The sequence below is a fragment of the Equus asinus genome, chromosome 29 (assembly GCF_041296235.1).
Source record: "Equus asinus isolate D_3611 breed Donkey chromosome 29, EquAss-T2T_v2, whole genome shotgun sequence".
Taxonomy (NCBI): Eukaryota; Metazoa; Chordata; class Mammalia; order Perissodactyla; family Equidae; genus Equus; species Equus asinus.
Genome location: NC_091818.1, coordinates 5,886,154 through 6,030,332, shown reverse-complemented (window position 1 = coordinate 6,030,332; position 144,179 = coordinate 5,886,154).

Below are 144,179 nucleotides of genomic sequence, written 5' to 3'. Positions count from 1 at the left end.
CTGGTACACTTCCCAAAGGCAGAAGGAAGGAAAACTTGTGACCTGCCAAGGTGGAATTGGCAGAGTGCCACGAGATGACACCATCATTGTGCATCAGAACATTCCCTGGGCAACTTCAACTTGTGAGGGAGTCCAGGACTTTTTCTGGGTAAGGTCCACCCATTTTGCCATCTACCCAAGATATAAGAGATAAAACCCAGGATAATCTTACAGGAGTGAAACCAGTGTCTAGAGAGAATGTAGGAGCCCTTTCGAAGTTCAAGGAGAAAGATAGAAACTGACAACAATTGCAGAAAAAGGAAAACTATCCTACCTAGACAGGGTGAGGAGTCAGACTGGTCTGAGATGGCTGTGAAACTCTGTGTGCACGGAGGTTGTCAGGACAACTTCGAATTTTGAGGTCGCTTATGACATCACGGTGAACATGTCCCCCAGGGTGGCCGCATGGTTACAGTCTGAGGATTGGCCTAGGCTAGGCTATTAAAGGGACAGATACCCAGAAACAGGTTTGGCAAACAGAAAGCAGGCACAGAAACTAGAAGAGATAAAACAGAGTCTGATGCAAGGGATAAGAAAGGAACCCTAGGCCACAAGTGAGAATAGAGGGACAGGCAAGGAGAGGAGAACATTGTCATCTATTCAAGTCTATGGGGAGGTCATGCTGATTCAAGCTTGCAACTTCATTGGAAACAAGTGGCCGGACTTGGGGTTCATCACACCTACAGTGCCCTTGTGCCTTAAGCATAATGCAAAGTCAAGAAAGATGTCTTGAGGAAATTGAAGAGAAGAATCGATGCCTCCTTTCCAAGGCCCATAGCATTCTTTGAAGGTCAGTCTCTTTTTCCGAAGCTCTGGTGTCACGTGGGCCCACTGGGCACATGGTAATGTGTCCCAAGAGATGTCTTGGAAGCCTTGAAGGAATGGAGCCCTGTCACGCTTGGGGTATGTCTCTTTGTTTGGAAGTGCTCTACAAGGGTGCTGAAAAGCACCCTCTTCCACAGGGCTTCGTTCCTTCGTGAAGGCTGCCCTCCCAGGCTAGTGTGCTCTGTTTGCCTCCATCGAAATTCTCTCCCCCTACCTCTTGCCGTAGAAGGATTATTGATTATGTGTTTTGACACCATATGTAAGGAAGTTGCACGAAAATTAGAACTTTACAGTTGTGTTTCAAGAAAAATAAACAGGCCAGGGTAGAGGATGTAGGGCAAACAAATGGCACACCCTATAAAAAGTAAGTAAGCCCGTATCTGGACGGAATCTAGGGGAACGTTCAAGGATCAGGGGTCAAGTTCGAAACTTCCCAAATCCGGAAAAGAGACAGAAAAATATCTTTCCTGGAGAGTGGAATTCATCCGATTTGTCTAAGTTGTCTTGGAAACATTGTGTCCGTGAAGGGGGTTGCCAGGACCACCTCGAATTTGGAGTTTCTGATCTCAGGATGTCAAACCAACCCACATGACCACGTGTTCTCAGTGCTTAGTTTGACCTAGGCTAGGGTAGCCAAGAGTCCTACAAGTGACCGGTGCAAATTCAAGGACAACAACCAAGAGTCACGAAAGCACTCACACCTCACCCTAGAGAACATACAGCGATTAAAGAAATACAAACTAATCACTCGGAATGAAGGAGAACGGACTGATAAGCATGTCTAAGGGAGATAGCTGAGAAAGACCATGACGAGTATACTATGGAAAAGAAAAAGAGGACCCAGAAAATGGAAGGTGAACAGAAATCACACCTGAATTATCCACAATGAAAGATGATGTCCGTCTTTAGACAGACTCTGCTGGAACGTTTGAAAGTCAGAGAAATTCACAAGCCAAAAAACGGCAGCGAAGGTCAAGCATGGGCTAACTGGGAAGGGTGAGTTATGAGACTGCTCCAAGCAGGCTCTGAAACCTGTATCCAGGAAGCATGCTGGACCTCAGAGACACAATTATGACAAATCCTCTGACATCACAATGGACCCGAAAAACAACCTAGCCTCATCTACACAGTGCTAGAGTTGGGCTCACTAGTATATTTAACTCCCGTTGCACTCAACTGCACGTTGCCACTGAACATGTAAGTGGCCGGCCGGTGGTGCAGTGGTGAGGTCCGCACCTTCTGGGTCTGTGGCCCAGTATGGGCTGGGTGGAATCCTCGGTTTGGGCCTCCTCACCACTGCTTCAGTTGTTCTGGTGCAGGCGTCCGAGGTAGAGTAGAGGCAGATGGGAAGGGACGTTGGACAGGGCCAGACTTCCACAGCAAATACAGGAGCATTGCCAGCAGATGTGAGCACAGCAATGCACTTGTGCCAAAACAAAACCAATTAAAAGTTGCAAAGAATAGAAAAACTGAAGCTAAGGAAAAAAAAAACAAAAAAACAGGAGCTTGCCATTACGAAGAATAGGATCTCTGTGAATAACCTTAGCAAAACAGGTGAATTCTATGTTAATTCAAAAACTAGCAAACCTTTGGGGAAAGAAACTCAAGAAGACACAAGAAAAAAAAAGATATCGAGGGATCTAGGAATGGAAGGATTAACACACTTGAAAGGTTCATACCGCAGTAAGGAATCTCTGGATTCCATGCAATCCCAGTCAAAGTTGCAGCAGTATTTGCCACAGAGAAGAAGAGAGAATCCTAAAGTTTCTAGCCAGCAACACGAGACCCTGACTAGGCAAAGGAATCCTCAGGAAAACGAACAAAGCAGCACGTGTCACAATTTCTGATTTCAACATAGAGGACGAAGCGCTAGGTACCGAAACGGCACAGTCTGGGCCCCAAAACAGGCATGAAGACCCATGCAAAACAATTGAGAGCCCAGAGCCCAACTCAAACTTACATGGACAGCCCATTTTGGACCAGGGAGCCAAGTGGAGACAGCGGAGGAAGGAGAGTCTCTACAATAAACGGTGCTGGGAAGAATGCACAGCCACATGGAACACAACGAGAGTACACCATGATGTTACACCTGGCACACACACCACCTGAAATGGATTAAAGCCTTGAATGGCAGACTTGAAACCGTGAACCTTGTAGGAGAAGACCTAGGCAGAGTGCTCTTTGCCATCTGTCTGAGCCGCCTATTTGGAAGAAGCATGTCTGACTGGGCAAGGGCAACAAAGGAAACAAGAAACAAACGGGACCACATCAAATGCACACACTTCTGCCCACTCAAGGAAACCATCAACTGAATACTAAGACACCACAACAATTGGGAGAGGATGTTTGCAAACCACACATCGGACAAGGGGTGAAAAGCCCAAAGATACAATCAACTCGCACGTCTCCACAAGAAAAAAAACAAGCCAATGAAAACCTGGTCAAAAGATGGAAGCAGAGATTTCTCCGAAGAAGACAGAAAGAGGGCCAGTAGGTGCATGAAAACTTGTTCACCATCATGAAGTCTCAGGAAAATGCAAATCCAAACTGCAAGGCCATGGCAGCTCACTGTGGTCAGCATGGCTAGAAGGAAGCAGACAGGAAATAACAAGTGTCAGAGAGGAGGTGCAGAGAAGGGAAGCCTCCTGCACTGCTGGTGGGAGTGTAACCCGGTGCAGCCATGATGCCAAAGGTGTGGAACTGCCTCAGAAGTTTAAGTATCCATGTCCCGTATGACCCAGCTATTAATCTGCCGCTTGCTTATCCAAAACAGTCAGAAAGACTACCGCATAAAGACATGTGCATGGCTGTGTTCACCACAGTCTTACTCCTGATATCCAAGACTTGGAAAGCACCCTGGTGTCCAGCCAGGGATGATTGGAGAAGGAAGATGGGCTATAGCCACACAATGGTATACCACTCAGCCGGAACAAATGATGCAATCCAGCCATTTGTGACCACCAGAATGGCTGTGAGGGTTTTAGGGGAAGTGTAACAAGCCCCAGTGAGAAATTCAAATACCATAGAATCTCACTTACAAGGAGAAGAAAAAGCAAGCACTAACCAACAGGTGGCACTGAACATTTGTATGCGGGCTCCCAGAGGCAAAGAGGGGCGGTGACGGAGGGTGAAAGAGAAGATTAGGCACAAGTGTGTGGTGAGGGCCTGTGATTAGTCTTACACTGGTGAAGATGATGTAAGCTACACAGAAGTCTAAAGCAATGAGGATGTGAATCTGGAAGTTATAGTACGTTCTAATGCAGGGTCATGGCTATAAATTCACCTCAAATCAAAAATCCAAAAAGGGGTCCAGAATGATGTCATAAAGCTTTGGGGGCGGAAAGAGTTTACAGAAGGTGAACTTCCAAGGATGGAAAATCACCTCCAAATGCTTACAGATGCTACAGAAAGGCAGACCATTCCAAATAGGTGAAGAGGAATACTACGAAGAGAACATGATCAGTCCTAAACCCATGAACGAACGGAAAATGTTACCGTCCATGATGTTATTACTAATCACCTTCACGAATAATCCAAACAGGCCCGCGTCTTCCCAAGTTCAGGCAAAAGGTTGGTCCAAAAGTACAATTCAGGGCCGGCCCTGTGGTGGAGCAGGTAAGTGCCCACATTCTGCTTGGGCGGCCCGGGCCTCACTGTTTCACATTACGAGTGCATATCACATTAGTAGTGTTAGGAAATATAGATTTCATGGTATGGTGCGGGCAGAGATCATAAATAAGCAGCAATTGTGAGGATACGTTATCAATACGCACAAGAAAAGGAACCATAAGAATATTACAATCTATGGAAGTATCTGGTACACTTCCCAAAGGCAGAAGGAAGGAAAACTTGTGACCTGCCAAGGTGGAATTGGCAGAGTGCCACGAGATGACACCATCATTGTGCATCAGAACATTCCCTGGGCAACTTCAACTTGTGAGGGAGTCCAGGACTTTTTCTGGGTAAGGTCCACCCATTTTGCCATCTACCCAAGATATAAGAGATAAAACCCAGGATAATCTTACAGGAGTGAAACCAGTGTCTAGAGAGAATGTAGGAGCCCTTTCGAAGTTCAAGGAGAAAGATAGAAACTGACAACAATTGCAGAAAAAGGAAAACTATCCTACCTAGACAGGGTGAGGAGTCAGACTGGTCTGAGATGGCTGTGAAACTCTGTGTGCACGGAGGTTGTCAGGACAACTTCGAATTTTGAGGTCGCTTATGACATCACGGTGAACATGTCCCCCAGGGTGGCCGCATGGTTACAGTCTGAGGATTGGCCTAGGCTAGGCTATTAAAGGGACAGATACCCAGAAACAGGTTTGGCAAACAGAAAGCAGGCACAGAAACTAGAAGAGATAAAACAGAGTCTGATGCAAGGGATAAGAAAGGAACCCTAGGCCACAAGTGAGAATAGAGGGACAGGCACGGAGAGGAGAACATTGTCATCTATTCAAGTCTATGGGGAGGTCATGCTGATTCAAGCTTGCAACTTCATTGGAAACAAGTGGCCGGACTTGGCGTTCATCACACCTACAGTGCCCTTGTGCCTTAAGCATAATGCAAAGTCAAGAAAGATGTCTTGAGGACATTGAAGAGAAGAATCGATGCCTCCTTTCCAAGGCCCATAGCATTCTTTGAAGGTCAGTCTCTTTTTCCGAAGCTCTGGTGTCACGTGGGCCCACTGGGCACATGGTAATGTGTCCCAAGAGATGTCTTGGAAGCCTTGAAGGAATGGAGCCCTGTCACGCTTGGGGTATGTCTCTTTGTTTGGAAGTGCTCTACAAGGGTGCTGAAAAGCACCCTCTTCCACAGGGCTTCGTTCCTTCGTGAAGGCTGCCCTCCCAGGCTAGTGTGCTCTGTTTGCCTCCATCGAAATTCTCTCCCCCTACCTCTTGCCGTAGAAGGATTATTGATTATGTGTTTTGACACCATATGTAAGGAAGTTGCACGAAAATTAGAACTTTACAGTTGTGTTTCAAGAAAAATAAACAGGCCAGGGTAGAGGATGTAGGGCAAACAAATGGCACACCCTATAAAAAGTAAGTAAGCCCGTATCTGGACGGAATCTAGGGGAACGTTCAAGGATCAGGGGTCAAGTTCGAAACTTCCCAAATCCGGAAAAGAGACAGAAAAATATCTTTCCTGGAGAGTGGAATTCATCCGATTTGTCTAAGTTGTCTTGGAAACATTGTGTCCGTGAAGGGAGTTGCCAGGACCACCTCGAATTTGGAGTTTCTGATCTCAGGATGTCAAACCAACCCACATGACCACGTGTTCTCAGTGCTTAGTTTGACCTAGGCTAGGATAGCCAAGAGTCCTACAAGTGACCGGTGCAAATTCAAGGACAACAACCAAGAGTCACGAAAGCACTCACACCTCACCCTAGAGAACATACAGCGATTAAAGAAATACAAACTAATCCCTCAGAATGAAGGAGAACGGACTGATAAGCATGTCTAAGGGAGATAGCTGAGAAAGACCATGACGAGTATACTATGGAAAAGAAAAAGAGGACCCAGAAAATGGAAGGTGAACAGAAATCACACCTGAATTATCCACAATGAAAGATGATGTCCGTCTTTAGACAGACTCTGCTGGAACGTTTGAAAGTCAGAGAAATTCACAAGCCAAAAAACGGCAGCGAAGGTCAAGCATGGGCTAACTGGGAAGGGTGAGTTATGAGACTGCTCCAAGCAGGCTCTGAAACCTGTATCCAGGAAGCATGCTGGACCTCAGAGACACAATTATGACAAATCCTCTGACATCACAATGGACCCGAAAAACAACCTAGCCTCATCTACACAGTGCTAGAGTTGGGCTCACTAGTATATTTAACTCCCGTTGCACTCAACTGCACGTTGCCACTGAACATGTAAGTGGCCGGCCGGTGGTGCAGTGGTGAGGTCCGCACCTTCTGGGTCTGTGGCCCAGTATGGGCTGGGTGGAATCCTCGGTTTGGGCCTCCTCACCACTGCTTCAGTTGTTCTGGTGCAGGCGTCCGAGGTAGAGTAGAGGCAGATGGGAAGGGACGTTGGACAGGGCCAGACTTCCACAGCAAATACAGGAGCATTGCCAGCAGATGTGAGCACAGCAATGCACTTGTGCCAAAACAAAACCAATTAAAAGTTGCAAAGAACAGAAAAACTGAAGCTAAGGAAAAAAAAAACAAAAAAACAGGAGCTTGCCATTACGAAGAATAGGATCTCTGTGAATAACCTTAGCAAAACAGGTGAATTCTATGTTAATTCAAAAACTAGCAAACCTTTGGGGAAAGAAACTCAAGAAGACACAAGAAAAAAAAAGATATCGAGGGATCGAGGAATGGAAGGATTAACACACTTGAAAGGTTCATACCGCAGTAAGGAATCTCTGGATTCCATGCAATCCCAGTCAAAGTTGCAGCAGTATTTGCCACAGAGAAGAAGAGAGAATCCTAAAGTTTCTAGCCAGCAACACGAGACCCTGACTAGGCAAAGGAATCCTCAGGAAAACGAACAAAGCAGCACGTGTCACAATTTCTGATTTCAACATAGAGGACGAAGCGCTAGGTACCGAAACGGCACAGTCTGGGCCCCAAAACAGGCATGAAGACCCATGCAAAACAATTGAGAGCCCAGAGCCCAACTCAAACTTACATGGACAGCCCATTTTGGACCAGGGAGCCAAGTGGAGACAGCGGAGGAAGGAGAGTCTCTACAATAAACGGTGCTGGGAAGCCTGCACAGCCACATGGAACACAACGAGAGTACACCATGATGTTACACCTGGCACACACACCACCTGAAATGGATTAAAGCCTTGAATGGCAGACTTGAAACCGTGAACCTTGTAGGAGAAGACCTAGGCAGAGTGCTCTTTGCCATCTGTCTGAGCCGCCTATTTGGAAGAAGCATGTCTGACTGGGCAAGGGCAACAAAGGAAACAAGAAACAAACGGGACCACATCAAACGCACACACTTCTGCCCACTCAAGGAAACCATCAACTGAATACTAAGACACCACAACGATTGGGAGAGGATGTTTGCAAACCACACATCGGACAAGGGGTGAAAAGCCCAAAGATACAATCAACTCGCACGTCTCCACAAGAAAAAAAACAAGCCAATGAAAACCTGGTCAAAAGATGGAAGCAGAGATTTCTCCGAAGAAGACAGAAAGAGGGCCAGTAGGTGCATGAAAACTTGTTCACCATCATTAAGTCTCAGGAAAATGCAAATCCAAACTGCAAGGCCATGGCAGCTCACTGTGGTCAGCATGGCTAGAAGGAAGCAGACAGGAAATAACAAGTGTCAGAGAGGAGGTGGAGAGAAGGGAAGCCTCCTGCACTGCTGGTGGGAGTGTAACCCGGTGCAGCCACGATGCCAAAGGTGTGGAACTGCCTCAGAAGTTTAAGTATCCATGTCCCGTATGACCCAGCTATTAATCTGCCGCTTGCTTATCCAAAACAGTCAGAAAGACTACCGCATAAAGACATGTGCATGGCTGTGTTCACCACAGTCTTACTCCTGATATCCAAGACTTGGAAAGCACCCTGGTGTCCAGCAAGGGATGATTGGAGAAGGAAGATGGGCTATAGCCACACAATGGTATACCACTCAGCCGGAACAAATGATGCAATCCAGCCATTTGTGACCACCAGAATGGCTGTGAGGGTTTTAGGGGAAGTGTAACAAGCCCCAGTGAGAAATTCAAATACCATAGAATCTCACTTACAAGGAGAAGAAAAAGCAAGCACTAACCAACAGGTGGCACTGAACATTTGCATGCGGGCTCCCAGAGGCAAAGAGGGGCGGTGACGGAGGGTGAAAGAGAAGATTAGGCACAAGTGTGTGGTGAGGGCCTGTGATTAGTCTTACACTGGTGAAGATGATGTAAGCTACACAGAAGTCTAAAGCAATGAGGATGTGAATCTGGAAGTTATAGTACGTTCTAATGCAGGGTCATGGCTATAAATTCACCTCAAATCAAAAATCCAAAACGGGGTCCAGAATGATGTCATAAAGCTTTGGGGGCGGAAAGAGTTTACAGAAGGTGAACTTCCAAGGATGGAAAATCACCTCCAAATGCTTACAGATGCTACAGAAAGGCAGACCATTCCAAATAGGTGAAGAGGAATACTACGAAGAGAACATGATCAGTCCTAAACCCATGAACGAACGGAAAATGTTACCGTCCATGATGTTATTACTAATCACCTTCACGAATAATCCAAACAGGCCCACGTCTTCCCAAGTTCAGGCAAAAGGTTGGTCCAAAAGTACAATTCAGGGCCGGCCCTGTGGTGGAGCAGGTAAGTGCCCACATTCCGCTTGGGCGGCCCGGGCCTCACTGTTTCACCTTACGAGTGCATATCACATTAGTAGTGTTAGGAAATATAGATTTCATGGTATGGTGCGGGCAGAGATCATAAATAAGCAGCAATTGTGAGGATACGTTATCAATACGCACAAGAAAAGGAACCATAAGAATATTACAATCTATGGAAGTATCTGGTACACTTCCCAAAGGCAGAAGGAAGGAAAACTTGTGACCTGCCAAGGTGGAATTGGCAGAGTGCCACGAGATGACACCATCATTGTGCATCAGAACATTCCCTGGGCAACTTCAACTTGTGAGGGAGTCCAGGACTTTTTCTGGGTAAGGTCCACCCATTTTGCCATCTACCCAAGATATAAGAGATAAAACCCAGGATAATCTTACAGGAGTGAAACCAGTGTCTAGAGAGAATGTAGGAGCCCTTTCGAAGTTCAAGGAGAAAGATAGAAACTGACAACAATTGCAGAAAAAGGAAAACTATCCTACCTAGACAGGGTGAGGAGTCAGACTGGTCTGAGATGGCTGTGAAACTCTGTGTGCACGGAGGTTGTCAGGACAACTTCGAATGTTGAGGTCGCTTATGACATCACGGTGAACATGTCCCCCAGGGTGGCCGCATGGTTACAGTCTGAGGATTGGCCTAGGCTAGGCTATTAAAGGGACAGATACCCAGAAACAGGTTTGGCAAACAGAAAGCAGGCACAGAAACTAGAAGAGATAAAACAGAGTCTGATGCAAGGGATAAGAAAGGAACCCTAGGCCACAAGTGAGAATAGAGGGACAGGCACGGAGAGGAGAACATTGTCATCTATTCAAGTCTATGGGGAGGTCATGCTGATTCAAGCTTGCAACTTCATTGGAAACAAGTGGCCGGACTTGGCGTTCATCACACCTACAGTGCCCTTGTGCCTTAAGCATAATGCAAAGTCAAGAAAGATGTCTTGAGGACATTGAAGAGAAGAATCGATGCCTCCTTTCCAAGGCCCATAGCATTCTTTGAAGGTCAGTCTCTTTTTCCGAAGCTCTGGTGTCACGTGGGCCCACTGGGCACATGGTAATGTGTCCCAAGAGATGTCTTGGAAGCCTTGAAGGAATGGAGCCCTGTCACGCTTGGGGTATGTCTCTTTGTTTGGAAGTGCTCTACAAGGGTGCTGAAAAGCACCCTCTTCCACAGGGCTTCGTTCCTTCGTGAAGGCTGCCCTCCCAGGCTAGTGTGCTCTGTTTGCCTCCATCGAAATTCTCTCCCCCTACCTCTTGCCGTAGAAGGATTATTGATTATGTGTTTTGACACCATATGTAAGGAAGTTGCACGAAAATTAGAACTTTACAGTTGTGTTTCAAGAAAAATAAACAGGCCAGGGTAGAGGATGTAGGGCAAACAAATGGCACACCCTATAAAAATTAAGTAAGCCCGTATCTGGACGGAATCTAGGGGAACGTTCAAGGATCAGGGGTCAAGTTCGAAACTTCCCAAATCCGGAAAAGAGACAGAAAAATATCTTTCCTGGAGAGTGGAATTCATCCGATTTGTCTAAGTTGTCTTGGAAACATTGTGTCCGTGAAGGGGGTTGCCAGGACCACCTCGAATTTGGAGTTTCTGATCTCAGGATGTCAAACCAACCCACATGACCACGTGTTCTCAGTGCTTAGTTTGACCTAGGCTAGGATAGCCAATAGTCCTACAAGTGACCGGTGCAAATTCAAGGACAACAACCAAGAGTCACGAAAGCACTCACACCTCACCCTAGAGAACATACAGCGATTAACGAAATACAAACTAATCCCTTGGAATGAAGGAGAACGGACTGATAAGCATGTCTAAGGGAGATAGCTGAGAAAGACCATGACGAGTATACTATGGAAAAGAAAAAGAGGACCCAGAAAATGGAAGGTGAACAGAAATCACACCTGAATTATCCACAATGAAAGATGATGTCCGTCTTTAGACAGACTCTGCTGGAACGTTTGAAAGTCAGAGAAATTCACAAGCCAAAAAACGGCAGCGAAGGTCAAGCATGGGCTAACTGGGAAGGGTGAGTTATGAGACTGCTCCAAGCAGGCTCTGAAACCTGTATCCAGGAAGCATGCTGGACCTCAGAGACACAATTATGACAAATCCTCTGACATCACAATGGACCCGAAAAACAACCTAGCCTCATCTACACAGTGCTAGAGTTGGGCTCACTAGTATATTTAACTCCCGTTGCACTCAACTGCACGTTGCCACTGAACATGTAAGTGGCCGGCCGGTGGTGCAGTGGTGAGGTCCGCACCTTCTGGGTCTGTGGCCCAGTATGGGCTGGGTGGAATCCTCGGTTTGGGCCTCCTCACCACTGCTTCAGTTGTTCTGGTGCAGGCGTCCGAGGTAGAGTAGAGGCAGATGGGAAGGGACGTTGGACAGGGCCAGACTTCCACAGCAAATACAGGAGCATTGCCAGCAGATGTGAGCACAGCAATGCACTTGTGCCAAAACAAAACCAATTAAAAGTTGCAAAGAATAGAAAAACTGAAGCTAAGGAAAAAAAAAACAAAAAAACAGGAGCTTGCCATTACGAAGAATAGGATCTCTGTGAATAACCTTTGCAAAACAGGTGAATTCTATGTTAATTCAAAAACTAGCAAACCTTTGGGGAAAGAAACTCAAGAAGACACAAGAAAAAAAAAGATATCGAGGGATCTAGGAATGGAAGGATTAACACACTTGAAAGGTTCATACCGCAGTAAGGAATCTCTGGATTCCATGCAATCCCAGTCAAAGTTGCAGCAGTATTTGCCACAGAGAAGAAGAGAGAATCCTAAAGTTTCTAGCCAGCAACACGAGACCCTGACTAGGCAAAGGAATCCTCAGGAAAACGAACAAAGCAGCACGTGTCACAATTTCTGATTTCAACATAGAGGACGAAGCGCTAGGTACCGAAACGGCACAGTCTGGGCCCCAAAACAGGCATGAAGACCCATGCAAAACAATTGAGAGCCCAGAGCCCAACTCAAACTTACATGGACAGCCCATTTTGGACCAGGGAGCCAAGTGGAGACAGCGGAGGAAGGAGAGTCTCTACAATAAACGGTGCTGGGAAGCCTGCACAGCCACATGGAACACAACGAGAGTACACCATGATGTTACACCTGGCACACACACCACCTGAAATGGATTAAAGCCTTGAATGGCAGACTTGAAACCGTGAACCTTGTAGGAGAAGACCTAGGCAGAGTGCTCTTTGCCATCTGTCTGAGCCGCCTATTTGGAAGAAGCATGTCTGACTGGGAAGGGCAACAAAGGAAACAAGAAACAAACGGGACCACATCAAATGCACACACTTCTGCCCACTCAAGGAAACCATCAACTGAATACTAAGACACCACAACGATTGGGAGAGGATGTTTGCAAACCACACATCGGACAAGGGGTGAAAAGCCCAAAGATGCAATCAACTCGCACGTCTCCACAAGAAAAAAAACAAGCCAATGAAAACCTGGTCAAAAGATGGAAGCAGAGATTTCTCCGAAGAAGACAGAAAGAGGGCCAGTAGGTGCATGAAAACTTGTTCACCATCATTAAGTCTCAGGAAAATGCAAATCCAAACTGCAAGGCCATGGCAGCTCACTGTGGTCAGCATGGCTAGAAGGAAGCAGACAGGAAATAACAAGTGTCAGAGAGGAGGTGGAGAGAAGGGAAGCCTCCTGCACTGCTGGTGGGAGTGTAACCCGGTGCAGCCACGATGCCAAAGGTGTGGAACTGCCTCAGAAGTTTAAGTATCCATGTCCCGTATGACCCAGCTATTAATCTGCCGCTTGCTTATCCAAAACAGTCAGAAAGACTACCGCATAAAGACATGTGCATGGCTGTGTTCACCACAGTCTTACTCCTGATATCCAAGACTTGGAAAGCACCCTGGTGTCCAGCAAGGGATGATTGGAGAAGGAAGATGGGCTATAGCCACACAATGGTATACCACTCAGCCGGAACAAATGATGCAATCCAGCCATTTGTGACCACCAGAATGGCTGTGAGGGTTTTAGGGGAAGTGTAACAAGCCCCAGTGAGAAATTCAAATACCATAGAATCTCACTTACAAGGAGAAGAAAAAGCAAGCACTAACCAACAGGTGGCACTGAACATTTGTATGCGGGCTCCCAGAGGCAAAGAGGGGCGGTGACGGAGGGTGAAAGAGAAGATTAGGCACAAGTGTGTGGTGAGGGCCTGTGATTAGTCTTACACTGGTGAAGATGATGTAAGCTACACAGAAGTCTAAAGCAATGAGGATGTGAATCTGGAAGTTATAGTACGTTCTAATGCAGGGTCATGGCTATAAATTCACCTCAAATCAAAAATCCAAAAAGGGGTCCAGAATGATGTCATAAAGCTTTGGGGGCGGAAAGAGTTTACAGAAGGTGAACTTCCAAGGATGGAAAATCACCTCCAAATGCTTACAGATGCTACAGAAAGGCAGACCATTCCAAATAGGTGAAGAGGAATACTACGAAGAGAACATGATCAGTCCTAAACCCATGAACGAACGGAAAATGTTACCGTCCATGATGTTATTACTAATCACCTTCACGAATAATCCAAACAGGCCCACGTCTTCCCAAGTTCAGGCAAAAGGTTGGTCCAAAAGTACAATTCAGGGCCGGCCCTGTGGTGGAGCAGGTAAGTGCCCACATTCCGCTTGGGCGGCCCGGGCCTCACTGTTTCACCTTACGAGTGCATATCACATTAGTAGTGTTAGGAAATATAGATTTCATGGTATGGTGCGGGCAGAGATCATAAATAAGCAGCAATTGTGAGGATACGTTATCAATACGCACAAGAAAAGGAACCATAAGAATATTACAATCTATGGAAGTATCTGGTACACTTCCCAAAGGCAGAAGGAAGGAAAACTTGTGACCTGCCAAGGTGGAATTGGCAGAGTGCCACGAGATGACACCATCATTGTGCATCAGAACATTCCCTGGGCAACTTCAACTTGTGAGGGAGTCCAGGACTTTTTCTGGGTAAGGTCCACCCATTTTGCCATCTACCCAAGATATAAGAGATAAAACCCAGGATAATCTTACAGGAGTGAAACCAGTGTCTAGAGAGAATGTAGGAGCCCTTTCGAAGTTCAAGGAGAAAGATAGAAACTGACAACAATTGCAGAAAAAGGAAAACTATCCTACCTAGACAGGGTGAGGAGTCAGACTGGTCTGAGATGGCTGTGAAACTCTGTGTGCACGGAGGTTGTCAGGACAACTTCGAATTTTGAGGTCGCTTATGACATCACGGTGAACATGTCCCCCAGGGTGGCCGCATGGTTACAGTCTGAGGATTGGCCTAGGCTAGGCTATTAAAGGGACAGATACCCAGAAACAGGTTTGGCAAACAGAAAGCAGGCACAGAAACTAGAAGAGATAAAACAGAGTCTGATGCAAGGGATAAGAAAGGAACCCTAGGCCACAAGTGAGAATAGAGGGACAGGCACGGAGAGGAGAACATTGTCATCTATTCAAGTCTATGGGGAGGTCATGCTGATTCAAGCTTGCAACTTCATTGGAAACAAGTGGCCGGACTTGGCGTTCATCACACCTACAGTGCCCTTGTGCCTTAAGCATAATGCAAAGTCAAGAAAGATGTCTTGAGGACATTGAAGAGAAGAATCGATGCCTCCTTTCCAAGGCCCATAGCATTCTTTGCAGGTCAGTCTCTTTTTCCGAAGCTCTGGTGTCACGTGGGCCCACTGGGCACATGGTAATGTGTCCCAAGAGATGTCTTGGAAGCCTTGAAGGAATGGAGCCCTGTCACGCTTGGGGTATGTCTCTTTGTTTGGAAGTGCTCTACAAGGGTGCTGAAAAGCACCCTCTTCCACAGGGCTTCGTTCCTTCGTGAAGGCTGCCCTCCCAGGCTAGTGTGCTCTGTTTGCCTCCATCGAAATTCTCTCCCCCTACCTCTTGCCGTAGAAGGATTATTGATTATGTGTTTTGACACCATATGTAAGGAAGTTGCACGAAAATTAGAACTTTACAGTTGTGTTTCAAGAAAAATAAACAGGCCAGGGTAGAGGATGTAGGGCAAACAAATGGCACACCCTATAAAAATTAAGTAAGCCCGTATCTGGACGGAATCTAGGGGAACGTTCAAGGATCAGGGGTCAAGTTCGAAACTTCCCAAATCCGGAAAAGAGACAGAAAAATATCTTTCCTGGAGAGTGGAATTCATCCGATTTGTCTAAGTTGTCTTGGAAACATTGTGTCCGTGAAGGGGGTTGCCAGGACCACCTCGAATTTGGAGTTTCTGATCTCAGGATGTCAAACCAACCCACATGACCACGTGTTCTCAGTGCTTAGTTTGACCTAGGCTAGGGTAGCCAAGAGTCCTACAAGTGACCGGTGCAAATTCAAGGACAACAACCAAGAGTCACGAAAGCACTCACACCTCACCCTAGAGAACATACAGCGATTAAAGAAATACAAACTAATCCCTCGGAATGAAGGAGAACGGACTGATAAGCATGTCTAAGGGAGATAGCTGAGAAAGACCATGACGAGTATACTATGGAAAAGAAAAAGAGGACCCAGAAAATGGAAGGTGAACAGAAATCACACCTGAATTATCCACAATGAAAGATGATGTCCGTCTTTAGACAGACTCTGCTGGAACGTTTGAAAGTCAGAGAAATTCACAAGCCAAAAAACGGCAGCGAAGGTCAAGCATGGGCTAACTGGGAAGGGTGAGTTATGAGACTGCTCCAAGCAGGCTCTGAAACCTGTATCCAGGAAGCATGCTGGACCTCAGAGACACAATTATGACAAATCCTCTGACATCACAATGGACCCGAAAAACAACCTAGCCTCATCTACACAGTGCTAGAGTTGGGCTCACTAGTATATTTAACTCCCATTGCACTCAACTGCACGTTGCCACTGAACATGTAAGTGGCCGGCCGGTGGTGCAGTGGTGAGGTCCGCACCTTCTGGGTCTGTGGCCCAGTATGGGCTGGGTGGAATCCTCGGTTTGGGCCTCCTCACCACTGCTTCAGTTGTTCTGGTGCAGGCGTCCGAGGTAGAGTAGAGGCAGATGGGAAGGGACGTTGGACAGGGCCAGACTTCCACAGCAAATACAGGAGCATTGCCAGCAGATGTGAGCACAGCAATGCACTTGTGCCAAAACAAAACCAATTAAAAGTTGCAAAGAACAGAAAAACTGAAGCTAAGGAAAAAAAAAACAAAAAAACAGGAGCTTGCCATTACGAAGAATAGGATCTCTGTGAATAACCTTAGCAAAACAGGTGAATTCTATGTTAATTCAAAAACTAGCAAACCTTTGGTGAAAGAAACTCAAGAAGACACAAGAAAAAGAAAGATATCGAGGGATCGAGGAATGGAAGGATTAACACACTTGAAAGGTTCATACCGCAGTAAGGAATCTCTGGATTCCATGCAATCCCAGTCAAAGTTGCAGCAGTATTTGCCACAGAGAAGAAGAGAGAATCCTAAAGTTTCTAGCCAGCAACACGAGACCCTGACTAGGCAAAGGAATCCTCAGGAAAACGAACAAAGCAGCACGTGTCACAATTTCTGATTTCAACATAGAGGACGAAGCGCTAGGTACCGAAACGGCACAGTCTGGGCCCCAAAACAGGCATGAAGACCCATGCAAAACAATTGAGAGCCCAGAGCCCAACTCAAACTTACATGGACAGCCCATTTTGGACCAGGGAGCCAAGTGGAGACAGCGGAGGAAGGAGAGTCTCTACAATAAACGGTGCTGGGAAGCCTGCACAGCCACATGGAACACAACGAGAGTACACCATGATGTTACACCTGGCACACACACCACCTGAAATGGATTAAAGCCTTGAATGGCAGACTTGAAACCGTGAACCTTGTAGGAGAAGACCTAGGCAGAGTGCTCTTTGCCATCTGTCTGAGCCGCCTATTTGGAAGAAGCATGTCTGACTGGGCAAGGGCAACAAAGGAAACAAGAAACAAACGGGACCACATCAAACGCACACACTTCTGCCCACTCAAGGAAACCATCAACTGAATACTAAGACACCACAACGATTGGGAGAGGATGTTTGCAAACCACACATCGGACAAGGGGTGAAAAGCCCAAAGATACAATCAACTCGCACGTCTCCACAAGAAAAAAAACAAGCCAATGAAAACCTGGTCAAAAGATGGAAGCAGAGATTTCTCCGAAGAAGACAGAAAGAGGGCCAGTAGGTGCATGAAAACTTGTTCACCATCATTAAGTCTCAGGAAAATGCAAATCCAAACTGCAAGGCCATGGCAGCTCACTGTGGTCAGCATGGCTAGAAGGAAGCAGACAGGAAATAACAAGTGTCAGAGAGGAGGTGGAGAGAAGGGAAGCCTCCTGCACTGCTGGTGGGAGTGTAACCCGGTGCAGCCACGATGCCAAAAGTGTGGAACTGCCTCAGAAGTTTAAGTATCCATGTCCCGTATGACCCAGCTATTAATCTGCCGCTTGCTTATCCAAAACAGTCAGAAAGACTACCGCATAAAGACATGTGCATGGCTGTGTTCACCACAGTCTTACTCCTGATATCCAAGACTTGGAAAGCACCCTGGTGTCCAGCAAGGGATGATTGGAGAAGGAAGATGGGCTATAGCCACACAATGGTATACTACTCAGCCGGAACAAATGATGCAATCCAGCCATTTGTGACCACCAGAATGGCTGTGAGGGTTTTAGGGGAAGTGTAACAAGCCCCAGTGAGAAATTCAAATACCATAGAATCTCACTTACAAGGAGAAGAAAAAGCAAGCACTAACCAACAGGTGGCACTGAACATTTGCATGCGGGCTCCCAGAGGCAAAGAGGGGTGGTGACGGAGGGTGAAAGAGAAGATTAGGCACAAGTGTGTGGTGAGGGCCTGTGATTAGTCTTACACTGGTGAAGATGATGTAAGCTACACAGAAGTCTAAAGCAATGAGGATGTGAATCTGGAAGTTATAGTACGTTCTAATGCAGGGTCATGGCTATAAATTCACCTCAAATCAAAAATCCAAAACGGGGTCCAGAATGATGTCATAAAGCTTTGGGGGCGGAAAGAGTTTACGGAAGGTGAACTTCCAAGGATGGAAAATCACCTCCAAATGCTTACAGATGCTACAGAAAGGCAGACCATTCCAAATAGGTGAAGAGGAATACTACGAAGAGAACATGATCAGTCCTAAACCCATGAGCGAACGGAAAATGTTACCGTCCATGATGTTATTACTAATCACCTTCACGAATAATCCAAACAGGCCCACGTCTTCCCAAGTTCAGGCAAAAGGTTGGTCCAAAAGTACAATTCAGGGCTGGCCCTGTGGTGGAGCAGGTAAGTGCCCACATTCCGCTTGGGCGGCCCGGGCCTCACTGTTTCACATTACGAGTGCATATCACATTAGTAGTGTTAGGAAATATAGATTTCATGGTATGGTGCGGGCAGAGATCATAAATAAGCAGCAATTGTGAGGATACGTTATCAATACGCACAAGAAAAGGAACCATAAGAATATTACAATCTATGGAAGTATCTGGTACACTTCCCAAAGGCAGAAGGAAGGAAAACTTGTGACCTGCCAAGGTGGAATTGGCAGAGTGCCACGAGATGACACCATCATTGTGCATCAGAACATTCCCTGGGCAACTTCAACTTGTGAGGGAGTCCAGGACTTTTTCTGGGTAAGGTCCACCCATTTTGCCATCTACCCAAGATATAAGAGATAAAACCCAGGATAATCTTACAGGAGTGAAACCAGTGTCTAGAGAGAATGTAGGAGCCCTTTCGAAGTTCAAGGAGAAAGATAGAAACTGACAACAATTGCAGAAAAAGGAAAACTATCCTACCTAGACAGGGTGAGGAGTCAGACTGGTCTGAGATGGCTGTGAAACTCTGTGTGCACGGAGGTTGTCAGGACAACTTCGAATTTTGAGGTCGCTTATGACATCACGGTGAACATGTCCCCCAGGGTGGCCGCATGGTTACAGTCTGAGGATTGGCCTAGGCTAGGCTATTAAAGGGACAGATACCCAGAAACAGGTTTGGCAAACAGAAAGCAGGCACAGAAACTAGAAGAGATAAAACAGAGTCTGATGCAAGGGATAAGAAAGGAACCCTAGGCCACAAGTGAGAATAGAGGGACAGGCACGGAGAGGAGAACATTGTCATCTATTCAAGTCTATGGGGAGGTCATGCTGATTCAAGCTTGCAACTTCATTGGAAACAAGTGGCCGGACTTGGGGTTCATCACACCTACAGTGCCCTTGTGCCTTAAGCATAATGCAAAGTCAAGAAAGATGTCTTGAGGACATTGAAGAGAAGAATCGATGCCTCCTTTCCAAGGCCCATAGCATTCTTTGCAGGTCAGTCTCTTTTTCCGAAGCTCTGGTGTCACGTGGGCCCACTGGGCACATGGTAATGTGTCCCAAGAGATGTCTTGGAAGCCTTGAAGGAATGGAGCCCTGTCACGCTTGGGGTATGTCTCTTTGTTTGGAAGTGCTCTACAAGGGTGCTGAAAAGCACCCTCTTCCACAGGGCTTCGTTCCTTCGTGAAGGCTGCCCTCCCAGGCTAGTGTGCTCTGTTTGCCTCCATCGAAATTCTCTCCCCCTACCTCTTGCCGTAGAAGGATTATTGATTATGTGTTTTGACACCATATGTAAGGAAGTTGCACGAAAATTAGAACTTTACAGTTGTGTTTCAAGAAAAATAAACAGGCCAGGGTAGAGGATGTAGGGCAAACAAATGGCACACCCTATAAAAATTAAGTAAGCCCGTATCTGGACGGAATCTAGGGGAACGTTCAAGGATCAGGGGTCAAGTTCGAAACTTCCCAAATCCGGAAAAGAGACAGAAAAATATCTTTCCTGGAGAGTGGAATTCATCCGATTTGTCTAAGTTGTCTTGGAAACATTGTGTCCGTGAAGGGGGTTGCCAGGACCACCTCGAATTTGGAGTTTCTGATCTCAGGATGTCAAACCAACCCACATGACCACGTGTTCTCAGTGCTTAGTTTGACCTAGGCTAGGGTAGCCAAGAGTCCTACAAGTGACCGGTGCAAATTCAAGGACAACAACCAAGAGTCACGAAAGCACTCACACCTCACCCTAGAGAACATACAGCGATTAAAGAAATACAAACTAATCCCTCGGAATGAAGGAGAACGGACTGATAAGCATGTCTAAGGGAGATAGCTGAGAAAGACCATGACGAGTATACTATGGAAAAGAAAAAGAGGACCCAGAAAATGGAAGGTGAACAGAAATCACACCTGAATTATCCACAATGAAAGATGATGTCCGTCTTTAGACAGACTCTGCTGGAACGTTTGAAAGTCAGAGAAATTCACAAGCCAAAAAACGGCAGCGAAGGTCAAGCATGGGCTAACTGGGAAGGGTGAGTTATGAGACTGCTCCAAGCAGGCTCTGAAACCTGTATCCAGGAAGCATGCTGGACCTCAGAGACACAATTATGACAAATCCTCTGACATCACAATGGACCCGAAAAACAACCTAGCCTCATCTACACAGTGCTAGAGTTGGGCTCACTAGTATATTTAACTCCCGTTGCACTCAACTGCACGTTGCCACTGAACATGTAAGTGGCCGGCCGGTGGTGCAGTGGTGAGGTCCGCACCTTCTGGGTCTGTGGCCCAGTATGGGCTGGGTGGAATCCTCGGTTTGGGCCTCCTCACCACTGCTTCAGTTGTTCTGGTGCAGGCGTCCGAGGTAGAGTAGAGGCAGATGGGAAGGGACGTTGGACAGGGCCAGACTTCCACAGCAAATACAGGAGCATTGCCAGCAGATGTGAGCACAGCAATGCACTTGTGCCAAAACAAAACCAATTAAAAGTTGCAAAGAACAGAAAAACTGAAGCTAAGGAAAAAAAAAACAAAAAAACAGGAGCTTGCCATTACGAAGAATAGGATCTCTGTGAATAACCTTAGCAAAACAGGTGAATTCTATGTTAATTCAAAAACTAGCAAACCTTTGGGGAAAGAAACTCAAGAAGACACAAGAAAAAAAAAGATATCGAGGGATCGAGGAATGGAAGGATTAACACACTTGAAAGGTTCATACCGCAGTAAGGAATCTCTGGATTCCATGCAATCCCAGTCAAAGTTGCAGCAGTATTTGCCACAGAGAAGAAGAGAGAATCCTAAAGTTTCTAGCCAGCAACACGAGACCCTGACTAGGCAAAGGAATCCTCAGGAAAACGAACAAAGCAGCACGTGTCACAATTTCTGATTTCAACATAGAGGACGAAGCGCTAGGTACCGAAACGGCACAGTCTGGGCCCCAAAACAGGCATGAAGACCCATGCAAAACAATTGAGAGCCCAGAGCCCAACTCAAACTTACATGGACAGCCCATTTTGGACCAGGGAGCCAAGTGGAGACAGCGGAGGAAGGAGAGTCTCTACAATAAACGGTGCTGGGAAGCCTGCACAGCCACATGGAACACAACGAGAGTACACCATGATGTTACACCTGGCACACACACCACCTGAAATGGATTAAAGCCTTGAATGGCAGACTTGAAACCGTGAACCTTGTAGGAGAAGACCTAGGCAGAGTGCTCTTTGCCATCTGTCTGAGCCGCCTATTTGGAAGAAGCATGTCTGACTGGGCAAGGGCAACAAAGGAAACAAGAAACAAACGGGACCACATCAAACGCACACACTTCTGCCCACTCAAGGAAACCATCAACTGAATACTAAGACACCACAACGATTGGGAGAGGATGTTTGCAAACCACACATCGGACAAGGGGTGAAAAGCCCAAAGATACAATCAACTCGCACGTCTCCACAAGAAAAAAAACAAGCCAATGAAAACCTGGTCAAAAGATGGAAGCAGAGATTTCTCCGAAGAAGACAGAAAGAGGGCCAGTAGGTGCATGAAAACTTGTTCACCATCATTAAGTCTCAGGAAAATGCAAATCCAAACTGCAAGGCCATGGCAGCTCACTGTGGTCAGCATGGCTAGAAGGAAGCAGACAGGAAATAACAAGTGTCAGAGAGGAGGTGGAGAGAAGGGAAGCCTCCTGCACTGCTGGTGGGAGTGTAACCCGGTGCAGCCACGATGCCAAAGGTGTGGAACTGCCTCAGAAGTTTAAGTATCCATGTCCCGTATGACCCAGCTATTAATCTGCCGCTTGCTTATCCAAAAAAGTCAGAAAGACTACCGCATAAAGACATGTGCATGGCTGTGTTCACCACAGTCTTACTCCTGATATCCAAGACTTGGAAAGCACCCTGGTGTCCAGCAAGGGATGATTGGAGAAGGAAGATGGGCTATAGCCACACAATGGTATACTACTCAGCCGGAACAAATGATGCAATCCAGCCATTTGTGACCACCAGAATGGCTGTGAGGGTTTTAGGGGAAGTGTAACAAGCCCCAGTGAGAAATTCAAATACCATAGAATCTCACTTACAAGGAGAAGAAAAAGCAAGCACTAACCAACAGGTGGCACTGAACATTTGCATGCGGGCTCCCAGAGGCAAAGAGGGGCGGTGACGGAGGGTGAAAGAGAAGATTAGGCACAAGTGTGTGGTGAGGGCCTGTGATTAGTCTTACACTGGTGAAGATGATGTAAGCTACACAGAAGTCTAAAGCAATGAGGATGTGAATCTGGAAGTTATAGTACGTTCTAATGCAGGGTCATGGCTATAAATTCACCTCAAATCAAAAATCCAAAACGGGGTCCAGAATGATGTCATAAAGCTTTGGGGGCGGAAAGAGTTTACGGAAGGTGAACTTCCAAGGATGGAAAATCACCTCCAAATGCTTACAGATGCTACAGAAAGGCAGACCATTCCAAATAGGTGAAGAGGAATACTACGAAGAGAACATGATCAGTCCTAAACCCATGAGCGAACGGAAAATGTTACCGTCCATGATGTTATTACTAATCACCTTCACGAATAATCCAAACAGGCCCACGTCTTCCCAAGTTCAGGCAAAAGGTTGGTCCAAAAGTACAATTCAGGGCTGGCCCTGTGGTGGAGCAGGTAAGTGCCCACATTCCGCTTGGGTGGCCCGGGCCTCACTGTTTCACATTACGAGTGCATATCACATTAGTAGTGTTAGGAAATATAGATTTCATGGTATGGTGCGGGCAGAGATCATAAATAAGCAGCAATTGTGAGGATACGTTATCAATACGCACAAGAAAAGGAACCATAAGAATATTACAATCTATGGAAGTATCTGGTACACTTCCCAAAGGCAGAAGGAAGGAAAACTTGTGACCTGCCAAGGTGGAATTGGCAGAGTGCCACGAGATGACACCATCATTGTGCATCAGAACATTCCCTGGGCAACTTCAACTTGTGAGGGAGTCCAGGACTTTTTCTGGGTAAGGTCCACCCATTTTGCCATCTACCCAAGATATAAGAGATAAAACCCAGGATAATCTTACAGGAGTGAAACCAGTGTCTAGAGAGAATGTAGGAGCCCTTTCGAAGTTCAAGGAGAAAGATAGAAACTGACAACAATTGCAGAAAAAGGAAAACTATCCTACCTAGACAGGGTGAGGAGTCAGACTGGTCTGAGATGGCTGTGAAACTCTGTGTGCACGGAGGTTGTCAGGACAACTTCGAATTTTGAGGTCGCTTATGACATCACGGTGAACATGTCCCCCAGGGTGGCCGCATGGTTACAGTCTGAGGATTGGCCTAGGCTAGGCTATTAAAGGGACAGATACCCAGAAACAGGTTTGGCAAACAGAAAGCAGGCACAGAAACTAGAAGAGATAAAACAGAGTCTGATGCAAGGGATAAGAAAGGAACCCTAGGCCACAAGTGAGAATAGAGGGACAGGCACGGAGAGGAGAACATTGTCATCTATTCAAGTCTATGGGGAGGTCATGCTGATTCAAGCTTGCAACTTCATTGGAAACAAGTGGCCGGACTTGGCGTTCATCACACCTACAGTGCCCTTGTGCCTTAAGCATAATGCAAAGTCAAGAAAGATGTCTTGAGGACATTGAAGAGAAGAATCGATGCCTCCTTTCCAAGGCCCATAGCATTCTTTGCAGGTCAGTCTCTTTTTCCGAAGCTCTGGTGTCACGTGGGCCCACTGGGCACATGGTAATGTGTCCCAAGAGATGTCTTGGAAGCCTTGAAGGAATGGAGCCCTGTCACGCTTGGGGTATGTCTCTTTGTTTGGAAGTGCTCTACAAGGGTGCTGAAAAGCACCCTCTTCCACAGGGCTTCGTTCCTTCGTGAAGGCTGCCCTCCCAGGCTAGTGTGCTCTGTTTGCCTCCATCGAAATTCTCTCCCCCTACCTCTTGCCGTAGAAGGATTATTGATTATGTGTTTTGACACCATATGTAAGGAAGTTGCACGAAAATTAGAACTTTACAGTTGTGTTTCAAGAAAAATAAACAGGCCAGGGTAGAGGATGTAGGGCAAACAAATGGCACACCCTATAAAAATTAAGTAAGCCCGTATCTGGACGGAATCTAGGGGAACGTTCAAGGATCAGGGGTCAAGTTCGAAACTTCCCAAATCCGGAAAAGAGACAGAAAAATATCTTTCCTGGAGAGTGGAATTCATCCGATTTGTCTAAGTTGTCTTGGAGACATTGTGTCCGTGAAGGGGGTTGCCAGGACCACCTCGAATTTGGAGTTTCTGATCTCAGGATGTCAAACCAACCCACATGACCACGTGTTCTCAGTGCTTAGTTTGACCTAGGCTAGGATAGCCAATAGTCCTACAAGTGACCGGTGCAAATTCAAGGACAACAACCAAGAGTCACGAAAGCACTCACACCTCACCCTAGAGAACATACAGCGATTAAAGAAATACAAACTAATCCCTCGGAATGAAGGAGAACGGACTGATAAGCATGTCTAAGGGAGATAGCTGAGAAAGACCATGACGAGTATACTATGGAAAAGAAAAAGAGGACCCAGAAAATGGAAGGTGAACAGAAATCACACCTGAATTATCCACAATGAAAGATGATGTCCGTCTTTAGACAGACTCTGCTGGAACGTTTGAAAGTCAGAGAAATTCACAAGCCAAAAAACGGCAGCGAAGGTCAAGCATGGGCTAACTGGGAAGGGTGAGTTATGAGACTGCTCCAAGCAGGCTCTGAAACCTGTATCCAGGAAGCATGCTGGACCTCAGAGACACAATTATGACAAATCCTCTGACATCACAATGGACCCGAAAAACAACCTAGCCTCATCTACACAGTGCTAGAGTTGGGCTCACTAGTATATTTAACTCCCATTGCACTCAACTGCACGTTGCCACTGAACATGTAAGTGGCCGGCCGGTGGTGCAGTGGTGAGGTCCGCACCTTCTGGGTCTGTGGCCCAGTATGGGCTGGGTGGAATCCTCGGTTTGGTCCTCCTCACCACTGCTTCAGTTGTTCTGGTGCAGGCGTCCGAGGTAGAGTAGAGGCAGATGGGAAGGGACGTTGGACAGGGCCAGACTTCCACAGCAAATACAGGAGCATTGCCAGCAGATGTGAGCACAGCAATGCACTTGTGCCAAAACAAAACCAATTACAAGTTGCAAAGAACAGAAAAACTGAAGCTAAGGAAAAAAAAAACAAAAAAACAGGAGCTTGCCATTACGAAGAATAGGATCTCTGTGAATAACCTTAGCAAAACAGGTGAATTCTATGTTAATTCAAAAACTAGCAAACCTTTGGGGAAAGAAACTCAAGAAGACACAAGAAAAAGAAAGATATCGAGGGATCTAGGAATGGAAGGATTAACACACTTGAAAGGTTCATACCGCAGTAAGGAATCTCTGGATTCCATGCAATCCCAGTCAAAGTTGCAGCAGTATTTGCCACAGAGAAGAAGAGAGAATCCTAAAGTTTCTAGCCAGCAACACGAGACCCTGACTAGGCAAAGGAATCCTCAGGAAAACGAACAAAGCAGCACGTGTCACAATTTCTGATTTCAACATAGAGGACGAAGCGCTAGGTACCGAAACGGCACAGTCTGGGCCCCAAAACAGGCATGAAGACCCATGCAAAACAATTGAGAGCCCAGAGCCCAACTCAAACTTACATGGACAGCCCATTTTGGACCAGGGAGCCAAGTGGAGACAGCGGAGGAAGGAGAGTCTCTACAATAAACGGTGCTGGGAAGCCTGCACAGCCACATGGAACACAACGAGAGTACACCATGATGTTACACCTGGCACACACACCACCTGAAATGGATTAAAGCCTTGAATGGCAGACTTGAAACCGTGAACCTTGTAGGAGAAGACCTAGGCAGAGTGCTCTTTGCCATCTGTCTGAGCCGCCTATTTGGAAGAAGCATGTCTGACTGGGCAAGGGCAACAAAGGAAACAAGAAACAAACGGGACCACATCAAACGCACACACTTCTGCCCACTCAAGGAAACCATCAACTGAATACTAAGACACCACAACGATTGGGAGAGGATGTTTGCAAACCACACATCGGACAAGGGGTGAAAAGCCCAAAGATACAATCAACTCGCACGTCTCCACAAGAAAAAAAACAAGCCAATGAAAACCTGGTCAAAAGATGGAAGCAGAGATTTCTCCGAAGAAGACAGAAAGAGGGCCAGTAGGTGCATGAAAACTTGTTCACCATCATTAAGTCTCAGGAAAATGCAAATCCAAACTGCAAGGCCATGGCAGCTCACTGTGGTCAGCATGGCTAGAAGGAAGCAGACAGGAAATAACAAGTGTCAGAGAGGAGGTGGAGAGAAGGGAAGCCTCCTGCACTGCTGGTGGGAGTGTAACCCGGTGCAGCCACGATGCCAAAGGTGTGGAACTGCCTCAGAAGTTTAAGTATCCATGTCCCGTATGACCCAGCTATTAATCTGCCGCTTGCTTATCCAAAACAGTCAGAAAGACTACCGCATAAAGACATGTGCATGGCTGTGTTCACCACAGTCTTACTCCTGATATCCAAGACTTGGAAAGCACCCTGGTGTCCAGCAAGGGATGATTGGAGAAGGAAGATGGGCTATAGCCACACAATGGTATACCACTCAGCCGGAACAAATGATGCAATCCAGCCATTTGTGACCACCAGAATGGCTGTGAGGGTTTTAGGGGAAGTGTAACAAGCCCCAGTGAGAAATTCAAATACCATAGAATCTCACTTACAAGGAGAAGAAAAAGCAAGCACTAACCAACAGGTGGCACTGAACATTTGCATGCGGGCTCCCAGAGGCAAAGAGGGGCGGTGACGGAGGGTGAAAGAGAAGATTAGGCACAAGTGTGTGGTGAGGGCCTGTGATTAGTCTTACACTGGTGAAGATGATGTAAGCTACACAGAAGTCTAAAGCAATGAGGATGTGAATCTGGAAGTTATAGTACGTTCTAATGCAGGGTCATGGCTATAAATTCACCTCAAATCAAAAATCCAAAACGGGGTCCAGAATGATGTCATAAAGCTTTGGGGGCGGAAAGAGTTTACGGAAGGTGAACTTCCAAGGATGGAAAATCACCTCCAAATGCTTACAGATGCTACAGAAAGGCAGACCATTCCAAATAGGTGAAGAGGAATACTACGAAGAGAACATGATCAGTCCTAAACCCATGAGCGAACGGAAAATGTTACCGTCCATGATGTTATTACTAATCACCTTCACGAATAATCCAAACAGGCCCACGTCTTCCCAAGTTCAGGCAAAAGGTTGGTCCAAAAGTACAATTCAGGGCCGGCCCTGTGGTGGAGCAGGTAAGTGCCCACATTCCGCTTGGGCGGCCCGGGCCTCACTGTTTCACATTACGAGTGCATATCACATTAGTAGTGTTAGGAAATATAGATTTCATGGTATGGTGCGGGCAGAGATCATAAATAAGCAGCAATTGTGAGGATACGTTATCAATACGCACAAGAAAAGGAACCATAAGAATATTACAATCTATGGAAGTATCTGGTACACTTCCCAAAGGCAGAAGGAAGGAAAACTTGTGACCTGCCAAGGTGGAATTGGCAGAGTGCCACGAGATGACACCATCATTGTGCATCAGAACATTCCCTGGGCAACTTCAACTTGTGAGGGAGTCCAGGACTTTTTCTGGGTAAGGTCCACCCATTTTGCCATCTACCCAAGATATAAGAGATAAAACCCAGGATAATCTTACAGGAGTGAAACCAGTGTCTAGAGAGAATGTAGGAGCCCTTTCGAAGTTCAAGGAGAAAGATAGAAACTGACAACAATTGCAGAAAAAGGAAAACTATCCTACCTAGACAGGGTGAGGAGTCAGACTGGTCTGAGATGGCTGTGAAACTCTGTGTGCACGGAGGTTGTCAGGACAACTTCGAATTTTGAGGTCGCTTATGACATCACGGTGAACATGTCCCCCAGGGTGGCCGCATGGTTACAGTCTGAGGATTGGCCTAGGCTAGGCTATTAAAGGGACAGATACCCAGAAACAGGTTTGGCAAACAGAAAGCAGGCACAGAAACTAGAAGAGATAAAACAGAGTCTGATGCAAGGGATAAGAAAGGAACCCTAGGCCACAAGTGAGAATAGAGGGACAGGCACGGAGAGGAGAACATTGTCATCTATTCAAGTCTATGGGGAGGTCATGCTGATTCAAGCTTGCAACTTCATTGGAAACAAGTGGCCGGACTTGGGGTTCATCACACCTACAGTGCCCTTGTGTCTTAAGCATAATGCAAAGTCAAGAAAGATGTCTTGAGGACATTGAAGAGAAGAATCGATGCCTCCTTTCCAAGGCCCATAGCATTCTTTGCAGGTCAGTCTCTTTTTCCGAAGCTCTGGTGTCACGTGGGCCCACTGGGCACATGGTAATGTGTCCCAAGAGATGTCTTGGAAGCCTTGAAGGAATGGAGCCCTGTCACGCTTGGGGTATGTCTCTTTGTTTGGAAGTGCTCTACAAGGGTGCTGAAAAGCACCCTCTTCCACAGGGCTTCGTTCCTTCGTGAAGGCTGCCCTCCCAGGCTAGTGTGCTCTGTTTGCCTCCATCGAAATTCTCTCCCCCTACCTCTTGCCGTAGAAGGATTATTGATTATGTGTTTTGACACCATATGTAAGGAAGTTGCACGAAAATTAGAACTTTACAGTTGTGTTTCAAGAAAAATAAACAGGCCAGGGTAGAGGATGTAGGGCAAACAAATGGCACACCCTATAAAAATTAAGTAAGCCCGTATCTGGACGGAATCTAGGGGAACGTTCAAGGATCAGGGGTCAAGTTCGAAACTTCCCAAATCCGGAAAAGAGACAGAAAAATATCTTTCCTGGAGAGTGGAATTCATCCGATTTGTCTAAGTTGTCTTGGAAACATTGTGTCCGTGAAGGGGGTTGCCAGGACCACCTCGAATTTGGAGTTTCTGATCTCAGGATGTCAAACCAACCCACATGACCACGTGTTCTCAGTGCTTAGTTTGACCTAGGCTAGGGTAGCCAAGAGTCCTACAAGTGACCGGTGCAAATTCAAGGACAACAACCAAGAGTCACGAAAGCACTCACACCTCACCCTAGAGAACATACAGCGATTAAAGAAATACAAACTAATCCCTCGGAATGAAGGAGAACGGACTGATAAGCATGTCTAAGGGAGATAGCTGAGAAAGACCATGACGAGTATACTATGGAAAAGAAAAAGAGGACCCAGAAAATGGAAGGTGAACAGAAATCACACCTGAATTATCCACAATGAAAGATGATGTCCGTCTTTAGACAGACTCTGCTGGAACGTTTGAAAGTCAGAGAAATTCACAAGCCAAAAAACGGCAGCGAAGGTCAAGCATGGGCTAACTGGGAAGGGTGAGTTATGAGACTGCTCCAAGCAGGCTCTGAAACCTGTATCCAGGAAGCATGCTGGACCTCAGAGACACAATTATGACAAATCCTCTGACATCACAATGGACCCGAAAAACAACCTAGCCTCATCTACACAGTGCTAGAGTTGGGCTCACTAGTATATTTAACTCCCGTTGCACTCAACTGCACGTTGCCACTGAACATGTAAGTGGCCGGCCGGTGGTGCAGTGGTGAGGTCCGCACCTTCTGGGTCTGTGGCCCAGTATGGGCTGGGTGGAATCCTCGGTTTGGGCCTCCTCACCACTGCTTCAGTTGTTCTGGTGCAGGCGTCCGAGGTAGAGTAGAGGCAGATGGGAAGGGACGTTGGACAGGGCCAGACTTCCACAGCAAATACAGGAGCATTGCCAGCAGATGTGAGCACAGCAATGCACTTGTGCCAAAACAAAACCAATTAAAAGTTGCAAAGAACAGAAAAACTGAAGCTAAGGAAAAAAAAAACAAAAAAACAGGAGCTTGCCATTACGAAGAATAGGATCTCTGTGAATAACCTTAGCAAAACAGGTGAATTCTATGTTAATTCAAAAACTAGCAAACCTTTGGGGAAAGAAACTCAAGAAGACACAAGAAAAAAAAAGATATCGAGGGATCTAGGAATGGAAGGATTAACACACTTGAAAGGTTCATACCGCAGTAAGGAATCTCTGGATTCCATGCAATCCCAGTCAAAGTTGCAGCAGTATTTGCCACAGAGAAGAAGAGAGAATCCTAAAGTTTCTAGCCAGCAACACGAGACCCTGACTAGGCAAAGGAATCCTCAGGAAAACGAACAAAGCAGCACGTGTCACAATTTCTGATTTCAACATAGAGGACGAAGCGCTAGGTACCGAAACGGCACAGTCTGGGCCCCAAAACAGGCATGAAGACCCATGCAAAACAATTGAGAGCCCAGAGCCCAACTCAAACTTACATGGACAGCCCATTTTGGACCAGGGAGCCAAGTGGAGACAGCGGAGGAAGGAGAGTCTCTACAATAAACGGTGCTGGGAAGAATGCACAGCCACATGGAACACAACGAGAGTACACCATGATGTTACACCTGGCACACACACCACCTGAAATGGATTAAAGCCTTGAATGGCAGACTTGAAACCGTGAACCTTGTAGGAGAAGACCTAGGCAGAGTGCTCTTTGCCATCTGTCTGAGCCGCCTATTTGGAAGAAGCATGTCTGACTGGGAAGGGCAACAAAGGAAACAAGAAACAAACGGGACCACATCAAACGCACACACTTCTGCCCACTCAAGGAAACCATCAACTGAATACTAAGACACCACAACGATTGGGAGAGGATGTTTGCAAACCACACATCGGACAAGGGGTGAAAAGCCCAAAGATGCAATCAACTCGCACGTCTCCACAAGAAAAAATACAAGCCAATGAAAACCTGGTCAAAAGATGGAAGCAGAGATTTCTCCGAAGAAGACAGAAAGAGGGCCAGTAGGTGCATGAAAACTTGTTCACCATCATTAAGTCTCAGGAAAATGCAAATCCAAACTGCAAGGCCATGGCAGCTCACTGTGGTCAGCATGGCTAGAAGGAAGCAGACAGGAAATAACAAGTGTCAGAGAGGAGGTGGAGAGAAGGGAAGCCTCCTGCACTGCTGGTGGGAGTGTAACCCGGTGCAGCCACGATGCCAAAGGTGTGGAACTGCCTCAGAAGTTTAAGTATCCATGTCCCGTATGACCCAGCTATTAATCTGCCGCTTGCTTATCCAAAAAAGTCAGAAAGACTACCGCATAAAGACATGTGCATGGCTGTGTTCACCACAGTCTTACTCCTGATATCCAAGACTTGGAAAGCACCCTGGTGTCCAGCAAGGGATGATTGGAGAAGGAAGATGGGCTATAGCCACACAATGGTATACCACTCAGCCGGAACAAATGATGCAATCCAGCCATTTGTGACCACCAGAATGGCTGTGAGGGTTTTAGGGGAAGTGTAACAAGCCCCAGTGAGAAATTCAAATACCATAGAATCTCACTTACAAGGAGAAGAAAAAGCAAGCACTAACCAACAGGTGGCACTGAACATTTGTATGCGGGCTCCCAGAGGCAAAGAGGGGCGGTGACGGAGGGTGAAAGAGAAGATTAGGCACAAGTGTGTGGTGAGGGCCTGTGATTAGTCTTACACTGGTGAAGATGATGTAAGCTACACAGAAGTCTAAAGCAATGAGGATGTGAATCTGGAAGTTATAGTACGTTCTAATGCAGGGTCATGGCTATAAATTCACCTCAAATCAAAAATCCAAAAAGGGGTCCAGAATGATGTCATAAAGCTTTGGGGGCGGAAAGAGTTTACAGAAGGTGAACTTCCAAGGATGGAAAATCACCTCCAAATGCTTACAGATGCTACAGAAAGGCAGACCATTCCAAATAGGTGAAGAGGAATACTACGAAGAGAACATGATCAGTCCTAAACCCATGAGCGAACGGAAAATGTTACCGTCCATGATGTTATTACTAATCACCTTCACGAATAATCCAAACAGGCCCACGTCTTCCCAAGTTCAGGCAAAAGGTTGGTCCAAAAGTACAATTCAGGGCCGGCCCTGTGGTGGAGCAGGTAAGTGCCCACATTCCGCTTGGGCGGCCCGGGCCTCACTGTTTCACATTACGAGTGCATATCACATTAGTAGTGTTAGGAAATATAGATTTCATGGTATGGTGCGGGCAGAGATCATAAATAAGCAGCAATTGTGAGGATACGTTATCAATACGCACAAGAAAAGGAACCATAAGAATATTACAATCTATGGAAGTATCTGGTACACTTCCCAAAGGCAGAAGGAAGGAAAACTTGTGACCTGCCAAGGTGGAATTGGCAGAGTGCCACGAGATGACACCATCATTGTGCATCAGAACATTCCCTGGGCAACTTCAACTTGTGAGGGAGTCCAGGACTTTTTCTGGGTAAGGTCCACCCATTTTGCCATCTACCCAAGATATAAGAGATAAAACCCAGGATAATCTTACAGGAGTGAAACCAGTGTCTAGAGAGAATGTAGGAGCCCTTTCGAAGTTCAAGGAGAAAGATAGAAACTGACAACAATTGCAGAAAAAGGAAAACTATCCTACCTAGACAGGGTGAGGAGTCAGACTGGTCTGAGATGGCTGTGAAAATCTGTGTGCACGGAGGTTGTCAGGACAACTTCGAATTTTGAGGTCGCTTATGACATCACGGTGAACATGTCCCCCAGGGTGGCCGCATGGTTACAGTCTGAGGATTGGCCTAGGCTAGGCTATTAAAGGGACAGATACCCAGAAACAGGTTTGGCAAACAGAAAGCAGGCACAGAAACTAGAAGAGATAAAACAGAGTCTGATGCAAGGGATAAGAAAGGAACCCTAGGCCACAAGCGAGAATAGAGGGACAGGCACGGAGAGGAGAACATTGTCATCTATTCAAGTCTATGGGGAGGTCATGCTGATTCAAGCTTGCAACTTCATTGGAAACAAGTGGCCGGACTTGGGGTTCATCACACCTACAGTGCCCTTGTGTCTTAAGCATAATGCAAAGTCAAGAAAGATGTCTTGAGGACATTGAAGAGAAGAATCGATGCCTCCTTTCCAAGGCCCATAGCATTCTTTGCAGGTCAGTCTCTTTTTCCGAAGCTCTGGTGTCACGTGGGCCCACTGGGCACATGGTAATGTGTCCCAAGAGATGTCTTGGAAGCCTTGAAGGAATGGAGCCCTGTCACGCTTGGGGTATGTCTCTTTGTTTGGAAGTGCTCTACAAGGGTGCTGAAAAGCACCCTCTTCCACAGGGCTTCGTTCCTTCGTGAAGGCTGCCCTCCCAGGCTAGTGTGCTCTGTTTGCCTCCATCGAAATTCTCTCCCCCTACCTCTTGCCGTAGAAGGATTATTGATTATGTGTTTTGACACCATATGTAAGGAAGTTGCACGAAAATTAGAACTTTACAGTTGTGTTTCAAGAAAAATAAACAGGCCAGGGTAGAGGATGTAGGGCAAACAAATGGCACACCCTATAAAAATTAAGTAAGCCCGTATCTGGACGGAATCTAGGGGAACGTTCAAGGATCAGGGGTCAAGTTCGAAACTTCCCAAATCCGGAAAAGAGACAGAAAAATATCTTTCCTGGAGAGTGGAATTCATCCGATTTGTCTAAGTTGTCTTGGAAACATTGTGTCCGTGAAGGGGGTTGCCAGGACCACCTCGAATTTGGAGTTTCTGATCTCAGGATGTCAAACCAACCCACATGACCACGTGTTCTCAGTGCTTAGTTTGACCTAGGCTAGGGTAGCCAAGAGTCCTACAAGTGACCGGTGCAAATTCAAGGACAACAACCAAGAGTCACGAAAGCACTCACACCTCACCCTAGAGAACATACAGCGATTAAAGAAATACAAACTAATCCCTTGGAATGAAGGAGAACGTACTGATAAGCATGTCTAAGGGAGATAGCTGAGAAAGACCATGACGAGTATACTATGGAAAAGAAAAAGAGGACCCAGAAAATGGAAGGTGAACAGAAATCACACCTGAATTATCCACAATGAAAGATGATGTCCGTCTTTAGACAGACTCTGCTGGAACGTTTGAAAGTCAGAGAAATTCACAAGCCAAAAAACGGCAGCGAAGGTCAAGCATGGGCTAACTGGGAAGGGTGAGTTATGAGACTGCTCCAAGCAGGCTCTGAAACCTGTATCCAGGAAGCATGCTGGACCTCAGAGACACAATTATGACAAATCCTCTGACATCACAATGGACCCGAAAAACAACCTAGCCTCATCTACACAGTGCTAGAGTTGGGCTCACTAGTATATTTAACTCCCATTGCACTCAACTGCACGTTGCCACTGAACATGTAAGTGGCCGGCCGGTGGTGCAGTGGTGAGGTCCGCACCTTCTGGGTCTGTGGCCCAGTATGGGCTGGGTGGAATCCTCGGTTTGGGCCTCCTCACCACTGCTTCAGTTGTTCTGGTGCAGGCGTCCGAGGTAGAGTAGAGGCAGATGGGAAGGGACGTTGGACAGGGCCAGACTTCCACAGCAAATACAGGAGCATTGCCAGCAGATGTGAGCACAGCAATGCACTTGTGCCAAAACAAAACCAATTAAAAGTTGCAAAGAACAGAAAAACTGAAGCTAAGGAAAAAAAAAACAAAAAAACAGGAGCTTGCCATTACGAAGAATAGGATCTCTGTGAATAACCTTAGCAAAACAGGTGAATTCTATGTTAATTCAAAAACTAGCAAACCTTTGGGGAAAGAAACTCAAGAAGACACAAGAAAAAAAAAGATATCGAGGGATCTAGGAATGGAAGGATTAACACACTTGAAAGGTTCATACCGCAGTAAGGAATCTCTGGATTCCATGCAATCCCAGTCAAAGTTGCAGCAGTATTTGCCACAGAGAAGAAGAGAGAATCCTAAAGTTTCTAGCCAGCAACACGAGACCCTGACTAGGCAAAGGAATCCTCAGGAAAACGAACAAAGCAGCACGTGTCACAATTTCTGATTTCAACATAGAGGACGAAGCGCTAGGTACCGAAACGGCACAGTCTGGGCCCCAAAACAGGCATGAAGACCCATGCAAAACAATTGAGAGCCCAGAGCCCAACTCAAACTTACATGGACAGCCCATTTTGGACCAGGGAGCCAAGTGGAGACAGCGGAGGAAGGAGAGTCTCTACAATAAACGGTGCTGGGAAGCCTGCACAGCCACATGGAACACAACGAGAGTACACCATGATGTTACACCTGGCACACACACCACCTGAAATGGATTAAAGCCTTGAATGGCAGACTTGAAACCGTGAACCTTGTAGGAGAAGACCTAGGCAGAGTGCTCTTTGCCATCTGTCTGAGCCGCCTATTTGGAAGAAGCATGTCTGACTGGGCAAGGGCAACAAAGGAAACAAGAAACAAACGGGACCACATCAAACGCACACACTTCTGCCCACTCAAGGAAACCATCAACTGAATACTAAGACACCACAACGATTGGGAGAGGATGTTTGCAAACCACACATCGGACAAGGGGTGAAAAGCCCAAAGATACAATCAACTCGCACGTCTCCACAAGAAAAAAAACAAGCCAATGAAAACCTGGTCAAAAGATGGAAGCAGAGATTTCTCCGAAGAAGACAGAAAGAGGGCCAGTAGGTGCATGAAAACTTGTTCACCATCATTAAGTCTCAGGAAAATGCAAATCCAAACTGCAAGGCCATGGCAGCTCACTGTGGTCAGCATGGCTAGAAGGAAGCAGACAGGAAATAACAAGTGTCAGAGAGGAGGTGGAGAGAAGGGAAGCCTCCTGCACTGCTGGTGGGAGTGTAACCCGGTGCAGCCACGATGCCAAAGGTGTGGAACTGCCTCAGAAGTTTAAGTATCCATGTCCCGTATGACCCAGCTATTAATCTGCCGCTTGCTTATCCAAAACAGTCAGAAAGACTACCGCATAAAGACATGTGCATGGCTGTGTTCACCACAGTCTTACTCCTGATATCCAAGACTTGGAAAGCACCCTGGTGTCCAGCAAGGGATGATTGGAGAAGGAAGATGGGCTATAGCCACACAATGGTATACCACTCAGCCGGAACAAATGATGCAATCCAGCCATTTGTGACCACCAGAATGGCTGTGAGGGTTTTAGGGGAAGTGTAACAAGCCCCAGTGAGAAATTCAAATACCATAGAATCTCACTTACAAGGAGAAGAAAAAGCAAGCACTAACCAACAGGTGGCACTGAACATTTGTATGCGGGCTCCCAGAGGCAAAGAGGGGCGGTGACGGAGGGTGAAAGAGAAGATTAGGCACAAGTGTGTGGTGAGGGCCTGTGATTAGTCTTACACTGGTGAAGATGATGTAAGCTACACAGAAGTCTAAAGCAATGAGGATGTGAATCTGGAAGTTATAGTACGTTCTAATGCAGGGTCATGGCTATAAATTCACCTCAAATCAAAAATCCAAAAAGGGGTCCAGAATGATGTCATAAAGCTTTGGGGGCGGAAAGAGTTTACAGAAGGTGAACTTCCAAGGATGGAAAATCACCTCCAAATGCTTACAGATGCTACAGAAAGGCAGACCATTCCAAATAGGTGAAGAGGAATACTACGAAGAGAACATGATCAGTCCTAAACCCATGAACGAACGGAAAATGTTACCGTCCATGATGTTATTACTAATCACCTTCACGAATAATCCAAACAGGCCCACGTCTTCCCAAGTTCAGGCAAAAGGTTGGTCCAAAAGTACAATTCAGGGCCGGCCCTGTGGTGGAGCAGGTAAGTGCCCACATTCCGCTTGGGCGGCCCGGGCCTCACTGTTTCACCTTACGAGTGCATATCACATTAGTAGTGTTAGGAAATATAGATTTCATGGTATGGTGCGGGCAGAGATCATAAATAAGCAGCAATTGTGAGGATACGTTATCAATACGCACAAGAAAAGGAACCATAAGAATATTACAATCTATGGAAGTATCTGGTACACTTCCCAAAGGCAGAAGGAAGGAAAACTTGTGACCTGCCAAGGTGGAATTGGCAGAGTGCCACGAGATGACACCATCATTGTGCATCAGAACATTCCCTGGGCAACTTCAACTTGTGAGGGAGTCCAGGACTTTTTCTGGGTAAGGTCCACCCATTTTGCCATCTACCCAAGATATAAGAGATAAAACCCAGGATAATCTTACAGGAGTGAAACCAGTGTCTAGAGAGAATGTAGGAGCCCTTTCGAAGTTCAAGGAGAAAGATAGAAACTGACAACAATTGCAGAAAAAGGAAAACTATCCTACCTAGACAGGGTGAGGAGTCAGACTGGTCTGAGATGGCTGTGAAACTCTGTGTGCACGGAGGTTGTCAGGACAACTTCGAATTTTGAGGTCGCTTATGACATCACGGTGAACATGTCCCCCAGGGTGGCCGCATGGTTACAGTCTGAGGATTGGCCTAGGCTAGGCTATTAAAGGGACAGATACCCAGAAACAGGTTTGGCAAACAGAAAGCAGGCACAGAAACTAGAAGAGATAAAACAGAGTCTGATGCAAGGGATAAGAAAGGAACCCTAGGCCACAAGTGAGAATAGAGGGACAGGCACGGAGAGGAGAACATTGTCATCTATTCAAGTCTATGGGGAGGTCATGCTGATTCAAGCTTGCAACTTCATTGGAAACAAGTGGCCGGACTTGGCGTTCATCACACCTACAGTGCCCTTGTGCCTTAAGCATAATGCAAAGTCAAGAAAGATGTCTTGAGGACATTGAAGAGAAGAATCGATGCCTCCTTTCCAAGGCCCATAGCATTCTTTGCAGGTCAGTCTCTTTTTCCGAAGCTCTGGTGTCACGTGGGCCCACTGGGCACATGGTAATGTGTCCCAAGAGATGTCTTGGAAGCCTTGAAGGAATGGAGCCCTGTCACGCTTGGGGTATGTCTCTTTGTTTGGAAGTGCTCTACAAGGGTGCTGAAAAGCACCCTCTTCCACAGGGCTTCATTCCTTCGTGAAGGCTGCCCTCCCAGGCTAGTGTGCTCTGTTTGCCTCCATCGAAATTCTCTCCCCCTACCTCTTGCCGTAGAAGGATTATTGATTATGTGTTTTGACACCATATGTAAGGAAGTTGCACGAAAATTAGAACTTTACAGTTGTGTTTCAAGAAAAATAAACAGGCCAGGGTAGAGGATGTAGGGCAAACAAATGGCACACCCTATAAAAATTAAGTAAGCCCGTATCTGGACGGAATCTAGGGGAACGTTCAAGGATCAGGGGTCAAGTTCGAAACTTCCCAAATCCGGAAAAGAGACAGAAAAATATCTTTCCTGGAGAGTGGAATTCATCCGATTTGTCTAAGTTGTCTTGGAAACATTGTGTCCGTGAAGGGGGTTGCCAGGACCACCTCGAATTTGGAGTTTCTGATCTCAGGATGTCAAACCAACCCACATGACCACGTGTTCTCAGTGCTTAGTTTGACCTAGGCTAGGGTAGCCAAGAGTCCTACAAGTGACCGGTGCAAATTCAAGGACAACAACCAAGAGTCACGAAAGCACTCACACCTCACCCTAGAGAACATACAGCGATTAAAGAAATACAAACTAATCCCTTGGAATGAAGGAGAACGGACTGATAAGCATGTCTAAGGGAGATAGCTGAGAAAGACCATGACGAGTATACTATGGAAAAGAAAAAGAGGACCCAGAAAATGGAAGGTGAACAGAAATCACACCTGAATTATCCACAATGAAAGATGATGTCCGTCTTTAGACAGACTCTGCTGGAACGTTTGAAAGTCAGAGAAATTCACAAGCCAAAAAACGGCAGCGAAGGTCAAGCATGGGCTAACTGGGAAGGGTGAGTTATGAGACTGCTCCAAGCAGGCTCTGAAACCTGTATCCAGGAAGCATGCTGGACCTCAGAGACACAATTATGACAAATCCTCTGACATCACAATGGACCCGAAAAACAACCTAGCCTCATCTACACAGTGCTAGAGTTGGGCTCACTAGTATATTTAACTCCCGTTGCACTCAACTGCACGTTGCCACTGAACATGTAAGTGGCCGGCCGGTGGTGCAGTGGTGAGGTCCGCACCTTCTGGGTCTGTGGCCCAGTATGGGCTGGGTGGAATCCTCGGTTTGGGCCTCCTCACCACTGCTTCAGTTGTTCTGGTGCAGGCGTCCGAGGTAGAGTAGAGGCAGATGGGAAGGGACGTTGGACAGGGCCAGACTTCCACAGCAAATACAGGAGCATTGCCAGCAGATGTGAGCACAGCAATGCACTTGTGCCAAAACAAAACCAATTAAAAGTTGCAAAGAATAGAAAAACTGAAGCTAAGGAAAAAAAAAACAAAAAAACAGGAGCTTGCCATTACGAAGAATAGGATCTCTGTGAATAACCTTAGCAAAACAGGTGAATTCTATGTTAATTCAAAAACTAGCAAACCTTTGGGGAAAGAAACTCAAGAAGACACAAGAAAAAAAAAGATATCGAGGGATCTAGGAATGGAAGGATTAACACACTTGAAAGGTTCATACCGCAGTAAGGAATCTCTGGATTCCATGCAATCCCAGTCAAAGTTGCAGCAGTATTTGCCACAGAGAAGAAGAGAGAATCCTAAAGTTTCTAGCCAGCAACACGAGACCCTGACTAGGCAAAGGAATCCTCAGGAAAACGAACAAAGCAGCACGTGTCACAATTTCTGATTTCAACATAGAGGACGAAGCGCTAGGTACCGAAACGGCACAGTCTGGGCCCCAAAACAGGCATGAAGACCCATGCAAAACAATTGAGAGCCCAGAGCCCAACTCAAACTTACATGGACAGCCCATTTTGGACCAGGGAGCCAAGTGGAGACAGCGGAGGAAGGAGAGTCTCTACAATAAACGGTGCTGGGAAGCCTGCACAGCCACATGGAACACAACGAGAGTACACCATGATGTTACACCTGGCACACACACCACCTGAAATGGATTAAAGCCTTGAATGGCAGACTTGAAACCGTGAACCTTGTAGGAGAAGACCTAGGCAGAGTGCTCTTTGCCATCTGTCTGAGCCGCCTATTTGGAAGAAGCATGTCTGACTGGGAAGGGCAACAAAGGAAACAAGAAACAAACGGGACCACATCAAATGCACACACTTCTGCCCACTCAAGGAAACCATCAACTGAATACTAAGACACCACAACGATTGGGAGAGGATGTTTGCAAACCACACATCGGACAAGGGGTGAAAAGCCCAAAGATGCAATCAACTCGCACGTCTCCACAAGAAAAAAAACAAGCCAATGAAAACCTGGTCAAAAGATGGAAGCAGAGATTTCTCCGAAGAAGACAGAAAGAGGGCCAGTAGGTGCATGAAAACTTGTTCACCATCATTAAGTCTCAGGAAAATGCAAATCCAAACTGCAAGGCCATGGCAGCTCACTGTGGTCAGCATGGCTAGAAGGAAGCAGACAGGAAATAACAAGTGTCAGAGAGGAGGTGGAGAGAAGGGAAGCCTCCTGCACTGCTGGTGGGAGTGTAACCCGGTGCAGCCACGATGCCAAAGGTGTGGAACTGCCTCAGAAGTTTAAGTATCCATGTCCCGTATGACCCAGCTATTAATCTGCCGCTTGCTTATCCAAAACAGTCAGAAAGACTACCGCATAAAGACATGTGCATGGCTGTGTTCACCACAGTCTTACTCCTGATATCCAAGACTTGGAAAGCACCCTGGTGTCCAGCAAGGGATGATTGGAGAAGGAAGATGGGCTATAGCCACACAATGGTATACCACTCAGCCGGAACAAATGATGCAATCCAGCCATTTGTGACCACCAGAATGGCTGTGAGGGTTTTAGGGGAAGTGTAACAAGCCCCAGTGAGAAATTCAAATACCATAGAATCTCACTTACAAGGAGAAGAAAAAGCAAGCACTAACCAACAGGTGGCACTGAACATTTGTATGCGGGCTCCCAGAGGCAAAGAGGGGCGGTGACGGAGGGTGAAAGAGAAGATTAGGCACAAGTGTGTGGTGAGGGCCTGTGATTAGTCTTACACTGGTGAAGATGATGTAAGCTACACAGAAGTCTAAAGCAATGAGGATGTGAATCTGGAAGTTATAGTACGTTCTAATGCAGGGTCATGGCTATAAATTCACCTCAAATCAAAAATCCAAAAAGGGGTCCAGAATGATGTCATAAAGCTTTGGGGGCGGAAAGAGTTTACAGAAGGTGAACTTCCAAGGATGGAAAATCACCTCCAAATGCTTACAGATGCTACAGAAAGGCAGACCATTCCAAATAGGTGAAGAGGAATACTACGAAGAGAACATGATCAGTCCTAAACCCATGAACGAACGGAAAATGTTACCGTCCATGATGTTATTACTAATCACCTTCACGAATAATCCAAACAGGCCCACGTCTTCCCAAGTTCAGGCAAAAGGTTGGTCCAAAAGTACAATTCAGGGCCGGCCCTGTGGTGGAGCAGGTAAGTGCCCACATTCCGCTTGGGCGGCCCGGGCCTCACTGTTTCACCTTACGAGTGCATATCACATTAGTAGTGTTAGGAAATATAGATTTCATGGTATGGTGCGGGCAGAGATCATAAATAAGCAGCAATTGTGAGGATACGTTATCAATACGCACAAGAAAAGGAACCATAAGAATATTACAATCTATGGAAGTATCTGGTACACTTCCCAAAGGCAGAAGGAAGGAAAACTTGTGACCTGCCAAGGTGGAATTGGCAGAGTGCCACGAGATGACACCATCATTGTGCATCAGAACATTCCCTGGGCAACTTCAACTTGTGAGGGAGTCCAGGACTTTTTCTGGGTAAGGTCCACCCATTTTGCCATCTACCCAAGATATAAGAGATAAAACCCAGGATAATCTTACAGGAGTGAAACCAGTGTCTAGAGAGAATGTAGGAGCCCTTTCGAAGTTCAAGGAGAAAGATAGAAACTGACAACAATTGCAGAAAAAGGAAAACTATCCTACCTAGACAGGGTGAGGAGTCAGACTGGTCTGAGATGGCTGTGAAACTCTGTGTGCACGGAGGTTGTCAGGACAACTTCGAATTTTGAGGTCGCTTATGACATCACGGTGAACATGTCCCCCAGGGTGGCCGCATGGTTACAGTCTGAGGATTGGCCTAGGCTAGGCTATTAAAGGGACAGATACCCAGAAACAGGTTTGGCAAACAGAAAGCAGGCACAGAAACTAGAAGAGATAAAACAGAGTCTGATGCAAGGGATAAGAAAGGAACCCTAGGCCACAAGTGAGAATAGAGGGACAGGCACGGAGAGGAGAACATTGTCATCTATTCAAGTCTATGGGGAGGTCATGCTGATTCAAGCTTGCAACTTCATTGGAAACAAGTGGCCGGACTTGGCGTTCATCACACCTACAGTGCCCTTGTGCCTTAAGCATAATGCAAAGTCAAGAAAGATGTCTTGAGGACATTGAAGAGAAGAATCGATGCCTCCTTTCCAAGGCCCATAGCATTCTTTGAAGGTCAGTCTCTTTTTCCGAAGCTCTGGTGTCACGTGGGCCCACTGGGCACATGGTAATGTGTCCCAAGAGATGTCTTGGAAGCCTTGAAGGAATGGAGCCCTGTCACGCTTGGGGTATGTCTCTTTGTTTGGAAGTGCTCTACAAGGGTGCTGAAAAGCACCCTCTTCCACAGGGCTTCGTTCCTTCGTGAAGGCTGCCCTCCCAGGCTAGTGTGCTCTGTTTGCCTCCATCGAAATTCTCTCCCCCTACCTCTTGCCGTAGAAGGATTATTGATTATGTGTTTTGACACCATATGTAAGGAAGTTGCACGAAAATTAGAACTTTACAGTTGTGTTTCAAGAAAAATAAACAGGCCAGGGTAGAGGATGTAGGGCAAACAAATGGCACACCCTATAAAAATTAAGTAAGCCCGTATCTGGACGGAATCTAGGGGAACGTTCAAGGATCAGGGGTCAAGTTCGAAACTTCCCAAATCCGGAAAAGAGACAGAAAAATATCTTTCCTGGAGAGTGGAATTCATCCGATTTGTCTAAGTTGTCTTGGAAACATTGTGTCCGTGAAGGGGGTTGCCAGGACCACCTCGAATTTGGAGTTTCTGATCTCAGGATGTCAAACCAACCCACATGACCACGTGTTCTCAGTGCTTAGTTTGACCTAGGCTAGGGTAGCCAAGAGTCCTACAAGTGACCGGTGCAAATTCAAGGACAACAACCAAGAGTCACGAAAGCACTCACACCTCACCCTAGAGAACATACAGCGATTAAAGAAATACAAACTAATCCCTTGGAATGAAGGAGAACGGACTGATAAGCATGTCTAAGGGAGATAGCTGAGAAAGACCATGACGAGTATACTATGGAAAAGAAAAAGAGGACCCAGAAAATGGAAGGTGAACAGAAATCACACCTGAATTATCCACAATGAAAGATGATGTCCGTCTTTAGACAGACTCTGCTGGAACGTTTGAAAGTCAGAGAAATTCACAAGCCAAAAAACGGCAGCGAAGGTCAAGCATGGGCTAACTGGGAAGGGTGAGTTATGAGACTGCTCCAAGCAGGCTCTGAAAGCTGTATCCAGGAAGCATGCTGGACCTCAGAGACACAATTATGACAAATCCTCTGACATCACAATGGACCCGAAAAACAACCTAGCCTCATCTACACAGTGCTAGAGTTGGGCTCACTAGTATATTTAACTCCCATTGCACTCAACTGCACGTTGCCACTGAACATGTAAGTGGCCGGCCGGTGGTGCAGTGGTGAGGTCCGCACCTTCTGGGTCTGTGGCCCAGTATGGGCTGGGTGGAATCCTCGGTTTGGGCCCCCTCACCACTGCTTCAGTTGTTCTGGTGCAGGCGTCCGAGGTAGAGTAGAGGCAGATGGGAAGGGACGTTGGACAGGGCCAGACTTCCACAGCAAATACAGGAGCATTGCCAGCAGATGTGAGCACAGCAATGCACTTGTGCCAAAACAAAACCAATTAAAAGTTGCAAAGAATAGAAAAACTGAAGCTAAGGAAAAAAAAAACAAAAAAACAGGAGCTTGCCATTACGAAGAATAGGATCTCTGTGAATAACCTTAGCAAAACAGGTGAATTCTATGTTAATTCAAAAACTAGCAAACCTTTGGGGAAAGAAACTCAAGAAGACACAAGAAAAAAAAAGATATCGAGGGATCTAGGAATGGAAGGATTAACACACTTGAAAGGTTCATACCGCAGTAAGGAATCTCTGGATTCCATGCAATCCCAGTCAAAGTTGCAGCAGTATTTGCCACAGAGAAGAAGAGAGAATCCTAAAGTTTCTAGCCAGCAACACGAGACCCTGACTAGGCAAAGGAATCCTCAGGAAAACGAACAAAGCAGCACGTGTCACAATTTCTGATTTCAACATAGAGGACGAAGCGCTAGGTACCGAAACGGCACAGTCTGGGCCCCAAAACAGGCATGAAGACCCATGCAAAACAATTGAGAGCCCAGAGCCCAACTCAAACTTACATGGACAGCCCATTTTGGACCAGGGAGCCAAGTGGAGACAGCGGAGGAAGGAGAGTCTCTACAATAAACGGTGCTGGGAAGCCTGCACAGCCACATGGAACACAACGAGAGTACACCATGATGTTACACCTGGCACACACACCACCTGAAATGGATTAAAGCCTTGAATGGCAGACTTGAAACCGTGAACCTTGTAGGAGAAGACCTAGGCAGAGTGCTCTTTGCCATCTGTCTGAGCCGCCTATTTGGAAGAAGCATGTCTGACTGGGCAAGGGCAACAAAGGAAACAAGAAACAAACGGGACCACATCAAATGCACACACTTCTGCCCACTCAAGGAAACCATCAACTGAATACTAAGACACCACAACGATTGGGAGAGGATGTTTGCAAACCACACATCGGACAAGGGGTGAAAAGCCCAAAGATACAATCAACTCGCACGTCTCCACAAGAAAAAAAACAAGCCAATGAAAACCTGGTCAAAAGATGGAAGCAGAGATTTCTCCGAAGAAGACAGAAAGAGGGCCAGTAGGTGCATGAAAACTTGTTCACCATCATGAAGTCTCAGGAAAATGCAAATCCAAACTGCAAGGCCATGGCAGCTCACTGTGGTCAGCATGGCTAGAAGGAAGCAGACAGGAAATAACAAGTGTCAGAGAGGAGGTGGAGAGAAGGGAAGCCTCCTGCACTGCTGGTGGGAGTGTAACCCGGTGCAGCCACGATGCCAAAGGTGTGGAACTGCCTCAGAAGTTTAAGTATCCATGTCCCGTATGACCCAGCTATTAATCTGCCGCTTGCTTATCCAAAACAGTCAGAAAGACTACCGCATAAAGACATGTGCATGGCTGTGTTCACCACAGTCTTACTCCGGATATCCAAGACTTGGAAAGCACCCTGGTGTCCAGCAAGGGATGATTGGAGAAGGAAGATGGGCTATAGCCACACAATGGTATACCACTCAGCCGGAACAAATGATGCAATCCAGCCATTTGTGACCACCAGAATGGCTGTGAGGGTTTTAGGGGAAGTGTAACAAGCCCCAGTGAGAAATTCAAATACCATAGAATCTCACTTACAAGGAGAAGAAAAAGCAAGCACTAACCAACAGGTGGCACTGAACATTTGTATGCGGGCTCCCAGAGGCAAAGAGGGGCGGTGACGGAGGGTGAAAGAGAAGATTAGGCACAAGTGTGTGGTGAGGGCCTGTGATTAGTCTTACACTGGTGAAGATGATGTAAGCTACACAGAAGTCTAAAGCAATGAGGATGTGAATCTGGAAGTTATAGTACGTTCTAATGCAGGGTCATGGCTATAAATTCACCTCAAATCAAAAATCCAAAAAGGGGTCCAGAATGATGTCATAAAGCTTTGGGGGCGGAAAGAGTTTACAGAAGGTGAACTTCCAAGGATGGAAAATCACCTCCAAATGCTTACAGATGCTACAGAAAGGCAGACCATTCCAAATAGGTGAAGAGGAATACTACGAAGAGAACATGATCAGTCCTAAACCCATGAACGAACGGAAAATGTTACCGTCCATGATGTTATTACTAATCACCTTCACGAATAATCCAAACAGGCCCACGTCTTCCCAAGTTCAGGCAAAAGGTTGGTCCAAAAGTACAATTCAGGGCCGGCCCTGTGGTGGAGCAGGTAAGTGCCCACATTCCGCTTGGGCGGCCCGGGCCTCACTGTTTCACCTTACGAGTGCATATCACATTAGTAGTGTTAGGAAATATAGATTTCATGGTATGGTGCGGGCAGAGATCATAAATAAGCAGCAATTGTGAGGATACGTTATCAATACGCACAAGAAAAGGAACCATAAGAATATTACAATCTATGGAAGTATCTGGTACACTTCCCAAAGGCAGAAGGAAGGAAAACTTGTGACCTGCCAAGGTGGAATTGGCAGAGTGCCACGAGATGACACCATCATTGTGCATCAGAACATTCCCTGGGCAACTTCAACTTGTGAGGGAGTCCAGGACTTTTTCTGGGTAAGGTCCACCCATTTTGCCATCTACCCAAGATATAAGAGATAAAACCCAGGATAATCTTACAGGAGTGAAACCAGTGTCTAGAGAGAATGTAGGAGCCCTTTCGAAGTTCAAGGAGAAAGATAGAAACTGACAACAATTGCAGAAAAAGGAAAACTATCCTACCTAGACAGGGTGAGGAGTCAGACTGGTCTGAGATGGCTGTGAAACTCTGTGTGCACGGAGGTTGTCAGGACAACTTCGAATTTTGAGGTCGCTTATGACATCACGGTGAACATGTCCCCCAGGGTGGCCGCATGGTTACAGTCTGAGGATTGGCCTAGGCTAGGCTATTAAAGGGACAGATACCCAGAAACAGGTTTGGCAAACAGAAAGCAGGCACAGAAACTAGAAGAGATAAAACAGAGTCTGATGCAAGGGATAAGAAAGGAACCCTAGGCCACAAGTGAGAATAGAGGGACAGGCACGGAGAGGAGAACATTGTCATCTATTCAAGTCTATGGGGAGGTCATGCTGATTCAAGCTTGCAACTTCATTGGAAACAAGTGGCCGGACTTGGCGTTCATCACACCTACAGTGCCCTTGTGCCTTAAGCATAATGCAAAGTCAAGAAAGATGTCTTGAGGACATTGAAGAGAAGAATCGATGCCTCCTTTCCAAGGCCCATAGCATTCTTTGCAGGTCAGTCTCTTTTTCCGAAGCTCTGGTGTCACGTGGGCCCACTGGGCACATGGTAATGTGTCCCAAGAGATGTCTTGGAAGCCTTGAAGGAATGGAGCCCTGTCACGCTTGGGGTATGTCTCTTTGTTTGGAAGTGCTCTACAAGGGTGCTGAAAAGCACCCTCTTCCACAGGGCTTCGTTCCTTCGTGAAGGCTGCCCTCCCAGGCTAGTGTGCTCTGTTTGCCTCCATCGAAATTCTCTCCCCCTACCTCTTGCCGTAGAAGGATTATTGATTATGTGTTTTGACACCATATGTAAGGAAGTTGCACGAAAATTAGAACTTTACAGTTGTGTTTCAAGAAAAATAAACAGGCCAGGGTAGAGGATGTAGGGCAAACAAATGGCACACCCTATAAAAATTAAGTAAGCCCGTATCTGGACGGAATCTAGGGGAACGTTCAAGGATCAGGGGTCAAGTTCGAAACTTCCCAAATCCGGAAAAGAGACAGAAAAATATCTTTCCTGGAGAGTGGAATTCATCCGATTTGTCTAAGTTGTCTTGGAAACATTGTGTCCGTGAAGGGGGTTGCCAGGACCACCTCGAATTTGGAGTTTCTGATCTCAGGATGTCAAACCAACCCACATGACCACGTGTTCTCAGTGCTTAGTTTGACCTAGGCTAGGGTAGCCAAGAGTCCTACAAGTGACCGGTGCAAATTCAAGGACAACAACCAAGAGTCACGAAAGCACTCACACCTCACCCTAGAGAACATACAGCGATTAAAGAAATACAAACTAATCCCTCGGAATGAAGGAGAACGGACTGATAAGCATGTCTAAGGGAGATAGCTGAGAAAGACCATGACGAGTATACTATGGAAAAGAAAAAGAGGACCCAGAAAATGGAAGGTGAACAGAAATCACACCTGAATTATCCACAATGAAAGATGATGTCCGTCTTTAGACAGACTCTGCTGGAACGTTTGAAAGTCAGAGAAATTCACAAGCCAAAAAACGGCAGCGAAGGTCAAGCATGGGCTAACTGGGAAGGGTGAGTTATGAGACTGCTCCAAGCAGGCTCTGAAACCTGTATCCAGGAAGCATGCTGGACCTCAGAGACACAATTATGACAAATCCTCTGACATCACAATGGACCCGAAAAACAACCTAGCCTCATCTACACAGTGCTAGAGTTGGGCTCACTAGTATATTTAACTCCCGTTGCACTCAACTGCACGTTGCCACTGAACATGTAAGTGGCCGGCCGGTGGTGCAGTGGTGAGGTCCGCACCTTCTGGGTCTGTGGCCCAGTATGGGCTGGGTGGAATCCTCGGTTTGGGCCCCCTCACCACTGCTTCAGTTGTTCTGGTGCAGGCGTCCGAGGTAGAGTAGAGGCAGATGGGAAGGGACGTTGGACAGGGCCAGACTTCCACAGCAAATACAGGAGCATTGCCAGCAGATGTGAGCACAGCAATGCACTTGTGCCAAAACAAAACCAATTACAAGTTGCAAAGAACAGAAAAACTGAAGCTAAGGAAAAAAAAAACAAAAAAACAGGAGCTTGCCATTACGAAGAATAGGATCTCTGTGAATAACCTTAGCAAAACAGGTGAATTCTATGTTAATTCAAAAACTAGCAAACCTTTGGGGAAAGAAACTCAAGAAGACACAAGAAAAAAAAAGATATCGAGGGATCGAGGAATGGAAGGATTAACACACTTGAAAGGTTCATACCGCAGTAAGGAATCTCTGGATTCCATGCAATCCCAGTCAAAGTTGCAGCAGTATTTGCCACAGAGAAGAAGAGAGAATCCTAAAGTTTCTAGCCAGCAACACGAGACCCTGACTAGGCAAAGGAATCCTCAGGAAAACGAACAAAGCAGCACGTGTCACAATTTCTGATTTCAACATAGAGGACGAAGCGCTAGGTACCGAAACGGCACAGTCTGGGCCCCAAAACAGGCATGAAGACCCATGCAAAACAATTGAGAGCCCAGAGCCCAACTCAAACTTACATGGACAGCCCATTTTGGACCAGGGAGCCAAGTGGAGACAGCGGAGGAAGGAGAGTCTCTACAATAAACGGTGCTGGGAAGCCTGCACAGCCACATGGAACACAACGAGAGTACACCATGATGTTACACCTGGCACACACACCACCTGAAATGGATTAAAGCCTTGAATGGCAGACTTGAAACCGTGAACCTTGTAGGAGAAGACCTAGGCAGAGTGCTCTTTGCCATCTGTCTGAGCCGCCTATTTGGAAGAAGCATGTCTGACTGGGCAAGGGCAACAAAGGAAACAAGAAACAAACGGGACCACATCAAATGCACACACTTCTGCCCACTCAAGGAAACCATCAACTGAATACTAAGACACCACAACGATTGGGAGAGGATGTTTGCAAACCACACATCGGACAAGGGGTGAAAAGCCCAAAGATACAATCAACTCGCACGTCTCCACAAGAAAAAAAACAAGCCAATGAAAACCTGGTCAAAAGATGGAAGCAGAGATTTCTCCGAAGAAGACAGAAAGAGGGCCAGTAGGTGCATGAAAACTTGTTCACCATCATGAAGTCTCAGGAAAATGCAAATCCAAACTGCAAGGCCATGGCAGCTCACTGTGGTCAGCATGGCTAGAAGGAAGCAGACAGGAAATAACAAGTGTCAGAGAGGAGGTGGAGAGAAGGGAAGCCTCCTGCACTGCTGGTGGGAGTGTAACCCGGTGCAGCCACGATGCCAAAGGTGTGGAACTGCCTCAGAAGTTTAAGTATCCATGTCCCGTATGACCCAGCTATTAATCTGCCGCTTGCTTATCCAAAACAGTCAGAAAGACTACCGCATAAAGACATGTGCATGGCTGTGTTCACCACAGTCTTACTCCTGATATCCAAGACTTGGAAAGCACCCTGGTGTCCAGCAAGGGATGATTGGAGAAGGAAGATGGGCTATAGCCACACAATGGTATACCACTCAGCCGGAACAAATGATGCAATCCAGCCATTTGTGACCACCAGAATGGCTGTGAGGGTTTTAGGGGAAGTGTAACAAGCCCCAGTGAGAAATTCAAATACCATAGAATCTCACTTACAAGGAGAAGAAAAAGCAAGCACTAACCAACAGGTGGCACTGAACATTTGTATGCGGGCTCCCAGAGGCAAAGAGGGGCGGTGACGGAGGGTGAAAGAGAAGATTAGGCACAAGTGTGTGGTGAGGGCCTGTGATTAGTCTTACACTGGTGAAGATGATGTAAGCTACACAGAAGTCTAAAGCAATGAGGATGTGAATCTGGAAGTTATAGTACGTTCTAATGCAGGGTCATGGCTATAAATTCACCTCAAATCAAAAATCCAAAAAGGGGTCCAGAATGATGTCATAAAGCTTTGGGGGCGGAAAGAGTTTACAGAAGGTGAACTTCCAAGGATGGAAAATCACCTCCAAATGCTTACAGATGCTACAGAAAGGCAGACCATTCCAAATAGGTGAAGAGGAATACTACGAAGAGAACATGATCAGTCCTAAACCCATGAACGAACGGAAAATGTTACCGTCCATGATGTTATTACTAATCACCTTCACGAATAATCCAAACAGGCCCACGTCTTCCCAAGTTCAGGCAAAAGGTTGGTCCAAAAGTACAATTCAGGGCCGGCCCTGTGGTGGAGCAGGTAAGTGCCCACATTCCGCTTGGGCGGCCCGGGCCTCACTGTTTCACCTTACGAGTGCATATCACATTAGTAGTGTTAGGAAATATAGATTTCATGGTATGGTGCGGGCAGAGATCATAAATAAGCAGCAATTGTGAGGATACGTTATCAATACGCACAAGAAAAGGAACCATAAGAATATTACAATCTATGGAAGTATCTGGTACACTTCCCAAAGGCAGAAGGAAGGAAAACTTGTGACCTGCCAAGGTGGAATTGGCAGAGTGCCACGAGATGACACCATCATTGTGCATCAGAACATTCCCTGGGCAACTTCAACTTGTGAGGGAGTCCAGGACTTTTTCTGGGTAAGGTCCACCCATTTTGCCATCTACCCAAGATATAAGAGATAAAACCCAGGATAATCTTACAGGAGTGAAACCAGTGTCTAGAGAGAATGTAGGAGCCCTTTCGAAGTTCAAGGAGAAAGATAGAAACTGACAACAATTGCAGAAAAAGGAAAACTATCCTACCTAGACAGGGTGAGGAGTCAGACTGGTCTGAGATGGCTGTGAAACTCTGTGTGCACGGAGGTTGTCAGGACAACTTCGAATTTTGAGGTCGCTTATGACATCACGGTGAACATGTCCCCCAGGGTGGCCGCATGGTTACAGTCTGAGGATTGGCCTAGGCTAGGCTATTAAAGGGACAGATACCCAGAAACAGGTTTGGCAAACAGAAAGCAGGCACAGAAACTAGAAGAGATAAAACAGAGTCTGATGCAAGGGATAAGAAAGGAACCCTAGGCCACAAGTGAGAATAGAGGGACAGGCACGGAGAGGAGAACATTGTCATCTATTCAAGTCTATGGGGAGGTCATGCTGATTCAAGCTTGCAACTTCATTGGAAACAAGTGGCCGGACTTGGCGTTCATCACACCTACAGTGCCCTTGTGCCTTAAGCATAATGCAAAGTCAAGAAAGATGTCTTGAGGACATTGAAGAGAAGAATCGATGCCTCCTTTCCAAGGCCCATAGCATTCTTTGCAGGTCAGTCTCTTTTTCCGAAGCTCTGGTGTCACGTGGGCCCACTGGGCACATGGTAATGTGTCCCAAGAGATGTCTTGGAAGCCTTGAAGGAATGGAGCCCTGTCACGCTTGGGGTATGTCTCTTTGTTTGGAAGTGCTCTACAAGGGTGCTGAAAAGCACCCTCTTCCACAGGGCTTCGTTCCTTCGTGAAGGCTGCCCTCCCAGGCTAGTGTGCTCTGTTTGCCTCCATCGAAATTCTCTCCCCCTACCTCTTGCCGTAGAAGGATTATTGATTATGTGTTTTGACACCATATGTAAGGAAGTTGCACGAAAATTAGAACTTTACAGTTGTGTTTCAAGAAAAATAAACAGGCCAGGGTAGAGGATGTAGGGCAAACAAATGGCACACCCTATAAAAATTAAGTAAGCCCGTATCTGGACGGAATCTAGGGGAACGTTCAAGGATCAGGGGTCAAGTTCGAAACTTCCCAAATCCGGAAAAGAGACAGAAAAATATCTTTCCTGGAGAGTGGAATTCATCCGATTTGTCTAAGTTGTCTTGGAAACATTGTGTCCGTGAAGGGGGTTGCCAGGACCACCTCGAATTTGGAGTTTCTGATCTCAGGATGTCAAACCAACCCACATGACCACGTGTTCTCAGTGCTTAGTTTGACCTAGGCTAGGGTAGCCAAGAGTCCTACAAGTGACCGGTGCAAATTCAAGGACAACAACCAAGAGTCACGAAAGCACTCACACCTCACCCTAGAGAACATACAGCGATTAAAGAAATACAAACTAATCCCTCGGAATGAAGGAGAACGGACTGATAAGCATGTCTAAGGGAGATAGCTGAGAAAGACCATGACGAGTATACTATGGAAAAGAAAAAGAGGACCCAGAAAATGGAAGGTGAACAGAAATCACACCTGAATTATCCACAATGAAAGATGATGTCCGTCTTTAGACAGACTCTGCTGGAACGTTTGAAAGTCAGAGAAATTCACAAGCCAAAAAACGGCAGCGAAGGTCAAGCATGGGCTAACTGGGAAGGGTGAGTTATGAGACTGCTCCAAGCAGGCTCTGAAACCTGTATCCAGGAAGCATGCTGGACCTCAGAGACACAATTATGACAAATCCTCTGACATCACAATGGACCCGAAAAACAACCTAGCCTCATCTACACAGTGCTAGAGTTGGGCTCACTAGTATATTTAACTCCCATTGCACTCAACTGCACGTTGCCACTGAACATGTAAGTGGCCGGCCGGTGGTGCAGTGGTGAGGTCCGCACCTTCTGGGTCTGTGGCCCAGTATGGGCTGGGTGGAATCCTCGGTTTGGGCCTCCTCACCACTGCTTCAGTTGTTCTGGTGCAGGCGTCCGAGGTAGAGTAGAGGCAGAAGGGAAGGGACGTTGGACAGGGCCAGACTTCCACAGCAAATACAGGAGCATTGCCAGCAGATGTGAGCACAGCAATGCACTTGTGCCAAAACAAAACCAATTACAAGTTGCAAAGAACAGAAAAACTGAAGCTAAGGAAAAAAAAAAACAAAAAAACAGGAGCTTGCCATTACGAAGAATAGGATCTCTGTGAATAACCTTAGCAAAACAGGTGAATTCTATGTTAATTCAAAAACTAGCAAACCTTTGGGGAAAGAAACTCAAGAAGACACAAGAAAAAAAAAGATATCGAGGGATCGAGGAATGGAAGGATTAACACACTTGAAAGGTTCATACCGCAGTAAGGAATCTCTGGATTCCATGCAATCCCAGTCAAAGTTGCAGCAGTATTTGCCACAGAGAAGAAGAGAGAATCCTAAAGTTTCTAGCCAGCAACACGAGACCCTGACTAGGCAAAGGAATCCTCAGGAAAACGAACAAAGCAGCACGTGTCACAATTTCTGATTTCAACATAGAGGACGAAGCGCTAGGTACCGAAACGGCACAGTCTGGGCCCCAAAACAGGCATGAAGACCCATGCAAAACAATTGAGAGCCCAGAGCCCAACTCAAACTTACATGGACAGCCCATTTTGGACCAGGGAGCCAAGTGGAGACAGCGGAGGAAGGAGAGTCTCTACAATAAACGGTGCTGGGAAGCCTGCACAGCCACATGGAACACAACGAGAGTACACCATGATGTTACACCTGGCACACACACCACCTGAAATGGATTAAAGCCTTGAATGGCAGACTTGAAACCGTGAACCTTGTAGGAGAAGACCTAGGCAGAGTGCTCTTTGCCATCTGTCTGAGCCGCCTATTTGGAAGAAGCATGTCTGACTGGGCAAGGGCAACAAAGGAAACAAGAAACAAACGGGACCACATCAAATGCACACACTTCTGCCCACTCAAGGAAACCATCAACTGAATACTAAGACACCACAACGATTGGGAGAGGATGTTTGCAAACCACACATCGGACAAGGGGTGAAAAGCCCAAAGATACAATCAACTCGCACGTCTCCACAAGAAAAAAAACAAGCCAATGAAAACCTGGTCAAAAGATGGAAGCAGAGATTTCTCCGAAGAAGACAGAAAGAGGGCCAGTAGGTGCATGAAAACTTGTTCACCATCATGAAGTCTCAGGAAAATGCAAATCCAAACTGCAAGGCCATGGCAGCTCACTGTGGTCAGCATGGCTAGAAGGAAGCAGACAGGAAATAACAAGTGTCAGAGAGGAGGTGGAGAGAAGGGAAGCCTCCTGCACTGCTGGTGGGAGTGTAACCCGGTGCAGCCACGATGCCAAAGGTGTGGAACTGCCTCAGAAGTTTAAGTATCCATGTCCCGTATGACCCAGCTATTAATCTGCCGCTTGCTTATCCAAAACAGTCAGAAAGACTACCGCATAAAGACATGTGCATGGCTGTGTTCACCACAGTCTTACTCCGGATATCCAAGACTTGGAAAGCACCCTGGTGTCCAGCAAGGGATGATTGGAGAAGGAAGATGGGCTATAGCCACACAATGGTATACCACTCAGCCGGAACAAATGATGCAATCCAGCCATTTGTGACCACCAGAATGGCTGTGAGGGTTTTAGGGGAAGTGTAACAAGCCCCAGTGAGAAATTCAAATACCATAGAATCTCACTTACAAGGCGAAGAAAAAGCAAGCACTAACCAACAGGTGGCACTGAACATTTGTATGCGGGCTCCCAGAGGCAAAGAGGGGCGGTGACGGAGGGTGAAAGAGAAGATTAGGCACAAGTGTGTGGTGAGGGCCTGTGATTAGTCTTACACTGGTGAAGATGATGTAAGCTACACAGAAGTCTAAAGCAATGAGGATGTGAATCTGGAAGTTATAGTACGTTCTAATGCAGGGTCATGGCTATAAATTCACCTCAAATCAAAAATCCAAAAAGGGGTCCAGAATGATGTCATAAAGCTTTGGGGGCGGAAAGAGTTTACAGAAGGTGAACTTCCAAGGATGGAAAATCACCTCCAAATGCTTACAGATGCTACAGAAAGGCAGACCATTCCAAATAGGTGAAGAGGAATACTACGAAGAGAACATGATCAGTCCTAAACCCATGAACGAACGGAAAATGTTACCGTCCATGATGTTATTACTAATCACCTTCACGAATAATCCAAACAGGCCCACGTCTTCCCAAGTTCAGGCAAAAGGTTGGTCCAAAAGTACAATTCAGGGCCGGCCCTGTGGTGGAGCAGGTAAGTGCCCACATTCCGCTTGGGCGGCCCGGGCCTCACTGTTTCACCTTACGAGTGCATATCACATTAGTAGTGTTAGGAAATATAGATTTCATGGTATGGTGCGGGCAGAGATCATAAATAAGCAGCAATTGTGAGGATACGTTATCAATACGCACAAGAAAAGGAACCATAAGAATATTACAATCTATGGAAGTATCTGGTACACTTCCCAAAGGCAGAAGGAAGGAAAACTTGTGACCTGCCAAGGTGGAATTGGCAGAGTGCCACGAGATGACACCATCATTGTGCATCAGAACATTCCCTGGGCAACTTCAACTTGTGAGGGAGTCCAGGACTTTTTCTGGGTAAGGTCCACCCATTTTGCCATCTACCCAAGATATAAGAGATAAAACCCAGGATAATCTTACAGGAGTGAAACCAGTGTCTAGAGAGAATGTAGGAGCCCTTTCGAAGTTCAAGGAGAAAGATAGAAACTGACAACAATTGCAGAAAAAGGAAAACTATCCTACCTAGACAGGGTGAGGAGTCAGACTGGTCTGAGATGGCTGTGAAACTCTGTGTGCACGGAGGTTGTCAGGACAACTTCGAATTTTGAGGTCGCTTATGACATCACGGTGAACATGTCCCCCAGGGTGGCCGCATGGTTACAGTCTGAGGATTGGCCTAGGCTAGGCTATTAAAGGGACAGATACCCAGAAACAGGTTTGGCAAACAGAAAGCAGGCACAGAAACTAGAAGAGATAAAACAGAGTCTGATGCAAGGGATAAGAAAGGAACCCTAGGCCACAAGTGAGAATAGAGGGACAGGCACGGAGAGGAGAACATTGTCATCTATTCAAGTCTATGGGGAGGTCATGCTGATTCAAGCTTGCAACTTCATTGGAAACAAGTGGCCGGACTTGGCGTTCATCACACCTACAGTGCCCTTGTGCCTTAAGCATAATGCAAAGTCAAGAAAGATGTCTTGAGGACATTGAAGAGAAGAATCGATGCCTCCTTTCCAAGGCCCATAGCATTCTTTGCAGGTCAGTCTCTTTTTCCGAAGCTCTGGTGTCACGTGGGCCCACTGGGCACATGGTAATGTGTCCCAAGAGATGTCTTGGAAGCCTTGAAGGAATGGAGCCCTGTCACGCTTGGGGTATGTCTCTTTGTTTGGAAGTGCTCTACAAGGGTGCTGAAAAGCACCCTCTTCCACAGGGCTTCGTTCCTTCGTGAAGGCTGCCCTCCCAGGCTAGTGTGCTCTGTTTGCCTCCATCGAAATTCTCTCCCCCTACCTCTTGCCGTAGAAGGATTATTGATTATGTGTTTTGACACCATATGTAAGGAAGTTGCACGAAAATTAGAACTTTACAGTTGTGTTTCAAGAAAAATAAACAGGCCAGGGTAGAGGATGTAGGGCAAACAAATGGCACACCCTATAAAAATTAAGTAAGCCCGTATCTGGACGGAATCTAGGGGAACGTTCAAGGATCAGGGGTCAAGTTCGAAACTTCCCAAATCCGGAAAAGAGACAGAAAAATATCTTTCCTGGAGAGTGGAATTCATCCGATTTGTCTAAGTTGTCTTGGAAACATTGTGTCCGTGAAGGGGGTTGCCAGGACCACCTCGAATTTGGAGTTTCTGATCTCAGGATGTCAAACCAACCCACATGACCACGTGTTCTCAGTGCTTAGTTTGACCTAGGCTAGGGTAGCCAAGAGTCCTACAAGTGACCGGTGCAAATTCAAGGACAACAACCAAGAGTCACGAAAGCACTCACACCTCACCCTAGAGAACATACAGCGATTAAAGAAATACAAACTAATCCCTCGGAATGAAGGAGAACGGACTGATAAGCATGTCTAAGGGAGATAGCTGAGAAAGACCATGACGAGTATACTATGGAAAAGAAAAAGAGGACCCAGAAAATGGAAGGTGAACAGAAATCACACCTGAATTATCCACAATGAAAGATGATGTCCGTCTTTAGACAGACTCTGCTGGAACGTTTGAAAGTCAGAGAAATTCACAAGCCAAAAAACGGCAGCGAAGGTCAAGCATGGGCTAACTGGGAAGGGTGAGTTATGAGACTGCTCCAAGCAGGCTCTGAAACCTGTATCCAGGAAGCATGCTGGACCTCAGAGACACAATTATGACAAATCCTCTGACATCACAATGGACCCGAAAAACAACCTAGCCTCATCTACACAGTGCTAGAGTTGGGCTCACTAGTATATTTAACTCCCGTTGCACTCAACTGCACGTTGCCACTGAACATGTAAGTGGCCGGCCGGTGGTGCAGTGGTGAGGTCCGCACCTTCTGGGTCTGTGGCCCAGTATGGGCTGGGTGGAATCCTCGGTTTGGGCCCCCTCACCACTGCTTCAGTTGTTCTGGTGCAGGCGTCCGAGGTAGAGTAGAGGCAGATGGGAAGGGACGTTGGACAGGGCCAGACTTCCACAGCAAATACAGGAGCATTGCCAGCAGATGTGAGCACAGCAATGCACTTGTGCCAAAACAAAACCAATTACAAGTTGCAAAGAACAGAAAAACTGAAGCTAAGGAAAAAAAAAACAAAAAAACAGGAGCTTGCCATTACGAAGAATAGGATCTCTGTGAATAACCTTAGCAAAACAGGTGAATTCTATGTTAATTCAAAAACTAGCAAACCTTTGGGGAAAGAAACTCAAGAAGACACAAGAAAAAAAAAGATATCGAGGGATCGAGGAATGGAAGGATTAACACACTTGAAAGGTTCATACCGCAGTAAGGAATCTCTGGATTCCATGCAATCCCAGTCAAAGTTGCAGCAGTATTTGCCACAGAGAAGAAGAGAGAATCCTAAAGTTTCTAGCCAGCAACACGAGACCCTGACTAGGCAAAGGAATCCTCAGGAAAACGAACAAAGCAGCACGTGTCACAATTTCTGATTTCAACATAGAGGACGAAGCGCTAGGTACCGAAACGGCACAGTCTGGGCCCCAAAACAGGCATGAAGACCCATGCAAAACAATTGAGAGCCCAGAGCCCAACTCAAACTTACATGGACAGCCCATTTTGGACCAGGGAGCCAAGTGGAGACAGCGGAGGAAGGAGAGTCTCTACAATAAACGGTGCTGGGAAGCCTGCACAGCCACATGGAACACAACGAGAGTACACCATGATGTTACACCTGGCACACACACCACCTGAAATGGATTAAAGCCTTGAATGGCAGACTTGAAACCGTGAACCTTGTAGGAGAAGACCTAGGCAGAGTGCTCTTTGCCATCTGTCTGAGCCGCCTATTTGGAAGAAGCATGTCTGACTGGGCAAGGGCAACAAAGGAAACAAGAAACAAACGGGACCACATCAAACGCACACACTTCTGCCCACTCAAGGAAACCATCAACTGAATACTAAGACACCACAACGATTGGGAGAGGATGTTTGCAAACCACACATCGGACAAGGGGTGAAAAGCCCAAAGATACAATCAACTCGCACGTCTCCACAAGAAAAAAAACAAGCCAATGAAAACCTGGTCAAAAGATGGAAGCAGAGATTTCTCCGAAGAAGACAGAAAGAGGGCCAGTAGGTGCATGAAAACTTGTTCACCATCATTAAGTCTCAGGAAAATGCAAATCCAAACTGCAAGGCCATGGCAGCTCACTGTGGTCAGCATGGCTAGAAGGAAGCAGACAGGAAATAACAAGTGTCAGAGAGGAGGTGGAGAGAAGGGAAGCCTCCTGCACTGCTGGTGGGAGTGTAACCCGGTGCAGCCACGATGCCAAAGGTGTGGAACTGCCTCAGAAGTTTAAGTATCCATGTCCCGTATGACCCAGCTATTAATCTGCCGCTTGCTTATCCAAAACAGTCAGAAAGACTACCGCATAAAGACATGTGCATGGCTGTGTTCACCACAGTCTTACTCCTGATATCCAAGACTTGGAAAGCACCCTGGTGTCCAGCAAGGGATGATTGGAGAAGGAAGATGGGCTATAGCCACACAATGGTATACCACTCAGCCGGAACAAATGATGCAATCCAGCCATTTGTGACCACCAGAATGGCTGTGAGGGTTTTAGGGGAAGTGTAACAAGCCCCAGTGAGAAATTCAAATACCATAGAATCTCACTTACAAGGAGAAGAAAAAGCAAGCACTAACCAACAGGTGGCACTGAACATTTGTATGCGGGCTCCCAGAGGCAAAGAGGGGCGGTGACGGAGGGTGAAAGAGAAGATTAGGCACAAGTGTGTGGTGAGGGCCTGTGATTAGTCTTACACTGGTGAAGATGATGTAAGCTACACAGAAGTCTAAAGCAATGAGGATGTGAATCTGGAAGTTATAGTACGTTCTAATGCAGGGTCATGGCTATAAATTCACCTCAAATCAAAAATCCAAAAAGGGGTCCAGAATGATGTCATAAAGCTTTGGGGGCGGAAAGAGTTTACAGAAGGTGAACTTCCAAGGATGGAAAATCACCTCCAAATGCTTACAGATGCTACAGAAAGGCAGACCATTCCAAATAGGTGAAGAGGAATACTACGAAGAGAACATGATCAGTCCTAAACCCATGAACGAACGGAAAATGTTACCGTCCATGATGTTATTACTAATCACCTTCACGAATAATCCAAACAGGCCCACGTCTTCCCAAGTTCAGGCAAAAGGTTGGTCCAAAAGTACAATTCAGGGCCGGCCCTGTGGTGGAGCAGGTAAGTGCCCACATTCCGCTTGGGCGGCCCGGGCCTCACTGTTTCACCTTACGAGTGCATATCACATTAGTAGTGTTAGGAAATATAGATTTCATGGTATGGTGCGGGCAGAGATCACAAATAAGCAGCAATTGTGAGGATACGTTATCAATACGCACAAGAAAAGGAACCATAAGAATATTACAATCTATGGAAGTATCTGGTACACTTCCCAAAGGCAGAAGGAAGGAAAACTTGTGACCTGCCAAGGTGGAATTGGCAGAGTGCCACGAGATGACACCATCATTGTGCATCAGAACATTCCCTGGGCAACTTCAACTTGTGAGGGAGTCCAGGACTTTTTCTGGGTAAGGTCCACCCATTTTGCCATCTACCCAAGATATAAGAGATAAAACCCAGGATAATCTTACAGGAGTGAAACCAGTGTCTAGAGAGAATGTAGGAGCCCTTTCGAAGTTCAAGGAGAAAGATAGAAACTGACAACAATTGCAGAAAAAGGAAAACTATCCTACCTAGACAGGGTGAGGAGTCAGACTGGTCTGAGATGGCTGTGAAACTCTGTGTGCACGGAGGTTGTCAGGACAACTTCGAATTTTGAGGTCGCTTATGACATCACGGTGAACATGTCCCCCAGGGTGGCCGCATGGTTACAGTCTGAGGATTGGCCTAGGCTAGGCTATTAAAGGGACAGATACCCAGAAACAGGTTTGGCAAACAGAAAGCAGGCACAGAAACTAGAAGAGATAAAACAGAGTCTGATGCAAGGGATAAGAAAGGAACCCTAGGCCACAAGTGAGAATAGAGGGACAGGCACGGAGAGGAGAACATTGTCATCTATTCAAGTCTATGGGGAGGTCATGCTGATTCAAGCTTGCAACTTCATTGGAAACAAGTGGCCGGACTTGGCGTTCATCACACCTACAGTGCCCTTGTGCCTTAAGCATAATGCAAAGTCAAGAAAGATGTCTTGAGGACATTGAAGAGAAGAATCGATGCCTCCTTTCCAAGGCCCATAGCATTCTTTGCAGGTCAGTCTCTTTTTCCGAAGCTCTGGTGTCACGTGGGCCCACTGGGCACATGGTAATGTGTCCCAAGAGATGTCTTGGAAGCCTTGAAGGAATGGAGCCCTGTCACGCTTGGGGTATGTCTCTTTGTTTGGAAGTGCTCTACAAGGGTGCTGAAAAGCACCCTCTTCCACAGGGCTTCGTTCCTTCGTGAAGGCTGCCCTCCCAGGCTAGTGTGCTCTGTTTGCCTCCATCGAAATTCTCTCCCCCTACCTCTTGCCGTAGAAGGATTATTGATTATGTGTTTTGACACCATATGTAAGGAAGTTGCACGAAAATTAGAACTTTACAGTTGTGTTTCAAGAAAAATAAACAGGCCAGGGTAGAGGATGTAGGGCAAACAAATGGCACACCCTATAAAAATTAAGTAAGCCCGTATCTGGACGGAATCTAGGGGAACGTTCAAGGATCAGGGGTCAAGTTCGAAACTTCCCAAATCCGGAAAAGAGACAGAAAAATATCTTTCCTGGAGAGTGGAATTCATCCGATTTGTCTAAGTTGTCTTGGAAACATTGTGTCCGTGAAGGGGGTTGCCAGGACCACCTCGAATTTGGAGTTTCTGATCTCAGGATGTCAAACCAACCCACATGACCACGTGTTCTCAGTGCTTAGTTTGACCTAGGCTAGGGTAGCCAAGAGTCCTACAAGTGACCGGTGCAAATTCAAGGACAACAACCAAGAGTCACGAAAGCACTCACACCTCACCCTAGAGAACATACAGCGATTAAAGAAATACAAACTAATCCCTTGGAATGAAGGAGAACGGACTGATAAGCATGTCTAAGGGAGATAGCTGAGAAAGACCATGACGAGTATACTATGGAAAAGAAAAAGAGGACCCAGAAAATGGAAGGTGATCAGAAATCACACCTGAATTATCCACAATGAAAGATGATGTCCGTCTTTAGACAGACTCTGCTGGAACGTTTGAAAGTCAGAGAAATTCACAAGCCAAAAAACGGCAGCGAAGGTCAAGCATGGGCTAACTGGGAAGGGTGAGTTATGAGACTGCTCCAAGCAGGCTCTGAAACCTGTATCCAGGAAGCATGCTGGACCTCAGAGACACAATTATGACAAATCCTCTGACATCACAATGGACCCGAAAAACAACCTAGCCTCATCTACACAGTGCTAGAGTTGGGCTCACTAGTATATTTAACTCCCGTTGCACTCAACTGCACGTTGCCACTGAACATGTAAGTGGCCGGCCGGTGGTGCAGTGGTGAGGTCCGCACCTTCTGGGTCTGTGGCCCAGTATGGGCTGGGTGGAATCCTCGGTTTGGTCCCCCTCACCACTGCTTCAGTTGTTCTGGTGCAGGCGTCCGAGGTAGAGTAGAGGCAGATGGGAAGGGACGTTGGACAGGGCCAGACTTCCACAGCAAATACAGGAGCATTGCCAGCAGATGTGAGCACAGCAATGCACTTGTGCCAAAACAAAACCAATTAAAAGTTGCAAAGAACAGAAAAACTGAAGCTAAGGAAAAAAAAAACAAAAAAACAGGAGCTTGCCATTACGAAGAATAGGATCTCTGTGAATAACCTTAGCAAAACAGGTGAATTCTATGTTAATTCAAAAACTAGCAAACCTTTGGGGAAAGAAACTCAAGAAGACACAAGAAAAAAAAAGATATCGAGGGATCGAGGAATGGAAGGATTAACACACTTGAAAGGTTCATACCGCAGTAAGGAATCTCTGGATTCCATGCAATCCCAGTCAAAGTTGCAGCAGTATTTGCCACAGAGAAGAAGAGAGAATCCTAAAGTTTCTAGCCAGCAACACGAGACCCTGACTAGGCAAAGGAATCCTCAGGAAAACGAACAAAGCAGCACGTGTCACAATTTCTGATTTCAACATAGAGGACGAAGCGCTAGGTACCGAAACGGCACAGTCTGGGCCCCAAAACAGGCATGAAGACCCATGCAAAACAATTGAGAGCCCAGAGCCCAACTCAAACTTACATGGACAGCCCATTTTGGACCAGGGAGCCAAGTGGAGACAGCGGAGGAAGGAGAGTCTCTACAATAAACGGTGCTGGGAAGCCTGCACAGCCACATGGAACACAACGAGAGTACACCATGATGTTACACCTGGCACACACACCACCTGAAATGGATTAAAGCCTTGAATGGCAGACTTGAAACCGTGAACCTTGTAGGAGAAGACCTAGGCAGAGTGCTCTTTGCCATCTGTCTGAGCCGCCTATTTGGAAGAAGCATGTCTGACTGGGCAAGGGCAACAAAGGAAACAAGAAACAAACGGGACCACATCAAACGCACACACTTCTGCCCACTCAAGGAAACCATCAACTGAATACTAAGACACCACAACGATTGGGAGAGGATGTTTGCAAACCACACATCGGACAAGGGGTGAAAAGCCCAAAGATACAATCAACTCGCACGTCTCCACAAGAAAAAAAACAAGCCAATGAAAACCTGGTCAAAAGATGGAAGCAGAGATTTCTCCGAAGAAGACAGAAAGAGGGCCAGTAGGTGCATGAAAACTTGTTCACCATCATTAAGTCTCAGGAAAATGCAAATCCAAACTGCAAGGCCATGGCAGCTCACTGTGGTCAGCATGGCTAGAAGGAAGCAGACAGGAAATAACAAGTGTCAGAGAGGAGGTGGAGAGAAGGGAAGCCTCCTGCACTGCTGGTGGGAGTGTAACCCGGTGCAGCCACGATGCCAAAGGTGTGGAACTGCCTCAGAAGTTTAAGTATCCATGTCCCGTATGACCCAGCTATTAATCTGCCGCTTGCTTATCCAAAACAGTCAGAAAGACTACCGCATAAAGACATGTGCATGGCTGTGTTCACCACAGTCTTACTCCTGATATCCAAGACTTGGAAAGCACCCTGGTGTCCAGCAAGGGATGATTGGAGAAGGAAGATGGGCTATAGCCACACAATGGTATACCACTCAGCCGGAACAAATGATGCAATCCAGCCATTTGTGACCACCAGAATGGCTGTGAGGGTTTTAGGGGAAGTGTAACAAGCCCCAGTGAGAAATTCAAATACCATAGAATCTCACTTACAAGGAGAAGAAAAAGCAAGCACTAACCAACAGGTGGCACTGAACATTTGTATGCGGGCTCCCAGAGGCAAAGAGGGGCGGTGACGGAGGGTGAAAGAGAAGATTAGGCACAAGTGTGTGGTGAGGGCCTGTGATTAGTCTTACACTGGTGAAGATGATGTAAGCTACACAGAAGTCTAAAGCAATGAGGATGTGAATCTGGAAGTTATAGTACGTTCTAATGCAGGGTCATGGCTATAAATTCACCTCAAATCAAAAATCCAAAAAGGGGTCCAGAATGATGTCATAAAGCTTTGGGGGCGGAAAGAGTTTACAGAAGGTGAACTTCCAAGGATGGAAAATCACCTCCAAATGCTTACAGATGCTACAGAAAGGCAGACCATTCCAAATAGGTGAAGAGGAATACTACGAAGAGAACATGATCAGTCCTAAACCCATGAACGAACGGAAAATGTTACCGTCCATGATGTTATTACTAATCACCTTCACGAATAATCCAAACAGGCCCACGTCTTCCCAAGTTCAGGCAAAAGGTTGGTCCAAAAGTACAATTCAGGGCCGGCCCTGTGGTGGAGCAGGTAAGTGCCCACATTCCGCTTGGGCGGCCCGGGCCTCACTGTTTCACCTTACGAGTGCATATCACATTAGTAGTGTTAGGAAATATAGATTTCATGGTATGGTGCGGGCAGAGATCACAAATAAGCAGCAATTGTGAGGATACGTTATCAATACGCACAAGAAAAGGAACCATAAGAATATTACAATCTATGGAAGTATCTGGTACACTTCCCAAAGGCAGAAGGAAGGAAAACTTGTGACCTGCCAAGGTGGAATTGGCAGAGTGCCACGAGATGACACCATCATTGTGCATCAGAACATTCCCTGGGCAACTTCAACTTGTGAGGGAGTCCAGGACTTTTTCTGGGTAAGGTCCACCCATTTTGCCATCTACCCAAGATATAAGAGATAAAACCCAGGATAATCTTACAGGAGTGAAACCAGTGTCTAGAGAGAATGTAGGAGCCCTTTCGAAGTTCAAGGAGAAAGATAGAAACTGACAACAATTGCAGAAAAAGGAAAACTATCCTACCTAGACAGGGTGAGGAGTCAGACTGGTCTGAGATGGCTGTGAAACTCTGTGTGCACGGAGGTTGTCAGGACAACTTTGAATTTTGAGGTCGCTTATGACATCACGGTGAACATGTCCCCCAGGGTGGCCGCATGGTTACAGTCTGAGGATTGGCCTAGGCTAGGCTATTAAAGGGACAGATACCCAGAAACAGGTTTGGCAAACAGAAAGCAGGCACAGAAACTAGAAGAGATAAAACAGAGTCTGATGCAAGGGATAAGAAAGGAACCCTAGGCCACAAGTGAGAATAGAGGGACAGGCACGGAGAGGAGAACATTGTCATCTATTCAAGTCTATGGGGAGGTCATGCTGATTCAAGCTTGCAACTTCATTGGAAACAAGTGGCCGGACTTGGCGTTCATCACACCTACAGTGCCCTTGTGCCTTAAGCATAATGCAAAGTCAAGAAAGATGTCTTGAGGACATTGAAGAGAAGAATCGATGCCTCCTTTCCAAGGCCCATAGCATTCTTTGCAGGTCAGTCTCTTTTTCCGAAGCTCTGGTGTCACGTGGGCCCACTGGGCACATGGTAATGTGTCCCAAGAGATGTCTTGGAAGCCTTGAAGGAATGGAGCCCTGTCACGCTTGGGGTATGTCTCTTTGTTTGGAAGTGCTCTACAAGGGTGCTGAAAAGCACCCTCTTCCACAGGGCTTCGTTCCTTCGTGAAGGCTGCCCTCCCAGGCTAGTGTGCTCTGTTTGCCTCCATCGAAATTCTCTCCCCCTACCTCTTGCCGTAGAAGGATTATTGATTATGTGTTTTGACACCATATGTAAGGAAGTTGCACGAAAATTAGAACTTTACAGTTGTGTTTCAAGAAAAATAAACAGGCCAGGGTAGAGGATGTAGGGCAAACAAATGGCACACCCTATAAAAATTAAGTAAGCCCGTATCTGGACGGAATCTAGGGGAACGTTCAAGGATCAGGGGTCAAGTTCGAAACTTCCCAAATCCGGAAAAGAGACAGAAAAATATCTTTCCTGGAGAGTGGAATTCATCCGATTTGTCTAAGTTGTCTTGGAAACATTGTGTCCGTGAAGGGGGTTGCCAGGACCACCTCGAATTTGGAGTTTCTGATCTCAGGATGTCAAACCAACCCACATGACCACGTGTTCTCAGTGCTTAGTTTGACCTAGGCTAGGGTAGCCAAGAGTCCTACAAGTGACCGGTGCAAATTCAAGGACAACAACCAAGAGTCACGAAAGCACTCACACCTCACCCTAGAGAACATACAGCGATTAAAGAAATACAAACTAATCCCTCGGAATGAAGGAGAACGGACTGATAAGCATGTCTAAGGGAGATAGCTGAGAAAGACCATGACGAGTATACTATGGAAAAGAAAAAGAGGACCCAGAAAATGGAAGGTGAACAGAAATCACACCTGAATTATCCACAATGAAAGATGATGTCCGTCTTTAGACAGACTCTGCTGGAACGTTTGAAAGTCAGAGAAATTCACAAGCCAAAAAACGGCAGCGAAGGTCAAGCATGGGCTAACTGGGAAGGGTGAGTTATGAGACTGCTCCAAGCAGGCTCTGAAACCTGTATCCAGGAAGCATGCTGGACCTCAGAGACACAATTATGACAAATCCTCTGACATCACAATGGACCCGAAAAACAACCTAGCCTCATCTACACAGTGCTAGAGTTGGGCTCACTAGTATATTTAACTCCCGTTGCACTCAACTGCACGTTGCCACTGAACATGTAAGTGGCCGGCCGGTGGTGCAGTGGTGAGGTCCGCACCTTCTGGGTCTGTGGCCCAGTATGGGCTGGGTGGAATCCTCGGTTTGGTCCCCCTCACCACTGCTTCAGTTGTTCTGGTGCAGGCGTCCGAGGTAGAGTAGAGGCAGATGGGAAGGGACGTTGGACAGGGCCAGACTTCCACAGCAAATACAGGAGCATTGCCAGCAGATGTGAGCACAGCAATGCACTTGTGCCAAAACAAAACCAATTAAAAGTTGCAAAGAACAGAAAAACTGAAGCTAAGGAAAAAAAAAACAAAAAAACAGGAGCTTGCCATTACGAAGAATAGGATCTCTGTGAATAACCTTAGCAAAACAGGTGAATTCTATGTTAATTCAAAAACTAGCAAACCTTTGGGGAAAGAAACTCAAGAAGACACAAGAAAAAAAAAGATATCGAGGGATCGAGGAATGGAAGGATTAACACACTTGAAAGGTTCATACCGCAGTAAGGAATCTCTGGATTCCATGCAATCCCAGTCAAAGTTGCAGCAGTATTTGCCACAGAGAAGAAGAGAGAATCCTAAAGTTTCTAGCCAGCAACACGAGACCCTGACTAGGCAAAGGAATCCTCAGGAAAACGAACAAAGCAGCACGTGTCACAATTTCTGATTTCAACATAGAGGACGAAGCGCTAGGTACCGAAACGGCACAGTCTGGGCCCCAAAACAGGCATGAAGACCCATGCAAAACAATTGAGAGCCCAGAGCCCAACTCAAACTTACATGGACAGCCCATTTTGGACCAGGGAGCCAAGTGGAGACAGCGGAGGAAGGAGAGTCTCTACAATAAACGGTGCTGGGAAGCCTGCACAGCCACATGGAACACAACGAGAGTACACCATGATGTTACACCTGGCACACACACCACCTGAAATGGATTAAAGCCTTGAATGGCAGACTTGAAACCGTGAACCTTGTAGGAGAAGACCTAGGCAGAGTGCTCTTTGCCATCTGTCTGAGCCGCCTATTTGGAAGAAGCATGTCTGACTGGGCAAGGGCAACAAAGGAAACAAGAAACAAACGGGACCACATCAAATGCACACACTTCTGCCCACTCAAGGAAACCATCAACTGAATACTAAGACACCACAACGATTGGGAGAGGATGTTTGCAAACCACACATCGGACAAGGGGTGAAAAGCCCAAAGATACAATCAACTCGCACGTCTCCACAAGAAAAAAAACAAGCCAATGAAAACCTGGTCAAAAGATGGAAGCAGAGATTTCTCCGAGGAAGACAGAAAGAGGGCCAGTAGGTGCATGAAAACTTGTTCACCATCATTAAGTCTCAGGAAAATGCAAATCCAAACTGCAAGGCCATGGCAGCTCACTGTGGTCAGCATGGCTAGAAGGAAGCAGACAGGAAATAACAAGTGTCAGAGAGGAGGTGGAGAGAAGGGAAGCCTCCTGCACTGCTGGTGGGAGTGTAACCCGGTGCAGCCACGATGCCAAAGGTGTGGAACTGCCTCAGAAGTTTAAGTATCCATGTCCCGTATGACCCAGCTATTAATCTGCCGCTTGCTTATCCAAAACAGTCAGAAAGACTACCGCATAAAGACATGTGCATGGCTGTGTTCACCACAGTCTTACTCCTGATATCCAAGACTTGGAAAGCACCCTGGTGTCCAGCAAGGGATGATTGGAGAAGGAAGATGGGCTATAGCCACACAATGGTATACCACTCAGCCGGAACAAATGATGCAATCCAGCCATTTGTGACCACCAGAATGGCTGTGAGGGTTTTAGGGGAAGTGTAACAAGCCCCAGTGAGAAATTCAAATACCATAGAATCTCACTTACAAGGCGAAGAAAAAGCAAGCACTAACCAACAGGTGGCACTGAACATTTGTATGCGGGCTCCCAGAGGCAAAGAGGGGCGGTGACGGAGGGTGAAAGAGAAGATTAGGCACAAGTGTGTGGTGAGGGCCTGTGATTAGTCTTACACTGGTGAAGATGATGTAAGCTACACAGAAGTCTAAAGCAATGAGGATGTGAATCTGGAAGTTATAGTACGTTCTAATGCAGGGTCATGGCTATAAATTCACCTCAAATCAAAAATCCAAAAAGGGGTCCAGAATGATGTCATAAAGCTTTGGGGGCGGAAAGAGTTTACAGAAGGTGAACTTCCAAGGATGGAAAATCACCTCCAAATGCTTACAGATGCTACAGAAAGGCAGACCATTCCAAATAGGTGAAGAGGAATACTACGAAGAGAACATGATCAGTCCTAAACCCATGAACGAACGGAAAATGTTACCGTCCATGATGTTATTACTAATCACCTTCACGAATAATCCAAACAGGCCCACGTCTTCCCAAGTTCAGGCAAAAGGTTGGTCCAAAAGTACAATTCAGGGCCGGCCCTGTGGTGGAGCAGGTAAGTGCCCACATTCCGCTTGGGCGGCCCGGGCCTCACTGTTTCACCTTACGAGTGCATATCACATTAGTAGTGTTAGGAAATATAGATTTCATGGTATGGTGCGGGCAGAGATCACAAATAAGCAGCAATTGTGAGGATACGTTATCAATACGCACAAGAAAAGGAACCATAAGAATATTACAATCTATGGAAGTATCTGGTACACTTCCCAAAGGCAGAAGGAAGGAAAACTTGTGACCTGCCAAGGTGGAATTGGCAGAGTGCCACGAGATGACACCATCATTGTGCATCAGAACATTCCCTGGGCAACTTCAACTTGTGAGGGAGTCCAGGACTTTTTCTGGGTAAGGTCCACCCATTTTGCCATCTACCCAAGATATAAGAGATAAAACCCAGGATAATCTTACAGGAGTGAAACCAGTGTCTAGAGAGAATGTAGGAGCCCTTTCGAAGTTCAAGGAGAAAGATAGAAACTGACAACAATTGCAGAAAAAGGAAAACTATCCTACCTAGACAGGGTGAGGAGTCAGACTGGTCTGAGATGGCTGTGAAACTCTGTGTGCACGGAGGTTGTCAGGACAACTTCGAATTTTGAGGTCGCTTATGACATCACGGTGAACATGTCCCCCAGGGTGGCCGCACGGTTACAGTCTGAGGATTGGCCTAGGCTAGGCTATTAAAGGGACAGATACCCAGAAACAGGTTTGGCAAACAGAAAGCAGGCACAGAAACTAGAAGAGATAAAACAGAGTCTGATGCAAGGGATAAGAAAGGAACCCTAGGCCACAAGTGAGAATAGAGGGACAGGCACGGAGAGGAGAACATTGTCATCTATTCAAGTCTATGGGGAGGTCATGCTGATTCAAGCTTGCAACTTCATTGGAAACAAGTGGCCGGACTTGGGGTTCATCACACCTACAGTGCCCTTGTGCCTTAAGCATAATGCAAAGTCAAGAAAGATGTCTTGAGGACATTGAAGAGAAGAATCGATGCCTCCTTTCCAAGGCCCATAGCATTCTTTGCAGGTCAGTCTCTTTTTCCGAAGCTCTGGTGTCACGTGGGCCCACTGGGCACATGGTAATGTGTCCCAAGAGATGTCTTGGAAGCCTTGAAGGAATGGAGCCCTGTCACGCTTGGGGTATGTCTCTTTGTTTGGAAGTGCTCTACAAGGGTGCTGAAAAGCACCCTCTTCCACAGGGCTTCGTTCCTTCGTGAAGGCTGCCCTCCCAGGCTAGTGTGCTCTGTTTGCCTCCATCGAAATTCTCTCCCCCTACCTCTTGCCGTAGAAGGATTATTGATTATGTGTTTTGACACCATATGTAAGGAAGTTGCACGAAAATTAGAACTTTACAGTTGTGTTTCAAGAAAAATAAACAGGCCAGGGTAGAGGATGTAGGGCAAACAAATGGCACACCCTATAAAAATTAAGTAAGCCCGTATCTGGACGGAATCTAGGGGAACGTTCAAGGATCAGGGGTCAAGTTCGAAACTTCCCAAATCCGGAAAAGAGACAGAAAAATATCTTTCCTGGAGAGTGGAATTCATCCGATTTGTCTAAGTTGTCTTGGAAACATTGTGTCCGTGAAGGGGGTTGCCAGGACCACCTCGAATTTGGAGTTTCTGATCTCAGGATGTCAAACCAACCCACATGACCACGTGTTCTCAGTGCTTAGTTTGACCTAGGCTAGGGTAGCCAAGAGTCCTACAAGTGACCGGTGCAAATTCAAGGACAACAACCAAGAGTCACGAAAGCACTCACACCTCACCCTAGAGAACATACAGCGATTAAAGAAATACAAACTAATCCCTTGGAATGAAGGAGAACGGACTGATAAGCATGTCTAAGGGAGATAGCTGAGAAAGACCATGACGAGTATACTATGGAAAAGAAAAAGAGGACCCAGAAAATGGAAGGTGAACAGAAATCACACCTGAATTATCCACAATGAAAGATGATGTCCGTCTTTAGACAGACTCTGCTGGAACGTTTGAAAGTCAGAGAAATTCACAAGCCAAAAAACGGCAGCGAAGGTCAAGCATGGGCTAACTGGGAAGGGTGAGTTATGAGACTGCTCCAAGCAGGCTCTGAAACCTGTATCCAGGAAGCATGCTGGACCTCAGAGACACAATTATGACAAATCCTCTGACATCACAATGGACCCGAAAAACAACCTAGCCTCATCTACACAGTGCTAGAGTTGGGCTCACTAGTATATTTAACTCCCGTTGCACTCAACTGCACGTTGCCACTGAACATGTAAGTGGCCGGCCGGTGGTGCAGTGGTGAGGTCCGCACCTTCTGGGTCTGTGGCCCAGTATGGGCTGGGTGGAATCCTCGGTTTGGGCCCCCTCACCACTGCTTCAGTTGTTCTGGTGCAGGCGTCCGAGGTAGAGTAGAGGCAGATGGGAAGGGACGTTGGACAGGGCCAGACTTCCACAGCAAATACAGGAGCATTGCCAGCAGATGTGAGCACAGCAATGCACTTGTGCCAAAACAAAACCAATTAAAAGTTGCAAAGAACAGAAAAACTGAAGCTAAGGAAAAAAAAAACAAAAAAACAGGAGCTTGCCATTACGAAGAATAGGATCTCTGTGAATAACCTTAGCAAAACAGGTGAATTCTATGTTAATTCAAAAACTAGCAAACCTTTGGGGAAAGAAACTCAAGAAGACACAAGAAAAAAAAAGATATCGAGGGATCGAGGAATGGAAGGATTAACACACTTGAAAGGTTCATACCGCAGTAAGGAATCTCTGGATTCCATGCAATCCCAGTCAAAGTTGCAGCAGTATTTGCCACAGAGAAGAAGAGAGAATCCTAAAGTTTCTAGCCAGCAACACGAGACCCTGACTAGGCAAAGGAATCCTCAGGAAAACGAACAAAGCAGCACGTGTCACAATTTCTGATTTCAACATAGAGGACGAAGCGCTAGGTACCGAAACGGCACAGTCTGGGCCCCAAAACAGGCATGAAGACCCATGCAAAACAATTGAGAGCCCAGAGCCCAACTCAAACTTACATGGACAGCCCATTTTGGACCAGGGAGCCAAGTGGAGACAGCGGAGGAAGGAGAGTCTCTACAATAAACGGTGCTGGGAAGCCTGCACAGCCACATGGAACACAACGAGAGTACACCATGATGTTACACCTGGCACACACACCACCTGAAATGGATTAAAGCCTTGAATGGCAGACTTGAAACCGTGAACCTTGTAGGAGAAGACCTAGGCAGAGTGCTCTTTGCCATCTGTCTGAGCCGCCTATTTGGAAGAAGCATGTCTGACTGGGCAAGGGCAACAAAGGAAACAAGAAACAAACGGGACCACATCAAACGCACACACTTCTGCCCACTCAAGGAAACCATCAACTGAATACTAAGACACCACAACGATTGGGAGAGGATGTTTGCAAACCACACATCGGACAAGGGGTGAAAAGCCCAAAGATACAATCAACTCGCACGTCTCCACAAGAAAAAAAACAAGCCAATGAAAACCTGGTCAAAAGATGGAAGCAGAGATTTCTCCGAGGAAGACAGAAAGAGGGCCAGTAGGTGCATGAAAACTTGTTCACCATCATTAAGTCTCAGGAAAATGCAAATCCAAACTGCAAGGCCATGGCAGCTCACTGTGGTCAGCATGGCTAGAAGGAAGCAGACAGGAAATAACAAGTGTCAGAGAGGAGGTGGAGAGAAGGGAAGCCTCCTGCACTGCTGGTGGGAGTGTAACCCGGTGCAGCCACGATGCCAAAGGTGTGGAACTGCCTCAGAAGTTTAAGTATCCATGTCCCGTATGACCCAGCTATTAATCTGCCGCTTGCTTATCCAAAACAGTCAGAAAGACTACCGCATAAAGACATGTGCATGGCTGTGTTCACCACAGTCTTACTCCTGATATCCAAGACTTGGAAAGCACCCTGGTGTCCAGCAAGGGATGATTGGAGAAGGAAGATGGGCTATAGCCACACAATGGTATACCACTCAGCCGGAACAAATGATGCAATCCAGCCATTTGTGACCACCAGAATGGCTGTGAGGGTTTTAGGGGAAGTGTAACAAGCCCCAGTGAGAAATTCAAATACCATAGAATCTCACTTACAAGGCGAAGAAAAAGCAAGCACTAACCAACAGGTGGCACTGAACATTTGTATGCGGGCTCCCAGAGGCAAAGAGGGGCGGTGACGGAGGGTGAAAGAGAAGATTAGGCACAAGTGTGTGGTGAGGGCCTGTGATTAGTCTTACACTGGTGAAGATGATGTAAGCTACACAGAAGTCTAAAGCAATGAGGATGTGAATCTGGAAGTTATAGTACGTTCTAATGCAGGGTCATGGCTATAAATTCACCTCAAATCAAAAATCCAAAAAGGGGTCCAGAATGATGTCATAAAGCTTTGGGGGCGGAAAGAGTTTACAGAAGGTGAACTTCCAAGGATGGAAAATCACCTCCAAATGCTTACAGATGCTACAGAAAGGCAGACCATTCCAAATAGGTGAAGAGGAATACTACGAAGAGAACATGATCAGTCCTAAACCCATGAACGAACGGAAAATGTTACCGTCCATGATGTTATTACTAATCACCTTCACGAATAATCCAAACAGGCCCACGTCTTCCCAAGTTCAGGCAAAAGGTTGGTCCAAAAGTACAATTCAGGGCCGGCCCTGTGGTGGAGCAGGTAAGTGCCCACATTCCGCTTGGGCGGCCCGGGCCTCACTGTTTCACATTACGAGTGCATATCACATTAGTAGTGTTAGGAAATATAGATTTCATGGTATGGTGCGGGCAGAGATCACAAATAAGCAGCAATTGTGAGGATACGTTATCAATACGCACAAGAAAAGGAACCATAAGAATATTACAATCTATGGAAGTATCTGGTACACTTCCCAAAGGCAGAAGGAAGGAAAACTTGTGACCTGCCAAGGTGGAATTGGCAGAGTGCCACGAGATGACACCATCATTGTGCATCAGAACATTCCCTGGGCAACTTCAACTTGTGAGGGAGTCCAGGACTTTTTCTGGGTAAGGTCCACCCATTTTGCCATCTACCCAAGATATAAGAGATAAAACCCGGGATAATCTTACAGGAGTGAAACCAGTGTCTAGAGAGAATGTAGGAGCCCTTTCGAAGTTCAAGGAGAAAGATAGAAACTGACAACAATTGCAGAAAAAGGAAAACTATCCTACCTAGACAGGGTGAGGAGTCAGACTGGTCTGAGATGGCTGTGAAACTCTGTGTGCACGGAGGTTGTCAGGACAACTTCGAATTTTGAGGTCGCTTATGACATCACGGTGAACATGTCCCCCAGGGTGGCCGCATGGTTACAGTCTGAGGATTGGCCTAGGCTAGGCTATTAAAGGGACAGATACCCAGAAACAGGTTTGGCAAACAGAAAGCAGGCACAGAAACTAGAAGAGATAAAACAGAGTCTGATGCAAGGGATAAGAAAGGAACCCTAGGCCACAAGTGAGAATAGAGGGACAGGCACGGAGAGGAGAACATTGTCATCTATTCAAGTCTATGGGGAGGTCATGCTGATTCAAGCTTGCAACTTCATTGGAAACAAGTGGCCGGACTTGGGGTTCATCACACCTACAGTGCCCTTGTGCCTTAAGCATAATGCAAAGTCAAGAAAGATGTCTTGAGGACATTGAAGAGAAGAATCGATGCCTCCTTTCCAAGGCCCATAGCATTCTTTGCAGGTCAGTCTCTTTTTCCGAAGCTCTGGTGTCACGTGGGCCCACTGGGCACATGGTAATGTGTCCCAAGAGATGTCTTGGAAGCCTTGAAGGAATGGAGCCCTGTCACGCTTGGGGTATGTCTCTTTGTTTGGAAGTGCTCTACAAGGGTGCTGAAAAGCACCCTCTTCCACAGGGCTTCGTTCCTTCGTGAAGGCTGCCCTCCCAGGCTAGTGTGCTCTGTTTGCCTCCATCGAAATTCTCTCCCCCTACCTCTTGCCGTAGAAGGATTATTGATTATGTGTTTTGACACCATATGTAAGGAAGTTGCACGAAAATTAGAACTTTACAGTTGTGTTTCAAGAAAAATAAACAGGCCAGGGTAGAGGATGTAGGGCAAACAAATGGCACACCCTATAAAAATTAAGTAAGCCCGTATCTGGACGGAATCTAGGGGAACGTTCAAGGATCAGGGGTCAAGTTCGAAACTTCCCAAATCCGGAAAAGAGACAGAAAAATATCTTTCCTGGAGAGTGGAATTCATCCGATTTGTCTAAGTTGTCTTGGAAACATTGTGTCCGTGAAGGGGGTTGCCAGGACCACCTCGAATTTGGAGTTTCTGATCTCAGGATGTCAAACCAACCCACATGACCACGTGTTCTCAGTGCTTAGTTTGACCTAGGCTAGGGTAGCCAAGAGTCCTACAAGTGACCGGTGCAAATTCAAGGACAACAACCAAGAGTCACGAAAGCACTCACACCTCACCCTAGAGAACATACAGCGATTAAAGAAATACAAACTAATCCCTCGGAATGAAGGAGAACGGACTGATAAGCATGTCTAAGGGAGATAGCTGAGAAAGACCATGACGAGTATACTATGGAAAAGAAAAAGAGGACCCAGAAAATGGAAGGTGAACAGAAATCACACCTGAATTATCCACAATGAAAGATGATGTCCGTCTTTAGACAGACTCTGCTGGAACGTTTGAAAGTCAGAGAAATTCACAAGCCAAAAAACGGCAGCGAAGGTCAAGCATGGGCTAACTGGGAAGGGTGAGTTATGAGACTGCTCCAAGCAGGCTCTGAAACCTGTATCCAGGAAGCATGCTGGACCTCAGAGACACAATTATGACAAATCCTCTGACATCACAATGGACCCGAAAAACAACCTAGCCTCATCTACACAGTGCTAGAGTTGGGCTCACTAGTATATTTAACTCCCATTGCACTCAACTGCACGTTGCCACTGAACATGTAAGTGGCCGGCCGGTGGTGCAGTGGTGAGGTCCGCACCTTCTGGGTCTGTGGCCCAGTATGGGCTGGGTGGAATCCTCGGTTTGGGCCCCCTCACCACTGCTTCAGTTGTTCTGGTGCAGGCGTCCGAGGTAGAGTAGAGGCAGATGGGAAGGGACGTTGGACAGGGCCAGACTTCCACAGCAAATACAGGAGCATTGCCAGCAGATGTGAGCACAGCAATGCACTTGTGCCAAAACAAAACCAATTAAAAGTTGCAAAGAACAGAAAAACTGAAGCTAAGGAAAAAAAAAACAAAAAAACAGGAGCTTGCCATTACGAAGAATAGGATCTCTGTGAATAACCTTAGCAAAACAGGTGAATTCTATGTTAATTCAAAAACTAGCAAACCTTTGGGGAAAGAAACTCAAGAAGACACAAGAAAAAAAAAGATATCGAGGGATCGAGGAATGGAAGGATTAACACACTTGAAAGGTTCATACCGCAGTAAGGAATCTCTGGATTCCATGCAATCCCAGTCAAAGTTGCAGCAGTATTTGCCACAGAGAAGAAGAGAGAATCCTAAAGTTTCTAGCCAGCAACACGAGACCCTGACTAGGCAAAGGAATCCTCAGGAAAACGAACAAAGCAGCACGTGTCACAATTTCTGATTTCAACATAGAGGACGAAGCGCTAGGTACCGAAACGGCACAGTCTGGGCCCCAAAACAGGCATGAAGACCCATGCAAAACAATTGAGAGCCCAGAGCCCAACTCAAACTTACATGGACAGCCCATTTTGGACCAGGGAGCCAAGTGGAGACAGCGGAGGAAGGAGAGTCTCTACAATAAACGGTGCTGGGAAGCCTGCACAGCCACATGGAACACAACGAGAGTACACCATGATGTTACACCTGGCACACACACCACCTGAAATGGATTAAAGCCTTGAATGGCAGACTTGAAACCGTGAACCTTGTAGGAGAAGACCTAGGCAGAGTGCTCTTTGCCATCTGTCTGAGCCGCCTATTTGGAAGAAGCATGTCTGACTGGGCAAGGGCAACAAAGGAAACAAGAAACAAACGGGACCACATCAAACGCACACACTTCTGCCCACTCAAGGAAACCATCAACTGAATACTAAGACACCACAACGATTGGGAGAGGATGTTTGCAAACCACACATCGGACAAGGGGTGAAAAGCCCAAAGATACAATCAACTCGCACGTCTCCACAAGAAAAAAAACAAGCCAATGAAAACCTGGTCAAAAGATGGAAGCAGAGATTTCTCCGAGGAAGACAGAAAGAGGGCCAGTAGGTGCATGAAAACTTGTTCACCATCATTAAGTCTCAGGAAAATGCAAATCCAAACTGCAAGGCCATGGCAGCTCACTGTGGTCAGCATGGCTAGAAGGAAGCAGACAGGAAATAACAAGTGTCAGAGAGGAGGTGGAGAGAAGGGAAGCCTCCTGCACTGCTGGTGGGAGTGTAACCCGGTGCAGCCACGATGCCAAAGGTGTGGAACTGCCTCAGAAGTTTAAGTATCCATGTCCCGTATGACCCAGCTATTAATCTGCCGCTTGCTTATCCAAAACAGTCAGAAAGACTACCGCATAAAGACATGTGCATGGCTGTGTTCACCACAGTCTTACTCCTGATATCCAAGACTTGGAAAGCACCCTGGTGTCCAGCAAGGGATGATTGGAGAAGGAAGATGGGCTATAGCCACACAATGGTATACCACTCAGCCGGAACAAATGATGCAATCCAGCCATTTGTGACCACCAGAATGGCTGTGAGGGTTTTAGGGGAAGTGTAACAAGCCCCAGTGAGAAATTCAAATACCATAGAATCTCACTTACAAGGCGAAGAAAAAGCAAGCACTAACCAACAGGTGGCACTGAACATTTGTATGCGGGCTCCCAGAGGCAAAGAGGGGCGGTGACGGAGGGTGAAAGAGAAGATTAGGCACAAGTGTGTGGTGAGGGCCTGTGATTAGTCTTACACTGGTGAAGATGATGTAAGCTACACAGAAGTCTAAAGCAATGAGGATGTGAATCTGGAAGTTATAGTACGTTCTAATGCAGGGTCATGGCTATAAATTCACCTCAAATCAAAAATCCAAAAAGGGGTCCAGAATGATGTCATAAAGCTTTGGGGGTGGAAAGAGTTTACAGAAGGTGAACTTCCAAGGATGGAAAATCACCTCCAAATGCTTACAGATGCTACAGAAAGGCAGACCATTCCAAATAGGTGAAGAGGAATACTACGAAGAGAACATGATCAGTCCTAAACCCATGAACGAACGGAAAATGTTACCGTCCATGATGTTATTACTAATCACCTTCACGAATAATCCAAACAGGCCCACGTCTTCCCAAGTTCAGGCAAAAGGTTGGTCCAAAAGTACAATTCAGGGCCGGCCCTGTGGTGGAGCAGGTAAGTGCCCACATTCCGCTTGGGCGGCCCGGGCCTCACTGTTTCACCTTACGAGTGCATATCACATTAGTAGTGTTAGGAAATATAGATTTCATGGTATGGTGCGGGCAGAGATCACAAATAAGCAGCAATTGTGAGGATACGTTATCAATACGCACAAGAAAAGGAACCATAAGAATATTACAATCTATGGAAGTATCTGGTACACTTCCCAAAGGCAGAAGGAAGGAAAACTTGTGACCTGCCAAGGTGGAATTGGCAGAGTGCCACGAGATGACACCATCATTGTGCATCAGAACATTCCCTGGGCAACTTCAACTTGTGAGGGAGTCCAGGACTTTTTCTGGGTAAGGTCCACCCATTTTGCCATCTACCCAAGATATAAGAGATAAAACCCGGGATAATCTTACAGGAGTGAAACCAGTGTCTAGAGAGAATGTAGGAGCCCTTTCGAAGTTCAAGGAGAAAGATAGAAACTGACAACAATTGCAGAAAAAGGAAAACTATCCTACCTAGACAGGGTGAGGAGTCAGACTGGTCTGAGATGGCTGTGAAACTCTGTGTGCACGGAGGTTGTCAGGACAACTTCGAATTTTGAGGTCGCTTATGACATCACGGTGAACATGTCCCCCAGGGTGGCCGCATGGTTACAGTCTGAGGATTGGCCTAGGCTAGGCTATTAAAGGGACAGATACCCAGAAACAGGTTTGGCAAACAGAAAGCAGGCACAGAAACTAGAAGAGATAAAACAGAGTCTGATGCAAGGGATAAGAAAGGAACCCTAGGCCACAAGTGAGAATAGAGGGACAGGCACGGAGAGGAGAACATTGTCATCTATTCAAGTCTATGGGGAGGTCATGCTGATTCAAGCTTGCAACTTCATTGGAAACAAGTGGCCGGACTTGGGGTTCATCACACCTACAGTGCCCTTGTGCCTTAAGCATAATGCAAAGTCAAGAAAGATGTCTTGAGGACATTGAAGAGAAGAATCGATGCCTCCTTTCCAAGGCCCATAGCATTCTTTGCAGGTCAGTCTCTTTTTCCGAAGCTCTGGTGTCACGTGGGCCCACTGGGCACATGGTAATGTGTCCCAAGAGATGTCTTGGAAGCCTTGAAGGAATGGAGCCCTGTCACGCTTGGGGTATGTCTCTTTGTTTGGAAGTGCTCTACAAGGGTGCTGAAAAGCACCCTCTTCCACAGGGCTTCATTCCTTCGTGAAGGCTGCCCTCCCAGGCTAGTGTGCTCTGTTTGCCTCCATCGAAATTCTCTCCCCCTACCTCTTGCCGTAGAAGGATTATTGATTATGTGTTTTGACACCATATGTAAGGAAGTTGCACGAAAATTAGAACTTTACAGTTGTGTTTCAAGAAAAATAAACAGGCCAGGGTAGAGGATGTAGGGCAAACAAATGGCACACCCTATAAAAATTAAGTAAGCCCGTATCTGGACGGAATCTAGGGGAACGTTCAAGGATCAGGGGTCAAGTTCGAAACTTCCCAAATCCGGAAAAGAGACAGAAAAATATCTTTCCTGGAGAGTGGAATTCATCCGATTTGTCTAAGTTGTCTTGGAAACATTGTGTCCGTGAAGGGGGTTGCCAGGACCACCTCGAATTTGGAGTTTCTGATCTCAGGATGTCAAACCAACCCACATGACCACGTGTTCTCAGTGCTTAGTTTGACCTAGGCTAGGGTAGCCAAGAGTCCTACAAGTGACCGGTGCAAATTCAAGGACAACAACCAAGAGTCACGAAAGCACTCACACCTCACCCTAGAGAACATACAGCGATTAAAGAAATACAAACTAATCCCTCGGAATGAAGGAGAACGGACTGATAAGCATGTCTAAGGGAGATAGCTGAGAAAGACCATGACGAGTATACTATGGAAAAGAAAAAGAGGACCCAGAAAATGGAAGGTGAACAGAAATCACACCTGAATTATCCACAATGAAAGATGATGTCCGTCTTTAGACAGACTCTGCTGGAACGTTTGAAAGTCAGAGAAATTCACAAGCCAAAAAACGGCAGCGAAGGTCAAGCATGGGCTAACTGGGAAGGGTGAGTTATGAGACTGCTCCAAGCAGGCTCTGAAACCTGTATCCAGGAAGCATGCTGGACCTCAGAGACACAATTATGACAAATCCTCTGACATCACAATGGACCCGAAAAACAACCTAGCCTCATCTACACAGTGCTAGAGTTGGGCTCACTAGTATATTTAACTCCCATTGCACTCAACTGCACGTTGCCACTGAACATGTAAGTGGCCGGCCGGTGGTGCAGTGGTGAGGTCCGCACCTTCTGGGTCTGTGGCCCAGTATGGGCTGGGTGGAATCCTCGGTTTGGGCCCCCTCACCACTGCTTCAGTTGTTCTGGTGCAGGCGTCCGAGGTAGAGTAGAGGCAGATGGGAAGGGACGTTGGACAGGGCCAGACTTCCACAGCAAATACAGGAGCATTGCCAGCAGATGTGAGCACAGCAATGCACTTGTGCCAAAACAAAACCAATTAAAAGTTGCAAAGAACAGAAAAACTGAAGCTAAGGAAAAAAAAAACAAAAAAACAGGAGCTTGCCATTACGAAGAATAGGATCTCTGTGAATAACCTTAGCAAAACAGGTGAATTCTATGTTAATTCAAAAACTAGCAAACCTTTGGGGAAAGAAACTCAAGAAGACACAAGAAAAAAAAAGATATCGAGGGATCGAGGAATGGAAGGATTAACACACTTGAAAGGTTCATACCGCAGTAAGGAATCTCTGGATTCCATGCAATCCCAGTCAAAGTTGCAGCAGTATTTGCCACAGAGAAGAAGAGAGAATCCTAAAGTTTCTAGCCAGCAACACGAGACCCTGACTAGGCAAAGGAATCCTCAGGAAAACGAACAAAGCAGCACGTGTCACAATTTCTGATTTCAACATAGAGGACGAAGCGCTAGGTACCGAAACGGCACAGTCTGGGCCCCAAAACAGGCATGAAGACCCATGCAAAACAATTGAGAGCCCAGAGCCCAACTCAAACTTACATGGACAGCCCATTTTGGACCAGGGAGCCAAGTGGAGACAGCGGAGGAAGGAGAGTCTCTACAATAAACGGTGCTGGGAAGCCTGCACAGCCACATGGAACACAACGAGAGTACACCATGATGTTACACCTGGCACACACACCACCTGAAATGGATTAAAGCCTTGAATGGCAGACTTGAAACCGTGAACCTTGTAGGAGAAGACCTAGGCAGAGTGCTCTTTGCCATCTGTCTGAGCCGCCTATTTGGAAGAAGCATGTCTGACTGGGCAAGGGCAACAAAGGAAACAAGAAACAAACGGGACCACATCAAATGCACACACTTCTGCCCACTCAAGGAAACCATCAACTGAATACTAAGACACCACAACGATTGGGAGAGGATGTTTGCAAACCACACATCGGACAAGGGGTGAAAAGCCCAAAGATACAATCAACTCGCACGTCTCCACAAGAAAAAAAACAAGCCAATGAAAACCTGGTCAAAAGATGGAAGCAGAGATTTCTCCGAGGAAGACAGAAAGAGGGCCAGTAGGTGCATGAAAACTTGTTCACCATCATTAAGTCTCAGGAAAATGCAAATCCAAACTGCAAGGCCATGGCAGCTCACTGTGGTCAGCATGGCTAGAAGGAAGCAGACAGGAAATAACAAGTGTCAGAGAGGAGGTGGAGAGAAGGGAAGCCTCCTGCACTGCTGGTGGGAGTGTAACCCGGTGCAGCCACGATGCCAAAGGTGTGGAACTGCCTCAGAAGTTTAAGTATCCATGTCCCGTATGACCCAGCTATTAATCTGCCGCTTGCTTATCCAAAACAGTCAGAAAGACTACCGCATAAAGACATGTGCATGGCTGTGTTCACCACAGTCTTACTCCTGATATCCAAGACTTGGAAAGCACCCTGGTGTCCAGCAAGGGATGATTGGAGAAGGAAGATGGGCTATAGCCACACAATGGTATACCACTCAGCCGGAACAAATGATGCAATCCAGCCATTTGTGACCACCAGAATGGCTGTGAGGGTTTTAGGGGAAGTGTAACAAGCCCCAGTGAGAAATTCAAATACCATAGAATCTCACTTACAAGGCGAAGAAAAAGCAAGCACTAACCAACAGGTGGCACTGAACATTTGTATGCGGGCTCCCAGAGGCAAAGAGGGGCGGTGACGGAGGGTGAAAGAGAAGATTAGGCACAAGTGTGTGGTGAGGGCCTGTGATTAGTCTTACACTGGTGAAGATGATGTAAGCTACACAGAAGTCTAAAGCAATGAGGATGCGAATCTGGAAGTTATAGTACGTTCTAATGCAGGGTCATGGCTATAAATTCACCTCAAATCAAAAATCCAAAAAGGGGTCCAGAATGATGTCATAAAGCTTTGGGGGCGGAAAGAGTTTACAGAAGGTGAACTTCCAAGGATGGAAAATCACCTCCAAATGCTTACAGATGCTACAGAAAGGCAGACCATTCCAAATAGGTGAAGAGGAATACTACGAAGAGAACATGATCAGTCCTAAACCCATGAACGAACGGAAAATGTTACCGTCCATGATGTTATTACTAATCACCTTCACGAATAATCCAAACAGGCCCACGTCTTCCCAAGTTCAGGCAAAAGGTTGGTCCAAAAGTACAATTCAGGGCCGGCCCTGTGGTGGAGCAGGTAAGTGCCCACATTCCGCTTGGGCGGCCCGGGCCTCACTGTTTCACCTTACGAGTGCATATCACATTAGTAGTGTTAGGAAATATAGATTTCATGGTATGGTGCGGGCAGAGATCATAAATAAGCAGCAATTGTGAGGATACGTTATCAATACGCACAAGAAAAGGAACCATAAGAATATTACAATCTATGGAAGTATCTGGTACACTTCCCAAAGGCAGAAGGAAGGAAAACTTGTGACCTGCCAAGGTGGAATTGGCAGAGTGCCACGAGATGACACCATCATTGTGCATCAGAACATTCCCTGGGCAACTTCAACTTGTGAGGGAGTCCAGGACTTTTTCTGGGTAAGGTCCACCCATTTTGCCATCTACCCAAGATATAAGAGATAAAACCCAGGATAATCTTACAGGAGTGAAACCAGTGTCTAGAGAGAATGTAGGAGCCCTTTCGAAGTTCAAGGAGAAAGATAGAAACTGACAACAATTGCAGAAAAAGGAAAACTATCCTACCTAGACAGGGTGAGGAGTCAGACTGGTCTGAGATGGCTGTGAAACTCTGTGTGCACGGAGGTTGTCAGGACAACTTCGAATTTTGAGGTCGCTTATGACATCACGGTGAACATGTCCCCCAGGGTGGCCGCATGGTTACAGTCTGAGGATTGGCCTAGGCTAGGCTATTAAAGGGACAGATACCCAGAAACAGGTTTGGCAAACAGAAAGCAGGCACAGAAACTAGAAGAGATAAAACAGAGTCTGATGCAAGGGATAAGAAAGGAACCCTAGGCCACAAGTGAGAATAGAGGGACAGGCACGGAGAGGAGAACATTGTCATCTATTCAAGTCTATGGGGAGGTCATGCTGATTCAAGCTTGCAACTTCATTGGAAACAAGTGGCCGGACTTGGGGTTCATCACACCTACAGTGCCCTTGTGCCTTAAGCATAATGCAAAGTCAAGAAAGATGTCTTGAGGACATTGAAGAGAAGAATCGATGCCTCCTTTCCAAGGCCCATAGCATTCTTTGAAGGTCAGTCTCTTTTTCCGAAGCTCTGGTGTCACGTGGGCCCACTGGGCACATGGTAATGTGTCCCAAGAGATGTCTTGGAAGCCTTGAAGGAATGGAGCCCTGTCACGCTTGGGGTATGTCTCTTTGTTTGGAAGTACTCTACAAGGGTGCTGAAAAGCACCCTCTTCCACAGGGCTTCGTTCCTTCGTGAAGGCTGCCCTCCCAGGCTAGTGTGCTCTGTTTGCCTCCATCGAAATTCTCTCCCCCTACCTCTTGCCGTAGAAGGATTATTGATTATGTGTTTTGACACCATATGTAAGGAAGTTGCACGAAAATTAGAACTTTACAGTTGTGTTTCAAGAAAAATAAACAGGCCAGGGTAGAGGATGTAGGGCAAACAAATGGCACACCCTATAAAAATTAAGTAAGCCCGTATCTGGACGGAATCTAGGGGAACGTTCAAGGATCAGGGGTCAAGTTCGAAACTTCCCAAATCCGGAAAAGAGACAGAAAAATATCTTTCCTGGAGAGTGGAATTCATCCGATTTGTCTAAGTTGTCTTGGACACATTGTGTCCGTGAAGGGGGTTGCCAGGACCACCTCGAATTTGGAGTTTCTGATCTCAGGATGTCAAACCAACCCACATGACCACATGTTCTCAGTGCTTAGTTTGACCTAGGCTAGGGTAGCCAAGAGTCCTACAAGTGACCGGTGCAAATTCAAGGACAACAACCAAGAGTCACGAAAGCACTCACACCTCACCCTAGAGAACATACAGCGATTAAAGAAATACAAACTAATCCCTTGGAATGAAGGAGAACGGACTGATAAGCATGTCTAAGGGAGATAGCTGAGAAAGACCATGACGAGTATACTATGGAAAAGAAAAAGAGGACCCAGAAAATGGAAGGTGAACAGAAATCACACCTGAATTATCCACAATGAAAGATGATGTCCGTCTTTAGACAGACTCTGCTGGAACGTTTGAAAGTCAGAGAAATTCACAAGCCAAAAAACGGCAGCGAAGGTCAAGCATGGGCTAACTGGGAAGGGTGAGTTATGAGACTGCTCCAAGCAGGCTCTGAAACCTGTATCCAGGAAGCATGCTGGACCTCAGAGACACAATTATGACAAATCCTCTGACATCACAATGGACCCGAAAAACAACCTAGCCTCATCTACACAGTGCTAGAGTTGGGCTCACTAGTATATTTAACTCCCATTGCACTCAACTGCACGTTGCCACTGAACATGTAAGTGGCCGGCCGGTGGTGCAGTGGTGAGGTCCGCACCTTCTGGGTCTGTGGCCCAGTATGGGCTGGGTGGAATCCTCGGTTTGGGCCCCCTCACCACTGCTTCAGTTGTTCTGGTGCAGGCGTCCGAGGTAGAGTAGAGGCAGATGGGAAGGGACGTTGGACAGGGCCAGACTTCCACAGCAAATACAGGAGCATTGCCAGCAGATGTGAGCACAGCAATGCACTTGTGCCAAAACAAAACCAATTAAAAGTTGCAAAGAACAGAAAAACTGAAGCTAAGGAAAAAAAAAACAAAAAAACAGGAGCTTGCCATTACGAAGAATAGGATCTCTGTGAATAACCTTAGCAAAACAGGTGAATTCTATGTTAATTCAAAAACTAGCAAACCTTTGGGGAAAGAAACTCAAGAAGACACAAGAAAAAAAAAGATATCGAGGGATCGAGGAATGGAAGGATTAACACACTTGAAAGGTTCATACCGCAGTAAGGAATCTCTGGATTCCATGCAATCCCAGTCAAAGTTGCAGCAGTATTTGCCACAGAGAAGAAGAGAGAATCCTAAAGTTTCTAGCCAGCAACACGAGACCCTGACTAGGCAAAGGAATCCTCAGGAAAACGAACAAAGCAGCACGTGTCACAATTTCTGATTTCAACATAGAGGACGAAGCGCTAGGTACCGAAACGGCACAGTCTGGGCCCCAAAACAGGCATGAAGACCCATGCAAAACAATTGAGAGCCCAGAGCCCAACTCAAACTTACATGGACAGCCCATTTTGGACCAGGGAGCCAAGTGGAGACAGCGGAGGAAGGAGAGTCTCTACAATAAACGGTGCTGGGAAGCCTGCACAGCCACATGGAACACAACGAGAGTACACCATGATGTTACACCTGGCACACACACCACCTGAAATGGATTAAAGCCTTGAATGGCAGACTTGAAACCGTGAACCTTGTAGGAGAAGACCTAGGCAGAGTGCTCTTTGCCATCTGTCTGAGCCGCCTATTTGGAAGAAGCATGTCTGACTGGGCAAGGGCAACAAAGGAAACAAGAAACAAACGGGACCACATCAAATGCACACACTTCTGCCCACTCAAGGAAACCATCAACTGAATACTAAGACACCACAACGATTGGGAGAGGATGTTTGCAAACCACACATCGGACAAGGGGTGAAAAGCCCAAAGATACAATCAACTCGCACGTCTCCACAAGAAAAAAAACAAGCCAATGAAAACCTGGTCAAAAGATGGAAGCAGAGATTTCTCCGAAGAAGACAGAAAGAGGGCCAGTAGGTGCATGAAAACTTGTTCACCATCATGAAGTCTCAGGAAAATGCAAATCCAAACTGCAAGGCCATGGCAGCTCACTGTGGTCAGCATGGCTAGAAGGAAGCAGACAGGAAATAACAAGTGTCAGAGAGGAGGTGGAGAGAAGGGAAGCCTCCTGCACTGCTGGTGGGAGTGTAACCCGGTGCAGCCACGATGCCAAAGGTGTGGAACTGCCTCAGAAGTTTAAGTATCCATGTCCCGTATGACCCAGCTATTAATCTGCCGCTTGCTTATCCAAAACAGTCAGAAAGACTACCGCATAAAGACATGTGCATGGCTGTGTTCACCACAGTCTTACTCCTGATATCCAAGACTTGGAAAGCACCCTGGTGTCCAGCAAGGGATGATTGGAGAAGGAAGATGGGCTATAGCCACACAATGGTATACCACTCAGCCGGAACAAATGATGCAATCCAGCCATTTGTGACCACCAGAATGGCTGTGAGGGTTTTAGGGGAAGTGTAACAAGCCCCAGTGAGAAATTCAAATACCATAGAATCTCACTTACAAGGCGAAGAAAAAGCAAGCACTAACCAACAGGTGGCACTGAACATTTGTATGCGGGCTCCCAGAGGCAAAGAGGGGCGGTGACGGAGGGTGAAAGAGAAGATTAGGCACAAGTGTGTGGTGAGGGCCTGTGATTAGTCTTACACTGGTGAAGATGATGTAAGCTACACAGAAGTCTAAAGCAATGAGGATGTGAATCTGGAAGTTATAGTACGTTCTAATGCAGGGTCATGGCTATAAATTCACCTCAAATCAAAAATCCAAAAAGGGGTCCAGAATGATGTCATAAAGCTTTGGGGGCGGAAAGAGTTTACAGAAGGTGAACTTCCAAGGATGGAAAATCACCTCCAAATGCTTACAGATGCTACAGAAAGGCAGACCATTCCAAATAGGTGAAGAGGAATACTACGAAGAGAACATGATCAGTCCTAAACCCATGAACGAACGGAAAATGTTACCGTCCATGATGTTATTACTAATCACCTTCACGAATAATCCAAACAGGCCCACGTCTTCCCAAGTTCAGGCAAAAGGTTGGTCCAAAAGTACAATTCAGGGCCGGCCCTGTGGTGGAGCAGGTAAGTGCCCACATTCCGCTTGGGCGGCCCGGGCCTCACTGTTTCACCTTACGAGTGCATATCACATTAGTAGTGTTAGGAAATATAGATTTCATGGTATGGTGCGGGCAGAGATCATAAATAAGCAGCAATTGTGAGGATACGTTATCAATACGCACAAGAAAAGGAACCATAAGAATATTACAATCTATGGAAGTATCTGGTACACTTCCCAAAGGCAGAAGGAAGGAAAACTTGTGACCTGCCAAGGTGGAATTGGCAGAGTGCCACGAGATGACACCATCATTGTGCATCAGAACATTCCCTGGGCAACTTCAACTTGTGAGGGAGTCCAGGACTTTTTCTGGGTAAGGTCCACCCATTTTGCCATCTACCCAAGATATAAGAGATAAAACCCAGGATAATCTTACAGGAGTGAAACCAGTGTCTAGAGAGAATGTAGGAGCCCTTTCGAAGTTCAAGGAGAAAGATAGAAACTGACAACAATTGCAGAAAAAGGAAAACTATCCTACCTAGACAGGGTGAGGAGTCAGACTGGTCTGAGATGGCTGTGAAACTCTGTGTGCACGGAGGTTGTCAGGACAACTTCGAATTTTGAGGTCGCTTATGACATCACGGTGAACATGTCCCCCAGGGTGGCCGCATGGTTACAGTCTGAGGATTGGCCTAGGCTAGGCTATTAAAGGGACAGATACCCAGAAACAGGTTTGGCAAACAGAAAGCAGGCACAGAAACTAGAAGAGATAAAACAGAGTCTGATGCAAGGGATAAGAAAGGAACCCTAGGCCACAAGTGAGAATAGAGGGACAGGCACGGAGAGGAGAACATTGTCATCTATTCAAGTCTATGGGGAGGTCATGCTGATTCAAGCTTGCAACTTCATTGGAAACAAGTGGCCGGACTTGGCGTTCATCACACCTACAGTGCCCTTGTGCCTTAAGCATAATGCAAAGTCAAGAAAGATGTCTTGAGGACATTGAAGAGAAGAATCGATGCCTCCTTTCCAAGGCCCATAGCATTCTTTGAAGGTCAGTCTCTTTTTCCGAAGCTCTGGTGTCACGTGGGCCCACTGGGCACATGGTAATGTGTCCCAAGAGATGTCTTGGAAGCCTTGAAGGAATGGAGCCCTGTCACGCTTGGGGTATGTCTCTTTGTTTGGAAGTGCTCTACAAGGGTGCTGAAAAGCACCCTCTTCCACAGGGCTTCGTTCCTTCGTGAAGGCTGCCCTCCCAGGCTAGTGTGCTCTGTTTGCCTCCATCGAAATTCTCTCCCCCTACCTCTTGCCGTAGAAGGATTATTGATTATGTGTTTTGACACCATATGTAAGGAAGTTGCACGAAAATTAGAACTTTACAGTTGTGTTTCAAGAAAAATAAACAGGCCAGGGTAGAGGATGTAGGGCAAACAAATGGCACACCCTATAAAAATTAAGTAAGCCCGTATCTGGACGGAATCTAGGGGAACGTTCAAGGATCAGGGGTCAAGTTCGAAACTTCCCAAATCCGGAAAAGAGACAGAAAAATATCTTTCCTGGAGAGTGGAATTCATCCGATTTGTCTAAGTTGTCTTGGAAACATTGTGTCCGTGAAGGGGGTTGCCAGGACCACCTCGAATTTGGAGTTTCTGATCTCAGGATGTCAAACCAACCCACATGACCACGTGTTCTCAGTGCTTAGTTTGACCTAGGCTAGGGTAGCCAAGAGTCCTACAAGTGACCGGTGCAAATTCAAGGACAACAACCAAGAGTCACGAAAGCACTCACACCTCACCCTAGAGAACATACAGCGATTAACGAAATACAAACTAATCCCTTGGAATGAAGGAGAACGGACTGATAAGCATGTCTAAGGGAGATAGCTGAGAAAGACCATGACGAGTATACTATGGAAAAGAAAAAGAGGACCCAGAAAATGGAAGGTGAACAGAAATCACACCTGAATTATCCACAATGAAAGATGATGTCCGTCTTTAGACAGACTCTGCTGGAACGTTTGAAAGTCAGAGAAATTCACAAGCCAAAAAACGGCAGCGAAGGTCAAGCATGGGCTAACTGGGAAGGGTGAGTTATGAGACTGCTCCAAGCAGGCTCTGAAACCTGTATCCAGGAAGCATGCTGGACCTCAGAGACACAATTATGACAAATCCTCTGACATCACAATGGACCCGAAAAACAACCTAGCCTCATCTACACAGTGCTAGAGTTGGGCTCACTAGTATATTTAACTCCCATTGCACTCAACTGCACGTTGCCACTGAACATGTAAGTGGCCGGCCGGTGGTGCAGTGGTGAGGTCCGCACCTTCTGGGTCTGTGGCCCAGTATGGGCTGGGTGGAATCCTCGGTTTGGGCCCCCTCACCACTGCTTCAGTTGTTCTGGTGCAGGCGTCCGAGGTAGAGTAGAGGCAGATGGGAAGGGACGTTGGACAGGGCCAGACTTCCACAGCAAATACAGGAGCATTGCCAGCAGATGTGAGCACAGCAATGCACTTGTGCCAAAACAAAACCAATTAAAAGTTGCAAAGAACAGAAAAACTGAAGCTAAGGAAAAAAAAAAACAAAAAAACAGGAGCTTGCCATTACGAAGAATAGGATCTCTGTGAATAACCTTAGCAAAACAGGTGAATTCTATGTTAATTCAAAAACTAGCAAACCTTTGGGGAAAGAAACTCAAGAAGACACAAGAAAAAAAAAGATATCGAGGGATCGAGGAATGGAAGGATTAACACACTTGAAAGGTTCATACCGCAGTAAGGAATCTCTGGATTCCATGCAATCCCAGTCAAAGTTGCAGCAGTATTTGCCACAGAGAAGAAGAGAGAATCCTAAAGTTTCTAGCCAGCAACACGAGACCCTGACTAGGCAAAGGAATCCTCAGGAAAACGAACAAAGCAGCACGTGTCACAATTTCTGATTTCAACATAGAGGACGAAGCGCTAGGTACCGAAACGGCACAGTCTGGGCCCCAAAACAGGCATGAAGACCCATGCAAAACAATTGAGAGCCCAGAGCCCAACTCAAACTTACATGGACAGCCCATTTTGGACCAGGGAGCCAAGTGGAGACAGCGGAGGAAGGAGAGTCTCTACAATAAACGGTGCTGGGAAGCCTGCACAGCCACATGGAACACAACGAGAGTACGCCATGATGTTACACCTGGCACACACACCACCTGAAATGGATTAAAGCCTTGAATGGCAGACTTGAAACCGTGAACCTTGTAGGAGAAGACCTAGGCAGAGTGCTCTTTGCCATCTGTCTGAGCCGCCTATTTGGAAGAAGCATGTCTGACTGGGCAAGGGCAACAAAGGAAACAAGAAACAAACGGGACCACATCAAATGCACACACTTCTGCCCACTCAAGGAAACCATCAACTGAATACTAAGACACCACAACGATTGGGAGAGGATGTTTGCAAACCACACATCGGACAAGGGGTGAAAAGCCCAAAGATACAATCAACTCGCACGTCTCCACAAGAAAAAAAACAAGCCAATGAAAACCTGGTCAAAAGATGGAAGCAGAGATTTCTCCGAAGAAGACAGAAAGAGGGCCAGTAGGTGCATGAAAACTTGTTCACCATCATGAAGTCTCAGGAAAATGCAAATCCAAACTGCAAGGCCATGGCAGCTCACTGTGGTCAGCATGGCTAGAAGGAAGCAGACAGGAAATAACAAGTGTCAGAGAGGAGGTGGAGAGAAGGGAAGCCTCCTGCACTGCTGGTGGGAGTGTAACCCGGTGCAGCCACGATGCCAAAGGTGTGGAACTGCCTCAGAAGTTTAAGTATCCATGTCCCGTATGACCCAGCTATTAATCTGCCGCTTGCTTATCCAAAACAGTCAGAAAGACTACCGCATAAAGACATGTGCATGGCTGTGTTCACCACAGTCTTACTCCTGATATCCAAGACTTGGAAAGCACCCTGGTGTCCAGCAAGGGATGATTGGAGAAGGAAGATGGGCTATAGCCACACAATGGTATACCACTCAGCCGGAACAAATGATGCAATCCAGCCATTTGTGACCACCAGAATGGCTGTGAGGGTTTTAGGGGAAGTGTAACAAGCCCCAGTGAGAAATTCAAATACCATAGAATCTCACTTACAAGGAGAAGAAAAAGCAAGCACTAACCAACAGGTGGCACTGAACATTTGTATGCGGGCTCCCAGAGGCAAAGAGGGGCGGTGACGGAGGGTGAAAGAGAAGATTAGGCACAAGTGTGTGGTGAGGGCCTGTGATTAGTCTTACACTGGTGAAGATGATGTAAGCTACACAGAAGTCTAAAGCAATGAGGATGTGAATCTGGAAGTTATAGTACGTTCTAATGCAGGGTCATGGCTATAAATTCACCTCAAATCAAAAATCCAAAAAGGGGTCCAGAATGATGTCATAAAGCTTTGGGGGCGGAAAGAGTTTACAGAAGGTGAACTTCCAAGGATGGAAAATCACCTCCAAATGCTTACAGATGCTACAGAAAGGCAGACCATTCCAAATAGGTGAAGAGGAATACTACGAAGAGAACATGATCAGTCCTAAACCCATGAACGAACGGAAAATGTTACCGTCCATGATGTTATTACTAATCACCTTCACGAATAATCCAAACAGGCCCACGTCTTCCCAAGTTCAGGCAAAAGGTTGGTCCAAAAGTACAATTCAGGGCCGGCCCTGTGGTGGAGCAGGTAAGTGCCCACATTCCGCTTGGGCGGCCCGGGCCTCACTGTTTCACCTTACGAGTGCATATCACATTAGTAGTGTTAGGAAATATAGATTTCATGGTATGGTGCGGGCAGAGATCATAAATAAGCAGCAATTGTGAGGATACGTTATCAATACGCACAAGAAAAGGAACCATAAGAATATTACAATCTATGGAAGTATCTGGTACACTTCCCAAAGGCAGAAGGAAGGAAAACTTGTGACCTGCCAAGGTGGAATTGGCAGAGTGCCACGAGATGACACCATCATTGTGCATCAGAACATTCCCTGGGCAACTTCAACTTGTGAGGGAGTCCAGGACTTTTTCTGGGTAAGGTCCACCCATTTTGCCATCTACCCAAGATATAAGAGATAAAACCCAGGATAATCTTACAGGAGTGAAACCAGTGTCTAGAGAGAATGTAGGAGCCCTTTCGAAGTTCAAGGAGAAAGATAGAAACTGACAACAATTGCAGAAAAAGGAAAACTATCCTACCTAGACAGGGTGAGGAGTCAGACTGGTCTGAGATGGCTGTGAAACTCTGTGTGCACGGAGGTTGTCAGGACAACTTCGAATTTTGAGGTCGCTTATGACATCACGGTGAACATGTCCCCCAGGGTGGCCGCATGGTTACAGTCTGAGGATTGGCCTAGGCTAGGCTATTAAAGGGACAGATACCCAGAAACAGGTTTGGCAAACAGAAAGCAGGCACAGAAACTAGAAGAGATAAAACAGAGTCTGATGCAAGGGATAAGAAAGGAACCCTAGGCCACAAGTGAGAATAGAGGGACAGGCACGGAGAGGAGAACATTGTCATCTATTCAAGTCTATGGGGAGGTCATGCTGATTCAAGCTTGCAACTTCATTGGAAACAAGTGGCCGGACTTGGGGTTCATCACACCTACAGTGCCCTTGTGCCTTAAGCATAATGCAAAGTCAAGAAAGATGTCTTGAGGACATTGAAGAGAAGAATCGATGCCTCCTTTCCAAGGCCCATAGCATTCTTTGCAGGTCAGTCTCATTTTCCGAAGCTCTGGTGTCACGTGGGCCCACTGGGCACATGGTAATGTGTCCCAAGAGATGTCTTGGAAGCCTTGAAGGAATGGAGCCCTGTCACGCTTGGGGTATGTCTCTTTGTTTGGAAGTGCTCTACAAGGGTGCTGAAAAGCACCCTCTTCCACAGGGCTTCGTTCCTTCGTGAAGGCTGCCCTCCCAGGCTAGTGTGCTCTGTTTGCCTCCATCGAAATTCTCTCCCCCTACCTCTTGCCGTAGAAGGATGATTGATTATGTGTTTTGACACCATATGTAAGGAAGTTGCACGAAAATTAGAACTTTACAGTTGTGTTTCAAGAAAAATAAACAGGCCAGGGTAGAGGATGTAGGGCAAACAAATGGCACACCCTATAAAAATTAAGTAAGCCCGTATCTGGACGGAATCTAGGGGAACGTTCAAGGATCAGGGGTCAAGTTCGAAACTTCCCAAATCCGGAAAAGAGACAGAAAAATATCTTTCCTGGAGAGTGGAATTCATCCGATTTGTCTAAGTTGTCTTGGAAACATTGTGTCCGTGAAGGGGGTTGCCAGGACCACCTCGAATTTGGAGTTTCTGATCTCAGGATGTCAAACCAACCCACATGACCACGTGTTCTCAGTGCTTAGTTTGACCTAGGCTAGGGTAGCCAAGAGTCCTACAAGTGACCGGTGCAAATTCAAGGACAACAACCAAGAGTCACGAAAGCACTCACACCTCACCCTAGAGAACATACAGCGATTAACGAAATACAAACTAATCCCTTGGAATGAAGGAGAACGGACTGATAAGCATGTCTAAGGGAGATAGCTGAGAAAGACCATGACGAGTATACTATGGAAAAGAAAAAGAGGACCCAGAAAATGGAAGGTGAACAGAAATCACACCTGAATTATCCACAATGAAAGATGATGTCCGTCTTTAGACAGACTCTGCTGGAACGTTTGAAAGTCAGAGAAATTCACAAGCCAAAAAACGGCAGCGAAGGTCAAGCATGGGCTAACTGGGAAGGGTGAGTTATGAGACTGCTCCAAGCAGGCTCTGAAACCTGTATCCAGGAAGCATGCTGGACCTCAGAGACACAATTATGACAAATCCTCTGACATCACAATGGACCCGAAAAACAACCTAGCCTCATCTACACAGTGCTAGAGTTGGGCTCACTAGTATATTTAACTCCCATTGCACTCAACTGCACGTTGCCACTGAACATGTAAGTGGCCGGCCGGTGGTGCAGTGGTGAGGTCCGCACCTTCTGGGTCTGTGGCCCAGTATGGGCTGGGTGGAATCCTCGGTTTGGGCCCCCTCACCACTGCTTCAGTTGTTCTGGTGCAGGCGTCCGAGGTAGAGTAGAGGCAGATGGGAAGGGACGTTGGACAGGGCCAGACTTCCACAGCAAATACAGGAGCATTGCCAGCAGATGTGAGCACAGCAATGCACTTGTGCCAAAACAAAACCAATTAAAAGTTGCAAAGAACAGAAAAACTGAAGCTAAGGAAAAAAAAAACAAAAAAACAGGAGCTTGCCATTACGAAGAATAGGATCTCTGTGAATAACCTTAGCAAAACAGGTGAATTCTATGTTAATTCAAAAACTAGCAAACCTTTGGGGAAAGAAACTCAAGAAGACACAAGAAAAAAAAAGATATCGAGGGATCGAGGAATGGAAGGATTAACACACTTGAAAGGTTCATACCGCAGTAAGGAATCTCTGGATTCCATGCAATCCCAGTCAAAGTTGCAGCAGTATTTGCCACAGAGAAGAAGAGAGAATCCTAAAGTTTCTAGCCAGCAACACGAGACCCTGACTAGGCAAAGGAATCCTCAGGAAAACGAACAAAGCAGCACGTGTCACAATTTCTGATTTCAACATAGAGGACGAAGCGCTAGGTACCGAAACGGCACAGTCTGGGCCCCAAAACAGGCATGAAGACCCATGCAAAACAATTGAGAGCCCAGAGCCCAACTCAAACTTACATGGACAGCCCATTTTGGACCAGGGAGCCAAGTGGAGACAGCGGAGGAAGGAGAGTCTCTACAATAAACGGTGCTGGGAAGCCTGCACAGCCACATGGAACACAACGAGAGTACGCCATGATGTTACACCTGGCACACACACCACCTGAAATGGATTAAAGCCTTGAATGGCAGACTTGAAACCGTGAACCTTGTAGGAGAAGACCTAGGCAGAGTGCTCTTTGCCATCTGTCTGAGCCGCCTATTTGGAAGAAGCATGTCTGACTGGGCAAGGGCAACAAAGGAAACAAGAAACAAACGGGACCACATCAAATGCACACACTTCTGCCCACTCAAGGAAACCATCAACTGAATACTAAGACACCACAACGATTGGGAGAGGATGTTTGCAAACCACACATCGGACAAGGGGTGAAAAGCCCAAAGATACAATCAACTCGCACGTCTCCACAAGAAAAAAAACAAGCCAATGAAAACCTGGTCAAAAGATGGAAGCAGAGATTTCTCCGAAGAAGACAGAAAGAGGGCCAGTAGGTGCATGAAAACTTGTTCACCATCATGAAGTCTCAGGAAAATGCAAATCCAAACTGCAAGGCCATGGCAGCTCACTGTGGTCAGCATGGCTAGAAGGAAGCAGACAGGAAATAACAAGTGTCAGAGAGGAGGTGGAGAGAAGGGAAGCCTCCTGCACTGCTGGTGGGAGTGTAACCCGGTGCAGCCACGATGCCAAAGGTGTGGAACTGCCTCAGAAGTTTAAGTATCCATGTCCCGTATGACCCAGCTATTAATCTGCCGCTTGCTTATCCAAAACAGTCAGAAAGACTACCGCATAAAGACATGTGCATGGCTGTGTTCACCACAGTCTTACTCCTGATATCCAAGACTTGGAAAGCACCCTGGTGTCCAGCAAGGGATGATTGGAGAAGGAAGATGGGCTATAGCCACACAATGGTATACCACTCAGCCGGAACAAATGATGCAATCCAGCCATTTGTGACCACCAGAATGGCTGTGAGGGTTTTAGGGGAAGTGTAACAAGCCCCAGTGAGAAATTCAAATACCATAGAATCTCACTTACAAGGCGAAGAAAAAGCAAGCACTAACCAACAGGTGGCACTGAACATTTGTATGCGGGCTCCCAGAGGCAAAGAGGGGCGGTGACGGAGGGTGAAAGAGAAGATTAGGCACAAGTGTGTGGTGAGGGCCTGTGATTAGTCTTACACTGGTGAAGATGATGTAAGCTACACAGAAGTCTAAAGCAATGAGGATGTGAATCTGGAAGTTATAGTACGTTCTAATGCAGGGTCATGGCTATAAATTCACCTCAAATCAAAAATCCAAAAAGGGGTCCAGAATGATGTCATAAAGCTTTGGGGGCGGAAAGAGTTTACAGAAGGTGAACTTCCAAGGATGGAAAATCACCTCCAAATGCTTACAGATGCTACAGAAAGGCAGACCATTCCAAATAGGTGAAGAGGAATACTACGAAGAGAACATGATCAGTCCTAAACCCATGAACGAACGGAAAATGTTACCGTCCATGATGTTATTACTAATCACCTTCACGAATAATCCAAACAGGCCCACGTCTTCCCAAGTTCAGGCAAAAGGTTGGTCCAAAAGTACAATTCAGGGCCGGCCCTGTGGTGGAGCAGGTAAGTGCCCACATTCCGCTTGGGCGGCCCGGGCCTCACTGTTTCACCTTACGAGTGCATATCACATTAGTAGTGTTAGGAAATATAGATTTCATGGTATGGTGCGGGCAGAGATCACAAATAAGCAGCAATTGTGAGGATACGTTATCAATACGCACAAGAAAAGGAACCATAAGAATATTACAATCTATGGAAGTATCTGGTACACTTCCCAAAGGCAGAAGGAAGGAAAACTTGTGACCTGCCAAGGTGGAATTGGCAGAGTGCCACGAGATGACACCATCATTGTGCATCAGAACATTCCCTGGGCAACTTCAACTTGTGAGGGAGTCCAGGACTTTTTCTGGGTAAGGTCCACCCATTTTGCCATCTACCCAAGATATAAGAGATAAAACCCAGGATAATCTTACAGGAGTGAAACCAGTGTCTAGAGAGAATGTAGGAGCCCTTTCGAAGTTCAAGGAGAAAGATAGAAACTGACAACAATTGCAGAAAAAGGAAAACTATCCTACCTAGACAGGGTGAGGAGTCAGACTGGTCTGAGATGGCTGTGAAACTCTGTGTGCACGGAGGTTGTCAGGACAACTTCGAATTTTGAGGTCGCTTATGACATCACGGTGAACATGTCCCCCAGGGTGGCCGCATGGTTACAGTCTGAGGATTGGCCTAGGCTAGGCTATTAAAGGGACAGATACCCAGAAACAGGTTTGGCAAACAGAAAGCAGGCACAGAAACTAGAAGAGATAAAACAGAGTCTGATGCAAGGGATAAGAAAGGAACCCTAGGCCACAAGTGAGAATAGAGGGACAGGCACGGAGAGGAGAACATTGTCATCTATTCAAGTCTATGGGGAGGTCATGCTGATTCAAGCTTGCAACTTCATTGGAAACAAGTGGCCGGACTTGGGGTTCATCACACCTACAGTGCCCTTGTGCCTTAAGCATAATGCAAAGTCAAGAAAGATGTCTTGAGGACATTGAAGAGAAGAATCGATGCCTCCTTTCCAAGGCCCATAGCATTCTTTGCAGGTCAGTCTCTTTTTCCGAAGCTCTGGTGTCACGTGGGCCCACTGGGCACATGGTAATGTGTCCCAAGAGATGTCTTGGAAGCCTTGAAGGAATGGAGCCCTGTCACGCTTGGGGTATGTCTCTTTGTTTGGAAGTGCTCTACAAGGGTGCTGAAAAGCACCCTCTTCCACAGGGCTTCGTTCCTTCGTGAAGGCTGCCCTCCCAGGCTAGTGTGCTCTGTTTGCCTCCATCGAAATTCTCTCCCCCTACCTCTTGCCGTAGAAGGATGATTGATTATGTGTTTTGACACCATATGTAAGGAAGTTGCACGAAAATTAGAACTTTACAGTTGTGTTTCAAGAAAAATAAACAGGCCAGGGTAGAGGATGTAGGGCAAACAAATGGCACACCCTATAAAAATTAAGTAACCCCGTATCTGGACGGAATCTAGGGGAACGTTCAAGGATCAGGGGTCAAGTTCGAAACTTCCCAAATCCGGAAAAGAGACAGAAAAATATCTTTCCTGGAGAGTGGAATTCATCCGATTTGTCTAAGTTGTCTTGGAAACATTGTGTCCGTGAAGGGGGTTGCCAGGACCACCTCGAATTTGGAGTTTCTGATCTCAGGATGTCAAACCAACCCACATGACCACGTGTTCTCAGTGCTTAGTTTGACCTAGGCTAGGGTAGCCAAGAGTCCTACAAGTGACCGGTGCAAATTCAAGGACAACAACCAAGAGTCACGAAAGCACTCACACCTCACCCTAGAGAACATACAGCGATTAAAGAAATACAAACTAATCCCTTGGAATGAAGGAGAACGGACTGATAAGCATGTCTAAGGGAGATAGCTGAGAAAGACCATGACGAGTATACTATGGAAAAGAAAAAGAGGACCCAGAAAATGGAAGGTGAACAGAAATCACACCTGAATTATCCACAATGAAAGATGATGTCCGTCTTTAGACAGACTCTGCTGGAACGTTTGAAAGTCAGAGAAATTCACAAGCCAAAAAACGGCAGCGAAGGTCAAGCATGGGCTAACTGGGAAGGGTGAGTTATGAGACTGCTCCAAGCAGGCTCTGAAACCTGTATCCAGGAAGCATGCTGGACCTCAGAGACACAATTATGACAAATCCTCTGACATCACAATGGACCCGAAAAACAACCTAGCCTCATCTACACAGTGCTAGAGTTGGGCTCACTAGTATATTTAACTCCCATTGCACTCAACTGCACGTTGCCACTGAACATGTAAGTGGCCGGCCGGTGGTGCAGTGGTGAGGTCCGCACCTTCTGGGTCTGTGGCCCAGTATGGGCTGGGTGGAATCCTCGGTTTGGGCCCCCTCACCACTGCTTCAGTTGTTCTGGTGCAGGCGTCCGAGGTAGAGTAGAGGCAGATGGGAAGGGACGTTGGACAGGGCCAGACTTCCACAGCAAATACAGGAGCATTGCCAGCAGATGTGAGCACAGCAATGCACTTGTGCCAAAACAAAACCAATTAAAAGTTGCAAAGAACAGAAAAACTGAAGCTAAGGAAAAAAAAAACAAAAAAACAGGAGCTTGCCATTACGAAGAATAGGATCTCTGTGAATAACCTTAGCAAAACAGGTGAATTCTATGTTAATTCAAAAACTAGCAAACCTTTGGGGAAAGAAACTCAAGAAGACACAAGAAAAAAAAAGATATCGAGGGATCGAGGAATGGAAGGATTAACACACTTGAAAGGTTCATACCGCAGTAAGGAATCTCTGGATTCCATGCAATCCCAGTCAAAGTTGCAGCAGTATTTGCCACAGAGAAGAAGAGAGAATCCTAAAGTTTCTAGCCAGCAACACGAGACCCTGACTAGGCAAAGGAATCCTCAGGAAAACGAACAAAGCAGCACGTGTCACAATTTCTGATTTCAACATAGAGGACGAAGCGCTAGGTACCGAAACGGCACAGTCTGGGCCCCAAAACAGGCATGAAGACCCATGCAAAACAATTGAGAGCCCAGAGCCCAACTCAAACTTACATGGACAGCCCATTTTGGACCAGGGAGCCAAGTGGAGACAGCGGAGGAAGGAGAGTCTCTACAATAAACGGTGCTGGGAAGCCTGCACAGCCACATGGAACACAACGAGAGTACACCATGATGTTACACCTGGCACACACACCACCTGAAATGGATTAAAGCCTTGAATGGCAGACTTGAAACCGTGAACCTTGTAGGAGAAGACCTAGGCAGAGTGCTCTTTGCCATCTGTCTGAGCCGCCTATTTGGAAGAAGCATGTCTGACTGGGCAAGGGCAACAAAGGAAACAAGAAACAAACGGGACCACATCAAATGCACACACTTCTGCCCACTCAAGGAAACCATCAACTGAATACTAAGACACCACAACGATTGGGAGAGGATGTTTGCAAACCACACATCGGACAAGGGGTGAAAAGCCCAAAGATACAATCAACTCGCACGTCTCCACAAGAAAAAAAACAAGCCAATGAAAACCTGGTCAAAAGATGGAAGCAGAGATTTCTCCGAAGAAGACAGAAAGAGGGCCAGTAGGTGCATGAAAACTTGTTCACCATCATGAAGTCTCAGGAAAATGCAAATCCAAACTGCAAGGCCATGGCAGCTCACTGTGGTCAGCATGGCTAGAAGGAAGCAGACAGGAAATAACAAGTGTCAGAGAGGAGGTGGAGAGAAGGGAAGCCTCCTGCACTGCTGGTGGGAGTGTAACCCGGTGCAGCCACGATGCCAAAGGTGTGGAACTGCCTCAGAAGTTTAAGTATCCATGTCCCGTATGACCCAGCTATTAATCTGCCGCTTGCTTATCCAAAACAGTCAGAAAGACTACCGCATAAAGACATGTGCATGGCTGTGTTCACCACAGTCTTACTCCTGATATCCAAGACTTGGAAAGCACCCTGGTGTCCAGCAAGGGATGATTGGAGAAGGAAGATGGGCTATAGCCACACAATGGTATACCACTCAGCCGGAACAAATGATGCAATCCAGCCATTTGTGACCACCAGAATGGCTGTGAGGGTTTTAGGGGAAGTGTAACAAGCCCCAGGGAGAAATTCAAATACCATAGAATCTCACTTACAAGGCGAAGAAAAAGCAAGCACTAACCAACAGGTGGCACTGAACATTTGTATGCGGGCTCCCAGAGGCAAAGAGGGGCGGTGACGGAGGGTGAAAGAGAAGATTAGGCACAAGTGTGTGGTGAGGGCCTGTGATTAGTCTTACACTGGTGAAGATGATGTAAGCTACACAGAAGTCTAAAGCAATGAGGATGTGAATCTGGAAGTTATAGTACGTTCTAATGCAGGGTCATGGCTATAAATTCACCTCAAATCAAAAATCCAAAAAGGGGTCCAGAATGATGTCATAAAGCTTTGGGGGCGGAAAGAGTTTACAGAAGGTGAACTTCCAAGGATGGAAAATCACCTCCAAATGCTTACAGATGCTACAGAAAGGCAGACCATTCCAAATAGGTGAAGAGGAATACTACGAAGAGAACATGATCAGTCCTAAACCCATGAGCGAACGGAAAATGTTACCGTCCATGATGTTATTACTAATCACCTTCACGAATAATCCAAACAGGCCCACGTCTTCCCAAGTTCAGGCAAAAGGTTGGTCCAAAAGTACAATTCAGGGCCGGCCCTGTGGTGGAGCAGGTAAGTGCCCACATTCCGCTTGGGCGGCCCGGGCCTCACTGTTTCACCTTACGAGTGCATATCACATTAGTAGTGTTAGGAAATATAGATTTCATGGTATGGTGCGGGCAGAGATCACAAATAAGCAGCAATTGTGAGGATACGTTATCAATACGCACAAGAAAAGGAACCATAAGAATATTACAATCTATGGAAGTATCTGGTACACTTCCCAAAGGCAGAAGGAAGGAAAACTTGTGACCTGCCAAGGTGGAATTGGCAGAGTGCCACGAGATGACACCATCATTGTGCATCAGAACATTCCCTGGGCAACTTCAACTTGTGAGGGAGTCCAGGACTTTTTCTGGGTAAGGTCCACCCATTTTGCCATCTACCCAAGATATAAGAGATAAAACCCAGGATAATCTTACAGGAGTGAAACCAGTGTCTAGAGAGAATGTAGGAGCCCTTTCGAAGTTCAAGGAGAAAGATAGAAACTGACAACAATTGCAGAAAAAGGAAAACTATCCTACCTAGACAGGGTGAGGAGTCAGACTGGTCTGAGATGGCTGTGAAACTCTGTGTGCACGGAGGTTGTCAGGACAACTTCGAATTTTGAGGTCGATTATGACATCACGGTGAACATGTCCCCCAGGGTGGCCGCATGGTTACAGTCTGAGGATTGGCCTAGGCTAGGCTATTAAAGGGACAGATACCCAGAAACAGGTTTGGCAAACAGAAAGCAGGCACAGAAACTAGAAGAGATAAAACAGAGTCTGATGCAAGGGATAAGAAAGGAACCCTAGGCCACAAGTGAGAATAGAGGGACAGGCACGGAGAGGAGAACATTGTCATCTATTCAAGTCTATGGGGAGGTCATGCTGATTCAAGCTTGCAACTTCATTGGAAACAAGTGGCCGGACTTGGCGTTCATCACACCTACAGTGCCCTTGTGCCTTAAGCATAATGCAAAGTCAAGAAAGATGTCTTGAGGACATTGAAGAGAAGAATCGATGCCTCCTTTCCAAGGCCCATAGCATTCTTTGAAGGTCAGTCTCTTTTTCCGAAGCTCTGGTGTCACGTGGGCCCACTGGGCACATGGTAATGTGTCCCAAGAGATGTCTTGGAAGCCTTGAAGGAATGGAGCCCTGTCACGCTTGGGGTATGTCTCTTTGTTTGGAAGTGCTCTACAAGGGTGCTGAAAAGCACCCTCTTCCACAGGGCTTCGTTCCTTCGTGAAGGCTGCCCTCCCAGGCTAGTGTGCTCTGTTTGCCTCCATCGAAATTCTCTCCCCCTACCTCTTGCCGTAGAAGGATGATTGATTATGTGTTTTGACACCATATGTAAGGAAGTTGCACGAAAATTAGAACTTTACAGTTGTGTTTCAAGAAAAATAAACAGGCCAGGGTAGAGGATGTAGGGCAAACAAATGGCACACCCTATAAAAATTAAGTAAGCCCGTATCTGGACGGAATCTAGGGGAACGTTCAAGGATCAGGGGTCAAGTTCGAAACTTCCCAAATCCGGAAAAGAGACAGAAAAATATCTTTCCTGGAGAGTGGAATTCATCCGATTTGTCTAAGTTGTCTTGGACACATTGTGTCCGTGAAGGGGGTTGCCAGGACCACCTCGAATTTGGAGTTTCTGATCTCAGGATGTCAAACCAACCCACATGACCACGTGTTCTCAGTGCTTAGTTTGACCTAGGCTAGGGTAGCCAAGAGTCCTACAAGTGACCGGTGCAAATTCAAGGACAACAACCAAGAGTCACGAAAGCACTCACACCTCACCCTAGAGAACATACAGCGATTAACGAAATACAAACTAATCCCTTGGAATGAAGGAGAACGGACTGATAAGCATGTCTAAGGGAGATAGCTGAGAAAGACCATGACGAGTATACTATGGAAAAGAAAAAGAGGACCCAGAAAATGGAAGGTGAACAGAAATCACACCTGAATTATCCACAATGAAAGATGATGTCCGTCTTTAGACAGACTCTGCTGGAACGTTTGAAAGTCAGAGAAATTCACAAGCCAAAAAACGGCAGCGAAGGTCAAGCATGGGCTAACTGGGAAGGGTGAGTTATGAGACTGCTCCAAGCAGGCTCTGAAACCTGTATCCAGGAAGCATGCTGGACCTCAGAGACACAATTATGACAAATCCTCTGACATCACAATGGACCCGAAAAACAACCTAGCCTCATCTACACAGTGCTAGAGTTGGGCTCACTAGTATATTTAACTCCCATTGCACTCAACTGCACGTTGCCACTGAACATGTAAGTGGCCGGCCGGTGGTGCAGTGGTGAGGTCCGCACCTTCTGGGTCTGTGGCCCAGTATGGGCTGGGTGGAATCCTCGGTTTGGGCCTCCTCACCACTGCTTCAGTTGTTCTGGTGCAGGCGTCCGAGGTAGAGTAGAGGCAGATGGGAAGGGACGTTGGACAGGGCCAGACTTCCACAGCAAATACAGGAGCATTGCCAGCAGATGTGAGCACAGCAATGCACTTGTGCCAAAACAAAACCAATTAAAAGTTGCAAAGAACAGAAAAACTGAAGCTAAGGAAAAAAAAAAAACAAAAAAACAGGAGCTTGCCATTACGAAGAATAGGATCTCTGTGAATAACCTTAGCAAAACAGGTGAATTCTATGTTAATTCAAAAACTAGCAAACCTTTGGGGAAAGAAACTCAAGAAGACACAAGAAAAAAAAAGATATCGAGGGATCGAGGAATGGAAGGATTAACACACTTGAAAGGTTCATACCGCAGTAAGGAATCTCTGGATTCCATGCAATCCCAGTCAAAGTTGCAGCAGTATTTGCCACAGAGAAGAAGAGAGAATCCTAAAGTTTCTAGCCAGCAACACGAGACCCTGACTAGGCAAAGGAATCCTCAGGAAAACGAACAAAGCAGCACGTGTCACAATTTCTGATTTCAACATAGAGGACGAAGCGCTAGGTACCGAAACGGCACAGTCTGGGCCCCAAAACAGGCATGAAGACCCATGCAAAACAATTGAGAGCCCAGAGCCCAACTCAAACTTACATGGACAGCCCATTTTGGACCAGGGAGCCAAGTGGAGACAGCGGAGGAAGGAGAGTCTCTACAATAAACGGTGCTGGGAAGCCTGCACAGCCACATGGAACACAACGAGAGTACACCATGATGTTACACCTGGCACACACACCACCTGAAATGGATTAAAGCCTTGAATGGCAGACTTGAAACCGTGAACCTTGTAGGAGAAGACCTAGGCAGAGTGCTCTTTGCCATCTGTCTGAGCCGCCTATTTGGAAGAAGCATGTCTGACTGGGCAAGGGCAACAAAGGAAACAAGAAACAAACGGGACCACATCAAACGCACACACTTCTGCCCACTCAAGGAAACCATCAACTGAATACTAAGACACCACAACGATTGGGAGAGGATGTTTGCAAACCACACATCGGACAAGGGGTGAAAAGCCCAAAGATACAATCAACTCGCACGTCTCCACAAGAAAAAAAACAAGCCAATGAAAACCTGGTCAAAAGATGGAAGCAGAGATTTCTCCGAAGAAGACAGAAAGAGGGCCAGTAGGTGCATGAAAACTTGTTCACCATCATTAAGTCTCAGGAAAATGCAAATCCAAACTGCAAGGCCATGGCAGCTCACTGTGGTCAGCATGGCTAGAAGGAAGCAGACAGGAAATAACAAGTGTCAGAGAGGAGGTGGAGAGAAGGGAAGCCTCCTGCACTGCTGGTGGGAGTGTAACCCGGTGCAGCCACGATGCCAAAGGTGTGGAACTGCCTCAGAAGTTTAAGTATCCATGTCCCGTATGACCCAGCTATTAATCTGACGCTTGCTTATCCAAAACAGTCAGAAAGACTACCGCATAAAGACATGTGCATGGCTGTGTTCACCACAGTCTTACTCCTGATATCCAAGACTTGGAAAGCACCCTGGTGTCCAGCAAGGGATGATTGGAGAAGGAAGATGGGCTATAGCCACACAATGGTATACCACTCAGCCGGAACAAATGATGCAATCCAGCCATTTGTGACCACCAGAATGGCTGTGAGGGTTTTAGGGGAAGTGTAACAAGCCCCAGGGAGAAATTCAAATACCATAGAATCTCACTTACAAGGAGAAGAAAAAGCAAGCACTAACCAACAGGTGGCACTGAACATTTGTATGCGGGCTCCCAGAGGCAAAGAGGGGCGGTGACGGAGGGTGAAAGAGAAGATTAGGCACAAGTGTGTGGTGAGGGCCTGTGATTAGTCTTACACTGGTGAAGATGATGTAAGCTACACAGAAGTCTAAAGCAATGAGGACGTGAATCTGGAAGTTATAGTACGTTCTAATGCAGGGTCATGGCTATAAATTCACCTCAAATCAAAAATCCAAAAAGGGGTCCAGAATGATGTCATAAAGCTTTGGGGGCGGAAAGAGTTTACGGAAGGTGAACTTCCAAGGATGGAAAATCACCTCCAAATGCTTACAGATGCTACAGAAAGGCAGACCATTCCAAATAGGTGAAGAGGAATACTACGAAGAGAACATGATCAGTCCTAAACCCATGAGCGAACGGAAAATGTTACCGTCCATGATGTTATTACTAATCACCTTCACGAATAATCCAAACAGGCCCACGTCTTCCCAAGTTCAGGCAAAAGGTTGGTCCAAAAGTACAATTCAGGGCCGGCCCTGTGGTGGAGCAGGTAAGTGCCCACATTCCGCTTGGGCGGCCCGGGCCTCACTGTTTCACCTTACGAGTGCATATCACATTAGTAGTGTTAGGAAATATAGATTTCATGGTATGGTGCGGGCAGAGATCATAAATAAGCAGCAATTGTGAGGATACGTTATCAATACGCACAAGAAAAGGAACCATAAGAATATTACAATCTATGGAAGTATCTGGTACACTTCCCAAAGGCAGAAGGAAGGAAAACTTGTGACCTGCCAAGGTGGAATTGGCAGAGTGCCACGAGATGACACCATCATTGTGCATCAGAACATTCCCTGGGCAACTTCAACTTATGAGGGAGTCCAGGACTTTTTCTGGGTAAGGTCCACCCATTTTGCCATCTACCCAAGATATAAGAGATAAAACCCAGGATAATCTTACAGGAGTGAAACCAGTGTCTAGAGAGAATGTAGGAGCCCTTTCGAAGTTCAAGGAGAAAGATAGAAACTGACAACAATTGCAGAAAAAGGAAAACTATCCTACCTAGACAGGGTGAGGAGTCAGACTGGTCTGAGATGGCTGTGAAACTCTGTGTGCACGGAGGTTGTCAGGACAACTTCGAATTTTGAGGTCGCTTATGACATCACGGTGAACATGTCCCCCAGGGTGGCCGCATGGTTACAGTCTGAGGATTGGCCTAGGCTAGGCTATTAAAGGGACAGATACCCAGAAACAGGTTTGGCAAACAGAAAGCAGGCACAGAAACTAGAAGAGATAAAACAGAGTCTGATGCAAGGGATAAGAAAGGAACCCTAGGCCACAAGTGAGAATAGAGGGACAGGCACGGAGAGGAGAACATTGTCATCTATTCAAGTCTATGGGGAGGTCATGCTGATTCAAGCTTGCAACTTCATTGGAAACAAGTGGCCGGACTTGGCGTTCATCACACCTACAGTGCCCTTGTGCCTTAAGCATAATGCAAAGTCAAGAAAGATGTCTTGAGGACATTGAAGAGAAGAATCGATGCCTCCTTTCCAAGGCCCATAGCATTCTTTGAAGGTCAGTCTCTTTTTCCGAAGCTCTGGTGTCACGTGGGCCCACTGGGCACATGGTAATGTGTCCCAAGAGATGTCTTGGAAGCCTTGAAGGAATGGAGCCCTGTCACGCTTGGGGTATGTCTCTTTGTTTGGAAGTGCTCTACAAGGGTGCTGAAAAGCACCCTCTTCCACAGGGCTTCGTTCCTTCGTGAAGGCTGCCCTCCCAGGCTAGTGTGCTCTGTTTTCCTCCATCGAAATTCTCTCCCCCTACCTCTTGCCGTAGAAGGATTATTGATTATGTGTTTTGACACCATATGTAAGGAAGTTGCACGAAAATTAGAACTTTACAGTTGTGTTTCAAGAAAAATAAACAGGCCAGGGTAGAGGATGTAGGGCAAACAAATGGCACACCCTATAAAAATTAAGTAAGCCCGTATCTGGACGGAATCTAGGGGAACGTTCAAGGATCAGGGGTCAAGTTCGAAACTTCCCAAATCCGGAAAAGAGACAGAAAAATATCTTTCCTGGAGAGTGGAATTCATCCGATTTGTCTAAGTTGTCTTGGAAACATTGTGTCCGTGAAGGGGGTTGCCAGGACCACCTCGAATTTGGAGTTTCTGATCTCAGGATGTCAAACCAACCCACATGACCACGTGTTCTCAGTGCTTAGTTTGACCTAGGCTAGGGTAGCCAAGAGTCCTACAAGTGACCGGTGCAAATTCAAGGACAACAACCAAGAGTCACGAAAGCACTCACACCTCACCCTAGAGAACATACAGCGATTAACGAAATACAAACTAATCCCTTGGAATGAAGGAGAACGGACTGATAAGCATGTCTAAGGGAGATAGCTGAGAAAGACCATGACGAGTATACTATGGAAAAGAAAAAGAGGACCCAGAAAATGGAAGGTGAACAGAAATCACACCTGAATTATCCACAATGAAAGATGATGTCCGTCTTTAGACAGACTCTGCTGGAACGTTTGAAAGTCAGAGAAATTCACAAGCCAAAAAACGGCAGCGAAGGTCAAGCATGGGCTAACTGGGAAGGGTGAGTTATGAGACTGCTCCAAGCAGGCTCTGAAACCTGTATCCAGGAAGCATGCTGGACCTCAGAGACACAATTATGACAAATCCTCTGACATCACAATGGACCCGAAAAACAACCTAGCCTCATCTACACAGTGCTAGAGTTGGGCTCACTAGTATATTTAACTCCCATTGCACTCAACTGCACGTTGCCACTGAACATGTAAGTGGCCGGCCGGTGGTGCAGTGGTGAGGTCCGCACCTTCTGGGTCTGTGGCCCAGTATGGGCTGGGTGGAATCCTCGGTTTGGGCCTCCTCACCACTGCTTCAGTTGTTCTGGTGCAGGCGTCCGAGGTAGAGTAGAGGCAGATGGGAAGGGACGTTGGACAGGGCCAGACTTCCACAGCAAATACAGGAGCATTGCCAGCAGATGTGAGCACAGCAATGCACTTGTGCCAAAACAAAACCAATTAAAAGTTGCAAAGAACAGAAAAACTGAAGCTAAGGAAAAAAAAAACAAAAAAACAGGAGCTTGCCATTACGAAGAATAGGATCTCTGTGAATAACCTTAGCAAAACAGGTGAATTCTATGTTAATTCAAAAACTAGCAAACCTTTGGGGAAAGAAACTCAAGAAGACACAAGAAAAAAAAAGATATCGAGGGATCGAGGAATGGAAGGATTAACACACTTGAAAGGTTCATACCGCAGTAAGGAATCTCTGGATTCCATGCAATCCCAGTCAAAGTTGCAGCAGTATTTGCCACAGAGAAGAAGAGAGAATCCTAAAGTTTCTAGCCAGCAACACGAGACCCTGACTAGGCAAAGGAATCCTCAGGAAAACGAACAAAGCAGCACGTGTCACAATTTCAGATTTCAACATAGAGGACGAAGCGCTAGGTACCGAAACGGCACAGTCTGGGCCCCAAAACAGGCATGAAGACCCATGCAAAACAATTGAGAGCCCAGAGCCCAACTCAAACTTACATGGACAGCCCATTTTGGACCAGGGAGCCAAGTGGAGACAGCGGAGGAAGGAGAGTCTCTACAATAAACGGTGCTGGGAAGCCTGCACAGCCACATGGAACACAACGAGAGTACACCATGATGTTACACCTGGCACACACACCACCTGAAATGGATTAAAGCCTTGAATGGCAGACTTGAAACCGTGAACCTTGTAGGAGAAGACCTAGGCAGAGTGCTCTTTGCCATCTGTCTGAGCCGCCTATTTGGAAGAAGCATGTCTGACTGGGCAAGGGCAACAAAGGAAACAAGAAACAAACGGGACCACATCAAATGCACACACTTCTGCCCACTCAAGGAAACCATCAACTGAATACTAAGACACCACAACAATTGGGAGAGGATGTTTGCAAACCACACATCGGACAAGGGGTGAAAAGCCCAAAGATACAATCAACTCGCACGTCTCCACAAGAAAAAAAACAAGCCAATGAAAACCTGGTCAAAAGATGGAAGCAGAGATTTCTCCGAAGAAGACAGAAAGAGGGCCAGTAGGTGCATGAAAACTTGTTCACCATCATTAAGTCTCAGGAAAATGCAAATCCAAACTGCAAGGCCATGGCAGCTCACTGTGGTCAGCATGGCTAGAAGGAAGCAGACAGGAAATAACAAGTGTCAGAGAGGAGGTGGAGAGAAGGGAAGCCTCCTGCACTGCTGGTGGGAGTGTAACCCGGTGCAGCCACGATGCCAAAGGTGTGGAACTGCCTCAGAAGTTTAAGTATCCATGTCCCGTATGACCCAGCTATTAATCTGACGCTTGCTTATCCAAAACAGTCAGAAAGACTACCGCATAAAGACATGTGCATGGCTGTGTTCACCACAGTCTTACTCCGGATATCCAAGACTTGGAAAGCACCCTGGTGTCCAGCAAGGGATGATTGGAGAAGGAAGATGGGCTATAGCCACACAATGGTATACCACTCAGCCGGAACAAATGATGCAATCCAGCCATTTGTGACCACCAGAATGGCTGTGAGGGTTTTAGGGGAAGTGTAACAAGCCCCAGGGAGAAATTCAAATACCATAGAATCTCACTTACAAGGAGAAGAAAAAGCAAGCACTAACCAACAGGTGGCACTGAACATTTGTATGCGGGCTCCCAGAGGCAAAGAGGGGCGGTGACGGAGGGTGAAAGAGAAGATTAGGCACAAGTGTGTGGTGAGGGCCTGTGATTAGTCTTACACTGGTGAAGATGATGTAAGCTACACAGAAGTCTAAAGCAATGAGGACGTGAATCTGGAAGTTATAGTACGTTCTAATGCAGGGTCATGGCTATAAATTCACCTCAAATCAAAAATCCAAAAAGGGGTCCAGAATGATGTCATAAAGCTTTGGGGGCGGAAAGAGTTTACGGAAGGTGAACTTCCAAGGATGGAAAATCACCTCCAAATGCTTACAGATGCTACAGAAAGGCAGACCATTCCAAATAGGTGAAGAGGAATACTACGAAGAGAACATGATCAGTCCTAAACCCATGAGCGAACGGAAAATGTTACCGTCCATGATGTTATTACTAATCACCTTCACGAATAATCCAAACAGGCCCACGTCTTCCCAAGTTCAGGCAAAAGGTTGGTCCAAAAGTACAATTCAGGGCCGGCCCTGTGGTGGAGCAGGTAAGTGCCCACATTCCGCTTGGGCGGCCCGGGCCTCACTGTTTCACATTACGAGTGCATATCACATTAGTAGTGTTAGGAAATATAGATTTCATGGTATGGTGCGGGCAGAGATCATAAATAAGCAGCAATTGTGAGGATACGCTATCAATACGCACAAGAAAAGGAACCATAAGAATATTACAATCTATGGAAGTATCTGGTACACTTCCCAAAGGCAGAAGGAAGGAAAACTTGTGACCTGCCAAGGTGGAATTGGCAGAGTGCCACGAGATGACACCATCATTGTGCATCAGAACATTCCCTGGGCAACTTCAACTTGTGAGGGAGTCCAGGACTTTTTCTGGGTAAGGTCCACCCATTTTGCCATCTACCCAAGATATAAGAGATAAAACCCAGGATAATCTTACAGGAGTGACACCAGTGTCTAGAGAGAATGTAGGAGCCCTTTCGAAGTTCAAGGAGAAAGATAGAAACTGACAACAATTGCAGAAAAAGGAAAACTATCCTACCTAGACAGGGTGAGGAGTCAGACTGGTCTGAGATGGCTGTGAAACTCTGTGTGCACGGAGGTTGTCAGGACAACTTCGAATTTTGAGGTCGCTTATGACATCACGGTGAACATGTCCCCCAGGGTGGCCGCATGGTTACAGTCTGAGGATTGGCCTAGGCTAGGCTATTAAAGGGACAGATACCCAGAAACAGGTTTGGCAAACAGAAAGCAGGCACAGAAACTAGAAGAGATAAAACAGAGTCTGATGCAAGGGATAAGAAAGGAACCCTAGGCCACAAGTGAGAATAGAGGGACAGGCACGGAGAGGAGAACATTGTCATCTATTCAAGTCTATGGGGAGGTCATGCTGATTCAAGCTTGCAACTTCATTGGAAACAAGTGGCCGGACTTGGCGTTCATCACACCTACAGTGCCCTTGTGCCTTAAGCATAATGCAAAGTCAAGAAAGATGTCTTGAGGACATTGAAGAGAAGAATCGATGCCTCCTTTCCAAGGCCCATAGCATTCTTTGAAGGTCAGTCTCTTTTTCCGAAGCTCTGGTGTCACGTGGGCCCACTGGGCACATGGTAATGTGTCCCAAGAGATGTCTTGGAAGCCTTGAAGGAATGGAGCCCTGTCACGCTTGGGGTATGTCTCTTTGTTTGGAAGTGCTCTACAAGGGTGCTGAAAAGCACCCTCTTCCACAGGGCTTCGTTCCTTCGTGAAGGCTGCCCTCCCAGGCTAGTGTGCTCTGTTTGCCTCCATCGAAATTCTCTCCCCCTACCTCTTGCCGTAGAAGGATTATTGATTATGTGTTTTGACACCATATGTAAGGAAGTTGCACGAAAATTAGAACTTTACAGTTGTGTTTCAAGAAAAATAAACAGGCCAGGGTAGAGGATGTAGGGCAAACAAATGGCACACCCTATAAAAATTAAGTAAGCCCGTATCTGGACGGAATCTAGGGGAACGTTCAAGGATCAGGGGTCAAGTTCGAAACTTCCCAAATCCGGAAAAGAGACAGAAAAATATCTTTCCTGGAGAGTGGAATTCATCCGATTTGTCTAAGTTGTCTTGGAAACATTGTGTCCGTGAAGGGGGTTGCCAGGACCACCTCGAATTTGGAGTTTCTGATCTCAGGATGTCAAACCAACCCACATGACCACGTGTTCTCAGTGCTTAGTTTGACCTAGGCTAGGGTAGCCAAGAGTCCTACAAGTGACCGGTGCAAATTCAAGGACAACAACCAAGAGTCACGAAAGCACTCACACCTCACCCTAGAGAACATACAGCGATTAACGAAATACAAACTAATCCCTTGGAATGAAGGAGAACGGACTGATAAGCATGTCTAAGGGAGATAGCTGAGAAAGACCATGACGAGTATACTATGGAAAAGAAAAAGAGGACCCAGAAAATGGAAGGTGAACAGAAATCACACCTGAATTATCCACAATGAAAGATGATGTCCGTCTTTAGACAGACTCTGCTGGAACGTTTGAAAGTCAGAGAAATTCACAAGCCAAAAAACGGCAGCGAAGGTCAAGCATGGGCTAACTGGGAAGGGTGAGTTATGAGACTGCTCCAAGCAGGCTCTGAAACCTGTATCCAGGAAGCATGCTGGACCTCAGAGACACAATTATGACAAATCCTCTGACATCACAATGGACCCGAAAAACAACCTAGCCTCATCTACACAGTGCTAGAGTTGGGCTCACTAGTATATTTAACTCCCATTGCACTCAACTGCACGTTGCCACTGAACATGTAAGTGGCCGGCCGGTGGTGCAGTGGTGAGGTCCGCACCTTCTGGGTCTGTGGCCCAGTATGGGCTGGGTGGAATCCTCGGTTTGGGCCTCCTCACCACTGCTTCAGTTGTTCTGGTGCAGGCGTCCGAGGTAGAGTAGAGGCAGATGGGAAGGGACGTTGGACAGGGCCAGACTTCCACAGCAAATACAGGAGCATTGCCAGCAGATGTGAGCACAGCAATGCACTTGTGCCAAAACAAAACCAATTAAAAGTTGCAAAGAACAGAAAAACTGAAGCTAAGGAAAAAAAAAACAAAAAAACAGGAGCTTGCCATTACGAAGAATAGGATCTCTGTGAATAACCTTAGCAAAACAGGTGAATTCTATGTTAATTCAAAAACTAGCAAACCTTTGGGGAAAGAAACTCAAGAAGACACAAGAAAAAAAAAGATATCGAGGGATCGAGGAATGGAAGGATTAACACACTTGAAAGGTTCATACCGCAGTAAGGAATCTCTGGATTCCATGCAATCCCAGTCAAAGTTGCAGCAGTATTTGCCACAGAGAAGAAGAGAGAATCCTAAAGTTTCTAGCCAGCAACACGAGACCCTGACTAGGCAAAGGAATCCTCAGGAAAACGAACAAAGCAGCACGTGTCACAATTTCTGATTTCAACATAGAGGACGAAGCGCTAGGTACCGAAACGGCACAGTCTGGGCCCCAAAACAGGCATGAAGACCCATGCAAAACAATTGAGAGCCCAGAGCCCAACTCAAACTTACATGGACAGCCCATTTTGGACCAGGGAGCCAAGTGGAGACAGCGGAGGAAGGAGAGTCTCTACAATAAACGGTGCTGGGAAGCCTGCACAGCCACATGGAACACAACGAGAGTACACCATGATGTTACACCTGGCACACACACCACCTGAAATGGATTAAAGCCTTGAATGGCAGACTTGAAACCGTGAACCTTGTAGGAGAAGACCTAGGCAGAGTGCTCTTTGCCATCTGTCTGAGCCGCCTATTTGGAAGAAGCATGTCTGACTGGGCAAGGGCAACAAAGGAAACAAGAAACAAACGGGACCACATCAAATGCACACACTTCTGCCCACTCAAGGAAACCATCAACTGAATACTAAGACACCACAACAATTGGGAGAGGATGTTTGCAAACCACACATCGGACAAGGGGTGAAAAGCCCAAAGATACAATCAACTCGCACGTCTCCACAAGAAAAAAAACAAGCCAATGAAAACCTGGTCAAAAGATGGAAGCAGAGATTTCTCCGAAGAAGACAGAAAGAGGGCCAGGAGGTGCATGAAAACTTGTTCACCATCATTAAGTCTCAGGAAAATGCAAATCCAAACTGCAAGGCCATGGCAGCTCACTGTGGTCAGCATGGCTAGAAGGAAGCAGACAGGAAATAACAAGTGTCAGAGAGGAGGTGGAGAGAAGGGAAGCCTCCTGCACTGCTGGTGGGAGTGTAACCCGGTGCAGCCACGATGCCAAAGGTGTGGAACTGCCTCAGAAGTTTAAGTATCCATGTCCCGTATGACCCAGCTATTAATCTGACGCTTGCTTATCCAAAACAGTCAGAAAGACTACCGCATAAAGACATGTGCATGGCTGTGTTCACCACAGTCTTACTCCGGATATCCAAGACTTGGAAAGCACCCTGGTGTCCAGCAAGGGATGATTGGAGAAGGAAGATGGGCTATAGCCACACAATGGTATACCACTCAGCCGGAACAAATGATGCAATCCAGCCATTTGTGACCACCAGAATGGCTGTGAGGGTTTTAGGGGAAGTGTAACAAGCCCCAGGGAGAAATTCAAATACCATAGAATCTCACTTACAAGGAGAAGAAAAAGCAAGCACTAACCAACAGGTGGCACTGAACATTTGTATGCGGGCTCCCAGAGGCAAAGAGGGGCGGTGACGGAGGGTGAAAGAGAAGATTAGGCACAAGTGTGTGGTGAGGGCCTGTGATTAGTCTTACACTGGTGAAGATGATGTAAGCTACACAGAAGTCTAAAGCAATGAGGACGTGAATCTGGAAGTTATAGTACGTTCTAATGCAGGGTCATGGCTATAAATTCACCTCAAATCAAAAATCCAAAAAGGGGTCCAGAATGATGTCATAAAGCTTTGGGGGCGGAAAGAGTTTACGGAAGGTGAACTTCCAAGGATGGAAAATCACCTCCAAATGCTTACAGATGCTACAGAAAGGCAGACCATTCCAAATAGGTGAAGAGGAATACTACGAAGAGAACATGATCAGTCCTAAACCCATGAACGAACGGAAAATGTTACCGTCCATGATGTTATTACTAATCACCTTCACGAATAATCCAAACAGGCCCACGTCTTCCCAAGTTCAGGCAAAAGGTTGGTCCAAAAGTACAATTCAGGGCCGGCCCTGTGGTGGAGCAGGTAAGTGCCCACATTCCGCTTGGGCGGCCCGGGCCTCACTGTTTCACATTACGAGTGCATATCACATTAGTAGTGTTAGGAAATATAGATTTCATGGTATGGTGCGGGCAGAGATCATAAATAAGCAGCAATTGTGAGGATACGCTATCAATACGCACAAGAAAAGGAACCATAAGAATATTACAATCTATGGAAGTATCTGGTACACTTCCCAAAGGCAGAAGGAAGGAAAACTTGTGACCTGCCAAGGTGGAATTGGCAGAGTGCCACGAGATGACACCATCATTGTGCATCAGAACATTCCCTGGGCAACTTCAACTTGTGAGGGAGTCCAGGACTTTTTCTGGGTAAGGTCCACCCATTTTGCCATCTACCCAAGATATAAGAGATAAAACCCAGGATAATCTTACAGGAGTGACACCAGTGTCTAGAGAGAATGTAGGAGCCCTTTCGAAGTTCAAGGAGAAAGATAGAAACTGACAACAATTGCAGAAAAAGGAAAACTATCCTACCTAGACAGGGTGAGGAGTCAGACTGGTCTGAGATGGCTGTGAAACTCTGTGTGCACGGAGGTTGTCAGGACAACTTCGAATTTTGAGGTCGCTTATGACATCACGGTGAACATGTCCCCCAGGGTGGCCGCATGGTTACAGTCTGAGGATTGGCCTAGGCTAGGCTATTAAAGGGACAGATACCCAGAAACAGGTTTGGCAAACAGAAAGCAGGCACAGAAACTAGAAGAGATAAAACAGAGTCTGATGCAAGGGATAAGAAAGGAACCCTAGGCCACAAGTGAGAATAGAGGGACAGGCACGGAGAGGAGAACATTGTCATCTATTCAAGTCTATGGGGAGGTCATGCTGATTCAAGCTTGCAACTTCATTGGAAACAAGTGGCCGGACTTGGCGTTCATCACACCTACAGTGCCCTTGTGCCTTAAGCATAATGCAAAGTCAAGAAAGATGTCTTGAGGACATTGAAGAGAAGAATCGATGCCTCCTTTCCAGGGCCCATAGCATTCTTTGAAGGTCAGTCTCTTTTTCCGAAGCTCTGGTGTCACGTGGGCCCACTGGGCACATGGTAATGTGTCCCAAGAGATGTCTTGGAAGCCTTGAAGGAATGGAGCCCTGTCACGCTTGGGGTATGTCTCTTTGTTTGGAAGTGCTCTACAAGGGTGCTGAAAAGCACCCTCTTCCACAGGGCTTCGTTCCTTCGTGAAGGCTGCCCTCCCAGGCTAGTGTGCTCTGTTTGCCTCCATCGAAATTCTCTCCCCCTACCTCTTGCCGTAGAAGGATTATTGATTATGTGTTTTGACACCATATGTAAGGAAGTTGCACGAAAATTAGAACTTTACAGTTGTGTTTCAAGAAAAATAAACAGGCCAGGGTAGAGGATGTAGGGCAAACAAATGGCACACCCTATAAAAATTAAGTAAGCCCGTATCTGGACGGAATCTAGGGGAACGTTCAAGGATCAGGGGTCAAGTTCGAAACTTCCCAAATCCGGAAAAGAGACAGAAAAATATCTTTCCTGGAGAGTGGAATTCATCCGATTTGTCTAAGTTGTCTTGGAAACATTGTGTCCGTGAAGGGGGTTGCCAGGACCACCTCGAATTTGGAGTTTCTGATCTCAGGATGTCAAACCAACCCACATGACCACGTGTTCTCAGTGCTTAGTTTGACCTAGGCTAGGGTAGCCAAGAGTCCTACAAGTGACCGGTGCAAATTCAAGGACAACAACCAAGAGTCACGAAAGCACTCACACCTCACCCTAGAGAACATACAGCGATTAACGAAATACAAACTAATCCCTTGGAATGAAGGAGAACGGACTGATAAGCATGTCTAAGGGAGATAGCTGAGAAAGACCATGACGAGTATACTATGGAAAAGAAAAAGAGGACCCAGAAAATGGAAGGTGAACAGAAATCACACCTGAATTATCCACAATGAAAGATGATGTCCGTCTTTAGACAGACTCTGCTGGAACGTTTGAAAGTCAGAGAAATTCACAAGCCAAAAAACGGCAGCGAAGGTCAAGCATGGGCTAACTGGGAAGGGTGAGTTATGAGACTGCTCCAAGCAGGCTCTGAAACCTGTATCCAGGAAGCATGCTGGACCTCAGAGACACAATTATGACAAATCCTCTGACATCACAATGGACCCGAAAAACAACCTAGCCTCATCTACACAGTGCTAGAGTTGGGCTCACTAGTATATTTAACTCCCATTGCACTCAACTGCACGTTGCCACTGAACATGTAAGTGGCCGGCCGGTGGTGCAGTGGTGAGGTCCGCACCTTCTGGGTCTGTGGCCCAGTATGGGCTGGGTGGAATCCTCGGTTTGGGCCTCCTCACCACTGCTTCAGTTGTTCTGGTGCAGGCGTCCGAGGTAGAGTAGAGGCAGATGGGAAGGGACGTTGGACAGGGCCAGACTTCCACAGCAAATACAGGAGCATTGCCAGCAGATGTGAGCACAGCAATGCACTTGTGCCAAAACAAAACCAATTAAAAGTTGCAAAGAACAGAAAAACTGAAGCTAAGGAAAAAAAAAACAAAAAAACAGGAGCTTGCCATTACGAAGAATAGGATCTCTGTGAATAACCTTAGCAAAACAGGTGAATTCTATGTTAATTCAAAAACTAGCAAACCTTTGGGGAAAGAAACTCAAGAAGACACAAGAAAAAAAAAGATATCGAGGGATCGAGGAATGGAAGGATTAACACACTTGAAAGGTTCATACCGCAGTAAGGAATCTCTGGATTCCATGCAATCCCAGTCAAAGTTGCAGCAGTATTTGCCACAGAGAAGAAGAGAGAATCCTAAAGTTTCTAGCCAGCAACACGAGACCCTGACTAGGCAAAGGAATCCTCAGGAAAACGAACAAAGCAGCACGTGTCACAATTTCTGATTTCAACATAGAGGACGAAGCGCTAGGTACCGAAACGGCACAGTCTGGGCCCCAAAACAGGCATGAAGACCCATGCAAAACAATTGAGAGCCCAGAGCCCAACTCAAACTTACATGGACAGCCCATTTTGGACCAGGGAGCCAAGTGGAGACAGCGGAGGAAGGAGAGTCTCTACAATAAACGGTGCTGGGAAGCCTGCACAGCCACATGGAACACAACGAGAGTACACCATGATGTTACACCTGGCACACACACCACCTGAAATGGATTAAAGCCTTGAATGGCAGACTTGAAACCGTGAACCTTGTAGGAGAAGACCTAGGCAGAGTGCTCTTTGCCATCTGTCTGAGCCGCCTATTTGGAAGAAGCATGTCTGACTGGGCAAGGGCAACAAAGGAAACAAGAAACAAACGGGACCACATCAAATGCACACACTTCTGCCCACTCAAGGAAACCATCAACTGAATACTAAGACACCACAACAATTGGGAGAGGATGTTTGCAAACCACACATCGGACAAGGGGTGAAAAGCCCAAAGATACAATCAACTCGCACGTCTCCACAAGAAAAAAAACAAGCCAATGAAAACCTGGTCAAAAGATGGAAGCAGAGATTTCTCCGAGGAAGACAGAAAGAGGGCCAGTAGGTGCATGAAAACTTGTTCACCATCATTAAGTCTCAGGAAAATGCAAATCCAAACTGCAAGGCCATGGCAGCTCACTGTGGTCAGCATGGCTAGAAGGAAGCAGACAGGAAATAACAAGTGTCAGAGAGGAGGTGGAGAGAAGGGAAGCCTCCTGCACTGCTGGTGGGAGTGTAACCCGGTGCAGCCACGATGCCAAAGGTGTGGAACTGCCTCAGAAGTTTAAGTATCCATGTCCCGTATGACCCAGCTATTAATCTGACGCTTGCTTATCCAAAACAGTCAGAAAGACTACCGCATAAAGACATGTGCATGGCTGTGTTCACCACAGTCTTACTCCGGATATCCAAGACTTGGAAAGCACCCTGGTGTCCAGCAAGGGATGATTGGAGAAGGAAGATGGGCTATAGCCACACAATGGTATACCACTCAGCCGGAACAAATGATGCAATCCAGCCATTTGTGACCACCAGAATGGCTGTGAGGGTTTTAGGGGAAGTGTAACAAGCCCCAGGGAGAAATTCAAATACCATAGAATCTCACTTACAAGGAGAAGAAAAAGCAAGCACTAACCAACAGGTGGCACTGAACATTTGTATGCGGGCTCCCAGAGGCAAAGAGGGGCGGTGACGGAGGGTGAAAGAGAAGATTAGGCACAAGTGTGTGGTGAGGGCCTGTGATTAGTCTTACACTGGTGAAGATGATGTAAGCTACACAGAAGTCTAAAGCAATGAGGACGTGAATCTGGAAGTTATAGTACGTTCTAATGCAGGGTCATGGCTATAAATTCACCTCAAATCAAAAATCCAAAAAGGGGTCCAGAATGATGTCATAAAGCTTTGGGGGCGGAAAGAGTTTACGGAAGGTGAACTTCCAAGGATGGAAAATCACCTCCAAATGCTTACAGATGCTACAGAAAGGCAGACCATTCCAAATAGGTGAAGAGGAATACTACGAAGAGAACATGATCAGTCCTAAACCCATGAACGAACGGAAAATGTTACCGTCCATGATGTTATTACTAATCACCTTCACGAATAATCCAAACAGGCCCACGTCTTCCCAAGTTCAGGCAAAAGGTTGGTCCAAAAGTACAATTCAGGGCCGGCCCTGTGGTGGAGCAGGTAAGTGCCCACATTCCGCTTGGGCGGCCCGGGCCTCACTGTTTCACATTACGAGTGCATATCACATTAGTAGTGTTAGGAAATATAGATTTCATGGTATGGTGCGGGCAGAGATCATAAATAAGCAGCAATTGTGAGGATACGCTATCAATACGCACAAGAAAAGGAACCATAAGAATATTACAATCTATGGAAGTATCTGGTACACTTCCCAAAGGCAGAAGGAAGGAAAACTTGTGACCTGCCAAGGTGGAATTGGCAGAGTGCCACGAGATGACACCATCATTGTGCATCAGAACATTCCCTGGGCAACTTCAACTTGTGAGGGAGTCCAGGACTTTTTCTGGGTAAGGTCCACCCATTTTGCCATCTACCCAAGATATAAGAGATAAAACCCAGGATAATCTTACAGGAGTGACACCAGTGTCTAGAGAGAATGTAGGAGCCCTTTCGAAGTTCAAGGAGAAAGATAGAAACTGACAACAATTGCAGAAAAAGGAAAACTATCCTACCTAGACAGGGTGAGGAGTCAGACTGGTCTGAGATGGCTGTGAAACTCTGTGTGCACGGAGGTTGTCAGGACAACTTCGAATTTTGAGGTCGCTTATGACATCACGGTGAACATGTCCCCCAGGGTGGCCGCATGGTTACAGTCTGAGGATTGGCCTAGGCTAGGCTATTAAAGGGACAGATACCCAGAAACAGGTTTGGCAAACAGAAAGCAGGCACAGAAACTAGAAGAGATAAAACAGAGTCTGATGCAAGGGATAAGAAAGGAACCCTAGGCCACAAGTGAGAATAGAGGGACAGGCACGGAGAGGAGAACATTGTCATCTATTCAAGTCTATGGGGAGGTCATGCTGATTCAAGCTTGCAACTTCATTGGAAACAAGTGGCCGGACTTGGCGTTCATCACACCTACAGTGCCCTTGTGCCTTAAGCATAATGCAAAGTCAAGAAAGATGTCTTGAGGACATTGAAGAGAAGAATCGATGCCTCCTTTCCAGGGCCCATAGCATTCTTTGAAGGTCAGTCTCTTTTTCCGAAGCTCTGGTGTCACGTGGGCCCACTGGGCACATGGTAATGTGTCCCAAGAGATGTCTTGGAAGCCTTGAAGGAATGGAGCCCTGTCACGCTTGGGGTATGTCTCTTTGTTTGGAAGTGCTCTACAAGGGTGCTGAAAAGCACCCTCTTCCACAGGGCTTCGTTCCTTCGTGAAGGCTGCCCTCCCAGGCTAGTGTGCTCTGTTTGCCTCCATCGAAATTCTCTCCCCCTACCTCTTGCCGTAGAAGGATTATTGATTATGTGTTTTGACACCATATGTAAGGAAGTTGCACGAAAATTAGAACTTTACAGTTGTGTTTCAAGAAAAATAAACAGGCCAGGGTAGAGGATGTAGGGCAAACAAATGGCACACCCTATAAAAATTAAGTAAGCCCGTATCTGGACGGAATCTAGGGGAACGTTCAAGGATCAGGGGTCAAGTTCGAAACTTCCCAAATCCGGAAAAGAGACAGAAAAATATCTTTCCTGGAGAGTGGAATTCATCCGATTTGTCTAAGTTGTCTTGGAAACATTGTGTCCGTGAAGGGGGTTGCCAGGACCACCTCGAATTTGGAGTTTCTGATCTCAGGATGTCAAACCAACCCACATGACCACGTGTTCTCAGTGCTTAGTTTGACCTAGGCTAGGGTAGCCAAGAGTCCTACAAGTGACCGGTGCAAATTCAAGGACAACAACCAAGAGTCACGAAAGCACTCACACCTCACCCTAGAGAACATACAGCGATTAACGAAATACAAACTAATCCCTTGGAATGAAGGAGAACGGACTGATAAGCATGTCTAAGGGAGATAGCTGAGAAAGACCATGACGAGTATACTATGGAAAAGAAAAAGAGGACCCAGAAAATGGAAGGTGAACAGAAATCACACCTGAATTATCCACAATGAAAGATGATGTCCGTCTTTAGACAGACTCTGATGGAACGTTTGAAAGTCAGAGAAATTCACAAGCCAAAAAACGGCAGCGAAGGTCAAGCATGGGCTAACTGGGAAGGGTGAGTTATGAGACTGCTCCAAGCAGGCTCTGAAACCTGTATCCAGGAAGCATGCTGGACCTCAGAGACACAATTATGACAAATCCTCTGACATCACAATGGACCCGAAAAACAACCTAGCCTCATCTACACAGTGCTAGAGTTGGGCTCACTAGTATATTTAACTCCCGTTGCACTCAACTGCACGTTGCCACTGAACATGTAAGTGGCCGGCCGGTGGTGCAGTGGTGAGGTCCGCACCTTCTGGGTCTGTGGCCCAGTATGGGCTGGGTGGAATCCTCGGTTTGGGCCTCCTCACCACTGCTTCAGTTGTTCTGGTGCAGGCGTCCGAGGTAGAGTAGAGGCAGATGGGAAGGGACGTTGGACAGGGCCAGACTTCCACAGCAAATACAGGAGCATTGCCAGCAGATGTGAGCACAGCAATGCACTTGTGCCAAAACAAAACCAATTAAAAGTTGCAAAGAACAGAAAAACTGAAGCTAAGGAAAAAAAAAACAAAAAAACAGGAGCTTGCCATTACGAAGAATAGGATCTCTGTGAATAACCTTAGCAAAACAGGTGAATTCTATGTTAATTCAAAAACTAGCAAACCTTTGGGGAAAGAAACTCAAGAAGACACAAGAAAAAAAAAGATATCGAGGGATCGAGGAATGGAAGGATTAACACACTTGAAAGGTTCATACCGCAGTAAGGAATCTCTGGATTCCATGCAATCCCAGTCAAAGTTGCAGCAGTATTTGCCACAGAGAAGAAGAGAGAATCCTAAAGTTTCTAGCCAGCAACACGAGACCCTGACTAGGCAAAGGAATCCTCAGGAAAACGAACAAAGCAGCACGTGTCACAATTTCTGATTTCAACATAGAGGACGAAGCGCTAGGTACCGAAACGGCACAGTCTGGGCCCCAAAACAGGCATGAAGACCCATGCAAAACAATTGAGAGCCCAGAGCCCAACTCAAACTTACATGGACAGCCCATTTTGGACCAGGGAGCCAAGTGGAGACAGCGGAGGAAGGAGAGTCTCTACAATAAACGGTGCTGGGAAGCCTGCACAGCCACATGGAACACAACGAGAGTACACCATGATGTTACACCTGGCACACACACCACCTGAAATGGATTAAAGCCTTGAATGGCAGACTTGAAACCGTGAACCTTGTAGGAGAAGACCTAGGCAGAGTGCTCTTTGCCATCTGTCTGAGCCGCCTATTTGGAAGAAGCATGTCTGACTGGGCAAGGGCAACAAAGGAAACAAGAAACAAACGGGACCACATCAAATGCACACACTTCTGCCCACTCAAGGAAACCATCAACTGAATACTAAGACACCACAACAATTGGGAGAGGATGTTTGCAAACCACACATCGGACAAGGGGTGAAAAGCCCAAAGATACAATCAACTCGCACGTCTCCACAAGAAAAAAAACAAGCCAATGAAAACCTGGTCAAAAGATGGAAGCAGAGATTTCTCCGAAGAAGACAGAAAGAGGGCCAGTAGGTGCATGAAAACTTGTTCACCATCATTAAGTCTCAGGAAAATGCAAATCCAAACTGCAAGGCCATGGCAGCTCACTGTGGTCAGCATGGCTAGAAGGAAGCAGACAGGAAATAACAAGTGTCAGAGAGGAGGTGGAGAGAAGGGAAGCCTCCTGCACTGCTGGTGGGAGTGTAACCCGGTGCAGCCACGATGCCAAAGGTGTGGAACTGCCTCAGAAGTTTAAGTATCCATGTCCCGTATGACCCAGCTATTAATCTGACGCTTGCTTATCCAAAACAGTCAGAAAGACTACCGCATAAAGACATGTGCATGGCTGTGTTCACCACAGTCTTACTCCGGATATCCAAGACTTGGAAAGCACCCTGGTGTCCAGCAAGGGATGATTGGAGAAGGAAGATGGGCTATAGCCACACAATGGTATACCACTCAGCCGGAACAAATGATGCAATCCAGCCATTTGTGACCACCAGAATGGCTGTGAGGGTTTTAGGGGAAGTGTAACAAGCCCCAGGGAGAAATTCAAATACCATAGAATCTCACTTACAAGGAGAAGAAAAAGCAAGCACTAACCAACAGGTGGCACTGAACATTTGTATGCGGGCTCCCAGAGGCAAAGAGGGGCGGTGACGGAGGGTGAAAGAGAAGATTAGGCACAAGTGTGTGGTGAGGGCCTGTGATTAGTCTTACACTGGTGAAGATGATGTAAGCTACACAGAAGTCTAAAGCAATGAGGACGTGAATCTGGAAGTTATAGTACGTTCTAATGCAGGGTCATGGCTATAAATTCACCTCAAATCAAAAATCCAAAAAGGGGTCCAGAATGATGTCATAAAGCTTTGGGGGCGGAAAGAGTTTACGGAAGGTGAACTTCCAAGGATGGAAAATCACCTCCAAATGCTTACAGATGCTACAGAAAGGCAGACCATTCCAAATAGGTGAAGAGGAATACTACGAAGAGAACATGATCAGTCCTAAACCCATGAACGAACGGAAAATGTTACCGTCCATGATGTTATTACTAATCACCTTCACGAATAATCCAAACAGGCCCACGTCTTCCCAAGTTCAGGCAAAAGGTTGGTCCAAAAGTACAATTCAGGGCCGGCCCTGTGGTGGAGCAGGTAAGTGCCCACATTCCGCTTGGGCGGCCCGGGCCTCACTGTTTCACATTACGAGTGCATATCACATTAGTAGTGTTAGGAAATATAGATTTCATGGTATGGTGCGGGCAGAGATCATAAATAAGCAGCAATTGTGAGGATACGCTATCAATACGCACAAGAAAAGGAACCATAAGAATATTACAATCTATGGAAGTATCTGGTACACTTCCCAAAGGCAGAAGGAAGGAAAACTTGTGACCTGCCAAGGTGGAATTGGCAGAGTGCCACGAGATGACACCATCATTGTGCATCAGAACATTCCCTGGGCAACTTCAACTTGTGAGGGAGTCCAGGACTTTTTCTGGGTAAGGTCCACCCATTTTGCCATCTACCCAAGATATAAGAGATAAAACCCAGGATAATCTTACAGGAGTGACACCAGTGTCTAGAGAGAATGTAGGAGCCCTTTCGAAGTTCAAGGAGAAAGATAGAAACTGACAACAATTGCAGAAAAAGGAAAACTATCCTACCTAGACAGGGTGAGGAGTCAGACTGGTCTGAGATGGCTGTGAAACTCTGTGTGCACGGAGGTTGTCAGGACAACTTCGAATTTTGAGGTCGCTTATGACATCACGGTGAACATGTCCCCCAGGGTGGCCGCATGGTTACAGTCTGAGGATTGGCCTAGGCTAGGCTATTAAAGGGACAGATACCCAGAAACAGGTTTGGCAAACAGAAAGCAGGCACAGAAACTAGAAGAGATAAAACAGAGTCTGATGCAAGGGATAAGAAAGGAACCCTAGGCCACAAGTGAGAATAGAGGGACAGGCACGGAGAGGAGAACATTGTCATCTATTCAAGTCTATGGGGAGGTCATGCTGATTCAAGCTTGCAACTTCATTGGAAACAAGTGGCCGGACTTGGCGTTCATCACACCTACAGTGCCCTTGTGCCTTAAGCATAATGCAAAGTCAAGAAAGATGTCTTGAGGACATTGAAGAGAAGAATCGATGCCTCCTTTCCAAGGCCCATAGCATTCTTTGAAGGTCAGTCTCTTTTTCCGAAGCTCTGGTGTCACGTGGGCCCACTGGGCACATGGTAATGTGTCCCAAGAGATGTCTTGGAAGCCTTGAAGGAATGGAGCCCTGTCACGCTTGGGGTATGTCTCTTTGTTTGGAAGTGCTCTACAAGGGTGCTGAAAAGCACCCTCTTCCACAGGGCTTCGTTCCTTCGTGAAGGCTGCCCTCCCAGGCTAGTGTGCTCTGTTTGCCTCCATCGAAATTCTCTCCCCCTACCTCTTGCCGTAGAAGGATTATTGATTATGTGTTTTGACACCATATGTAAGGAAGTTGCACGAAAATTAGAACTTTACAGTTGTGTTTCAAGAAAAATAAACAGGCCAGGGTAGAGGATGTAGGGCAAACAAATGGCACACCCTATAAAAATTAAGTAAGCCCGTATCTGGACGGAATCTAGGGGAACGTTCAAGGATCAGGGGTCAAGTTCGAAACTTCCCAAATCCGGAAAAGAGACAGAAAAATATCTTTCCTGGAGAGTGGAATTCATCCGATTTGTCTAAGTTGTCTTGGAAACATTGTGTCCGTGAAGGGGGTTGCCAGGACCACCTCGAATTTGGAGTTTCTGATCTCAGGATGTCAAACCAACCCACATGACCACGTGTTCTCAGTGCTTAGTTTGACCTAGGCTAGGGTAGCCAAGAGTCCTACAAGTGACCGGTGCAAATTCAAGGACAACAACCAAGAGTCACGAAAGCACTCACACCTCACCCTAGAGAACATACAGCGATTAACGAAATACAAACTAATCCCTTGGAATGAAGGAGAACGGACTGATAAGCATGTCTAAGGGAGATAGCTGAGAAAGACCATGACGAGTATACTATGGAAAAGAAAAAGAGGACCCAGAAAATGGAAGGTGAACAGAAATCACACCTGAATTATCCACAATGAAAGATGATGTCCGTCTTTAGACAGACTCTGCTGGAACGTTTGAAAGTCAGAGAAATTCACAAGCCAAAAAACGGCAGCGAAGGTCAAGCATGGGCTAACTGGGAAGGGTGAGTTATGAGACTGCTCCAAGCAGGCTCTGAAACCTGTATCCAGGAAGCATGCTGGACCTCAGAGACACAATTATGACAAATCCTCTGACATCACAATGGACCCGAAAAACAACCTAGCCTCATCTACACAGTGCTAGAGTTGGGCTCACTAGTATATTTAACTCCCGTTGCACTCAACTGCACGTTGCCACTGAACATGTAAGTGGCCGGCCGGTGGTGCAGTGGTGAGGTCCGCACCTTCTGGGTCTGTGGCCCAGTATGGGCTGGGTGGAATCCTCGGTTTGGGCCTCCTCACCACTGCTTCAGTTGTTCTGGTGCAGGCGTCCGAGGTAGAGTAGAGGCAGATGGGAAGGGACGTTGGACAGGGCCAGACTTCCACAGCAAATACAGGAGCATTGCCAGCAGATGTGAGCACAGCAATGCACTTGTGCCAAAACAAAACCAATTAAAAGTTGCAAAGAACAGAAAAACTGAAGCTAAGGAAAAAAAAAAAACAAAAAAACAGGAGCTTGCCATTACGAAGAATAGGATCTCTGTGAATAACCTTAGCAAAACAGGTGAATTCTATGTTAATTCAAAAACTAGCAAACCTTTGGGGAAAGAAACTCAAGAAGACACAAGAAAAAAAAAGATATCGAGGGATCGAGGAATGGAAGGATTAACACACTTGAAAGGTTCATACCGCAGTAAGGAATCTCTGGATTCCATGCAATCCCAGTCAAAGTTGCAGCAGTATTTGCCACAGAGAAGAAGAGAGAATCCTAAAGTTTCTAGCCAGCAACACGAGACCCTGACTAGGCAAAGGAATCCTCAGGAAAACGAACAAAGCAGCACGTGTCACAATTTCTGATTTCAACATAGAGGACGAAGCGCTAGGTACCGAAACGGCACAGTCTGGGCCCCAAAACAGGCATGAAGACCCATGCAAAACAATTGAGAGCCCAGAGCCCAACTCAAACTTACATGGACAGCCCATTTTGGACCAGGGAGCCAAGTGGAGACAGCGGAGGAAGGAGAGTCTCTACAATAAACGGTGCTGGGAAGCCTGCACAGCCACATGGAACACAACGAGAGTACACCATGATGTTACACCTGGCACACACACCACCTGAAATGGATTAAAGCCTTGAATGGCAGACTTGAAACCGTGAACCTTGTAGGAGAAGACCTAGGCAGAGTGCTCTTTGCCATCTGTCTGAGCCGCCTATTTGGAAGAAGCATGTCTGACTGGGCAAGGGCAACAAAGGAAACAAGAAACAAACGGGACCACATCAAATGCACACACTTCTGCCCACTCAAGGAAACCATCAACTGAATACTAAGACACCACAACAATTGGGAGAGGATGTTTGCAAACCACACATCGGACAAGGGGTGAAAAGCCCAAAGATACAATCAACTCGCACGTCTCCACAAGAAAAAAAACAAGCCAATGAAAACCTGGTCAAAAGATGGAAGCAGAGATTTCTCCGAAGAAGACAGAAAGAGGGCCAGTAGGTGCATGAAAACTTGTTCACCATCATTAAGTCTCAGGAAAATGCAAATCCAAACTGCAAGGCCATGGCAGCTCACTGTGGTCAGCATGGCTAGAAGGAAGCAGACAGGAAATAACAAGTGTCAGAGAGGAGGTGGAGAGAAGGGAAGCCTCCTGCACTGCTGGTGGGAGTGTAACCCGGTGCAGCCACGATGCCAAAGGTGTGGAACTGCCTCAGAAGTTTAAGTATCCATGTCCCGTATGACCCAGCTATTAATCTGCCGCTTGCTTATCCAAAACAGTCAGAAAGACTACCGCATAAAGACATGTGCATGGCTGTGTTCACCACAGTCTTACTCCGGATATCCAAGACTTGGAAAGCACCCTGGTGTCCAGCAAGGGATGATTGGAGAAGGAAGATGGGCTATAGCCACACAATGGTATACCACTCAGCCGGAACAAATGATGCAATCCAGCCATTTGTGACCACCAGAATGGCTGTGAGGGTTTTAGGGGAAGTGTAACAAGCCCCAGGGAGAAATTCAAATACCATAGAATCTCACTTACAAGGAGAAGAAAAAGCAAGCACTAACCAACAGGTGGCACTGAACATTTGTATGCGGGCTCCCAGAGGCAAAGAGGGGCGGTGACGGAGGGTGAAAGAGAAGATTAGGCACAAGTGTGTGGTGAGGGCCTGTGATTAGTCTTACACTGGTGAAGATGATGTAAGCTACACAGAAGTCTAAAGCAATGAGGACGTGAATCTGGAAGTTATAGTACGTTCTAATGCAGGGTCATGGCTATAAATTCACCTCAAATCAAAAATCCAAAAAGGGGTCCAGAATGATGTCATAAAGCTTTGGGGGCGGAAAGAGTTTACAGAAGGTGAACTTCCAAGGATGGAAAATCACCTCCAAATGCTTACAGATGCTACAGAAAGGCAGACCATTCCAAATAGGTGAAGAGGAATACTACGAAGAGAACATGATCAGTCCTAAACCCATGAACGAACGGAAAATGTTACCGTCCATGATGTTATTACTAATCACCTTCACGAATAATCCAAACAGGCCCACGTCTTCCCAAGTTCAGGCAAAAGGTTGGTCCAAAAGTACAATTCAGGGCTGGCCCTGTGGTGGAGCAGGTAAGTGCCCACATTCCGCTTGGGCGGCCCGGGCCTCACTGTTTCACATTACGAGTGCATATCACATTAGTAGTGTTAGGAAATATAGATTTCATGGTATGGTGCGGGCAGAGATCATAAATAAGCAGCAATTGTGAGGATACGTTATCAATACGCACAAGAAAAGGAACCATAAGAATATTACAATCTATGGAAGTATCTGGTACACTTCCCAAAGGCAGAAGGAAGGAAAACTTGTGACCTGCCAAGGTGGAATTGGCAGAGTGCCACGAGATGACACCATCATTGTGCATCAGAACATTCCCTGGGCAACTTCAACTTGTGAGGGAGTCCAGGACTTTTTCTGGGTAAGGTCCACCCATTTTGCCATCTACCCAAGATATAAGAGATAAAACCCAGGATAATCTTACAGGAGTGAAACCAGTGTCTAGAGAGAATGTAGGAGCCCTTTCGAAGTTCAAGGAGAAAGATAGAAACTGACAACAATTGCAGAAAAAGGAAAACTATCCTACCTAGACAGGGTGAGGAGTCAGACTGGTCTGAGATGGCTGTGAAACTCTGTGTGCACGGAGGTTGTCAGGACAACTTCGAATTTTGAGGTCGCTTATGACATCACGGTGAACATGTCCCCCAGGGTGGCCGCATGGTTACAGTCTGAGGATTGGCCTAGGCTAGGCTATTAAAGGGACAGATACCCAGAAACAGGTTTGGCAAACAGAAAGCAGGCACAGAAACTAGAAGAGATAAAACAGAGTCTGATGCAAGGGATAAGAAAGGAACCCTAGGCCACAAGTGAGAATAGAGGGACAGGCACGGAGAGGAGAACATTGTCATCTATTCAAGTCTATGGGGAGGTCATGCTGATTCAAGCTTGCAACTTCATTGGAAACAAGTGGCCGGACTTGGCGTTCATCACACCTACAGTGCCCTTGTGCCTTAAGCATAATGCAAAGTCAAGAAAGATGTCTTGAGGACATTGAAGAGAAGAATCGATGCCTCCTTTCCAAGGCCCATAGCATTCTTTGCAGGTCAGTCTCTTTTTCCGAAGCTCTGGTGTCACGTGGGCCCACTGGCCACATGGTAATGTGTCCCAAGAGATGTCTTGGAAGCCTTGAAGGAATGGAGCCCTGTCACGCTTGGGGTATGTCTCTTTGTTTGGAAGTGCTCTACAAGGGTGCTGAAAAGCACCCTCTTCCACAGGGCTTCGTTCCTTCGTGAAGGCTGCCCTCCCAGGCTAGTGTGCTCTGTTTGCCTCCATCGAAATTCTCTCCCCCTACCTCTTGCCGTAGAAGGATTATTGATTATGTGTTTTGACACCATATGTAAGGAAGTTGCACGAAAATTAGAACTTTACAGTTGTGTTTCAAGAAAAATAAACAGGCCAGGGTAGAGGATGTAGGGCAAACAAATGGCACACCCTATAAAAATTAAGTAAGCCCGTATCTGGACGGAATCTAGGGGAACGTTCAAGGATCAGGGGTCAAGTTCGAAACTTCCCAAATCCGGAAAAGAGACAGAAAAATATCTTTCCTGGAGAGTGGAATTCATCCGATTTGTCTAAGTTGTCTTGGAAACATTGTGTCCGTGAAGGGGGTTGCCAGGACCACCTCGAATTTGGAGTTTCTGATCTCAGGATGTCAAACCAACCCACATGACCACGTGTTCTCAGTGCTTAGTTTGACCTAGGCTAGGGTAGCCAAGAGTCCTACAAGTGACCGGTGCAAATTCAAGGACAACAACCAAGAGTCACGAAAGCACTCACACCTCACCCTAGAGAACATACAGCGATTAACGAAATACAAACTAATCCCTTGGAATGAAGGAGAACGGACTGATAAGCATGTCTAAGGGAGATAGCTGAGAAAGACCATGACGAGTATACTATGGAAAAGAAAAAGAGGACCTAGAAAATGGAAGGTGAACAGAAATCACACCTGAATTATCCACAATGAAAGATGATGTCCGTCTTTAGACAGACTCTGCTGGAACGTTTGAAAGTCAGAGAAATTCACAAGCCAAAAAACGGCAGCGAAGGTCAAGCATGGGCTAACTGGGAAGGGTGAGTTATGAGACTGCTCCAAGCAGGCTCTGAAACCTGTATCCAGGAAGCATGCTGGACCTCAGAGACACAATTATGACAAATCCTCTGACATCACAATGGACCCGAAAAACAACCTAGCCTCATCTACACAGTGCTAGAGTTGGGCTCACTAGTATATTTAACTCCCATTGCACTCAACTGCACGTTGCCACTGAACATGTAAGTGGCCGGCCGGTGGTGCAGTGGTGAGGTCCGCACCTTCTGGGTCTGTGGCCCAGTATGGGCTGGGTGGAATCCTCGGTTTGGGCCTCCTCACCACTGCTTCAGTTGTTCTGGTGCAGGCGTCCGAGGTAGAGTAGAGGCAGATGGGAAGGGACGTTGGACAGGGCCAGACTTCCACAGCAAATACAGGAGCATTGCCAGCAGATGTGAGCACAGCAATGCACTTGTGCCAAAACAAAACCAATTAAAAGTTGCAAAGAACAGAAAAACTGAAGCTAAGGAAAAAAAAAAACAAAAAAACAGGAGCTTGCCATTACGAAGAATAGGATCTCTGTGAATAACCTTAGCAAAACAGGTGAATTCTATGTTAATTCAAAAACTAGCAAACCTTTGGGGAAAGAAACTCAAGAAGACACAAGAAAAAAAAAGATATCGAGGGATCGAGGAATGGAAGGATTAACACACTTGAAAGGTTCATACCGCAGTAAGGAATCTCTGGATTCCATGCAATCCCAGTCAAAGTTGCAGCAGTATTTGCCACAGAGAAGAAGAGAGAATCCTAAAGTTTCTAGCCAGCAACACGAGACCCTGACTAGGCAAAGGAATCCTCAGGAAAACGAACAAAGCAGCACGTGTCACAATTTCTGATTTCAACATAGAGGACGAAGCGCTAGGTACCGAAACGGCACAGTCTGGGCCCCAAAACAGGCATGAAGACCCATGCAAAACAATTGAGAGCCCAGAGCCCAACTCAAACTTACATGGACAGCCCATTTTGGACCAGGGAGCCAAGTGGAGACAGCGGAGGAAGGAGAGTCTCTACAATAAACGGTGCTGGGAAGCCTGCACAGCCACATGGAACACAACGAGAGTACACCATGATGTTACACCTGGCACACACACCACCTGAAATGGATTAAAGCCTTGAATGGCAGACTTGAAACCGTGAACCTTGTAGGAGAAGACCTAGGCAGAGTGCTCTTTGCCATCTGTCTGAGCCGCCTATTTGGAAGAAGCATGTCTGACTGGGCAAGGGCAACAAAGGAAACAAGAAACAAACGGGACCACATCAAATGCACACACTTCTGCCCACTCAAGGAAACCATCAACTGAATACTAAGACACCACAACAATTGGGAGAGGATGTTTGCAAACCACACATCGGACAAGGGGTGAAAAGCCCAAAGATACAATCAACTCGCACGTCTCCACAAGAAAAAAAACAAGCCAATGAAAACCTGGTCAAAAGATGGAAGCAGAGATTTCTCCGAAGAAGACAGAAAGAGGGCCAGTAGGTGCATGAAAACTTGTTCACCATCATGAAGTCTCAGGAAAATGCAAATCCAAACTGCAAGGCCATGGCAGCTCACTGTGGTCAGCATGGCTAGAAGGAAGCAGACAGGAAATAACAAGTGTCAGAGAGGAGGTGCAGAGAAGGGAAGCCTCCTGCACTGCTGGTGGGAGTGTAACCCGGTGCAGCCACGATGCCAAAGGTGTGGAACTGCCTCAGAAGTTTAAGTATCCATGTCCCGTATGACCCAGCTATTAATCTGCCGCTTGCTTATCCAAAACAGTCAGAAAGACTACCGCATAAAGACATGTGCATGGCTGTGTTCACCACAGTCTTACTCCGGATATCCAAGACTTGGAAAGCACCCTGGTGTCCAGCAAGGGATGATTGGAGAAGGAAGATGGGCTATAGCCACACAATGGTATACCACTCAGCCGGAACAAATGATGCAATCCAGCCGTTTGTGACCACCAGAATGGCTGTGAGGGTTTTAGGGGAAGTGTAACAAGCCCCAGGGAGAAATTCAAATACCATAGAATCTCACTTACAAGGAGAAGAAAAAGCAAGCACTAACCAACAGGTGGCACTGAACATTTGTATGCGGGCTCCCAGAGGCAAAGAGGGGCGGTGACGGAGGGTGAAAGAGAAGATTAGGCACAAGTGTGTGGTGAGGGCCTGTGATTAGTCTTACACTGGTGAAGATGATGTAAGCTACACAGAAGTCTAAAGCAATGAGGACGTGAATCTGGAAGTTATAGTACGTTCTAATGCAGGGTCATGGCTATAAATTCACCTCAAATCAAAAATCCAAAAAGGGGTCCAGAATGATGTCATAAAGCTTTGGGGGCGGAAAGAGTTTACAGAAGGTGAACTTCCAAGGATGGAAAATCACCTCCAAATGCTTACAGATGCTACAGAAAGGCAGACCATTCCAAATAGGTGAAGAGGAATACTACGAAGAGAACATGATCAGTCCTAAACCCATGAACGAACGGAAAATGTTACCGTCCATGATGTTATTACTAATCACCTTCACGAATAATCCAAACAGGCCCACGTCTTCCCAAGTTCAGGCAAAAGGTTGGTCCAAAAGTACAATTCAGGGCCGGCCCTGTGGTGGAGCAGGTAAGTGCCCACATTCCGCTTGGGCGGCCCGGGCCTCACTGTTTCACATTACGAGTGCATATCACATTAGTAGTGTTAGGAAATATAGATTTCATGGTATGGTGCGGGCAGAGATCATAAATAAGCAGCAATTGTGAGGATACGTTATCAATACGCACAAGAAAAGGAACCATAAGAATATTACAATCTATGGAAGTATCTGGTACACTTCCCAAAGGCAGAAGGAAGGAAAACTTGTGACCTGCCAAGGTGGAATTGGCAGAGTGCCACGAGATGACACCATCATTGTGCATCAGAACATTCCCTGGGCAACTTCAACTTGTGAGGGAGTCCAGGACTTTTTCTGGGTAAGGTCCACCCATTTTGCCATCTACCCAAGATATAAGAGATAAAACCCAGGATAATCTTACAGGAGTGAAACCAGTGTCTAGAGAGAATGTAGGAGCCCTTTCGAAGTTCAAGGAGAAAGATAGAAACTGACAACAATTGCAGAAAAAGGAAAACTATCCTACCTAGACAGGGTGAGGAGTCAGACTGGTCTGAGATGGCTGTGAAACTCTGTGTGCACGGAGGTTGTCAGGACAACTTCGAATTTTGAGGTCGCTTATGACATCACGGTGAACATGTCCCCCAGGGTGGCCGCATGGTTACAGTCTGAGGATTGGCCTAGGCTAGGCTATTAAAGGGACAGACACCCAGAAACAGGTTTGGCAAACAGAAAGCAGGCACAGAAACTAGAAGAGATAAAACAGAGTCTGATGCAAGGGATAAGAAAGGAACCCTAGGCCACAAGTGAGAATAGAGGGACAGGCACGGAGAGGAGAACATTGTCATCTATTCAAGTCTATGGGGAGGTCATGCTGATTCAAGCTTGCAACTTCATTGGAAACAAGTGGCCGGACTTGGGGTTCATCACACCTACAGTGCCCTTGTGCCTTAAGCATAATGCAAAGTCAAGAAAGATGTCTTGAGGACATTGAACAGAAGAATCGATGCCTCCTTTCCAAGGCCCATAGCATTCTTTGCAGGTCAGTCTCTTTTTCCGAAGCTCTGGTGTCACGTGGACCCACTGGGCACATGGTAATGTGTCCCAAGAGATGTCTTGGAAGCCTTGAAGGAATGGAGCCCTGTCACGCTTGGGGTATGTCTCTTTGTTTGGAAGTGCTCTACAAGGGTGCTGAAAAGCACCCTCTTCCACAGGGCTTCGTTCCTTCGTGAAGGCTGCCCTCCCAGGCTAGTGTGCTCTGTTTGCCTCCATCGAAATTCTCTCCCCCTACCTCTTGCCGTAGAAGGATTATTGATTATGTGTTTTGACACCATATGTAAGGAAGTTGCACGAAAATTAGAACTTTACAGTTGTGTTTCAAGAAAAATAAACAGGCCAGGGTAGAGGATGTAGGGCAAACAAATGGCACACCCTATAAAAATTAAGTAAGCCCGTATCTGGACGGAATCTAGGGGAACGTTCAAGGATCAGGGGTCAAGTTCGAAACTTCCCAAATCCGGAAAAGAGACAGAAAAATATCTTTCCTGGAGAGTGGAATTCATCCGATTTGTCTAAGTTGTCTTGGAAACATTGTGTCCGTGAAGGGGGTTGCCAGGACCACCTCGAATTTGGAGTTTCTGATCTCAGGATGTCAAACCAACCCACATGACCACGTGTTCTCAGTGCTTAGTTTGACCTAGGCTAGGGTAGCCAAGAGTCCTACAAGTGACCGGTGCAAATTCAAGGACAACAACCAAGAGTCACGAAAGCACTCACACCTCACCCTAGAGAACATACAGCGATTAACGAAATACAAACTAATCCCTCGGAATGAAGGAGAACGGACTGATAAGCATGTCTAAGGGAGATAGCTGAGAAAGACCATGACGAGTATACTATGGAAAAGAAAAAGAGGACCCAGAAAATGGAAGGTGAACAGAAATCACACCTGAATTATCCACAATGAAAGATGATGTCCGTCTTTAGACAGACTCTGCTGGAACGTTTGAAAGTCAGAGAAATTCACAAGCCAAAAAACGGCAGCGAAGGTCAAGCATGGGCTAACTGGGAAGGGTGAGTTATGAGACTGCTCCAAGCAGGCTCTGAAACCTGTATCCAGGAAGCATGCTGGACCTCAGAGACACAATTATGACAAATCCTCTGACATCACAATGGACCCGAAAAACAACCTAGCCTCATCTACACAGTGCTAGAGTTGGGCTCACTAGTATATTTAACTCCCATTGCACTCAACTGCACGTTGCCACTGAACATGTAAGTGGCCGGCCGGTGGTGCAGTGGTGAGGTCCGCACCTTCTGGGTCTGTGGCCCAGTATGGGCTGGGTGGAATCCTCGGTTTGGGCCTCCTCACCACTGCTTCAGTTGTTCTGGTGCAGGCGTCCGAGGTAGAGTAGAGGCAGATGGGAAGGGACGTTGGACAGGGCCAGACTTCCACAGCAAATACAGGAGCATTGCCAGCAGATGTGAGCACAGCAATGCACTTGTGCCAAAACAAAACCAATTAAAAGTTGCAAAGAACAGAAAAACTGAAGCTAAGGAAAAAAAAAACAAAAAAACAGGAGCTTGCCATTACGAAGAATAGGATCTCTGTGAATAACCTTAGCAAAACAGGTGAATTCTATGTTAATTCAAAAACTAGCAAACCTTTGGGGAAAGAAACTCAAGAAGACACAAGAAAAAAAAAGATATCGAGGGATCGAGGAATGGAAGGATTAACACACTTGAAAGGTTCATACCGCAGTAAGGAATCTCTGGATTCCATGCAATCCCAGTCAAAGTTGCAGCAGTATTTGCCACAGAGAAGAAGAGAGAATCCTAAAGTTTCTAGCCAGCAACACGAGACCCTGACTAGGCAAAGGAATCCTCAGGAAAACGAACAAAGCAGCACGTGTCACAATTTCTGATTTCAACATAGAGGACGAAGCGCTAGGTACCGAAACGGCACAGTCTGGGCCCCAAAACAGGCATGAAGACCCATGCAAAACAATTGAGAGCCCAGAGCCCAACTCAAACTTACATGGACAGCCCATTTTGGACCAGGGAGCCAAGTGGAGACAGCGGAGGAAGGAGAGTCTCTACAATAAACGGTGCTGGGAAGCCTGCACAGCCACATGGAACACAACGAGAGTACGCCATGATGTTACACCTGGCACACACACCACCTGAAATGGATTAAAGCCTTGAATGGCAGACTTGAAACCGTGAACCTTGTAGGAGAAGACCTAGGCAGAGTGCTCTTTGCCATCTGTCTGAGCCGCCTATTTGGAAGAAGCATGTCTGACTGGGCAAGGGCAACAAAGGAAACAAGAAACAAACGGGACCACATCAAATGCACACACTTCTGCCCACTCAAGGAAACCATCAACTGAATACTAAGACACCACAACAATTGGGAGAGGATGTTTGCAAACCACACATCGGACAAGGGGTGAAAAGCCCAAAGATACAATCAACTCGCACGTCTCCACAAGAAAAAAAACAAGCCAATGAAAACCTGGTCAAAAGATGGAAGCAGAGATTTCTCCGAAGAAGACAGAAAGAGGGCCAGTAGGTGCATGAAAACTTGTTCACCATCATTAAGTCTCAGGAAAATGCAAATCCAAACTGCAAGGCCATGGCAGCTCACTGTGGTCAGCATGGCTAGAAGGAAGCAGACAGGAAATAACAAGTGTCAGAGAGGAGGTGGAGAGAAGGGAAGCCTCCTGCACTGCTGGTGGGAGTGTAACCCGGTGCAGCCACGATGCCAAAGGTGTGGAACTGCCTCAGAAGTTTAAGTATCCATGTCCCGTATGACCCAGCTATTAATCTGCCGCTTGCTTATCCAAAACAGTCAGAAAGACTACCGCATAAAGACATGTGCATGGCTGTGTTCACCACAGTCTTACTCCTGATATCCAAGACTTGGAAAGCACCCTGGTGTCCAGCAAGGGATGATTGGAGAAGGAAGATGGGCTATAGCCACACAATGGTATACCACTCAGCCGGAACAAATGATGCAATCCAGCCGTTTGTGACCACCAGAATGGCTGTGAGGGTTTTAGGGGAAGTGTAACAAGCCCCAGGGAGAAATTCAAATACCATAGAATCTCACTTACAAGGAGAAGAAAAAGCAAGCACTAACCAACAGGTGGCACTGAACATTTGTATGCGGGCTCCCAGAGGCAAAGAGGGGCGGTGACGGAGGGTGAAAGAGAAGATTAGGCACAAGTGTGTGGTGAGGGCCTGTGATTAGTCTTACACTGGTGAAGATGATGTAAGCTACACAGAAGTCTAAAGCAATGAGGACGTGAATCTGGAAGTTATAGTACGTTCTAATGCAGGGTCATGGCTATAAATTCACCTCAAATCAAAAATCCAAAAAGGGGTCCAGAATGATGTCATAAAGCTTTGGGGGCGGAAAGAGTTTACAGAAGGTGAACTTCCAAGGATGGAAAATCACCTCCAAATGCTTACAGATGCTACAGAAAGGCAGACCATTCCAAATAGGTGAAGAGGAATACTACGAAGAGAACATGATCAGTCCTAAACCCATGAACGAACGGAAAATGTTACCGTCCATGATGTTATTACTAATCACCTTCACGAATAATCCAAACAGGCCCGCGTCTTCCCAAGTTCAGGCAAAAGGTTGGTCCAAAAGTACAATTCAGGGCCGGCCCTGTGGTGGAGCAGGTAAGTGCCCACATTCTGCTTGGGCGGCCCGGGCCTCACTGTTTCACATTACGAGTGCATATCACATTAGTAGTGTTAGGAAATATAGATTTCATGGTATGGTGCGGGCAGAGATCATAAATAAGCAGCAATTGTGAGGATACGTTATCAATACGCACAAGAAAAGGAACCATAAGAATATTACAATCTATGGAAGTATCTGGTACACTTCCCAAAGGCAGAAGGAAGGAAAACTTGTGACCTGCCAAGGTGGAATTGGCAGAGTGCCACGAGATGACACCATCATTGTGCATCAGAACATTCCCTGGGCAACTTCAACTTGTGAGGGAGTCCAGGACTTTTTCTGGGTAAGGTCCACCCATTTTGCCATCTACCCAAGATATAAGAGATAAAACCCAGGATAATCTTACAGGAGTGAAACCAGTGTCTAGAGAGAATGTAGGAGCCCTTTCGAAGTTCAAGGAGAAAGATAGAAACTGACAACAATTGCAGAAAAAGGAAAACTATCCTACCTAGACAGGGTGAGGAGTCAGACTGGTCTGAGATGGCTGTGAAACTCTGTGTGCACGGAGGTTGTCAGGACAACTTCGAATTTTGAGGTCGCTTATGACATCACGGTGAACATGTCCCCCAGGGTGGCCGCATGGTTACAGTCTGAGGATTGGCCTAGGCTAGGCTATTAAAGGGACAGATACCCAGAAACAGGTTTGGCAAACAGAAAGCAGGCACAGAAACTAGAAGAGATAAAACAGAGTCTGATGCAAGGGATAAGAAAGGAACCCTAGGCCACAAGTGAGAATAGAGGGACAGGCACGGAGAGGAGAACATTGTCATCTATTCAAGTCTATGGGGAGGTCATGCTGATTCAAGCTTGCAACTTCATTGGAAACAAGTGGCCGGACTTGGCGTTCATCACACCTACAGTGCCCTTGTGCCTTAAGCATAATGCAAAGTCAAGAAAGATGTCTTGAGGACATTGAAGAGAAGAATCGATGCCTCCTTTCCAAGGCCCATAGCATTCTTTGCAGGTCAGTCTCTTTTTCCGAAGCTCTGGTGTCACGTGGGCCCACTGGGCACATGGTAATGTGTCCCAAGAGATGTCTTGGAAGCCTTGAAGGAATGGAGCCCTGTCACGCTTGGGGTATGTCTCTTTGTTTGGAAGTGCTCTACAAGGGTGCTGAAAAGCACCCTCTTCCACAGGGCTTCGTTCCTTCGTGAAGGCTGCCCTCCCAGGCTAGTGTGCTCTGTTTGCCTCCATCGAAATTCTCTCCCCCTACCTCTTGCCGTAGAAGGATTATTGATTATGTGTTTTGACACCATATGTAAGGAAGTTGCACGAAAATTAGAACTTTACAGTTGTGTTTCAAGAAAAATAAACAGGCCAGGGTAGAGGATGTAGGGCAAACAAATGGCACACCCTATAAAAATTAAGTAAGCCCGTATCTGGACGGAATCTAGGGGAACGTTCAAGGATCAGGGGTCAAGTTCGAAACTTCCCAAATCCGGAAAAGAGACAGAAAAATATCTTTCCTGGAGAGTGGAATTCATCCGATTTGTCTAAGTTGTCTTGGAAACATTGTGTCCGTGAAGGGGGTTGCCAGGACCACCTCGAATTTGGAGTTTCTGATCTCAGGATGTCAAACCAACCCACATGACCACGTGTTCTCAGTGCTTAGTTTGACCTAGGCTAGGGTAGCCAAGAGTCCTACAAGTGACCGGTGCAAATTCAAGGACAACAACCAAGAGTCACGAAAGCACTCACACCTCACCCTAGAGAACATACAGCGATTAAAGAAATACAAACTAATCCCTTGGAATGAAGGAGAACGGACTGATAAGCATGTCTAAGGGAGATAGCTGAGAAAGACCATGACGAGTATACTATGGAAAAGAAAAAGAGGACCCAGAAAATGGAAGGTGAACAGAAATCACACCTGAATTATCCACAATGAAAGATGATGTCCGTCTTTAGACAGACTCTGCTGGAACGTTTGAAAGTCAGAGAAATTCACAAGCCAAAAAACGGCAGCGAAGGTCAAGCATGGGCTAACTGGGAAGGGTGAGTTATGAGACTGCTCCAAGCAGGCTCTGAAACCTGTATCCAGGAAGCATGCTGGACCTCAGAGACACAATTATGACAAATCCTCTGACATCACAATGGACCCGAAAAACAACCTAGCCTCATCTACACAGTGCTAGAGTTGGGCTCACTAGTATATTTAACTCCCGTTGCACTCAACTGCACGTTGCCACTGAACATGTAAGTGGCCGGCCGGTGGTGCAGTGGTGAGGTCCGCACCTTCTGGGTCTGTGGCCCAGTATGGGCTGGGTGGAATCCTCGGTTTGGGCCTCCTCACCACTGCTTCAGTTGTTCTGGTGCAGGCGTCCGAGGTAGAGTAGAGGCAGATGGGAAGGGACGTTGGACAGGGCCAGACTTCCACAGCAAATACAGGAGCATTGCCAGCAGATGTGAGCACAGCAATGCACTTGTGCCAAAACAAAACCAATTAAAAGTTGCAAAGAACAGAAAAACTGAAGCTAAGGAAAAAAAAAACAAAAAAACAGGAGCTTGCCATTACGAAGAATAGGATCTCTGTGAATAACCTTAGCAAAACAGGTGAATTCTATGTTAATTCAAAAACTAGCAAACCTTTGGGGAAAGAAACTCAAGAAGACACAAGAAAAAAAAAGATATCGAGGGATCGAGGAATGGAAGGATTAACACACTTGAAAGGTTCATACCGCAGTAAGGAATCTCTGGATTCCATGCAATCCCAGTCAAAGTTGCAGCAGTATTTGCCACAGAGAAGAAGAGAGAATCCTAAAGTTTCTAGCCAGCAACACGAGACCCTGACTAGGCAAAGGAATCCTCAGGAAAACGAACAAAGCAGCACGTGTCACAATTTCTGATTTCAACATAGAGGACGAAGCGCTAGGTACCGAAACGGCACAGTCTGGGCCCCAAAACAGGCATGAAGACCCATGCAAAACAATTGAGAGCCCAGAGCCCAACTCAAACTTACATGGACAGCCCATTTTGGACCAGGGAGCCAAGTGGAGACAGCGGAGGAAGGAGAGTCTCTACAATAAACGGTGCTGGGAAGCCTGCACAGCCACATGGAACACAACGAGAGTACACCATGATGTTACACCTGGCACACACACCACCTGAAATGGATTAAAGCCTTGAATGGCAGACTTGAAACCGTGAACCTTGTAGGAGAAGACCTAGGCAGAGTGCTCTTTGCCATCTGTCTGAGCCGCCTATTTGGAAGAAGCATGTCTGACTGGGCAAGGGCAACAAAGGAAACAAGAAACAAACGGGACCACATCAAACGCACACACTTCTGCCCACTCAAGGAAACCATCAACTGAATACTAAGACACCACAACGATTGGGAGAGGATGTTTGCAAACCACACATCGGACAAGGGGTGAAAAGCCCAAAGATGCAATCAACTCGCACGTCTCCACAAGAAAAAAAACAAGCCAATGAAAACCTGGTCAAAAGATGGAAGCAGAGATTTCTCCGAAGAAGACAGAAAGAGGGCCAGTAGGTGCATGAAAACTTGTTCACCATCATTAAGTCTCAGGAAAATGCAAATCCAAACTGCAAGGCCATGGCAGCTCACTGTGGTCAGCATGGCTAGAAGGAAGCAGACAGGAAATAACAAGTGTCAGAGAGGAGGTGGAGAGAAGGGAAGCCTCCTGCACTGCTGGTGGGAGTGTAACCCGGTGCAGCCACGATGCCAAAGGTGTGGAACTGCCTCAGAAGTTTAAGTATCCATGTCCCGTATGACCCAGCTATTAATCTGCCGCTTGCTTATCCAAAACAGTCAGAAAGACTACCGCATAAAGACATGTGCATGGCTGTGTTCACCACAGTCTTACTCCTGATATCCAAGACTTGGAAAGCACCCTGGTGTCCAGCAAGGGATGATTGGAGAAGGAAGATGGGCTATAGCCACACAATGGTATACCACTCAGCCGGAACAAATGATGCAATCCAGCCATTTGTGACCACCAGAATGGCT